General features: G+C 40.4%; 2 protein-coding genes across 8 annotated transcripts in view; both read right to left on the bottom strand.

The window, feature by feature from the left end:
- Window positions 1-451, bottom strand: part of LOC122559839 (nuclear transcription factor Y subunit beta-like) — a 24,716-nt gene extending 24,265 nt beyond the window's left edge. For 2 of the 4 annotated variants that reach the window (XM_043709943.1, XM_043709942.1), the window contains exon 1: window positions 298-449. The gene's annotated coding sequence lies outside the window, so the exon portion shown is untranslated. Of the gene's footprint in view, window positions 1-297 lie in introns of all 4 variants that reach the window. The other 2 variants (XM_043709944.1, XM_043709945.1) reach the window with 2 other exon arrangements.
- A 27,667-nt stretch (window positions 452-28,118) lies between these two features.
- Window positions 28,119-111,295, bottom strand: LOC122559831 (host cell factor 2-like). 4 transcript variants are annotated; one of them, XM_043709924.1, is made up of 25 exons: window positions 111,069-111,295; window positions 101,252-101,400; window positions 100,548-100,708; window positions 97,836-98,038; window positions 91,047-91,131; window positions 89,306-89,412; window positions 85,713-85,895; window positions 81,918-82,235; window positions 79,011-79,192; window positions 76,835-77,059; window positions 74,789-74,896; window positions 71,790-72,009; window positions 65,267-65,403; window positions 64,293-64,443; window positions 62,518-62,741; window positions 57,779-58,025; window positions 54,699-54,859; window positions 52,807-53,203; window positions 50,478-50,750; window positions 47,454-47,539; window positions 46,835-46,972; window positions 43,863-44,048; window positions 42,089-42,386; window positions 39,515-39,572; window positions 28,119-36,906 (listed from the first exon to the last, which is right to left on the bottom strand). In XM_043709924.1, the coding sequence occupies exons 1-25, from the start codon at window positions 111,226-111,228 to the stop codon at window positions 36,867-36,869; spliced, it is 4,497 nt and encodes a 1,498-aa protein (XP_043565859.1). In that variant the 5' UTR covers window positions 111,229-111,295; the 3' UTR covers window positions 28,119-36,866. The 4 variants fall into 4 exon arrangements, with proteins under 4 accessions (XP_043565859.1, XP_043565861.1, XP_043565858.1 ...); XM_043709926.1 differs by having other exon boundaries at window positions 62,518-62,726; window positions 79,005-79,192; window positions 111,069-111,294; XM_043709923.1 differs by having other exon boundaries at window positions 79,005-79,192; window positions 85,713-85,892; window positions 111,069-111,294.
- Window positions 111,296-119,892: the final 8,597 nt, after the last annotated feature.

Raw genomic sequence — 119,892 nt, 5'->3', positions numbered from 1 at the left:
AATGTGATGATTCACAAACAAAGGCCCCTCCGCCGGGAGCCCCCTCCCCAGCCCCTGCCCCATTGCCCGTGTCCCTGAGGAGGGGGGACACGGTGCTGGGGGAATGCAGCCCCGCGGCAGGGCGGGCGGATAGGCCGAGGCCTCGGGCTCGGAGTGCGGTTCCAGGCCGAGAGGCTGCAGGCGGGTCGGCCCTGGGAGCGGGGTTGGTTGGCGGGCGGGCGGTCGGTCGCGCGGGCTGCGGGCGGGCGGGAAGCTGCAGCGATCGGTAGCGAATCATTGGCCGAGCCGGGGACAAACCTTATTGAAGCGCTGCCGGAGCCCTGGTTGGTTAGTTGCAGAGGCGGCTGTGGTTGGACAAAATGGCTGCGAAGGAGCCAGTCCCAGCGCGGAGCTGCACTTCCAGGATCCACCGCTCCTCCCGCCGCCTCCGCCAGCCCGGCCATTCCGGCTCCTCCCCAACTCCCTGCGGGCCCGCCTCCCGTCCCCATCCCCCCACACCGAGCCCGCCCCCTCAGCCCGGAGCCCCGCCTCCAGGCCGCTCGCTCGCTCCCTCCCTCTCTCTCCCGCCCACCGGATCCTCACCGCGGAGCTCCGTCTCGAGGCTGCTCCCTCGCCTCCACAGCCCCTTCACTTTGCCCCAGCTCGGAGCTCTACCTCCAGATCCTCTGGCCTCGGACCTCAGCTCGAAGCTGCAGTTTATTTTCTCCTCATTTCCCCCAGCTCGGAGCTGTGGAGTCCAGGCTTCATTTTGAATCGTCCTCTGTGTCCCCAGCTCGGAGCTTCAGTCCTGGATCACCCTCTGTATCCTCAGCTCGGAGCTTCAGTCTGGGATCACCCTCTGTGTCCTCAGCTCGGAGCTTCAGTCTGGGATCACCCTCTGTATCCCCAGCTCGAAGCTTCAGTCCTGGATCACCCTCTGTGTCCTCAGCTCGGAGCTTCAGTCCGAGATCACCCTCTGTGTCCCCAGCTCGGAGCTTCAGTCCTGGATCACCCTCTGTGTCCCAAGCTCGGAGCTTCAGTCCTGGATCACCCTCTATGTCCTCAGCTCGGAGCTTCAGTCCTGGATCACCCTCTATGTCCTCAGCTCGGAGCTTCAGTCTTGGCTCACCCTCTATGTCAAAAATGAGGACTGCAGATGCTTGGCAGGTGGGACAGGTCATGAGGGCGGTGCTGAGCTGGAAGTTAGGAACTGGGGTAAGGTGGGGGGTGGGGAAATGAGGAAACTGGTGAAGTCTACATTGATGCCATGGGGTTGAAGTGTTCCAAGGCGGAAGATGAGGCGTTCTTCCTCCAGGCGTTGGGTGATAAGGGAGTGGCGGTGGAGAAGGCCCAGGACCTGCATGTTCTTGGCAGAGTGGGAGGGGGAGTTGAAATGTTGGGCCACGGGGTGGTGGTGTTGATTGGTAGGGAAAAAAGGAAAAATTGGAATAACTTAAGTCTATTTGAAAACTTAACAGAATAGTACATACAGTAACTATTACTGATTAACTGTTCCAAAATAGTAACATCCCATAAACCACCCTTGGAAAAAGGCAAATTCAGAAAACAGACTGTTTCACATAAAACTCCCGTAGCAGTCAGAGATTTCCCCCCCGAGCTTTTGGCTACAACTGAGAGGTAGAAAATAAATAGCTTCCACTTCTTCAAGACCCCAACAGCAACTGCTGAGAGCTAAACTTCAAAATCCGTGGTTCTGTGGGAACTTGACCCCACCCGTTCAGGCTGCTTATATTGTTCCAACGTTTTAAAAAAACCAAGGGCTCACAAATTGCTTCCTGGCTCTTAAAACCACAGCATCATCACTGTTGAAGGGACTGATGATGGTAAGTTGGAAGAGATAGAAATGCTGAGTGGAAGTGCTAGCTGGAAGTGTGCAGGGCTAGGAGACTATGAAGGTGGGAAACCGGGGAGGGGGGTTCTCCAGAGGGGGTAAGCTCTGCCAGTCCTGGATAAAACAGCCTGATGTTCGGTGGTGGGGTCATGATCAGGGAGACGGGAGGAAGATACAGAGAGTTGGCTCTCAGGCTTTGCCAGATAGAGCTCAGCATGTCAGACAGCAACTGCAGTAACTTCATTAGAGCTTTGATAATAAGCTGAGGGAACAGAGTGCATCAAGTTCAGAAGGAGTCAGGCTACAGAGGGTGAGGGGAGTAGAGAAATCAGGGTGGCCGATATCATGCCAGATTTCCAGCATCGGCAGGATTTTACTTTTACACTTTGACAAAAGAGTTCACAGAAATAATATATCTATGTTTATTAGAATAAGACTAATATACTTTAAAGGTCTGTTTGAACATTTTAAAGTTTTTTTTGTAAAATTATAAATGGCTGTCTTTAAGGGTCATTCCTCAACGCCGTATGTGTGCGAGTTTTGCCAATTTCAAATAAAAGCAATATACTACAAATGCTTTAAATCTGAAACAAACACAGACGATGCTGGAAAAACTCAGGGTACCTGATGAAGGAGCAGTGCTCTAAAAGTTGTACTTCCAAATAAACCTGTTGGACTATGACCTGGTGTTATGTGATTTTTTAACACTGGTCATGAACCAGAGCCAGCAGTCTATTGATCCGTGACAGCTAGAATGTGACAAAGGACCTCGACTAAGTTGTGAAGAGGGCACAAGGAGGCTACAAAAGAATATTGGAGGGTTAGGTGAGTGGCAAAAGTCTGGCAAATGAAAGTACAGTTTGTCAATTACACCAGCGAATCGTGGATTTGCACGTTGTATGAGTTCGGTTGGGACAGTTTTGTCAGTATGCAGATTTGCTGTCCACCTTCATAGTCTCCTAGCCCTGCACACTTCCAGCTAGCACTTCCACTCAGCATTTCTATCTCTTCATTGTATGAGTTCGGTTGGGACAGTTTTGTCAGTATGCAGATTTGCTGTTCTATCTGATAATTCTCCATAATTTTGTTTTGAATGAGATTGGCCTGTCCTTTGCACCTGAGGGACTTGGTCAATGATGGATCACTCAGAGTTGGAACCTCATGTTAGAATTGTGATGGCCACTGCCCTCCAGGTTAAACCTTGAACACACTCATTCATGTTATGGAGCAATGTTTCAAGCCAAAGTTTGAGGTGCTTCATGCTTGCTGTACTTCAGGAGGATTCATGCTCATTCATTTTCAGGAGCTTCACAGAGACGGAGCTGGTTTTGCGCATGAAAATCTCAGTGACACCGATTCATGCAATTGCAAGTTACTGTGTTCCTTTGGTCCAAACTCTGTTTTCAGAAGTGTGTGCAATCAATTGCTTTGCCGGTAATTCAAGTCTCCATATCCCCAGAGGGCTGCTGACTCATTAGAGAGAGATGACGTTTGGTAATTTTAGTCTGAGGGTCAATACACCTCTGGCGAGGGGTGAGGTTGAGAAGGCAGAACTTTCATGGTGGCTTCTGGGAGGTGGTGACCTAGTGGTATTATCACTGACCTGTTAATCCAGAAAGCCAGGGAATGTTCTGGGGAGTCAAAAGGTGTGGTGCTGGAAAAGCACAGTCAGTAAGGCAGCAGCCAAGGAGCAGGAGAATCAACATTTCAAGCAAAAGCTCTTCATCAGGAATGTGGGAGAGGCCCAAGGGGGCTGAGGGATAAATGGGAGGGGGGGTTGGGCTTGCGGGAAGGTAGCTGTGAATGCAATGCATAGATGAAGGTGAGGGTGATAGGTTGGAGCAGATAGGTGGGAAGGAAGATGGACAGGTAGAAAACATTAAGAGGGCGATGCTGAGTTGAAGGGTTGTATCTAGGATAGGGTGGGGGGAGAGGAGATGAGGAAACCAGTGAAATCGACATTGACCCTATGTGGTTGGAGGGTCCCAAGACAGAAGATGAGGCGTTCTTCCTCCAGGGTTGGGTGGTTAGAATCTGGCGATGGAGGAGGCCCAGGACTTGTATGTCCTCGGTGGAGTGGGAGGGGGAGTTGAAATGTTCAGCCACAAGGCGGTGGGGTTGTTGGGTGAGTGTGTCCCAGAGATATCCTCTGAAATATTCTGCAAGTTGGTGCTGTCTTCCCCAATGTAGAGGAGACCACATCGAGAGCAGCAGACATAGTAAATGACATGTGTGGAAGTGCAGGAAAATCTCTGTTGGATGTGGAAGGCTCCTTTGGGGCTTCGGATGGAGGTGAGGGCACAGGTTTTACACCTCTTGTGGTGGCAAGGAAAAGTGCTGGGAGCAAGGGGAGGTTGGCGGGGGGGCATGGATCCAACAAGGGAGTTGCGGAGGGAATGGTCTCTGCAGAGCGCAGAAAGGGGAGGGGAGGGAAATATATCACTGGTGGTGGGGTCTGTTTGTAGGTGGCAGAAATGGTGGAGGATGATGCATTGTATCCCGAGGTTGGTGGATTGGGAGGTGAGGATTGGGGGTTCTGTCCTTGTTGAGTTGGGAGGGCTGGGTTTCAAGGGTGAAGGTGCAGGAAGTGGAGGAGATGCGCTGGAGGGCATCATTGACCACGTGAGAGGGAAAATTGCGGCCCTTGAAAAAGGAGGCCATCTGCAATGTTCAGTAGTCCAGATAGCTGTAGGAGTCGGTGGGTTTGAAGTAGATGTCCCTGTTGAGTTGGTCACCGGAAATGGAGACAGAGCAGTCCAGGAAGGAGAGGGAGGTGTCTAAGATGGTCCACGTGAACTTGGGGACAGGGTGGAAGGTGTTTGTGAAGTTGATGAACTGTTCAACCTCCTCGTGGGAGCACAAGGTGGTGCAGATACAGTCATCGACGTAGCGAAGGAATGGTGCCAGTGTAGCTGCGGAATGTTCTGGTGAGCCAGGTTTGAATCCCACCACAGTAGATGGTGGTATTTGCTTTCAATAAAAATCTGGAATTAAGAATCTAATGATGACCATGAATCCATTGTCGATTGTCAGAAAAATCCTGGTTCACTAATGCTCTTGAGGGAAGGAAACTATCATCCTTACCTGGTCTGGTCTACCTGTGACTTCTGTCCCACAGCAATGTGGTTGACACTTAACTGCCCTCTGGGCAATTGGGGATGGACAATAAACGCTGACCTAGCAGCAATGCCCCCTTCCCTGAATGAGTAAAGGAAAGACAGTGTGGGAATTGAACCCATACTGTTGTGTTGCAAACCAGCCATCCAGCCAACTGAGCTAACCAACTCTTTTTTCCTTATAACTGCTGTAGGTGGAGGTTACCTTTTGTGAATTTGCATTTGATGGACATGTTCTATTCTTGGTGAGTTATTTGTCCTTGTATTTATGGAAACCTGACTCATGTTTTGGTTTTCGGAGTGGTAAGGGAAACATGGACACCTTTGCCAGTCTTTTGTTATTTGTCCTTGGATGTGGGCTGTGTTGGCTGTGCCAACACTAACTGTCCTTGAGAAGATGGTGGTGAGATGCTTTCTGAAACCGCTGCAGTCCATTTGGTGTAGATACATCAATAATGCTAGTAAGAGAGGGAACTCCAGGATTTGGACCCAGTGACATTGAAGGAATGGTGATATATTTCCAAGTCAGGATGGTGAGTGAGCTGGAAAGTGAAGTACAGGAAGTGTCCAAATGGCCTAGGGGTCTTGGTAATTTAAGGACATATGAGAATTGATTACCCCAACAGCATGGCCTAAGAGCTGGAGGAGGAGAGGAAAAATGTACAGCTGTATGGTGCATTTCACAACCCCTCAGAACATTCAAAAAGTGCTTTCCAACCAATGAATCACTTGTGAAGTGCAGCGACTATTGTAACAGGAGATGCAGCATACAAGTTGCACACAATAGTATCTCCCATAAAAGCAGTGAAATAAGGATCAGATCATTTGTTTTAACATCGATGAGTCATTATTGACCAGGATACCAGGGCGAATTGCCCTGCTGCTCTTTAAATAGTGATCTTGGGACCTTTTAATTCCAACTGAGAGGAGACCTCCGAAAGGAGGCATCTCCAACAGTTCAGGAGCACACTGGGGCGTCCAATTAGACCATGCCCATAAATCTCTGCAGCATCTTTGACTCAGATGAGAATGCTCTTATTAAGATGCCGTTCATTGGAGACGGAAGCAAATAGAATAGAAATTTATTGTCACATGAACGTTTACATGAAAAATACAGTGAAAGGTTTTATAAGTTTGCCCCACCATAATGCCTACATAAACGACAGAAGTCATACATGACTAAAATAAAAGTAAAATAAAAACAAAGCTCATCACAATTAAATGATTTTAGATGAAAATATTGAACCTGCCTAAGGCTCAAATAACAACTGATTGCAGAAGGAGATTTTGTGGTAGATTGGTAGTGTTGCTATCTCTGGACCAGTAAACCTTGGTTCAAGTCTCACTTATTCCCAGGTGTGTAATGGCCTCTCTGAAAAGACTGACTGGGGGAAAGATGATCAAAAATCTGGGTAATTTATGGATTTTAACTTGCAGTTGTATTTTGCTAAGGATATCTTAAGGGTTGAAAATTGGAACTTCCATTCAAATATTATAATTACACTCTCTCAATAATCTTAAATGTATTAACTACAATTGAAATGACCCCGGACTGAGGAAAGAGAGACAGCAATTGACATTATGTGCATCCAACTGAAGGTGGCATTTAAGGCCTGAGCAAGACAAGTGTTAATGCGAATGGAGGAGTGGGAGGAGTTTCCCCATTGGTTGGAATCATACCTGGTACATAGGAAGATGGGTGTGGTTGTTGGAGGTCAGTCATCTCAGCTCTGGAACATCTCTGCAGGAGTTCCTCAGGGTAGTGTCCTAGGCCCAAACACCTTCAACTGCTTCACCAAGGACTTTCCCTCCATCGTAAGGTCAGAAATGGGGATGTTCGCTGATGTTTGCGCAATGTTCTGCACCATTCACAACTCCTCAGTCACTGAAGCAGTCCGTGTTCAAATGCAACAAGATCTGGACAATATCCAGAATTGGCTGAAAAGTGACAAGTGATGTTCGAGACACAGAAATGCCAGGCAATGACCATATAGAGCAAGAGAGAATCTAACCATCGTTCCTTCACATTCAATGGTATTACCATTAGTGAATCCCCCATTATTAGCATCCTGAGGTTTTCGATTGACCAGAAATTCAACTGCATTGGTCATTTCAATATATGATGTGGAGGTGCCAGTGTTGGACTGGGGTGGTCACTCCGAAAGCTTGTACTTCAAAATGAACCTGTTGGACTATAACTTGGTGTTGTGTGATTTTTAACCATATCAATACATGATTATGAAATGAATAAATAAAATCTGGTCAGAGGTTGGATATATTGCAGCGGGTAACTCACACCCTGACTCCTCAAAGCCTGTCCGCCATCTACAAGCCACAAGTCAGGAGTGTGATGGAACAACCCCCACTTGCCTGGATTGATGCAGCATTCAAGAAGCTCGACGTCATCCAGGACAAAGCAGCCCGCTTGATTGTCATCACATCCACAAGTATCCACTCCCTCCACCACTGACACTCAGTAGCAGTGTGTACTATCTACAAGATGCACTGCAGAAATTCACCAAAGATCATCAGACAGCATCTTTCAGACACAGAGCAACCACCATCTAGAAGGACAAAGACAGCAGAAACATGGGGAACACCACCAGCCGCAGGTTTCTGTCAAAGTCACTCACCTTCCTGAACTGGAAATCTATCCTTTAGTTTCACTGTAATTCTGTAATCTTGTAATTCCTCCTTGATGACATTCCACCTACACCAAATGGACTGCAGTAGTTCTGGAAAGCATCACACCACCACCTTCTCAAGGGCAGCTAAGGGGAGGTGATAAATGTGGGCAGAGGCAACAATGCCCAAATCCCATAAATGAATTTTTTTTTAAATTGCTTTGGTAAATACTGAGACCAATCCAATAGCCAGGAATGATGTGAATAGGGCAGGTAATGAGTGTTTTACCAATATTGGTTGAAGGTATATTTTGATTGTTGTGCTGGGAAACCTCTTCCTTTGCCTTCTCATTGACCAGCTCCACAGGAGTTTTGGCATCCACCTTGGTTCATCTGAAGGGTGTCTCCAACAACTGTGCAACTCCATTTTGGTACTGCGAGAAACAAGGATTCAGATGTGATCTAGGGGTTGTGATTCTGACACAGAAATAAGGCAGGCACCTCTGAATCAATCAGGAAATCCAGAGCAAACCTCATCACCCTGACATTGGGAAAAGTGTGGAGTGATTGAGGCGACCAGCATTTACTGGGGAGCTGGATAAGAGTGAGGATGAAAGGGATAGAAGGAATCACAGACAGGACTAGTTGAAGAGAATGGGGAGGAGGCTCATGTACAACATGAACTGGTGTGTGAATGCATTGATCAGAGTGGTCTATTGTGTCGTAGATTCGGGATGAATTGCCACAAAAGAGAAAGGAGTTGTGTTTTTACAGTTACAGACGACTGACAAGGAGAATACAGTCCCTGAAAAGTACAGGAAGTTGCTGAGGGTTTTATAATCATGCCATTTTAGATGCTGTTCCAGCAGAAAAGCATTTCTGAAGACTCTGCTCTTTATCTGGACATTTAATGGCTGAGAGTTACTGTTTCCGAATAAAAGATTTATTTGGGCAATATGACTGTCGAAGTGACATTCATCTTCGTGAGATGGTCATCAAGGCTGATACATTTTCTTCATATTATGCTTTGAACTGTGAAAAGCAAATTCTTGAGGAAACTATAGGGCCACTAGGGATCGATCGCCACTTCTGTTTTACTTATTTTCAGAGAGTAACTGTCACCGACAGAGAGTAACTGCCATCAAGAAAGACGGCCATTCAAAAACACTCTCTATCAGAGGTACCTTTTCTCATGTGAAACATCTTCACAGTAAAATGACAGAAAACGACCCAAGGAGATCTTCTGTCAAAAGAATACAAACGCCGACGACAACAGCCGCTGTGTAGTTTTGAAATTAAGTTGTTGTAATTTTATTGGAACAGTAGTGTATATTGTTATAGAGTTGGAGGCAGATAACAAGCAGTTAAGAGAAAGGGGGGCTCAGAGTTGTAAGTAGTTGTTGTTTAATGTTCACTTTTAGAGTTAAAGAATAAAATGGTATTATTTTCTTTAAATAGTGGAATTTGAGAGTTCTCGGTCCTCATATTTTAACAGCTTACGAGGCTAGGTGAACTTTTCTGGGTGTTTGGATTAATTAACAGAAAGTTTCACATGAGCTTTTGAAGACCTTGTAGTGATATCCAACTTCATGAGATGTTCATCAGCACGGTTATGTTTTCTTCATATTATATTCTGAACAGTGTAAAGCTGATTCATGAGAAAACTATAGGGCCATTAGGGATCAATTGCCACTTCTGGTTTACTTATTTACATTTATAAACTACAATCTCCTTTCAAATGGTGGAGAACTTCATGTGAGCAGATGAAGATCTTGTATTGACATTGTTGTAATGACTTCAATGTGGCCTTGTTGCTTTATTCAGAAACTAGTTGGAAAGAAATTGGTTTCAACAATAATGAATTGCGATTATGTAGCACCTTTAACAGTTCAAGGAGTTTCACAGCGGTATAATCAAATAGTATACAACACTGAGTTTCATGTAGGTTTGCTCGCTGAGCTGGAAGGTTCATTTCCAGACGTTTTGTCACACTACTAGGTAAGATCTTCAGTGGGCCTCTGGGCAAAGCACTGTTGATAATTCCTGCTTCCTATTTATATATTTGGGTTTCTTTGGGTTGGTGATGACATTTCCTGTGGTGACATCATTTCCTGTTCTTTTTCTCTGGGGGTGGTAGACAGGGTCTAACTCGATGTGTTTTTGATAGAGTTCCAGTTGGAATGTCATGCTTCTAGGAATTTTTGTGCATGTCTCTGTTTGGCTTGCCCTAGGATGGATGCGTTGTCCCAATCGAAGTGATGTCATTCCTCATCTGTATGTAAGGATACTACTGAGAGAGGGTCATGTCGTTTTGTAGAATCCTTACATACAGATTAGGAAGGACACTACTTCGACTGGGACAACACATCCATCCTAGGACAAGCCAGAGAGGCGCACGAGAATTCCTAGAAGCATGGCATTCTAATTGGAATTCTATCAACAAACACATCGAGTTAGATCCCATCTACCACCCACTGAGAAAAAGAACAGGAAATGACATCACCAACCCAAAGAAACCCAAATATATAAAGAGACAGCAGGAATTATCAACAATGCTTCATCTGGAGGCCCACTGAAGATCTTACCTAGTAGGGTGATGAAACATCTGGAAATGAACCTTCCAGCTCAGCCAGCAAACCTACATCCAGAACTTCAACCTGAGCTACAAATTTTCTCAAAATCACTGAGTTTCATGATAAATTGCAGCAGACCCTTTTCAATTCTTTCATGAAATATCAATGTCACTGTCAACACCAGCATTTGCTGCCCATCTCTAATTGCTCTTGAAATGAGCGAATTGCTCTACCATTTCAGAGGGCAGTTAAGAGTCAACCACACTGCTGTGGTCTGGAGTCACATGTAGGTCAAACCAGGAAGGACAGCAGATTTCCTTCCATAAAGGACATTAGTGAACCAGATGGGTTTTTAAGACAACTGATGATGGATTTTTTTGGTGGCCTTGTTACTGAGATGAGCTTTCAGTTCCAGGTTTTAATGAATTTCATTTCAATTCCACCTCTTGCAATGCTGGGACTTTATCCCATAACCTCACAGCATTAGCTGCTGCATTACCAGTCCAGTAAAATTACCACGCTGCTGCTTTCTCCCTCTAAGATGAACAAAGGCTTGGTTAAACAGGTGGTTTCTAAGGAACATCACAAAGGTGGAAAGAGAAACAGAATGACAAGTTTAGAGAGATCTTTATTTTGACATGTTTGCTTTCAGAACCCTGAGCAGCACAGGACAATTTTCTCAAGATATATTTTAAAAAGATGTGTTAGATATTTAAAAGTTGTATTGCCCCTTTGATTTGTCAATTTTTTTAATGACCTCAATTGTAGCTTTGATGAGGTTGCTGACATCTTCAAAAATTACCATATGACAGAGGATGTGGTGCTGGATGTCTTGAAACACATAAAAGTGTTTCAAAATCAAAAATCCCCAGGACCTAATCAGATGTACCTGAGAAATCTGTGGGAAGCAAGGGAAGTGATTGCTGGGACCCTTACTGAGATATTTATATCATTGATAGTCGCAGGTGACGTGCTGGAAGACTGGAGGTTGGCTAATATGGTGCCACTATTTAACAAAGGTGGGAAGGAAATGCCAGGGAACTATAGACTGGTGAGCCTAACATCTGTGATGTTGTTGTTGGAGGGAATGCTGAGGGACACGATTTACATGTATTTGGAAAGGCAAGGACTGGTTAGTGATAGTCAGCATGGCTGTGTGTGTGGGAAATCATGTCTCATGAACTTCATTTTGCGTTTTTTGAAGAAGTAACAAAGTGGTTTGATGAGGGCAGAGCGAAGCACATGATCTTTATGGACTTCAGTAAGGCGTTCAACAAGGTTCCTCATGGGAGACTGGTTACCACAGTTAGATCTCACAGAATACAGGGAGAACTAGCCATTTGGATACAGAACTGGCTTAAAGGTATAAGCCAGGGTGGTAGTAGAAGGTTGCTTTTCAGACTGGAGGCCTGTGACCAATGGTGTGCCACAAGGTTCAGTCCACTGGGTCCATTACTTTTCAACATTTATATAAATGATTTGGATGTGAACATTGGAGATATAGTTAGTAAGTCTGCAGATTACACCAAAATTGGAGGTGTAGTGGACAACAAAGAAGAATACCTCAGATTACAATGGAATTTTGATCAGATGGGCCAATGGACTGAGGAGTGGTAGATGGAGTTTAATTTAGATAAATGCGAGGTGCTGCATTTTGGAAAAGTAAATCAGAGCAGGCTTAGACACTTAATGGTAAGGTCCTAGGGAGTGTTACTGAACCAAGAGACCTTGGAGTGCAGGTTCATTGCTCCTTGAAAGTAGAGTTGCAGGATTGTGAAGGCAGCGTTTGGTATTCTTTCCTTTATTGGTTAGAGTATTGAGTACAGGAGTTGGGAGGTCATGTTGCGGGCTTACAGGATACTGGTTTGGCCACTTTTGGAATATTGCATGCAATTCTGGTCTCCTTCCTATTGGAAGGATGTTGTGAAACTTGAAAGGGTTCAGAAAAGATTTACAAGGAAGTTGCCAGGGTTGGAGGATTTAAGCTATAGGAAGAGGTTGAACAGGCTGGGGCTGTTTTCCCTGGAGCATCGGAGGCTGAGGGGTGACCTTATAGATGTTTATAAAATCATGAGGAGCATGGATGGGATAAATAGACAAGGTCTTTTCCCTGAGGTGGGGGAGTCCAGAACTACAGGGCATAGGTTCAGGGTGAGCGGGGACGCAAGGGGCACCTTTTTCACGCAGAGTGTAGTGCCAGAGGAAGTGGTGGTGGCTGGTACAATGACAGCATTTAAAAGGCAGCTGGTTAGGTATATGAATAGAAAGGGTTTAGAGGGATATGGGCCAAGTGCTGACAAATGGGACTAGATTAGGTTAGGATATCTGGTCAGCATGGACAAATTGGACTGAAGAGTCTATTTCCATACTGCACACATCTAAGACTCTATGACTTCCCAATTCTCTGGATTCCCACCAATCCTTACCACCTTGTATGCTTCTTCTTTCGCTTTCATGCTGTCCCTGATTTCCCTCCTCAGCCAGTTACCTCAACTTCCCCTTCGTCTGTCCCTTTTTCCTGAGATGAATTTCTGCGGGTCATCCCGAATACTCTCCCCCCAACCGCAAAAGTCTTCCCATTGCTGTTCCACCATCTTCCCTGCTAGGCTTCCCTTCCAACCAAGCCAGCTACTGCCTCATGTTTTTGTCGTTACCTTTAATCAATTGTATTACTGCTGCATCTGATTCCATCTTCTCTCTCTCAAACGGCAGGGTGAATTCTACCATATTACGGTCACTGTCCTGTTGGGGTTCCTTCACCTGAAGCTGCATCACGTCTTCCTCATTACACATCACTAAATCCAGAATTATCTGTTCCTCAGTGGGCTCCACCATAGGCTGCTCCAAAGAAACTATCTCATAGACACTCCATGAATTCCTTTTGAGATTCACTACCAGCCTGATTTTCCCAGTCCACGTGAAGTCCCTGCGATTATTCTAATAGTGCCTTTCTTACACAGCTTTTCTCTCTCCTGATTTATTTTCTTCCCCACATCCTGACTACTGCTAGGAGCCTGAATGCAACACCCACCAGGGTCTTTTGCCCTTTGTAGTTCCTCAACTCCACCCACACAGATTCTACATCTGCGGACTCTTACCATTGCTTTAATTTCATTTCTTATGAATAAGGCAACCCCGCCCCCTCTGCCCATTTGTCTGTCCTTGAATATGTACTCTTGAATATTTAATCCCCAGCCCTGATCCTCTTACAACCACATCTCTGTGATAACCACAACCTCAACTAGTGAGGACTGCAGATGCTGGAGATCAGTGTCAAAAGGTGTGGTGCTAGAAAAGCGCAGCCAGTCAGGCAGCATCTGAGGAGGAGAGTCTATCTTTCGAGCATAAGTTCGTCATCAGGTGGAGCCTATGAGCCTGGGAACATGATGGAGACAGATTCAATGGAGGCATTCAAGACGTCGTCTTTCAGATAGAAATAGTGTGCAAGGGTTGGGGATAAAGCAGGAGATTGGCACTGGATAACTATTCTGATTTGAAGAGCCGACACAGGTATGATAGGGCGAATGGCCTCCTTCTGCACTGTAACAATTGTGATTCTGTAACATGAACTTCTGACTGTGCTTAAGCCATTAGTTTTAAGCTGTTTTGACCAGCAGTTTGTTTGCCAATCCTTTCCCAGATGAATTACAGCCTCTCCTCTCACATTTGGGTATGCAGGTATTAATGTGAGCCTCTGTAATCATGATCTCATTAATGCATGCTGTTAGTGGGAATGACTAGCTGCAGTTACAATATGTATGGATGTGCTGTAGAACCTTTCCCTACCCCAAGAAGGATGTGACTTGATTATCATCATCATATATCAGGATAATAGAACACAAAATGCAGAATACAGTGTTACAACTACACAGGACATGCAGAGAAAGATCAACAATACATTTCAGAAGTTTGGTAATAGTGTTCTTAAATCTGTTGGAAAGTTTTCTCGAACTTCTGTATCTTGCACTCGATGGAAGAGCGTGGACTTTGATGATGTTGACTACTTTCCCAAGGCAGTGGGAAGTGTAGATGGAGGCACTGGAAGGAAGGTTGGTGTCGGTCATGGACTGGGCTACGTTCACAGTTCTCTGTTGTTCTCTGCAGTAGCATCTTGTTTAATCTGTTTGATGCTCCTCACTCAGTAAGCTGTTATTGTCAAATAGCTACTGCTCTTCTCAGCTACTTTTGAGTCATTTTGAAAAGGGTTTTGCACATTCGGAAGACACTTATAGTCATGCAAATCATGCAGGCTACAGTTATAGAAGTAAAACAGGTGGCAGAAAAGTATGCCAACACTTCAATTTGTTTCCTGATTTGCATCATCTGCTTAGATTTGCACTAAAAGGGATACCTAATACTTTTGCCGCCCTATTTAAGAAAACAGAGAAGTTATCCGCCAGCCAACATCACAAAACAAATAATCGGGTCATGTTAACATTGCTGTTTATGGGAGTTTGCTGTGTCCAAATTGACAGCCCTGATAATTACAAGAGTGATTACACTTTAAAACTATTTATTGCTCCAGGGATCATGAAAAGCATCATATAAATGCATTCCATCTATTTAGCGCACTGACTTAATCACTCACCCCTATCTATCATTAATAGTCAATTTTTTTGCATTATTCTAGATTATAACAGGGTGAGTTGATTCGTCTGAGAAAGATGCACATGGATACACTATTATTCCTCTATTAAGCCAACACACACACACACAAACAGTTTCCTGCAGAATGATGTAGTTTTCTAAATCCACCTCAAACAATTTTGGTATAACTCTTTTCTGACTCAACAATTCTCAATTATTCAGTTGGGTGACTTCGCTAGTGGACTGTTTGTTACAGTCTCATGAAGGTAAAGCATAAAGATGTATTGAAAACACTTGCAAGGGATCAGCATTTTTTTTTGTATCAACCTGTTTGGACATTTTATGACCATCACATTGTGAGGTGGGACTTCAAACCAGAGTTTCTGGCCTAGATGTAGGGACATTACCACTGCAGTACAAGATCTTTTTGAGAACACTCCTGTGAAACGCCTTAAAAAGTTTCACTACGTTAAAAGGTACGACACCAATGCAAGTTGTGGAGATGGTACGAAACACACAATGATACACATTTAAAAATTAAAACTGAATTGAATTGTGCAGGCAATGAAGGGGGAAGAAAGGATTAAACACATCAACAGGTGGAGGCACAGATTGTCCTGGCAAGGAGCTCACAGAAGAAACTTTCTAAGTGCTGCATTTAATCAATAAGTTCTTTAATAATTTTTATTCAAGACTAGCCACTGGACAATTAGGGAACCAGAAGGAAATACAATAAATTAATTCTTTAAACAGAGTAGACACTTCAGAAGGCTGCCTAAATTACAGAATGCCTACAGTCTCTCTCCCACTTATCGGTCTACAACGTGTTGCTATTTTCAACTTCTTAGAGTCAGAGATGTACAACATGGAAGACAGACCCTTTGGTCCAACCCGCCCATGCCGACCAGATATCCCAACCCAACCCGATCTAGTCCCACCTGCCAGCATCCAGCCCATATCCCTCCAAACCCTTTCCATTCATATACCCACCCTGATGCCTTTTAAATGTTGCAATTGTACCAGCCTCCATTTCCTCTGGCAGCTCATTCCATACCCACACCACCCTCTGCGTGAAAAAGGTGCCCTTAGGTCTCTTTTATATCTTTTCCTTCTCATCATAAACCTACACCCTCTAGTTCTGGACTCCCCCACTCCAGGGAAAAAACTTTGTCCATTTATCCTATCCATGCCCTTCATGATTTTGTAAACATCTATAAGGCCACCCCTCAGCCTCTGACGCTCCAGGGAAAATAACCCCAGCCTATTCAACCTCTCCCTATAGCTCAAATCCTCCAACCCTGGCAACATTCTTGTAAATCTTACTTTAACACCTTACTGAAGTCTACAAAGGCCACCTTGCTGATCTTTGAGGGGCTCTATTCTCTCCCTAGTTACCCTTTTGTCCTAAATGTATTTGTAAAATCACTTTGGACTCTCTTTAATTCTATTTGCCAAAGCTATCTCATGTCCCCTTTTTGCCCTCCTGATTTCCCTGTTAAGAATACTCCTACTGCCTTTATACTGTTCTAAGGATTCAGATGATCTATACCTGACATATGCTTCCTCCTTTTCTTAACCAAACCCTCAATTTCTCTTGTTATCCAGCATTCCCTATACCTACCAGCCTTTCCTTTCACCCGGACAGGAATATATTTTCTCTGGACTCTCGTTATCTCATTTTTGAAGGATTTCCATTTTCCAGCCGTCCCTTTACCTGAGAATATCTGCACCCAATCAGCTTTTGAAAGTTCTTGCCTAATACCGTCAAACTTGGCCGTTCACCAAATTAGAACTTCCAACTTTTAGATCTGGTCTATCATTCTACATCACTATTTTAAAACTAATAGAATTATGGTTGCTGGCCCCATAGTGCTCCCCCATTGACTCCTCAGTCATCTGCCCTGCCTTATTTCCCAAGAGTAGGTCAAGTTTTGCACCTTCTTTAGTAGGTACATCCACATACTGAATTGTCTTGTACACACTAAACAAATTCCTCTCCATCTATACCCTTAACACAATGGCAGCCCCAGTTTATGTTAAAATCCTCTACCATAACCACCCTATTATTCTTCCAGATAACTGAAATCTCCTTACAAATTTTTTTTCTCAATTTCCCTCTATTAGGGGTCTACAATACAATTCCAATAAGGTGATCATCCCTTTTTTATTTCTCAGTTCCACCCAAATAATTTCCCTGGATGTATTTCTGGGAATATCCTCCCTCAGTACAGCTGTAATGCTACCCCTCATCAAAAATGCCAGTCCCCTTCCTTCTCTTACCTCCCTTTGTTGTTCCTATAGCATTTGTATCCTGGAACATTAAGCTGCCAGTCCTGTCTATCCCTGATCCACGTTTTGCATTATACAGTAACTTTAACAGAAAATGCGTTTGGAAAGTAATTCACAGACGTGTGGCGAAAGGCTATTCCCGAGTCAAAACAGTTGAGTGTTTGAAGAACCAAAAGCTTTGTTGTTAAACGATGCAGATTTTGAGTAGAGGTGTTCCAGGGACCCAGGCAAATAAAGCCACAACTAATAGTCCTGGAGAAGAAAAAAAAAGAGGGTTTGACAAGATTGTGCTTCTCATGATGTTCCAAAGGGATTTATGGCCAATGACAGCTGTGGCCTTTAAAGTGTGGTCACTCTTGGAGGAATAAGTAAATAACATGGACAAAATTAAATGTGCTGAAGAGTCAGTGCGCTTACAAGTAAACATAGTTTATACATGATTTATATAGGCAGTAAATATAGTTTGTGGTTAGATATTGAAATACACAAGTTACACTCATCTGCACCACTTGGCCTGACTTATTTGAGCAGGTGCTGTTACCGAGATCTCCCTTGGCTACACATATCAGAATCACGCCCAGCATGTCAATTCATTTTATCAGTCGATATGGCTCAGTACAGTTAGCTAAGCCTCTATTCCTGATGAAGGGCTTTTACCCAAAACGTCGATTTTCCTGCTCCTCGGATGCTGCCTGAACTGCTGTGCTTTTCCAGCACCACTCTAACCTAGAATCGGTACAGTTAGCAGCTGGATAGTTCATCCTTCTGTATATCCTCAGACTGGTATCAATTAGAAAAGTTAACTAGAACAAGTTGTTTTTAATCCCTACTTTATTTTTAAAAAATCCTTTACAAAATTAAAAATAAATTCTCCTGTCATTTCTCGTCACTACTTAGAAATTAACAGTTAGAACATGTAATAGTTATGACATGAAGGTGCAAGTGTTGGACTGGGGTGGAAAAAGTTAAAAATCACAACACCAGATTATAGTCCAACAGGTTTATTTGGAAGTACTAGCTTTCAGAGCACTGCTCTTTCGTCTATATAACTGTTGGACTCAAACCTGGTGTTGTGTGGTTTTTAAACTATGTAATCACCAGTTCCACTTTCTCAACATTATTTCTCGCATATTGTGCACTGCAATGTTTGAAAAGACGAGAGTATGGAGATTAGACTAATTGCATCAAGAAAAAAGACAGATTAATGTTTATACCAGGATGAAGGAAATATTTATATTCATCCCTCTGTTCACTGTACAGCATATCTTGTACATAGTTACAATTTAACCAGTGTATCAGTAGTGGAAGGAAAGAAGGTGTAAGGTGGTGAACGTAGTGTCTTTTTTGTTGGATGGTGCTTTGAGTGTTGTTATTTCAGCTGTACTCATCAAGGCCAGCAGGGAGTATTCTATCAAATTCCTGATTTATGATTCAAAATGTTTCCACTGACTGGAAGGCAGATTAGAGGAGTTACTCACCTCAGAATACCCAACTTTGACCTGCTCTGGAAACTAGTATTTATGTAGCTGGTGACCAATAAGTCCCGGGTTGTTCATGTAGATGAATATTCGGCGATGGTAATGTCAAGGGGAGAAAGCTCTTGATTATCAAGGGTAGGCACATTTACCATGTAAAATTCAGCCATGTTTCCTCCCAATTTTGGATTGAGTTTGCAATAAAGTATGGAGCAGAATAGTCCTGGTAAAATTCAAAAGAAGCTTCTGCAAGCAGGTTATTGGCAAGATTTGATAAAACTGTCCCTGATGCCTTCCATTGCATTTCAGAGGAGATGTCAAATGGTTGGATTGGATTTGTGCTCGTTTTTGTGGCTGTGAAATGGAACAATAATGTGTACAAGACCAAGGTCCATGAATAGCAATGTGACAACCACGATGTGATCAGTGTTTTTTGCTGGATTAGAAACAAATATAGATCGTGACAGATACATTGGTAATTTAGTCCAAAACATCTTGAGGCCGCATTTAAAAACCAATAAGGAAGTACAATTGTTTTGAATTTTAAAAGACACCAATCAGACAATACTGTATTTAAAAAAATGTTCAGAAGAGCTTTTCGTAACAAACTTACTTGGCTTCCTGAGAGCGCCAGTTTGTGTTGAAGGTCCATAGGTGACAAATATTCAAGAAACTGAAGATAGTGAAACATGGGATACTACAAACACCGGCATAATATAAATCCTTTATTTTTGTGTAATTAACTGACAGAAGAGAAAATGGTAAGTAGGATAAAAAGTTATTGGCAATTTTTTTTTAAACTGTTGAGAATGTACAAAGATAATACTTTTTCCTACAAAGCACAAACAAGCAGTAAAATATGACCAATCGAAGAAATAAATCTACATTACACTTTTCCTGGTGAAACACAAAGCTTTGATAGCTGTGTTTTACCTGACATGAGTGCTATCATGTTGCTCATTTAAAGATGGGCAGCTTCACAGCTTGATATATACAAGTTAGAACCCGAGCACCACGTTGTGGTATATAAGCATTTCTCAGCTGCACGAGAAAGTGCAGGCTCTTCAAATGTTTTGTAAAAAATGATACCAGCTGAAGGACACAAGTTCTTTAGTTACAAGTTTTGTAACTAAAGGGCCAAACTCTTGAGCAGTTGGCAAAACATTCACTAATGTTTCTGACAATTTCACCTTATTTTGAGCCATTCTTTATATTTTAAAAATCCTTTACAAAGTTAACTTTGATCGACAGCTATAAAGGACTTGGTACATGTCCTATTTTAATGTAGAAATATGACTTACAACAGTTTGGATGGTTAAAATGAATGCCTAATTTCTTCCATCACATCTTGCATAACTGCGTCTCAATAAGTGAAGTTAAAACTTCCAATTTGATGGCTATGCCACCAAAGCAGAGTAAATTTTCTTCTTAGCTGTGACTTAGGTCACAAAATGGCTGGGAAAGCCATGAAATGTAAATATTTGTCATGTTATATTTACACATACAACTATTTAAAAAGGCCAACCAGAACCTCACACATACTTGCCTTCACATTTACCACAAACACCAACGCAGCAATACACATTTTAAAAATACTAAATGGTGTTACTGAAACAGTGTGGAAGTCCTTTCCTGAAACGTTGGCAACCTGCAAAAAGTTCCTGCAAAGTTGCATACTGTTTACAAAACTGCCCAAGCCCGTGTGCCATCTCACACTGACCAATGCTTCACATTGCGAGAATCTGGATCTCAGAAATGCTCTAAGCAAGCGCTCCAGCATATACAGTAAATATATATATATTTTTAAGTCAGCAGTCCAACTTGGGATTTAACCAGATAAATTGCTGGTTTAAAAATCCAATCTTTGTTCAAACTTAGTCAAGTTGATGCTATTTTATATATTGAATTAGAATCTATAGCACAGACACAGGCCAATCAAGCCATATGATTCAAGATGGTTTTTTAAAAACATCTTCCATAAAAGGATCATCCTTTTATCTAACTCAATCATCACATGCTTTCATTTCGTCCTCCCTAATGTTTATTGAGTTCTGACTTAACCAAATCTAATTGTATTTAAAATATAAATGCATTTAAATCATTTTAGACAAAAATAAAACAAGCATTTTCCTTTTGATCCCAGTAATAGCTGAGTTATTTTTGCAGAACAGCATTGGGATATAAAATAATTTAATCAGCAACAGATAAATGAGTAATCACAAAACTGAACACTGGAAAACAAGTGAGCTTCTTTCTGCTGAAGTGTGCACTTTGTGACTCATTGCGAGCTGCTGAATGTGGCTGACATTACCTGATAGGTTGAACTCTCCTGAGCTCATTCAGAGAGCTGCTGCAGATGTGATAAGATGGGCTCTTTCTGTGCTGTAATTATTGTGATTCTGTTCAATTTAATGTTAATCCTTCAAAAAACACTATTTTACAGTTAGAGATTTATAAAACAATGTTAAACCATTAACTGTAACACTGAAAAATTTATAATGTGTGGTTCATGTGCCACAAATTGTTTTATTGATATTGTGCTCTATGCCCCTGCAGTACAGTATAAAGAAAGATCTTTAAGCTTAGAGGAATTTAAAGTCTTCTGCATCCCAAGGTCTCTTTCCCCTTTGTTTCAAAACTTGCCCTCCAAAGATTTCAACATCTCCAGCGAGGGACTTCCTGCACTCATGGAGTTAGCTTGCCAACAGCAATACAAGGATTCATCAATTACAAACTGTCATCCTTAAAATGCACACCTTAGTTGCTTTTGAAGCCCCAAGAATATTAGCTTAACTGTTCCTAAAGATAAATAGGTGCAAACTATGGAAGGTGTGTAGAAAGGTTTACTTTCCCCTTTCTCTTGGGAGTTTATTTCATATAATTCAGTGTGTAACGTAATTATAGTTTCATCTAACGTTACTGCAGCCTATTAAGATTTCACAAAACCCCAAGTGCTAAAATTGTGCACCAGTCAATATTTTGGTGCACAATTTTAGCACTTGGGTTTTTGTGATATCATCAACAGTGTCAGTTTTAAACCAGAGTTAAAATGGAAGCTACTTGCCTTTGCTAAAATTCAAAATCAAAGTCCATGGATACAGTGAGTGATAAATAACTTTACCAGAAAATCAATTGCACATAAGGAGGTAATTTAATCTCGTTGTGTTGGTCCAAAAATCAGCTACTAGCCTAATGCTTTTAGATAATAGCTCTGTAAATTATGGCACTCCATATGCATAAACCATTATTTTACTCAAAATGCAATGAGGGTTTCTTCCTTTACACAACTTTGGGTAGTGAATTCCAGACCCCAACCGCCCTTCAGGTGGAAAAGATTTTGCAATTTCACCTCTAATCCTAACAAATATTTCAAGATTGAGCTCCGTTATTGACCTGATTCAATAAAAGGGACCAACAAAGTAGAAAACTGCTTGGATGGCTGACACACTTTGGCCAAAAGTGTATTAGTCTAATCTAAACCAGTAATCATTCATCACTGCCGTCAATTTTGAATCTGGGTAGGAACATGCATTTGAAACAGCACAATCTACAATGAACACAAGATGTAAAGTATGTCAAGCTCACGGTATGTTTACAGATTAGAAGAGATTCCTATGGAGTAAATCACAGCTTAGATTCCCAAACTTTAAGTCTGGTAAATCCACTTGGTTACCACAAGTGAACTGGAATTTGCAACAAACAATCAGACCAGGAATGCAATTGTCTCATCTTAAATTCCTATTGCCTATTAGGCTCCACAAAAGCACCATTGTTCTGAGGATGCACTAACACGCGGGTATTCTGGTTTTGCTTCAAATTTTCCTATTTAATAAAGGAATCAGTATTTTACTGTGTCTTTCTGATTCCATGTGTTATCAATCAACTTAGTGGTTCATCTTGTAATGCATTAAGCTGACAGCTATTTCCTGCTTTCAGAAGCAATGTCAGAACGTGCTAGGTGTCCCACAGATTGTTTAGTGAGCACTCCATGCATTGGGAGTTAATCCACAGCATGTTTATGTTCATCAGAGACACAGTCTGCTTATGAAAATTACTATTTAGCCACACAAGATATTGGGGTAAAACCAAAACCGTAAGAGTAACATTAAACTTTGTAAATCTTCAAGTACATAGCTGGTGAGAAACATGAAGAAATATTGAAGCACCGTTGTTTCAATTATTCATATCTTAACACTGCACAAGTAAGCAATTCAGTCACATCAGTATTCTTTGGAAAGAGTGATCCAATTCAACTCACTTCCCTGTTCACACTCCACAAATGCTTAGGAAAATCATCACGTATATAGCATATGGTCATCTGCAATGTCGTCAATTAGGGGGCACAGTTTAAAATTAAGGGTTCTTCCACGTAAAGCAAATATGAGGAGATGTCTTTTCTCTCTCGGGATTGAGGTGCTTTGGAACCATCTTCCTGTTTGAAGACAAGGTCATTGAATATGTTTAGGGCAGAGGTAGATAGATTGCTAGCTAACAAGAGAGTCACAGGTCATCAGGAGCAGGGTGCAATGTGAAGGAGAGGACACAACTACATCAACTGTGAACTTTATTGAATGGCAGAGCAGGCTCGAGGGGCTGAAAGGCCTTTGCTGTTTATAATTCACACATACATTCATACTTTGATGCAGGGCTACTGATCCGGATGGAAAGTACCCTAATATAGATGACAAAGTAGCACATACTATGACAATAAGCAACTATTGTAAGAGAAACCAAGAAGAGCATTGAGAATGCTCAGAAAACATTTTAAGAGCTAATTTCTCAACTGGAGCCTTGTGGCTTAAAAGATATTTGCCTGCAAAGCTTCCACAATCAATACTCCTAGTTTTTACCGCCATGGTAAAATTACAGATAATCCTGTTAAGAGCATCATTTTGGTGGCATTTTCTCTAATACACGCACATTCATTCTAAGTTGATGCTCAGAACTGGACGCAATTCTTCAGTTGAGGCTGAACCGGTGTTTTATAAAGATTCACCATAACCTACTTGTTTTTCTCTCTGCTTCTGTTTATCTTTCCTGTATGTTTTATCAGCCATGTTTTCAATCTGCCCGATCACAATTTGTGCACAAACACCCTTTGCTCTTGCACCACTTTAAAACTATTTCATAATGCCTCTCTCATTCTTCCTCTCAACACCTCTGCCTTAAATTCCATCTGCCACTTGTCTCTCCATTCCACTAGCCTATGTCTCCGTGAACTCTATTGCTATCTTGACTTCCAAGTTATGTACCAACTCCAAATTTTGGAATTTGCCTTGCGCATCCAAATCTAGCTGACTGTTATAGATTAAGAAAAGCAGTGGCCTTATTATGGATTCTTGAGGAATCCCATTATATGCCTTCCTTCAATCTGTAAAAACAACCATTTACCAAAATGGTTTGTTGTAATGTGTGCAACTTGGAAATCATGTTTGCACTGTCTTTTTATTTTATAAACCTTAATTTTCCTGAGTAGGTTTTTATTTGCAACTTTAACAAATGCCTCATGGAAAGTACATTCCCACCACGAGCTTTCTGTTATATAAAAAAAACTCAATCAAGTCAGCCAAGAATGATTTATGTGTAACAAATCTATTTGGCTAAGTGACTGTTGATTATGCCCTAGATTATTGCTGCTAAAAGCTTTTCCCCTTGTTGAAGTAAAGCTGACGGGTCTGCCGTTGCTAGATTTAAGTCTGTCCCCTTTTTGAACAACTGCAATTCCGTGGTCCTCTGGTACTGCTCCTGTATCAAAGAGGAATCAGACTATTACGCCAGGACATCCACAATATCTTCCCCTTTTCCACCTCAATATCCCCAGATATATCTAACCTGGGACTGGTGACTTAGCAATTTTAAACAAACTGAGAGACTTGTTTCTGAGTGAGATATCCATACATTATATATATAAAAATTAAACTGTAGGAAAACATTTCAAGGTGGAACACCATCTTTGAGCCAACGGTGGTACTGCTAGCTCAGTTTGGAGTCACTTTGTTCACCCATTCTACACGAGAGAAATATTTATATTCCAAACAATGCTTTTCCCAGCTGCCCAAATCATACACTTTGCTCATACAATTTTAGAAAAACTTTATTTATCACAACAGGATCAATAACTTGAAAATGACAACTAATAATGCCTGCACACACTGGCTTGGTTTGCTTAACGTCACTCTTTACGTGAAAGCTAAAGTTGATCTTGAAGCTATGTACAATACCACACATGATGAAAATATATAAATGCTTATGTTCTAATAAATAAGTCACTTTAAACCTTTCTGAAATCATAAATTTTACAAATATCACTACAATATCTTACAATAATCCTATTTTAAAAAAGTGAGTATTACCAGCAGAACGACTTTGAAATTTAAAGCATGGATAGACAGCCCCTCTCTTTCTGCAATGTTGAACCGGTCGCCATTTATCATTGGAAATTTTTATGTCCATACATTTAGACCTTTGGCACATATAGAAATATAACTGCCTGTTCTGGCCACTTGAGAAGTTTTGGAAGTATTTCTCTCTATTGTCATTTTATACATAAATAAGGGATAAGCATTCATCACTGACCATGGGCAACACCAGCGGCAATTTATTAATACTGATCACGAAAATCTACTTTTTATTCATCTATTAGGTGTGGATAATACTGGAAAGACCATATTCATTGTCCACCCCCAATTGCACAGATTATCCTGATGCTATGCCCACCCAGTACTGTTAGGTAAGAACTCTATGATCCAACAATGAAGAATAGTATTCAAGTCCAAATGGTGCACTTTGGCTCTCATGGTAGACAGGGTGAAATCTACAAAGTAATTTGGGTCTTACTGGCAGTACTTATCACATGAGAGCTCCCCCAAAGTCAGACCAAGAACTCCAACCAAAAATGTGTAAGACTGAACTTGTCCAAAACATAGTCAGAAAATGGCCAAACTACAGCTGGCATCTGCTCATCTACGTTCGGGCAATACAGCATGCTACCCAATTACATTTTTCACGATCTAACACTGATGCATTCCTAACTTCAAGAACTTCAATCCTGCTTGCTGATAAGAACACCCTTGTTGGGCCAATACCCGACTGGAAATATTTTGAGACTATAACTGCCTGAAATTCCTATGTTCTTTTGTTATCTTTAACTTGAAACTAAAATCTTTGAATTTCATAGAGAGTCTTTAAGAAACCTTGCATTATCACACGGATCTCAACCAAATAACCAAGTGCTTTGCTTTACGAAAGGAGAGAAGTCCATTTCTGTACAGCCTCATGGTTTTTGTTCGAGAGTTATTCTAATAGTCTTTTCAACAACTGAATGTCTAAATAGAAGAATAAATCTGTAAACACTTCACATTATTTAATCAGAACAGGTGTAGTTTTGGAAAAGTGCCAAAAGACCCAAAAGCTATACTCTGTTTTGTAAACAGTCCATTGCATCTCCACCCACAGACATCTTCATTTTAATTCAAACATTCTAACCCACCCTTTATGCTGCCAGCTAAGTTGTGAATGTGTTCTTACACTGCCCAGTGTTTACCAAAGTATTCCTTTCACTCTCTGTAATTCTTTGATCATTTTCAAGTATTGCACACTTTCTTCCATCTTTCAAATATATTAACCTACATTAATCATCCGTGCTAATTTAATGCTAAATAATATTTACCTTTTGCATCTTATAGCGTATTCCTTTAAAGTATTTCAATTTGTATGTTTTTGCTCAGTGATTTGTATATAAATTATATGTGAAGCAGATTATGCAGAGTTCCAAACTTGGGGTCATAAATATATGGTTGTCACGTATAATTCCAATAAGGAATTCAGAAGAAACCTCTTGACAAGAACTGGCACAGTGGTGAGAAACTTTGATTAAGATGACAGGTGGGAGAGGTTGGGATTGTTCTCTTGTAGAGGGGGTAGCTAATAGGAAATTCAATGTAATTTTTTCAAAATCAAGAGGATTCTGAACAGAGTAAAAACGTAGAAACTGTTTCTGCCATTTAGAGGATCAGGAATGTGGGACGGCAGATTTAAAGCAATTTGCAAAGAAAGCAAATGTGATGTAAGAAAACCTTTTTATAAACAGTGAGTAGTTAGGGTCAGGAATGCACTGTCTGGAAATGTGGAAAAAGCACGTTCAATCAAGGCATGGAGATGAACATTAGATGACAATTGAATGACAACAATATAAAGGGCTACAGAGCAAAGGCAGGAAAATGGCACTAAGTTGAAATGTTCATTCAGCGTACAACTAATGGGCTGGCTTTCCTCCGCACCATAACAGTTGGGGTACTCAGCACAATGTAAACACTGAACGCATGGAGCAGCTGAGGTAAACGTGTATTTTACGGGAAATTAAGTTAGGTAAATTAAGTTAGATAATAAATCTGCAGGGTCATTTAAGACCTCAGGTAATGGACATTCCTGTCCTTTTGCGAGTCGTCCAAGGCAAGATTCCCATTTCAGGGTTTCAAACTATGGCCAACGATGGAACCAGCAAATTTTCAGTGGTGATAGCAGAACAAAAAGAATGTCAAAAGAGGGAAAGGGATCTAATAGTAAAAGGACTTATTTTTGCTTAACAGCAACGAGGAAGACAACATAAATCACCTCTTGTGGGTCTTTTCCCTAGAAGAGGCTTTGTGCGTGGGAAATCATGTCTCACAAACTTGATTGAGTTTTTTGAAGAAGTAACAAAGAAGATTGATGAAGGCAGAGCAGTAGATGTGATCTGTATGGACTTCAGTAAGGCGTTCGACAAGGTTCCCCATGGGAGACTGGTTAGCAAGGTTAGATCTCATGGAATACAGGGAGAACTATCCATTTGGATGCAGAACTGGCTCAAAGGTAGAAGACAGAGGGTGGTGGTGGAGGGTTGTTTTTCAGACTAGAGGTTTGTGACCAGTGGAGTGCCACAAGGATCGGTGCTGGGCCCTCTATCTTTTGTCATTTACATAAATGATTTGGATGCGAGCATAAGAGGTACAGTTAGTAAGTTTGCAGATGACACCAAAGTTGGAGGTGTAGTGGACAGCGAAGAGGGTTACCTATTTGGTATGCTTTCCTTTATTGGTCAGAGTATTGAGTACAGGAGTTGGGAGGTCATGATGCGGCCGAACAGGACATTGGTTAAGCCACTGTTGGAATATTGTGTGCAATTCTGGTCTCCTTCCTATTGGAAAGATATTCTGAAACTTGAAAGGGTTCAGAAAACATTTACAAGGATGCTGCCAGGGTTGGAGGATCTGAGCTATAGGGAGAGGCTGAACAAGCTGGGGCTGTTTTCCCTGGAGTGTCGGTGGCTGAGGGGTGACCTTATGGAGGTTTACAAAATTATGAGGGGCATGGATGGGATAAATAGACAAAGTCTTTTCCCTGGTGTCGGGGAGTCCAGAACTAGAGGGCATAGGTTTAGGGTGAGAGGGGAATTGATATAAAAGAGACCGAAGGGGCAACTTTTTCATGCAGAGGGTGATATGTGTATGGAATGAGCTGCCAGAGGATGTGGTGGAGGCTGGTACAATTGCAACATTTAAGAGGCATTTGGATGAGTATATTAATAGGAAGGGTTTGGAGGGATATGAGCCGGGTGCTGGCAGGTGGGACTAGATTGGGTTGGGATATCTGGTCGGCATGGATATCTGGTTGGACCAAAGGGTCTGCTTCCGTGCTGTACATCTCTATGACTCTAAGAATTACGCATGAAATTAAAAGTAGAATCTGATCTTTGATATGTCACCAATACTACACAATTAGCATATGACAGAAAGGAATAGGGTGTGCATACATGTTTCAGTAAAATTGAATGGGAGAGAGGTCACACATAACCGAAATACTGTTACAGTTGGACCAAATCACCTGTTTCTGCGCTGTAATTTCTACATAATTCTACTACGTTTAAGGACTAATCCAATTCACTTATCCCTACGCCAGACTAATCAAATTCTTGCTTGAATCAGATACATCTCTTTCCATGCTGGATACAACAATCAAGCAGAAGTCTGTTGCAATCTCCCCCCCAACCCCCAAAATTACATGGTAAAGAGGATACAAAGATTGTTTATTTCTTATACTTCCCTGATGACCAGTTTGCTTCATCCTTGTCCTCTGCAATCCAGTCCAGGAGGGGGTCTGATTGGAAACATTCTAACTTCAGCTAATTATTGAATGGACACAAACTAGACAGGGCTCCTGTGCACCATTTTGTGACTGACATTCAGAGTCTGCTGTTATTATTTCACAGAATTAGGTAGTACAGTAGAAACCTTTTCGACCATTGAGTCTACACAACCAAAAATGTACTACTGCCCAAACCAGGACCACACTGGCTGGCTAAGACCAGATCAGCAGAAGGTAACTCTAAACTGTATCTCTTGACATTCTGCTGGGAAGCTGGAAACTATCAGCAGGGTTAACCCTCTGCGTCTAAAATATCTTCAGCCAGAATTGAAAGCCCTGTTACATTGAGATATGTTATAGTGTCTGATCAGGACTACCTTAGCTGCAGGTACACTCATCTTGTAAAATTTGCATATTAATACATTACCCATGACAGGAAGATACACACATTTGGAAAGCCCCTTGGACATATCACCATGGATTCGACTGTCCTTTTGGGCGTTACAATCATCTTGATGTGCACAGGTGGGCAACCCAAAAGAATAGTGGATGGTGGAAATCTCAAACAAAACCAGGAAGTGCTGGAGAAACTCAGCAAGATTGGCAGCTTGACTCATTGATAGACTGAAAGCAGCTGGAAAAAGGTAGGACTTCTATGATTGGGGGCAGGGGCACAGACAGTGAGAGAAAGATGGATTGAGGGGAGTGGGGTAGGGGTGGACGTGGGGGGCAACAGAGTGAGTCAAACAGATAGAGATTGTGCCCTGAGAAATGAAGTGAAGTGATGGGATTGCTGATAGCAAGCCAGGGATTCATGGAATTGAAAACTGTTAACTTGGGAGAGAATTTGGACTTGGAAGACTTTTGGATAAGAAAGACTTTCTCTGCTGCCATAGTTATGCTGAACAACTTGGCTGTATTATCACCACAACAAACAGCCAATTTATGATTTTATTCATGGCAGCTCACTTAATAATTGTACCAGATTTGACCAGTTTTTGCATGACAGAGAGTTATGATAGACTGTATATTTGCAGTACAACATTCAGGTACCTGACACAAAAGGAAGACCATAATAAGAAAAGGCTCTTCCGAAATCAGAAATACCCACCATCATCCTTAAAGATATGCGAACTTCCTCCACATCTGTTTCCTTACCCAGAATTAATTATTTTTAAAATAAATCTAGCAATTTAAGCCGCCTGCATTCTGGATGAAATGAGCGCCGCTAAAGGTTCAGACATTATAGAATGAGTCAATCAATCAAGCACATTATTAACACTAGCAGAATTAAAACTTAGTTGGAAAAAAACAGTCACAGTTAGCAAAGCAGAAGTCCATGAAAATTTCTTTAGGAATTTGCTCTTTGGGTGAAGAAACAATATCAGTAAACAACATCATTTTATTTGGTTTATCAGGGCTCTGACTAGCACCTCGGCTACCTGGGGCAGGAGAAATACTTTGCAGCTTTCTTTTATTAGAAGTGATTTTAGTCATCTCTGTAATGAGGATAGCTTTGTGAAATAAGTTGTATCAAGTCATCTTGCTATTCTACAAGTACCATGCCATATCTTCAGAACTCAAAGAACAATGAAATATTAACATATGCAAATATCCTGAGTATCAGTCACTAGTGAGAGTTCATTAGGTTTGATGAGACTCTCAAAGTATCAGCTGGGCTCAAGAAATAGCAAGGTTCTGGCAGGCTAGAGCAGAAAAGCACTGATCAAAGCAAACTTTGAAAAATCAGAGAGGAGTCTGAAAAGGTCAAATTACATTCGGAAATAAAGTGCACAAGGAACTATATTTGTGCACTGAAACGTGGATATACTTATAGCACATTCAATACTGATGGGAGAAGAGCAAGATGAGAGCATTCAATACAATGTACAATAGTGTTATTAATTGAAGTTGTTGGAGGTTATCAGTGTCATAAATCTATAGAGGCAGTGACTTTTCAGTTTTCCTCCACAAGGATAGCAGATTACCAGTAATAATTGAAGATTGTTATTAAAATTCTCTTTTATTCAGAAGAACTGTACACAATAAAATTACCTTTCAAAAACATAGAAAATACTAGTGTTGTAACTTCACTAGTGTTAGTAATGTGAACAGAATGATTGACTCATTCTATCATGCCTAAAGCTTTGGCGGTAATTAATTCCCATTTTTCTCCTACATAATTTAATCCCTTTAGTCCTAAGTGCCATATCCAGTTCTTTCTTGAAATCATACAATGTTTCGGCCTCGACTACTCTCCACGGCAGAGAATTCCATAGACTCACCAGGTGAAGCAATTTCTCCTTAGCTCAGACCTAAATGTTTTGCCCCATATCATTAAACTGTGGTTCTAGATTCTCCCATCACCAGAAGCAACCTTCCTGCATCTACCATGTCAACAGCAGTTAAAATTTTATAGGATTCTGAGATTCCCCACATTCTTCTGAACTCTCGTGAATGTAATCCTACCCAATTCGCCCTGTCTTCATACATCAGTCTTGCCTTTCCAGGAATCAGTCTGGTAAATTTTCACTGTGCTCCATCTATAGCAAGAGCATTGTTCCTCAGGTAAGGAGAGCAAACCTACAAAAAAATTCCAAGTGTGGTCTCACCCAAGGCCTTGTTTAATTGCAAGACATCACTGCCCCTGTATTCGCATCCATTCACTATGAAGGCCCATGTACAGTTTGCTTTCCTTAGCAACTGCTGCAGCTGTAGGTTACTTTGGTGGAAAGGCCACGCAGGTCTTGTTCCACAATCCCCTCTTTCAATTTAGAGCTATTCAGATGATAATCCACCTTCCTTTGTTTCATCCCAAAATGGATAATCCCACATTTGCCATGCACTTGTCCATTCTCTAAACTTGCCCAGATCACACTGAAGGATCTCTACATCCTCACAGCCCTCTCCAATCCAGCTTTATGTCATATGCAAACTTAGAGATATTACATTTAGTTCCCTCATCTAAATTATTAATATATATTTATATGTAAGTGTGAATAGTGGAGGCCCTAGTATTGATCCCTGTGGTACCCCAATGGTCACTGCCTGACATTCAAAAAAAGCCATTCTTCATATTCTGTGTCCTGTCCACTATCCATTTCACAAACGACAGCCCCTCCACAATTGCATGTGCTTTAGTTTCACAAGCTAGTCTCTTATGTAGAAAATCAGAGAAAAGCTTCTGCAAATCCAAATAAAGCACATTCACTAGCTCACCCTCATCAACTGAGAGTTGGCATCCTTGAAAAATTACAATAGATTTGTCAAGCAAGACTTCCATATTATAAATCTATGCTGACTCTGTACGATACTGTCACTGCTTTTCAAACGTTCAGCTGTTAAATGGTTTATGATGGATTAAAATATTTCAACTTTAAAGCATTTTCCCCATGACTGGCATCAAGCTGATTGGTCAGTGATTCCTGGTTTTCTTTTTTTAAAATAGAGGGATTACATTAGCTACCCTCCAATCTGTAGGAACCGTCCCACAGTCTCTCCTAATCACTTGCAATATTTTATGGCTAAAATTAATTCTACATTAAATTCTACTGGAGATCAAACTTAGTTTTAAAACTACCTTTTCTGTTAAAAGATTTCCAAATATGAACACACTTCCATAAAAAAGTGCAGCTTTCAGCAAAGCTCTAGCAATGAAATTGTAGACACGAAGAATAAAATTAGTTTTATCTAAATGAATAAATAAACCAAAACCAACTTTATCCAGAGTTTTGAGTCACATCTAGAGTGGTACTCTGGTTTGGTATTCTCAGTAAATTCACCAATTAGCGAGATTTTTGAATCAATTTCCCACTAAATCCTTGTAGGGAGTGATTGGGAGGGTGGGGGGTGTGATATCGGCACACAGACCTGCTTTTCTAAGAGAAAGGACAGTGTGTGGAACTATTATTCTATGACAAACATTTATTAAAGCATCGATTTTTACCAGGATTGGATGATTAGCGAGTCAGCACTCGGATTTTGTTAAAAAACAGTTTATCAGCAACTTCTATACACCTCTTTTGCAAGTACTGTATTTAATTGTGCTTGGGATTTCTTTATTAAGTCTGCTCCAGTGACTATAACTACATTTTATTGCTTTTTATTAGAATAGGATATAAAATAATTGTTTGCAATTCCTGGTGCTCAATTTTCACATGTTTTTCCCAAGAGCAGATCTACCAAATCTACTTCGGTTTTAAGAGATCAAATCAAATTTTCACAACTTCTCGTCATCGTTCCATCCTTGATAGTTGTTCTTGACCACAGGTACCCGAGTGAACAGCACTATGATAATAGTCGCACCACTCAAAATGCAACAGTCCAACAAGGATGTTCACCATATCATCCCAAGAGTAACTGGTGATGGACAACAAATGCTGACCTTGCCCACAGTAACACAACTCATGGCTAATTTTAAAACAAGTCAGAATGCCTTAAGATACTACCAGATGGTCTCAAAAGATGTATAGGGTGTTGCCGCTTCATCACCTTAGTAATGGTGTACTTCAGTCAATGACACATTTAAATACTTTCTGAATCTGCCAGAAAACTGTCTTGCACCATTTACAAATTCAAACTTCTGTGATGATGCAAATCTATAGTCAATAATAAATACGAAGGAGGAAAGTCATGTTCCAACTGAACTGCAGCAAAATAAACACTGATGCCTTAGCAGAGATCTCAAATCTGGTGTATATTAAAAAATCATTAGGTATTGGACATGATGGCTGTGAAAATCAGCAGCTGTGCTGGCAGACTCTTGCTGAAAGGGGCATGATTTATTTATTACTTTAGAGAGATGATGGGGAAGGAAGTAAAGGGGAGCACCACATCCTTAGCGACACATGGTCCTGTCACCTCTACTGCAGGGCATTCCTCAGATATGCCACCCTAAAGACAGATTCTTCTCGATCTCCTAACCTCAATAATCTTATTAAGACAGAGACAGCACATGTATTTTGGCCCTTACACCAAGATTTGGCCTCCTGTGGACTTTTAGAACCTTGGTTGTCTCCATTCCTGAATGGATAGGGAATTATATTTACACTAAAAAGCTGTCACCATCCAATCAGGGGAGAAAATACCAGCTTAAATAAAGCCATGAGAGTAATATTGACACCACATCTCTAACTGACATCTCTAGTTTATATGGGGCTTTATCTGGATTAGCAGTTCTACTGTAAGAAATTATGTTATGAAATTATACAAGGAGGGTCGAGCAGGTAAAAACGAAATTCCCGGGTAAGGAGGACAGAAAACCAAGATATTTGGGCTAAATTAAGAGAATTGGCAATCCATAAGATGGGGACAAGGGTATTGGAGAGGAACATATCATGATTTATGTCACCCTCTAAAACTCTGGGCTATTAGTGGGCAGCCTGTTGCTTTGTGGCTTCTTTTGTACAATATGCTACTCACTTGCACAAAGAAACTAAATTCCTTCTTTCTCTATTCAAATTAGAAACTTCACAAACTTTATAACCTTATCAGAGATGAACTCCATGTCATTTTTAGCATGCACTATTTTCAATCTAATTTCACAACCTTTATACAATGCATCTTTGCATTAACTTTTGTTCTGAAAGTTACTTTCCTATAAACCGGACTGAATACTTCAGATTTGTGTCAGTGTTTCTGCAGGTATTATTGAAGGACGTGAAGTAATTCAGAAAACGTGTTGGTATTTGGGACATCTGATTTTGCTACCGGAGGCACTTTTGTGTCTCTTATTCTTTCAGCCCTTGAGGGAGGGGCTGGTTGTAGAATTCACAAAGAATAAATGTTGTTTTGTAAACTGTCAATAAAAAACAGGCTCAGGATGGAAGTGAAACCACAGATATTGTGGAAACAAAAAGAGACATCATTAATAGAAACATGGTTTCATCATCCAAGTCAATTTTCAGGAGAAACAGATGGCCAAAACTACACACTTTTCCTAATACTGTTAAACATGTCCCTGTTGTTTTACTCTGATTTTCATTAAATGGTAGAAAAGAATGTTTCCTGAATGCATGTTAAAGCAAAGGAGTATAGTCTGTATTAAAGATTTGGGGTCTTAAAATAATGAAGAAAATTAAAATACAAGGTCTTGCATAAAACAATAAAAATGACAAACACAAAACTACAAGTCGAATATTCTCATCCAAATAAAAAATATACTTTGAGCAAAACAAGAAAATGGCTGCTGATGCCTACCTAGCCACTGTGGTTGCATAGAAATGAAACAGAAAAATGCCAGAGATCTAGTATTTTTGGAACACAATTATTAAGGGGTGGTTCATCAATCAGATCTTCAATATTTCAAGAATACAAAAAGAATGTAGTTTTCAATGTAAATGATATTAAATGCATTTTAATATACTTTTAAAATCTAACTCATTTGTCGCTGTGAATAGTTGGGCTTGTATATACGGTCGAGAGATTAACATCCAGATTCAGCAACTCTTTCCTTTATTTTTCATTACAGTTGAAACCTAACATGAACAGTTCTGAGCAAATCCTATTTCAGGTCACACTTTTAATTGCTGAAAATTAGATACTTGTCTTGAAAGGACACTGCTGAGAAGCTTAACTAGCCCAGTTTATAAAAAAACCATCTACATTTTTTAAATTTAAAAAAATGACATTTGCTTTTAATTAAGTTAGAGGTATAAAGTGAATATCCAGTCACAAGGCATGAAGAATTATGTCAAATTATCCATCCATTGGTGGAAAGTGTATCCTTTTAATTAAACTAAACTGCACAGAATTGTTTAAAGAGGCATTTACTGCAAAAAAGCTTAACACATCTCACCAATTAAAGATTACTGCAGTGTGTTATACATATCTGTCAAAAGAGACAACAGTGATGTTACTAAAAATCTTTCCTCTGGACTGATACTTCCCAATGCACCTCATTAAAGCTGAAACTGTTAGTGTGAGATTAACAGAAGTGTTCTGTGCAGAATTGTGTGCAGTTTTCTAAAATCCACCTCGGGATTTCTCTGCATCCTTTGCGTTATAACTTGGTGAACAGGTTAACAAAAATAGAAAAGCAAATAAATGCAAAATTCAAGAAATTATTATAAATGATTGAGTTCAATGATTAATACAAATCCACTGGTTAGCCATAGCAAATGTAGTCTTCTGAGCTATACAATTTTATGATTAAATTTGCCAGTATTAAAGCACTAATTTTCAACCCCAATCAGTTTGACTAAATGACTGAGTTATGAATCCTTAAAGTTGCATGACCCCACAATTAGCTATGTTCACCAAAGCAAGAAGCTCTTGTAAAAGGAACTTTAATTTAAATACAATTGAATTAAAATGCATTTCAAGCAACTGTTTTGCTTGTGCCATTGTACAGTCATCAGTGTCTGCAGGAAGACTGTGATCATTACCTCTATCACACACAATTCCTAGATTTTCCCTGCAGCTTCTGTGAGGGAATGCTTGTGTGCACAGCAAGTCTTGATTATGATGAATTGATTTAGTGATGTATCATGGGGACTTTTGTAAACAGTGAGGTCATACAACTCCTATATACCCAATACGTCTTCATTCATTTTTATATTTGTATAAAAATTTAAAATAAAAAAGCAGTTTTAAATTTCTCATCACAAATCATGCACAAAAATGCCATTTGGTTGTGCGTGCGTGTGCACACACACACACACACACACACACACACACACACACACACACACAAAGAGAAAGGTTGTTTAATAACTTTTGTTTCTAATGGTGATTCAGAATCTGTGTAAGTGCTACTCTGAGAAGGAAGCTGCTTCTCCGTAGTGCCTTTTTTGGTCCCAAACGTCATCCACATATAAACATGCTTTAAAGACCTACCTAATCCACCTGCAACAAGGTGAAACACCAACATTTCTTCGAAAACTCTTTTAAACCACTGCTTGCACGGCAAACATCCAGTCACTACTGTAGTGATTTCAGAATAAGCCACTTTAGAAACAAGCCACCTACATGAACTCTACACAGTAATGTTAATATAAATTTAAAATCTACATTATGTTTCTAAAAAGCTATCATTTAAAACTTGCCTGAAGCCTATTGTCACAGTTCTAAACAAGAAATGTACTTTGTACAATTAATACAAATTAAATTCCTTCTCTAAGAAGCTCACAAGTTATAGGCATTAAGAGTATAACAGAAACATATTACAAAACATTTACAAAATAAATACAAATACTATCCAACGGTACTTTACTTCTTTCATTAAGCAAATAGAAAACTTCTTCTATTCATCATTCAGACTTTGACTTCTTGGCACCGCCGCTTTTAGTGCTGCAATGACACAAGGCATTGTGTTAAAAGCTTTATTTTACTGTGGCCATATGCTCTAATATTCTAATAAGCATACCCTCTTCCAGTGGCTTCCTTCTGAGCAGTGTCATTTGCCACCATGCATCTTTGACGCAGCAGATAATCAGAAAGGCTAATGGAATGTTGGCCCTTATTTAAAGGGGGTTAGAGTACAAGAGTACAGAAGTCTTACTGCAATCGTTCAAAGTACTGGTGAGACCACATCTGGCGCAGATGACAGCAGTTTTAGTCCCCTTATTTAAGGGGAGGTACCATTTTGCTAGACATAGGTCAGAGAAGGTTCACTATGGAGGGATTGTCTTATGAGCAAAGGTTAAACAGACTGGGATTCCATTTACTGGAGTTTAAAAGAATGAGAAGTAATTTCATTGAAGCATATAGAATTCGTAAGGGGCTTGAGTGAGTAAATACTGAGAAGATATTTACTTTCACGGGACAGTCTAGCACCAGAGGACATAATTTCAGAATAAAGGGACACCAGTTTAAGGCTCAAATGAAGATGAATTTCTTCTCTCAGAGGTTTGTGTGCCTTTCAAACTCCTTGCCACAGACAGTTATAGGGGCAGAGTCCTTGTATATACTTAAGGCTGAGAGAGATAGATCGTTGGTAATAGGGGAATCAAGGATTACAGGGAAACAGCAGGAAAGTGGATGTGAGAAATGATCCTATTGAATAGTAGAGCAGACTCAGGGAGCCGAATAGCTTAATCCCATTACATATGGTTTTATGGAACACGAATGGAATGAAGAGTTTAAGAGATTGATTACAGAGGAGTCACAGTCAAATGAGGGATTGTGGAGAGAATGATGCACGGAAACTCTCTCAGCATGGAAATCTACCTTGAAATCTAGAACAGAATTATTCTAGTTCCATTCATCTAAAATGACAGTGATAGCCAATATTCCCTCTAAGCTGCATGCAGCAGCTCCAACTGTCTGTGCACAGAGTGGTTCTGAAAATCACAGCTACACGTAGGTCTTAGAGGAGCAGGAATGCTGGTGAGGGCCCACTTAAACAACTCCACAATGGGTCTCAGGCATTCCGTTTCCTTGAAGAACTTGGCCGGCAAGACTGTAACACATGCTGTGAACTTGTGCTAAATTTGAAAGACTCTGGAACAACTAGCAAATCAGGCCCATGTCAGTTGTTAATAATTTTCTTTATTCATTCACAGGATGAGGCCGACACTGGCTAGACCAGCACTTATTGCCCATCCTTAAGTGCCAAGAGGGCAGTTAAGAGTCAACCACACTGCTGTGGATCTGAAGTCACATGTAGACCAGACCAGGTAAGGATTGCAGTTTTCTTCCCTAAAGTGAACCAGACGGGTTTCTATGACAATCAACAATGGATTCATTGTAATTATTCAAGCCTTAATTCCATATTTATATTTAATTCAAATTCCACTACCTGCTGCAGCGGGATTTGAACAGGAGTACTCAGAACGTTCTCTGGGTCTCTGGATTAGCAGTCCAGCGATAATACCACTAGGCTGTTGCCTCCCCAAATTGAAGCCAATCAAGGTGTTTCTTAAAGTTCATTCATGGGATGTGGACATCTCTGACTAGGTCAGCATTTATTGCCCAGAGGACAGTTAACAGCCAACCACATCCGCTTTGTGGGTCTGAAGTCACATGCAAGCCAGATGGGGTAAGGGCAGCAGATTTCCTTCCCTCAAGGAGATTAGTGAACCAGATGGGTTTATACAATTGACAGAAGTTACATGGTTGCTATTCTATTAGCACTTCTCTATTTGACTCAAGCGACCTTGCTGTAAGGTAGATTTTTGCAAGGGTGACACAGATTCCTAAGTTTGTAACATTTAGTGAGGCTTCAGCTCAGTAGAAATGTTGGCACTTTGCACACAGGTGAACACATTTTGATCCAGGTTTTCAGGAGAGTGAAGAAATGTATGGTGACCAGTATGTTAGGGCATGCACTTGTATGTTTCTGAATTAGGCACTATGTGGAACCACAATTCTAACATACAAGAGTTCAGTTTTATGCGTGTGTGTGTAAAATTCATTCTTGCACATCTTAACTGTTTTGATCATCATACCTGGAACCTACAAACCTTTCTTCAAGGTAAAAAAGGTGCTGCTTAATATGAGAGTAAAGTTCAAAAGATTGGTGTAAAATAATAATGCCTAATGAAAGGAGAACAGGCATGATCATCAGAACAACTGGATGTAAGTTATTTAAACAACGGTGATCCCAACACTGGAACGAAACACATGACCTTCCAGTTAAACACTGGCTGATAAACCCTCATAGCAAAAATGGTCCACACCAATACTGTTAATGCAAGGTGGATTGATAACAACTTGGAAAGCAATTAGAAACCTTGTTCAATTCTCTTTGCTGTTAATCTCAATTGAAAAGAAAAATCCCAAACACTGCAAATGGATTGTCCATTCATTGCAAGGTCACTTCTTGCTACTGGTGCAGAGCAATTTCCCTCATTATGACTTTCAGTAGAGTCGTGTGAAAGTCTTGTTTATTTATATTCTTATTGCAGTATAAATAGATAAGACCAAGGAAAGTACCTCCTCGCAGAAACTCACTTACCTATCTGGTGATGTTGTCGGCCGTTTTACAGTGCCTTTGCTTCCTTGAACACCTGTGTCTAAACAACATAAAGACCCCAAATCGTGAAAGTTCCTTTGTACACGTGCATCTCCAGCAATGCACACAGGAATGTTACATTCACCACTATATTAATTAATTCTATAGGCATTTCCTTTGCCAATGATCCTCTTGAGAAAAATTCAAATCAACTATTATAAACAATTATTTTTATATTTTGTAATATTTCCCAAAATATCAGCAAGAGTTTTACTGTATGCTACTTATAAGCTAAGTTACAAAAAAGAAAAAATTTAACATCTTACGATGAGATGTATTTCTTAAATTGAGAAGTATTTCTAATTCACTCAACTAGTTCAATCAATACAGTTAAAACATCATTCAAACTATACAGCTCAGCAGTGGTGGTTCTAAATAAACTTTGAAAAATCCACACTAATATGCGGTGCTGTGGTATCACATACTCACCTGTGATCCTATATGTGACAGATCACTGGTTCTAAATTGCAAGACTACAAACCACAATTGAAGAGTTTTGTATGTTTTCATATCAAATACAACATAATTGGTGGAAGTTTATTTTATTAATTATGGACAGAGGACTTTACATTCCATTCATATCAAGACCACAATCAAGTGATCATTTAACATTGGAGTTAAGAGAGCTCCCAATTACTACGGGTCTGGAGTCATATGTAGACCAGACTGCAAGAATGTCAGATATGTTCCTTAGATGAATCAGATGGTTCTTGGGACAATCTGGCAGCTTCACTTAATGAACTGAATTTAACATACCAACCTGCCATGGCGAATTTGAACCCATGACTCCATATCATTCATCCACCCTTTGGATTATCTACTCCTGTGAACCATTTTCTGTAGAGTAAGGGTGTACTGGTGTACAATGATGGAAGATTTCTACTTCATTTTTATTACAATGGACTCAACCCAGAGTTTTGGCAGAATATGAATTGTGCAATTTCATCCTGCTTTTCTGTGTATAGACCTGTATACTTGCACAGGTTGAACTGTACAGTCCTTGAGCGACAAGCTGAGTGGTAGGGTGTGGTCGGGTATATAGTGAGGCAAGGCCAGGGATAGCAGGGGTGTCATTCTAACCCCATGGAATTGTATCAGTGTTGGGAAAAGCAGTTTAAAGACAGTTAGTCGAGCAATGAGACATGGACGTGGCTGATTTGCTGAGCGCCGGGTCTGCTTCAACTGAAACCTCCCACCACGTGAAGACATTTATGCTCAAATCAAATCACACTTGTATTTAAAATATGTGTGAAGATTCAAGTCTTGCAGGAAAGATCCACTTGTAAATGATTAAATAACATTTAGAAACATTTAGGGCGTTTAAGGTTTTTGTTTTACAAAAACAAAAAGATTCCACATGTCTGAACACCAATAATCAAGCAGTCATATAGTGCCTTTCACCGTGTCATTCAGGCCATAACTAGTTTTATATTAATTTAAATATTTCACCAAGGTTGATTTTGTACAATGGCTTATAACCATAAACTCAAAGATATTTTACCTAAAAGTGTAATAGTGTACTTGAAAATATTTTGATTACAAAAATCAATTACATAATAATTGGACATTTTACACTTTTACAATGCATTTTGCAGCAGACAACCTGCACCCAGTACTGTCCAAAATCAGATTGTACTATGGCTGTACATTTATGTTTCATATATTTCAGAAGTAATACAATTTGTAAATCAAGCCAATTGGCCTTGCTGTATGATATTACAACAGGAGTTATCTTTTCTTAATCTCATTTCTTTCTTCATTCCTTACAGCCTTTATATAAAAAAAGTTGTTTCATGGGAGCTGGACATCAGCAGCAAGCCAGCAATTGTTGCCCATTCCTAATTATCCTTAAACTGTGGTTTGTTGAGTCAAAGGCACTTCAGAGGGCTATGCCAAGTTGACTACATTGTGTGCATTTTCAGTCACATGTGCATGAGACAAGGGATGGACAGCAAACCCGAAAGGGCAATAACGAATACAAAGTATGTTTCCATGTCAAATCAAATGATAGTCCTGTGATCACCATTACCGAAAATAGATATCAATTCCAGATTTGTTAATTAACTGACTTTAAATGTCACCTGTTGCTGAGGCTGGTTTTGAACTCCCTGCCTTTGTATTATTAGCCTGAGTCTCTGGATTACTAATCCAGTGACAACACCACTCGCCTCACTGCCTTCCCTCTTCCTTTTAATATTCAAATCATGTTCCATTTTACTTTTTGCCTCAACAAAGTACTCACAGTAAAGCTTAATAATGCAGGAATATTCCTTCTAACTTTGCCTTGCTCTCTGTTGTTAACCCTGATCTTCTGCTCTATTAGTACCAATTTGCCAGCCAGCAAATTAAAATATAAAAAGAGCACATTCGTGCTAAAATATCCATATCAATAATCAGAGTTATATTCACAGTGATAAACAAACAATCGATAGTATTTTCCTAAAAGCTTTGAATTTTGTATCTTACAACCCAGTGAAACACACTGCAGGGGTGCCCAAATTAGTGTAAACTCATTACCTTGAAGCCATCTAACTTGTGTAGCCGGTCCATATCCCTTCTCATTCCGCGCTGCAATCCTAAAAATTATGGCAGGCTTCGTTGTACAATCAATATGTGCATTTGCAAGGTGTGACGAGGACACTACACAAGATGGCTTCGCACCACAGTACACCCGCATAAAGGCCAACTGCGCTGGGCTTCCAGACTTTGTTTCTGTCACCTGAATGCTACGCACTGCTAAATAAACAGAGTACTCCAGAATTTTGCCAGCAGTTGTTGCAGGCGGTTCCCAGGTAAGATGAGCACCATCTACACTCTAAAAAGGGGAATATTGAGAAATCAAAATCAGTGCATTCATCAACATTTTTCTTTGACATTTCTTGACACAGCATCCAAAGTTAACTTACAAAGCGTTTAAAAAGGTTCAACGTGATAGACTGGTTAGTAAGGTTAGATCATACTGGATCCAGGGGGGAGCTAGCCAACTGGATACAAAATTGGCTTGAAGGTGGTACACTGAGTGTGGTGGTAAAGGGTGGTTTTTTGGACTAAAGGTCGATAACCAGCGGTGTGCCAAAAGGATCCACTATTTTTTGTTATTTATACAAATGATTTAGATGTAAACATAGGAGGAATGGTAAAAGTTAGTTTGCAGATGACATCAAAATAAGTGGAATAGTGGACAATGAAGATTATCGCACAGTACATCGGAATCTTGATTAGATGAGCCAACAGAGAGATCGATGGAGTTTAATTTTGATAAATGTAGGTGTCGCATTTTGGAAGCCAAACCAGGATAGGATTTATATCGTTTATGGTGGACCCCGAATTGCCAAACAAAGCCACCTAAAGGTGCAGATGCATAGTTCCTTGAAAGCAGAGGCGTACGAAAACAGGGTGATGAAGGCGGCATTTGGCATGCGTGCCTTCATCGGTCAGAAGAGTAGAGGAGGTGAGATGTCATCTTATGGCTGTTCAGAACATTGATGAGATCACTTTTAGAATAATGCGTATGATTCTTGTCACCCTTCTCTAGGGAGGATGCTTTAAAACTTGAGAAGCTGTAGAAAAGATTTACAAGAATGTTTCTAGGGGGGTTTGAGTTATAGGGAGAGGCTCAATAGGTTGGGGCTTTTTTCTCTAGAGTATTAGAGACTGGGGAGTAAACTTAAACAGATTTATAAAATATTGGGGGGAGGCATGGTTTGGGTGAACAGCCAAAGTCTTTTTCCTATGGTGGGGAAGTCTAAGGACTGGAGGGTATAGGTTTAAGGTGAGAACTTTAAAAAGGACCCGAGGAGTAATGTTTTCACACAAAGTGACGCATGTATGGAATGAACTGCCAAAGGAAGTGGAGGAGGCAAGTACAATTACAACATTTAAAACGCTTGTGGATGGCTGTATAAATAGGAAGGGTTCAGAGGGACATGGGCCAAATGCTGGCAAATGGGACTGGAGCAGATAGGGAAGTTTAGTTGAGCATGGGTGTGTTAGACCGAAGTGTCTGTTTTCGTGATGTATGACTCTACAACTTTTACAATAATTGCTTACTCAATACCTAAACACATTTCCATAATTTTTATTATGGTGTTGCCATTTTATCCCTTAGGCTTAATTTGAAAATATATATTTGAAGTGCATCACAAAATGCCTTGCTTCCCCCAGAAGTTATTGATTTTAAGTGAAAATGGTTCAACAAGTAAAAGGTTACAAAGCTCAATAGATTACAATAGTTCCAAAGTGTAGAGAAAAACATTTCTGGTAGACTCCAGTCTTTGATTCCACTTTGTACCTTGGTAATTTTTATAGCAGATGGAGCTCCAGGGAATCCAGGGAGACAGGTTTTGAATGCACATATCTCACTGAATGAGCCCCTTCCACATGCATTGATTCCAGCAACTCTGAACTTATATGCAGTTCCTGGCAGGAGTTCTTGCTTTTTGAGCATGCTGTAGTCTGGAATATTAGCACTTGCATCCTGAAACAAAAAGAAATATTTAAGCTCAATTCGGTTTTGTGAAGTTGCCATTTTTCAAAGGTTCATGCCATTTGTGAGTAATCATTTTATCACTCAATCGGTTTTTGAAAAGTCATTTAATTATCCTAAAAACTCCGGTTGAAATATCTATTTTTGAGGTAAAGGAGTCAACCATGACCTATTAGCAGTGCTGTCACCTGCAAATTGGCATTCTTGTATTCAAGCTCTCTCTAAAGGCACTCTGCATTACCGAGGGAATACTACATTTTTAGGAGATAGTTTTCTTTTAGTTCAAATGTTAACCTGCCCTCAACACCACCTCAGGTGAATGTGAAAGATTTCACAGCAATACGCAAGCAGAAGGGGGAGATATTTTAGCATCTTGACCAGCATTTATCCCCCAATGCCGAAAGCCAATGTCTTAGTCTTCTATTGCATTGACATTTGTGGGACTTTACAGTGTATGAATTGGCTACAAAATGTTCTCATGCTACAATGGTGACTATTCTAAATTAGATTTATAAATAGTAACGTTAATGGTCATTACATGGCTCTGATGAGAATTACAGATAAGATCCAAAAGAAAAGGGTACCAATAAAGGAAGGAGGGAAGGGAGGAATAAACAGACAGTTGCATCAAAACACATTTTACATTTTTAAAATTTTGACACTTGGCATTCCGTTGTGCTTACATATGAAATTATTAGAATGAATTATCTATCCTAAAACCAAAAATTCTTAATTCTTTCATGCATACTGAAATAACTCCACAGGGGCCAGTATCCATCACCAAGTTACTCTTATTTACACGTGGAGAATCCTTGAAACTGATTCGGCTTTCTCAGAGCCAGCTCTCAGTGAACAGGATGTCTGACCCTTCTGTTCTTATCTGTCAGCCAGGGCTCCCTGATTATACCAGATTAACAGCCCCAATCAGGTAACTCATTCAATGAGGTCCATCTGGCTAACTTCATTACAATCATGATACCACTCCCCCTGCGTCAGAGGACATGGGCCGGGTTTTTATTAATATATCTCCTCCTTGGGTGTTTTACGTTGGGTCAGACTCCTCCAACGCTGCTGGGATATGGGTGGCATGTAACACATAGTAGCTCGCCTTTGTGCCTGGGGCATCTTGGAAGAAATTTGTTCTCTTTCGGCGGCAAAGGTGTTGAGGCAACAACATCTATCTCAGATTCTGAGGCATCTCCAATGCTTGATGCAGAGGGAGAACCCACTGGTTCCGGAATAATCGGCAAGGGCACGTTTTGCTTGCGTAATGTTTGAGAGTCTGCAGCTTTCATACAGCCCATGAGCTTGTTCAGGACTATCACCCCTACCTGAATTTTATACATCACTAGATCTGATCATGCCTCTGACCATGCAAGGCCATTCCTGTGGTTCCTACACCAAACTTCCTCCCCTGAAACAAACTGTTGCTTGCACTTAGTGGAGTCTTGTATCCCTGATGTCGTTTCACCCTCCCCAGTGATGAAGCCAGTTGTAGTGCTTGTTTGAAGTCCAGTTGGACTTCAGCTGGTAGGCGCTTTTGAATGGTCACATCATTAATTCCACATACCAAACTGACTCCCAGCATCTCATTACGGGTTAAACCAAAGTCACATGCCTCTGCCAGTTGTTTTAACTTAGTCAAAATTCCCAATACAGATTCTCCCAGTTCTCAAGTTCCAAAGTAACACCGATAGCATTGCAAAATTAAAGGAGGCTTGGGGTTGTAATATTCCTGAACTAAATCCATCAACTCGAGAGGTTTTAGTGCCTTGTGCCTCAGGGAAAGTTAGGTTCCTCATAACCGAAAAAGCTGCGGGTCCACAAGTTATCAGGACAATTATTTATTGCTTTTCATCTGCCCCAATGTCATTTGCCTGGAAAAAACAAGGAGCTCTTTCCACATACTGGACCCAGTCTGAGACGGCAGGATCAAATGATTCAAGCTTCCCAAATAACAGCATGATGCCAGAAGTACTTACCCCAACTTAAAGAACTGTTGTGAGCAAATTTCTTCACGAGCATGCTTTTCTCTTAACGCCACTGAAACATCTCCATGGAGACCAGTATCCCATCAGCAAGTCACCCTAGATTTACACATAGTGGGTCCTTGACACCAATCCAGCTTGCTCAGAGCCAGCTCTCAAAATGGAAAGGATGTCTGACTCTCCTATTTATTTTTTCTTTTTTTTTTCTTCTTTTTTTTCTGTTATTTTTTACTCTCTTGTTTATATCTGTCAGCCAGTGCACCCTGACTGGACCAGATGAACAGCCCCAATCAGGGAACTCATTTCATGACATTCACCTGGCTGACCTCATTACAATCACTACATATATAATGTTGGTACTAAAACAAACCATTATTCAAATTTATGATGTTATGTGAATAAACAGCACCCGACAAAAATATCGCGGCTTTGAAAGGCAATCCATATTTAATGACAACAGATCTGACAAACTGATTTCATAAAAAAAGGTCAGTCATCTATTCTTGGTGGAACTAATCCATCATAAATTGTAAAGTTAGTGGCAGGAATTGGTGTCAGCTGTTACCATTACCAGAACAGCTGATTGGCAGAAGGGAATGAGACAGGGAGTATGTAGAACAGGTAATGGCAAAATATCTCCAATTAAAAGCCCTAAATGGTACAAAACTTGCTCAAAGAGAACTAAAGCCAGCCAAGTAGTAAAAGCAAATTTTCCCCTCTGTTAATTATGATCAGAAAGTAACATGAAGCAGGGCTGACTCTCAAATTCACCATTTAAATCTCACTCACCTCTCCGTGGCTGCCCTCTGGTGGCAAGTGATAGTGAGTTACCACAGAGTTGGTTCCTTTGATGATTCCAACATCATACCATGGATTGCCTTCTTTCTTTGGCGTTACCTTTAATTGTGCGCAAGAATTTTCTTGTTTCTAGAAAAATGAAAGAAATCTTGTTCGGGTTTTACATCTGTTTTAGAGCAAGAAAGCATCACCGAAAAACCAACCACTACTCAGAAATTTGACAACCATCCACAGCCATTTTTTTATTTACATTAATGAACACAGAATATCTATCTAATGATTAGCAACATGCCCTTGCAAAGGTCTTTAAAAACTCGATTCAATTTTGACTTGGCTTCATGCGTAGATTAGATCACAGTTTGCCATAATGTGATACTGGGTCTATATTTTGGACCTAAGGTGGCACTTTGAGAGGTGACATTATAAACTTTTCACTGTATCCCTGTACTTCAGTGCACATGACAATAAAACTGAATTCTAATTCTATTGTATTATTACTTCACATTTAAATATCCAGAGGGAATATGAAACTTCTGCAGTGGCAGTTAAAGATCCATTGTATTGATAACCTACTAACCCATTATTTACTAATTATAATAACTTTATTTACCCCATTTGCTAGCGGATTACTAGTAGAGACTTCATTTGGTGACACAGCTGCTGTGGAAGAGGATGATGGAAGTGAAGTGGCAGGACCTAGAAACAGAAGACCTAAGAAGTTACTTTCTATATGGCAAATGTTAATTCATTCAATCTTACCATGTGTTTAATTATCAACATTACTGACAGCATACAAAAATATTTTAAAAGTGATGTGTCTATTAATGTTAACATTATATTTTGACCCTTGTGTCCTCATGCATATGATCCAAGTTTTGATACAAAATTTTGTGTAATTAATATATATACACCATAAGAAAGAAGAAATCAATGTAAAAAACATTGAACTTAATTAGATGTATAAGGACATGTTATTGCTTTCAAATTATAGTCAGACATGGATACCTGTATGGCATATCAGTCGCTTTTATAGGCTTTGATACAAAAAAACATCTACTACTACAACAACCACCATATTAGTACGAAATGGCAAGAAATTTCAATAAAATATTCTCTGCAAACAACTAGTATAAATCAGGCTACATTAAAGATCAAAATAATCTCAAGTAAAATACTTAGCCTGGATATCCCTCATTCTGCTAAATACCATTAAATAGTGGACAAAAACATATTTGAAGACTTGCAGTCTTTTAATTTACAAGCTTTAACAAGTTATTGGAATCACAATTTTACATCAAATGTACCTTATTGTAATGCAAACACTGACACACCAAGATACAAAGTTAATGTTTAAATAATACCAAAACATTAGATACTGGAAGTCTGAAAAAAAGATAAAATGCTGGAGAAACACAGCAGGTCTGACAGCATCTGTGGAGAAATAGGTAACATTTTGAGTGCAAGAGGTGAGTGCTCTTTGAAAACACTGTGTTTCAGGTTTTTCCAACACTTTCTGATTCTACTACAAAAAAAAATTACATGATTATCTCTCTAACCCAAAGTACTAAAGCACTTTTCAAGAGGAAGACCTAGGTCTGGAAGCCAATACAGTGAAGCCAAGATGTGGAGAACACCTTTAAGTTGGCAATCTCACACTGCTTTGGTTTCACATCACTAAAGAGACAATTGTTTATATATAGCTTGAAGTCACTACTCTGAAACATGGGGCAAGATGAGGAACAGTCCTTTATCAACCACCACAGCTGGCAGCTGCTCATATGAAGAGTCAGCTAGACTCAAAACGTTAGCTTGCTCTCTCTCTATGGATGCTGCCTGTCCCACTGCTATTTCCAGCATTTTTTGTTTTCAGTACAGATTCCAGCATCTACAGTAATTTGCTCCAATCACAGCTGGTATGGTGATTTGAACCCCTAGTGATGGCTTCATCCTGTGTCTTATTAACCAACTGAGCTGACTCCAATCAGGTATAATGTTAACTTCAGCCACATGTTAAAAATATCTAGCCAACCGATTTAATACCTGGCAACGGAACTAACTTTTGAATTATTTAAAGGTAAAATACTATGGATGCTAGGAGTTTGAAACTGACAGAATTCTGTCCAGTTCCTGCTTCCATAGAGTCTTAGGAACATCAAGGAAACAGACCCTTCAGTCCAACTCATCCATCTGACCTATTATCTTAAATTAATCCAGTCCCATTTGCCAGCACTTGACGCATATCCCTCTAAACCCTTCCTATTCATGCACCCATCCAGTCATCTTTTAACCCTGGTAGACCAGCCTCCACCACACCCTCTGACAGCTCATTCCATACACACACCACCTTGTGAGAAAAAGTTGCCTCTTAGGTCCCTTTCTATCCTTCCCCTCTCACCCTAAACCTATGCCCTCTAGTTTTGGACTCCCCTACTTGGGAAAAAGACCATGGCTATTCACCCTATGCCCCTCATGATTTTATAAACTTCTATAAGGTCATCCCTCAGCCTCCAGCAGTCTAGGGAAAATAGCCCCAGTCTATTCAGTCTCTCCCTATAGATCAAATCTTCCAACATCGACAGCATCCTTAGCCATCTTTTCTGCATCAGCTCAAGTTTAACATCTTTCCTAAATCACTGAGACCGGAATTGAACGTAGTCCAATAGCGACCTAAACAATGTCCTGCACAGCTGCAGCATGACATCCCAATTCCTAATCCTAATGCATGGACGTATAAAAGCAAGCATACCAAATGCCTTCTTCACTACTCTGTCTATCTGTGCCTCCGATTTCAAGGAATTATGAAGCTGCACCCAAAGATCTCTTGGGTTCCGCAACACTTCAGATCTCTACTATTAAGTGTAGAAGTCTTGCCCTGATTGCCTTACCAAAATGCAACACCACACATTTATTTTGTTCCAATGAAGCACAATGCAGGCTTGAAGAATACCACCTCAGTTTCCACTTGAGCACTTGACAATCTCAAGGTCTCAAGAGTGAATTCCACAACTTCAGAAGCTAACCATGATGTCTATTCTCCATTTTTCTTACATTCATTCTCTCCTCCCTTACCCCTCACCACAGTCTTGTCTTGTTTGCTCTCAGTAGAGGACCCATTCTCGCTGTTTCACAACTTAATATTACACTTATCTTATACCATTTTTGTTTTCCCTTTCACCACCACGACCAACCCCTTTGTATTTTACACTGGGCCTCTACACTATGCACCCTCCATCACTCCTCACTGTGAAAAGTTTATAAGAGAAGATTTTCCAACATCTTTCAATTCTGAAGAAGTCAGATTGGACTAAATGCATTAACTCTGTTTCTCTCTCAACAGATGCTGCCAGATGTGCTGAGTATCTCTAGCATTCTTGATATTTGTTTTGAATCATTTTCATGATACAAAAGTGATCCTGCACATTGATTCTTCCTTACAGTGAAAATTAACAGTTCGCACATGTTCACAGAACCATGCCGCCACTGAATCAAATGTGATTCACAGCATCCAGTGGAGTTCTTTTTTAATAGTTGCACTGCACGCTATGAGTTAGCATAGGCAAATGTTTACAATTATAAATAGTATGGAAGAAACATGACTAGAAAGAGCATAAAGTTTCCAGCCAGTTGAACATACTTGAAGTGGTAGGTTGGTGGGCATCCTCTGTGACCTGGCCTTGCTGACTACTCTGTATGTTTGTATCATTAGGACTCAGCATTGCTGTTTGAGGAGGAGCACTCACTGTGCTCAGTGGCACTGGAGGTTGCAGTGGATCCTTTTGTTGTGCTGGCTGCTCTGGAGTCGGAGTGATAAGGTTCTGGCAATGTTGCAAATGCTGAGAGGAATCTACATTAGGCACACCTGGTTCTGAAGCAAGATCTTCCGAGGGAGGCTTTACTGCACTGCATTCTAAAATATTAAAACAATTAGTTCTGAAAAGCCATTCTGAAAAAAAGGCACAAGTAACTTCTACAGAATACAATTAAATCCTTTTATAAATCCAGAGGCAATCCAGTGTGTAAACACCACATTATAAGAAAACACCTAAACTTGATACTCAGCAAGGGGCTGAATGCAAACTTATCCAGGCAGATGGATTACTTTAGAAATCAAACACATAGGTTTAATGGTTTCATCAATAATTTATAACCATGTCATTTACATTCAATGTGTGCATTCCTTATTGGTGAAAAACAAATTATAGCCATTAATATTGCCGCCACAGCGACAGATTTCAGTTCTGATTGCATAAAAGTGAAATTTTTAATCCTGTTGCACTAATTTGTAGCATTAACCCAAGAACAATATTCTTTGCCTCTATGCTGTTGTGGTTTTAAAGAACCACTTCAAATCTTGGGTACGGTTATTATATAATTTATTTTATAAGTATATGCTGGGAGACACATTTAGTTAAAGTCTACCCAGGTGTCTCTGAAACAAAGCCAGAACAAAGTTTGTCGTCTCATTCTCACATTTCATGACTATATATGCGCAGTTAACTTGTCATTGACTATCTTACAATTTACATCTCATATCTTTATCAATACACCTCCCACCGTGTACGTGGCAGATACTTATGTGACTTAGCCAATGTTGTCTCTCTCATACACAGCATGCAAGGATGGCCTGAGGCGTGATACATTGGCGAGAGAGCAGCGGCTACAGCAACAGATGAATGGACACCGCACAACAATCAACAGACAGGAGTGTTCCTTCCCAGTCAGAGAACACTTCAGTGGCCCGGGACATTCGACCTCGGACCTTCAGGTGACCGTCCTCCAAGGCAGACTTCGGGATGGACAACAACACAAAGTGGCCGAACAGAGGCTGATAGCCAAGGTCGGTACCCATGGGGATGGCCTCGACTGGGATCTTGGGTTCATGTCACACTACAGGTGACCCCACTGCGCGAAACACAAACACACACAACACACTCACGCAGATCCTCCCTCATACACAAGCTCTCTCTCATACACTCCCACAATCACACACGCACCCTCTCACAGACACTCATAACTACACTCCCCACCCACATGCACACATACAAGTTTGTGGGTTGAATTTGTACATACAGAATTGCAGTTTATTTTGCTGAATAACTACATGAACCTATGTAAGATTCTGTAAATCAGTTTTTTAGTTTAGAATCAGTCTGAACATTGTAGCACAGTCTCATGCAGGGCACCTCACACTGTAAATGCATTATCTGGGCCAATATAACACCAATTGTTAAAGTTCACTTGAGAACGTAACTTTAAAAAAGTTCTGCAATTTACATATGAAAGAACTGAACCCAACATGTTCATTCCAAAAGATGAGAGACTTAATAAACAATCTAGATCTTTTTCAATATACAATTTCAGTTACATCACACTGAAAACTTTTGCTATAAATTCTGTGTCTGACAATCTTATACTCCACAACCACCTGAAGGAGCAGCACTCTGAAAGCTAGTGCTTCCAAATAAATCTGTCAGACCACAGCTTGGTGTTGTGAGATTTTTAACTCTGTTTTGTGGATGCCCCTTTCATGTTCCATTAGCTCCGGGATGTTTTTAATCACTACAATCCGAACAATGTCCCTCAGTTGTTCTCTCAGTTAAGTTGTGAAGATCATTCCATTTTGAAAACTTACAATTTTTAAGCTCAGTTTCATTTGAAAATTGGCAACATCCCAACATGCCCACAATATGGGCTACATTTTCCATTATACTTAAAAAAGGTGTTTAGGCTTTTCATATGTGGTTACAAATCAACCTTAACCTACTGTATCACTTCAACTTATGAACATACTATATCAAATGGAGTTCTAACTCTTTCAGACAAGATAATAACTTGCACTGCTATCAGAAGATGTTATTTTCAGGGAAAAGGGATTATGACTACTTCTTCCCTTTTGGAAGAACAGCAGCTTATTCCTGAACCATATTTAAAAATTATTGGTTCAATAAAAACATGGTGCTTACCTGTGGCTTTTGGCAATGAGGATATTGGAACATCTCCACCAGTTGTTTTGTGTTGGATACTATCTGCTGGTTTTGCTTCAATAACAAAGGGTTCAGTGGCAGTGACATGGTGCTGGTGCTGCTGCTCTGAGTTTTGACTCAACTGCTCCTGTGCTTTACCACTTTCCATTTTCTCTTGAGGGTCCTGGAAGGCCTCTGACTGATCAGGTTGCTGATTTTCAGCCAACTGTGGCATTACTGCTTGAGCAAAGTTCTTTAATGTCTGTTCGGAAGACGACTGAAGCTCAGAGCTTCCTGGGTTTTGAAGAGTCTCAGTGGCAGGTGCCAACTGCGATGTGCTCAGATCTGACAAAGACGCACTGCTGCTTGAAGTCACATCTGATGCCGTTGAAGCAGCCTGGTTATTGTAGAGTGAAAAATGAATACTCCAGCAATAGATACAGATTATCACTCTTAAATGAAACCTTCCACCAATTTTTGTCTTTTGATTTAACCATTACAGAACACTCCTAGTCACTAATAATTTGCTTTATCCAACGTCTCCCCACCCCCCAAATAAGAATGAGCTGCTGCCTGTGGCAGTGAGCACAGACTTAACGTAATTGGACAAACAAAAAACTCAGTTAACATGAAGAACAAGTGAGATGCCATGATTTAGGATGCACTACCTACAAGTAGTTTCAATAGTAAATAAAATACAATTAGCCAAATATTGCAAGAGAATAGATTTGCAGGTCTTATGGGCGAAAGCAGAGGGATGGGATTAATTGAAGTGTTTTACTGAAAACCTGGACAGATGACATCCTTCTGTGCTTGTTCATTCTTCTCTAATTTTCATAATGTTCAGTAGATAACACCACTCATTTAGAATTAGGTGCAAAAAAACTGAACAATCAGCCATACCCACAACTGGAAATATTTTAAGTATTGTCAGTGACAGCGGAAAATTTAGGAGGCAATGACTAAGATTCTTGCAAGAGGCATATGGATCATATCATAATTAGCCTGAGGTGCGGAGGAACACGTTTTGAATAGGCTATTAAAAATGCACACAGTATTATTAACCTAAATGTGATAACTACTTGCTCACTCCTATCATTCACAGCAACTTCCAGTTACTGCACCAAGTGAAAAAAAAATGTTAAAGCAAAACCATCAAAACATCACCACTATTTAATTTTACCAAGAGGTCGATTACAGAAACATGTTTCACTGGCCCGGTTGTAAAGCAGCCCACTTCTCCCCACCATGCAAACCAGACATCCCTTTTCAGTCTGTCCGTCTGATATTACTGTGGCTCAGAACCAGCGGGCTACAATGGGCCACTTTATTTCTGATTTATTTCTTACTATCTGCTTCTGATTTCAATGATGCTCTAAATGGACCAGCCCCACGTTAAAGACAATGAGTTAAAATCTATCCGTGGGAAACCTGGTTAACGTTTTAAGGCAGTAAAGTGGAGTTAAAGATGATCAGATCATCGTGATCTCAAAATGCCCAAACAGTTGCACCAAATAATCTCCCTCTTCTTCTGTATTATGCTGTAATGGAATTGCCATTGAGTATCATGGAAAAACAATGAGATTCTCCTGTCTTAAGTGTCAGGCAATGACCATCTTGATGTGGGGTAAATATTCCTTGTCACATGTCAGTGCAAGCCTGGATGTTACCCAGGTCTTGCTGCACATGTGTTAAGTTTGCAAAGATCCCCTCTCAAAACAGAGCACTGCTGGGTTGAACTCTTAAATCTACAAATTGGCCTCGAATACCAAGCCAGATTTCTGTGCAGTGCAGCCTCTCTAAACTTCCTCTTGTACGTTGAGTATAAGTAGCTTAAAAGTTATACTAAATGGTGCACCACACAATAAAGAATCATTTTCTTATTTTCTTACCTGCAACGAAGGGCCTGGAGTTGGTGTAGACTGTGTCACAGTGGTCACTGCCCCAGTGCATGCTGCTGAAACGGTTGTTGCTGTATTGGTTGTTCCTGCAGTTGCCGTTTCTCCATGCACACTTTCTGGCATCCCATTGTTACTTGCATCTGGTGGCTGAACTGTGGCATACATATCCCAATAGGTTAGCAAAAATGTACTCTATGGCCTAACAAGAATAATGGGTTAGAATTTATCAAACTTTACTTTCATATTTTCTTGGATCATGGATGAAATTTTATAGTGATTAATCACCCCTTTGAAAAGACTAAATAACTTTGGAAAGCTCATGTTAAATTTTATATGTTTTGTACTCACACTAACACTGCTGAAATCAAACTTCTTTATTCATTTTGAGAAACACGATACAGAATAAAGCTCATCCTGTGCTGTAATTTCTTACAAGAATGCTCCCAAGCCCCATATCAATATCATTTTCATTCTTCCTCACTTCAACTGTGCTTGAATGCAACACAGAAGATTTTCACGCACATATTTTTATAAAAATGCAGACATGATCTTTCTAGGAGTTAAATTACACAATTGATAAAAGCAAACAGAGTTAGTGATTACACTTAAGTTTGCCACAATAAGCATCCCTCACCTTAGAATGATAATACTTGGCATTGGCAGACTTAACAACAGTCTCTGCAACTGGAATCGTAATGTATTATCTCATAATATCCTACATACCCTCGGAGCTTTTAGGCTCAGAATTCTATCTCCAGACTCCAATGTCAACACCCTCCTGGCCAACACCCCACTCTTCACTTTCCACTTGTACTCATTCAAAACCATGAAGCCGAACTTCATTTCCAGAAGGCATTTGATAAGATGCCACACCAAAGGCTACTTTGGAAAATAAAAACTTACGATGTATGGATGGCCTGGACAGAAGATTGGCGAGTCAACCAGAAACAGCCAGAAAGCATAAATGAGTCTTTTCCAGGTAGCAAGTTAATAGGTGCCACAAGGATTGATGCTGTGACCACAACTATTTATTACTTATATAAATGGCTTGAATGCAGGGCCTGAAGACATTGCTGCACTAAATTGTGAAGAGGACCTAAGAGACTACAAAAAGATATAGTTAGGTTAAGATAGAGCAAAGATGTGGCAAATGGAGTGGAATGTGTGAAAATGTGAAACTGCCTATTGTGGCAGGAAGGAAAAAAGAAAGCAGAACTGTGGAAAATCTTCCCTCTGGCAATGCAGATGGACCAGAGTGCCTTCCTTCATGAACTGCAAAACTTTAACATGTAGGTACAGCATATACTAAGGAAAGTCAATAGAGCGTTAACTGCGGCAAAGTGTATACAAAAGTCAGGAGGTTATGCTTCAGCTATATGGAGCACTAGTGACATCACATCTGGAGTACTGTGTGCAGCACTGGTCACTTATTTAAGGAAAGATGTAATTGCACTGGAGGCAGTTCAGAAACTGAATGGGTAGATTGTCTAATAAGGTTTTTACAGGCTAGGTCTTTATCTGCTGGAGTTCAGACGAGTAAGAGTTGGCTTGATTAAAACATACAAGATCTTGATGGGTGTTGACACTTTGGTTGTGGAGGGGCTATTTCCTGTTATGGAAAAATCAAGAACAGGGGTCACTGGTTTACTGGTTCAAAATAAGGGGTCACCATTTACATGGTGAATTTTTTTTCTGAGGATCATGAAGTGAATTTCTTTGAGGGTCACGAGTCTTTGGAACTTACTTACTGGAAGCAGGTGTGGGACAGTGATCGGTGGTAAGTGAGAATATGGGTTTGGAGGTTATAATCAAATCAGCAACAATCTTACTAAATTGTCGACTGGTTTGAGGGGCCAAATGACCTACTCCCAATCTTCCCTCTGGCAATCAGCATATCAATGCCATTTGTAGTGCTGACACCAGATTCCGAAAGCAGACACCGCGAGGATCATTTGTATGCATGTCCATATTCTACCTTGCACTAAGTTCTGCTAGCCCACTGCCCTTTTAACATTTTTCCTCTGACTATGGCCTCCTGCATCTCCCCTTTGGTAATTATATTTCGAGACACTTAAGCATCACTCTTTGGAATTCACTACCTAAAACCACTCCATCTCTCCAGCTACCTCTCCTCCTTCAACACTCCAATTCCATCTCTTTGATTATGGTTTTGGTCATTCCTTTGCCTAGCATTCAGATTTTTTTTTGATTATACCTCTGTGAAAACACCTCAAGATGATCTTTGATTCATAGCTCATCTTATACAAAAACATAAATTGTAACTGCTGCTTAAATATTTCTTATGACAGAACACTTAGCATGTGGGATAACGTGCATTAAAGCGCAGAAATGGATTCACAATGTAATACCTTCTACTAAGAGTAGTGAATTATGGAATTCTCAAACCCAGAGAGGCTAGATCACTCAAAGTATTTACTGAGGAGGTAGATAGATTTTTGAAATATCCAAGAGTTGAGGGCTGTAAGAATCTGACATGAAAGAGGAATTGAAGACCTGACAGATCAGCCAAGATCTTCAGGAATGCAGGCTTTTGAGGGCTGAATGGCCTACTCCTGCTCCTTCTTTGTGTTTTTATGTTCTCACTGTAGCACATTAAGGCCCAAAGTCAAATCCAAGTCGGTGTTTCTGCAACAGCAATAATCAAATAGTAATTGCTGTTTGGTAAGAGGAGCTGGAAATAGGAAAAAGCTTGCAATTTTCAAGCCAAAAATCAGACTGATCTTCATTAAGTGAACATTTTCCTTAATAAAATATGTCTTGTATCTGTAATGTATAAAAGTGTGACAACTACCCTGGCAGAATTTATTTCCATCTGCAATATCTGCATGCACTCATTTCACCAGAGTGACTGTAACCAAAGAAATGTTTTAAACTATAATTACTTGTGGTTACTAGTACATCTGAATTAGCCTGAAACTGAAGAGTGAGAAAATGTTAACCTATTGCTTCTTGTAATAGTAGAAACTTTATTTCAATATTAAAAAAGAAATATCACTCATTTAAATAGGTGAGCTACTTTTAGATGCTTTTTTATTGTTTAGTTTACTCACTTTGATTAAGAGACATATTTGCAGTACTGGAGGTAGCTGTGTTTGTAGTATTTGTTTCTGTAGTTTCATGAGCTGGCTCGTCTGCTGCTTGTTGTATTTGTTGATCTGAAGTTTGTACACTATTATCTGAAACAGTTACTGCAGTTGTGGCTTGTTCTGCAGCCACTGGCACCTGAGTTTCACTAGCGTGTGCAACCAAGCCAGTTACACGAGAGGGCACTGCTTCTCCTGATATCACAAAAACAGGCTGTCAAAACACAAAACGTACATGGCAAGAATCCATTAATAGAATTGTACTGTAAACATGCAGGAATAACTCTTCAATGTAAAGAATCATAAATAATCTATAACCCGCATTGACATCCAATGTAAATTTTCACTTGTGCTAAAATCTTGCACCACTTCTGCACTTCAAATTCACTATTCTGGTGATTGTGTATTTTGAAAAATGATGAGGTTTGGTGTTGAAGGCAACTCTGGCAATCAGTATTCATTAGTCACACCCAGAACAGTAACATAAGATATACCTGCACTTAACAAAATAGGTTGAATTATAAAGAGAAATTAGGCGAAAAGTCAGGAGAAACGATTGAAGGCATAGCTAGGTCGGTATACTTTCAAAAACGTTTTTTAATAATGGCAATGAAGAAGCTGAAGCAAGGAGACGGAGGAGGAAAATTCCAAAGCACAGTGAATGTAACGGCAAAAGCTCCCAAAAGTTGGAAGTAGGGGGTGGATGAAGTAGCACAGTCCAAGCAGCCACAAACATTTTGATTGAAGATTACAGAAGCTAATGAGTAAATTAAAGAGGAGGGATAGGGAGCCAATGGTAATTGCTGCACGAAGTGGCATTTATATGGCACCTCCAAAGGAGAATAAAACATCCCAAGATGGAATAAGTGCAGCAGCAACAAAATGATTTTGGATCAGAAAAAGTAGAATCCATATAGATGAAGTAAGAAATACAATGTAGTTGAAGATATGAGTGGAAGAATTCTAACAGACCAACTAACAGTAACTATACTATGGAAAAGAGAACAAATCAATAGATAGCACATTAATTATAGGTGACTTTAATCATCATGTAGATTGGGCAAATCAAATTGGTAGAGGTACCCATGAGGTAGAACTCACTGCACATTTGAGATAGTTTCCTAAAACAATATGTTGTAGAACCAAGCAGAGATCAGGCTACTTTGGATCTGGTAATGTATAATGAGGTAGGCTTAAAAAACGACCTCAGAATAAAGGATCCTCTAGGTGTTGTGATCCCAACTGATTGTCTAGTAATACCATCAGACCCCAGATTTATCCCAATCATTAGGACATTCTGGGCAATAAGCTTGAATCAAGTTCTTCAGTGCTTGATGCCAATGTTGAAAGACATTTGGAAACTTTTGCATCCAATCAAATCTGATGCCTTCTTCCCACAGGTGGAATGGATAAGCTCAGGTTTGGGACAAACACACGATAGAATCCATTCATGCCAACATAGCATAAAATTTCACATCTTTTCCTAGGCATAGGCAAAATCCCAAATTGCCTGTACGTTTGCTTCTCCAGATGCTACTCTACCTTATTCCACAGTATGGCCTAAAATAAGTGACCTATGTCTTGGCAAATTCACTCAGCAAAATTTATTAACAAATTGGCTCTTTGCAGCTGAGTCAAACAGTTCAGTCAAATGGTTTAAATAGTCTTCCCTAGTTTTGCTAAAACTGCTGAAACATCACTGGCATATTTTTCAGTCCAAATTACATGTTTTTGCAATAATAAACATTCATACAGTGTTACAAATGTCAGTATTTCATTAATTCTCTTTGTAAAAGGAACTTTCCAATGTCCTTTGGCAAATCAATTTCATTACCAAGTTGACTTTATAATAATCAATGCAAAATCTGGTTTCAGCACCATCATGCTCAGTAAGCACCAACTACTTTAACTCAGTTCAATACTAACAATGTCCACCATAAACGCAATCTCTTCCCTTACCTGAGCTGATCTAAGTATTAAGTATGTATGGGTATTGCTTTATTGGTAATACACATTTACACATTCTCTACATGAACATCACAAACTGCTAAAATCATTTTTCCTGGCCTATTCCCACAAACTTGTCTATAACTTGGTAATAGCGTTCACGTGTCACTTTGATAGACTTCTAAAAGATAAGAAACCATGCCACCTAAGCTTTCAAGCACCTTCACGTTTCCCAGTCTGATTGTTGGAGGATTAACATTTGAATCTACTATTTCAGATTCATTCTCCATTTAGAATAGATGGATTCCCTACAGTGTGGAAACAGGCCCTTCAGCCCAACAAGTCCACACCGACCCTTCGAAGAGCAACCCACCCAGACCCATTCCCCTACATTTATCCCTGAGTAATGCATCTAACATACGGGCAATTTAGCATGGCCAATTCACTTGACCTGCACATCTTTGGACTGTGGGAGGAAACCGGAGCACCCGGAGGAAACCCATTCAGACACGGGGAGAATGTGCAAACTCCACACAGACAGTTGCCCGAGGCGGGAATTGAACCCGGTTCCCTGGTGCTGTGAAGCAGCAGTGCTAACCACTGAGCCACCACGATTTGATTTCATTTCCTACTTCCTTTACTATCACAAGAGCAGCTTTCCCTGACTATCATAGATCTTTTCAACATGTTAAAATGACACACTGATTGGTTCTTTCTCCTCTTCAGAAAACTCTCGACATGATTTTCATTTTTGAGTTCCCATTTTATCCAGTGAATTGTGCTTTTAATGGTTCTGCAAAGACTGGCAACAACTCCAGCAAAATCTTGAACTTTGATGTTTTTATTTGTCTAGCTTTAATTGTCTATTCCTGATGAAGGGCTTTTGTCCGAAACATCGATTTTCCTGCTCCTCGGATGCTGTTTGATTTGCTGTGCTTTTCCAGCACCACTCTAATCTAGCTTTAATTGTTTGTGGGGCGCCTTGAAATATACTTTAGCTAAGTCACATGCATTTCTCTTTGAAATTCGAGACATAGGTTTGCTGGCTTCAGTTCACCAATTTCTATTTAATTGTTTAAGTGGTCCTCTTACCTCATTCATATATTAGCTGCAAAGAACAAAATGCTGTGGGCTGATTAGGAGCATCCCTAATTGCAAATAATATCAAAGGAATTCCTTTCTCCAAATCAGAATGCCAAGGACATTCTTGGCAATAAGTTGTAAATATGGTCTTCAAAAGTTGATGCCATCTTTCCAATGCATCATAAAATTGTGGGTGATAAGACGACGACACAAATTGTTTAAATTTAAAACAAGGCAAACAGAAACCCATTAATGCAGCTAAAGTATCTCTTACAAACCATCTTGAAAAGAAATCACCAAGGCTACAGAAATATTTATAAGCTAATTGTTAATTATTCAGACACTTTAAGTCCATATGGGTATGAACACAGGCTTAAAATAAATTATATTAAAAATATATACAAATCACTATTTATATCCATCAAGAAACAATGATCAAAAATGGTAGAATTTAGCATTCAGTTTGATAAGAGAAACTTGGGTCAGAAACAGCTGAACTGAACTTAAATAAGAATATTTACAAAAGACTGAGGGCAGAGTCAGCTGGTGTGGTTTAGCAGAAAAGACAATCAAGGAACAATGATAGACTTTTAAGAAAATATTCCTTGGCTCACAACAAAGATTTACTAAAGAGAGAAAGAACAATTCCAGCAAGGGGATAAACCAACTGTGATTAGTCAAGGAAGTTAACGATAGCACCAAATCAAAAGAGAAAGCACTATGTGGGCAAACTAGCAAGCAATATCAAAATGGACAGAGGCCAAAGTTAGGCCACTTAGAGAATGAGGCTGTATTGTGGAAATAATAATGGGGAGCCAAGAAATGGCAGCCAAATTGAATAAATATGTTACATCAGTGGAGTATTCAATAATAATCAAGGGGCAAAATGAGGAGAAGAGATAAATACAATAACTATCAGATAAAAGTAAATGGAAAGCAATGGGGCTAAAGGGCAATAAGTTCCCTGGATCTGATGAGCTCCTTCATAGCAAATTAAAGAAAGTAGTACAGGAATAGTGAATGCACTGGTTGTAGTTTTCCAAGCATCCTTAGATTCTAGCAAAGTCTCAGCAGATAGTGGATCTATGAAATGCTTTACTGCAGTGGGATACATAGAGTTTGGATTGTTCGTATATCCAACACTGAAACAGATTGATTTTTAATCAATAATGGAATTGAGGAATAAGAAAGTAGGGATGTGGACCAACAGATCAGCCATGATTTCTTTGACTGGCCTAAAGACTGGATGGCCTACTTCTACTCTGACATGTTGCGTCCAAGGTGCTTCACAGGAACATGGATAAAAAATGCTGAGCTAAGATGACGACAGCCAGGGCAATCAAAAACTTGAGTTTTAGACAAGATCTTAATGGTGGACCAGGGTGGAGAATAGGGTGGAAAGGAAATGCCAAAGAGTGGAAATGCCAAAGCAAAGCACCAAATGCTGATGTACAGCTATCAAAGGAGTAATAAAAGATGATAAAAGCTTTGCTCCAAAGACCAGAGTGACAAGAATGGAAATTATAGCAGGGATATGCATGTGTTATATATGAGCTGGAGAAGATTACAGAGATGCAAAGCAGGGTGGTGACAACCCAATGCAAATACAAGAATAGGATTGAGAGTACACTACATGTCATTTAATTAGTAGAAGACAAACACAGAGAAACACTCACCTCGGTGCTAACTACAGAAGAAGTTGAGACAATTCCTGGTGTAACTTGCAATGTTGTTGGTGCTACAGCCAAAGGATCAATAGTTGTGCTAATTGCTTGTGTTGCCAGCGTTGTTATTCTAGCCAGAGCCGTGACAGGGGTAGTGAAGTTTGATGATGCAAGACCAGTTACTCCAGCATGAATTGTAGTTGCTGCAGCCGTCACAGTACCTAATGTAGTAACACCTACATAGTAATAGTTGACAACAATAAGCTTTCAAGAACCAATAAAAGCTGATTAAGAAACCTTGAAGTTATACAGAACTTATTTTGATCGAAATGACATGATTCAGGACTTCAGTTGCAATCGCCCATATACCAAATCCAAAATGACGTAAATAGAAACTAAACAATTTCCTCCTTCACATTGTGCAGGTGGAGTATAGGTTCACCAACATTAAATATTCATACAATGCAGAAAAACAACAATAATTTGCACTAAAATAGATTACCATTGCTGGCAGAACACTGCCCTTTACCAGACGTCAATTGTTGCAAAGCCATGCAGTTTCTTTTTCTGTGTGTGAATGTGCCCTTGTACGCGTGCGCGTTGGTGGGTTTGGGAGAGATATACAAAAATTAGGTCAGCTGAGTACAGTTCACTTAATGACACAGCAAGTAGTTTTCCCTGTCCTGTCACCGAGAGGTCTGCATCTGGTTTGCATCGGAGTCCGACTCCATTGAGCTCTGGACAATCAGGTGATCAAAAGCATATGGAAGAGCCCAGTGAAGGATTTTACAAATTTTCCACCTACCCATTCCAACTCCAGCCATTGTTTAAGCTCAGTGAAGTTCAGTGCCGCTGAGAGTATGAAACTGGAAGTATTCCAGAAAACCAAAAGGCATGTTGGAAGGTTAGGTAATACATAAGCTACCTTATTGTTTCAAGACATCTCTTTGAAAGCAAATTTCAAACACTTTTGAATAACTCTAAAAGGGGATTTAAAGTATCAGGTTGAGTTCCACTTATTGAATCTTTCACATGCTTTCAAAGCATCTACAAACACATTTTGCAAAAGAGGTATTATTCAACAACAATTCAAGATTCAATGTTGGGTCGCAACTATACTTGATAAACTGTTTACTGATCAAGACAAAAATCTATTAAGTTGGAAAAAGCTTAGAATTTTAATGAAACTGGCGAAACACAACTAAGTAATACTATTGTAAAAGTCTGTTACACCACAATTTGAGTTCCAGCTCTCATGTGCACTTCAAACTTTATATAGCTCGAGGTACCTTTGTCATATCACACATGATCATTAGCACAAATTAAAGTTTAGACTGAAACTGTCAGCATTTATGACGCATGAAACTTGGATGGCTGGAGAGAAAACATGTAGAATTCATAATTCTAATGGTAACTGCTGACTGGGATAAGTAGAGGGCTGATTGGCATGTGTAGTTTCCAGACAAATGTGTAAAAGGCATGTTCATTTACAGTAGTACATCCTAGTCTTCACACATCAGTGCAACCCGATTGTTGTAACAAGTTGATTAAAACAGGAATTGCAACCAAAATCAGAATAATGATCTAATAAGGTATGTATTCCATCTTTTCCTTAAAACTCAGATCAATATTATATCGGTCGGTTTAGGAGGCTGTGACAGAATTAAGTTTTCAATCAGATCCCATTATTATTTTTAGGCATAAGTGTTTTCTAAAATAAGTATAGTTGACAATAAACTATAATTAATCTCAACCGTACAAGAGTAACTACAAATTATAAGTAATACCTGTCGTTCCTTTTACTAGCAAAGTTGAGACTGTTGGCTTGCTTGAAGATACAGTGACTGGAGTAACTAATCTGACTCCACTAACTGTGACAGGAGTACCACCAACTGTTCGCAGGATGGTACCAGGTGTTCCAGGAGTCTTCAGAACCACCTAGAAAAGTGACAAAATTGCAATTCTGGTCACCCTTCAACAGGAAGAATGTTAAGTTTGAGGCAGAAAAGATTTACAAGGATGTTGCCAGGACTGGAAGGCTTGAATTATAGGGAAAGGTTGAATTGGCTGGAATTTTTTTCCCTGGAATGTTGGAGGCTGAGGGGTGATCTTATAGAGATTTATAAAACCATGAGGAGCATGTAATAGCATCTAGTATCCATAGTCACACAGTAACTCTAACTTTGTGTACTTCTCTCTCTCTAGGTCACTGATCACAGCCCAATTTTCTCTATCTTTTAAAATACTTTGAACTATTAACTCACAGGTCTGTGCTAAGATGGTGAAACCTCAATAAAAATATATGCATAAACAAACCCAAATTTATAAATGGAACAAAAAACTATGTCCTCTCCACTTCCTAGCACACACGATACAGAAATATAAATCAAACCTAAAGCTAAATGCCACCACTGTAGAACCCAAGTTTTCAAATAATAAGAGCATGGCATCAGTCTTCATTGCACAGATAAACTATATGGTTGAATTCAGTGTCTATCATGAATCTACCCGGTGCCTATCCATTCAGTTCACTTTTTATATGTTCATTTGTTAGAACAAATTTCAATCATTCCCAGGAAGTATATGCAAAATAGAAGCATGCAATGGAATTAACCCAAGGATGCTTTCAGATTGCGGGACCTGAAAGAGATAGGGCTACAAAATGGTAATGGAGGAGGAAGAGGAAGGAGGGGACGGATTATTCATTATTTTACTAAAATTATGTTAACATTGCTTCAGGGTTGAAACAAGCAATAGCTACCTGTGTGACCCCAGGCTGCCCTGTAGTAAATTTTGGCACAGCTGTAATGATCTTTGCCGGAGCTCCAGTTCCTGATGTGACTACTTTTGTTGTAATGATTGTTATTGGAGATTTTATACCAGGGGATGCAGATACACCTGGGGAAAAATATATAGATTATTGTTTAGTATTTGTAAATAGCGTTTAAACATTCACTTTTTTACATGCAACGTTTAAAACTTGAATTCACAGTATTCTTCCCTTTACTGTGAAGGCTGGTCAAATAAAAGAGAAAAAGGTAGCTAGTAAGATTTTGGTCCCAACCATACACAACATCATTCAGTGTCTGGCTCTAATCTAACAAGAATAAAAGATCCAAGTTATAGCTGAAAGAAAAACATGTCAACAACAAATTAACATGAATACTGCCTGAGATATCAGGTGTAACTATGCTATTGTCAAATCTTGCTCTGCAATTTTAAGACCATTTAGTTTGGTTTGGAGGAACTTTGCACACAATTTAGGCTGGTTTTAGACAAAAACATTACCATTTAGAAAATCAAGAGTAGCAGATAGATGGGAACACTACCATCTACAAGTAGCATTTCCTCTAACCTTCTGTCTGCTGCACAGAATGCAAATGGCAGTGCAGAGAACATCAGAACAATGCATGCACACAACATGCAGCTTAAAAGGAACATTGCCTGCAAGTTCTCCTCCAAGCAATATGTTCTCTAACATTATTTTTTTGCCGATCAGGCTGAGGTCTGTGCATGACAGCAGTTTATGTGTACCAGCATGTGGTCAGCCTTCACGGCCTGAGAGGTAATTGCGCCTCCTTTCCCACCATCCTGACTTGGAAATATAACCTCCGCTCCTTCAGTACTGTTGTATCAAAATTCTTGAACTCCTCCCCTTAACAGCATTGTGGGTGTATCCACACCAAATAAGTTGCAGCAGTTCAAGGAGGCAGCTCACCACCATCTCCTCAAAAGAAACTAGGAAGGGAAACAAATGCTGGCCCAGGCAGCAACAAGCACATCTTATGAATGAAAAAATAACAAGAAGCTTTTTTTAAAAAACTATTTTTGGCTCTTCAAAAACATCGATTGAAAACATCTGCTGTTCATTTACATAGTACTCCACAAGCATGTGACCAGTTCAAGTGAGTTCCTTATATTTAAACAAATAGATCTACAACCAAAAATGTAAAATGAGAATGTTAAGACAGTCACCTGATATTGGCACAAGTTAAATCTCTGGAGTTTGATATTCATTTCCTTTGAGATTATCTTTGACTTATACCTAACCAAAGTATACTCAGCTTTGCACCCAAAATGCTCTGTTGTCCCATATAGCAGCTGGAATGATATGCTCTGCAGAATAATTTTGGTGGACGGGAGCAACAGAAGCAAAAAGCTGGTAAAGTAAATTATCTTGCCAGGTAACAGCAGCTCACTCATTAGGAGGAAAACTGAAATAGCAGTATGCCATTTAGCCACTCAGACCTGTTGTGTTATCATGGTTGATCCACACAACTCCATTCACCTGGCGGGGCTCCATTTATAACCCTCTTTAAATATTCAAACTGGATTAGGGCAATGAATGGCTTGGCAAGATATAATACCTCAAACACATTAATTTTTGAAACAGGCCTTTGAGTGTCTGAACATTTCTGTATGTGTCTTATAGAAAAAACATTACCATCAAGCACAAATGTATTGGGTCCAGTAATACCCTCATGATTGGGCAGGAAAGGGATTTATCAAGAAAATTCATGTAAGCCCATTTCAGAAAACCTAACCTTTTCTGCCCTTAATAAAAACACTGCTCAATCCAATATTAGGGTGATTAAAGTCTCCAATGACCATTGCTCTACAGTTTGTGCACCTGTCAGGAAATTATTTACATATTTTCAACTATTTTGCAGCTGTTATGATCCCAGTTGATGGTGCAACTGGACAACTCAGATTCCAGAATAAAACTTCGCCTGAGATTTTTTTGAAAAAACTTTGTTAATACGATGGTCAATCAATGAAACATCACATGAGGCTGCACTTTCTTTAACAACAGAAGTTTATTACATAAAGGACAAAAAACAAAAAAAAACACACTTAAATATTGGAAAAAGTTCTGAAATATCTTAAAATTCACAGCAAAATAAAGGGTTCAACCTATTTCCCAACTCATTTATAACAATTCAAATTTTGCTGCCTTTGCCGATCATTAAATCCGAGCTCCCTCAATCAGTTTTTCTGTGTCTACTCTCTGCAGACCACATGACTTTGAATACAGGGAGCAATACAGCACAGGCCCTTCGGCACACAATGCTGTGCCAAGTATTTATCTTAATCTAAGACCAACCTCACCGACACACCCCTCAAATTACTGCCATCCACGCGCTTGTCCAGCTGTCACATAAATGTCCCTAATGTCTCTGACTCTACTACCCACCACTGATAGTGCATTCCACACACCTATTACTCTGCGCAAAGATCCTTCCTCTGACATCTCCCCAATACCTTCCTCCAATCACCTTAAAATTATGACCCCTTGTGATAACCATTTCTGCCCTGGGGGAAATCTCTGGCTATCTACTCTATCTATACCTGTCTTTATCTTGTATACCTCTATCAAGCCACCTCTCTTTCTTCCTTCTCTCCAGTGTGAAAAGCCCTGGCTCACTCAACCTCTCTTCATAAGACAAGCCCTCCAATTCAGGCAGCATCCTGGTAGCATCTTTGAATCCGCCCTCAGCCTTCTCTCTTGTCCTTTCCAAGTACTTTGCAATCTTATCCCTAATAATGATTACCTATGACCAAGGTCAGGCTAACCAGCCTATAGGAGAACGGGAGGACTACCTGTAGTTTCCTGACTGCTGCCTCCCTCCTTTCTTAATTAGGGGTCTTACATTAGCCACCCCCAATTCCTCTGGGACCCTCCCTGACTCCAGTGATTTCTGAAAGATCACCACTATTGCCTCCATAATCTCATCAGTCATCTCCTTCAAAACTCTGGGATGTCGTCCACCTGGAGCAGGTGATTCATCCATTTTCAGACATTTCAGCTTTCTTAGCACCTCCTCCTTAGCGATGATCATTACACTCACCTCTATCGCCAACTGTCTCGAGGTTCTGGTATGTTGCTGGTGTCTTTCAACATGAAAACTTATGCAAATAGCTATTAAGTACTCTCATTACTACTCCTCGAGAGTTCTGAAGGAGATGGCTGAAGAGATTATGGAGGCATTAATGGTGATCTTTCAGAAATCACTGAAGTCAGGGAGAGTGTCAGAGGAGTGGAAGGTACTAATGTAACAGCCCTAGTTGAGAGAGGAAGGTAGAAGACAGGAAACTACAGGCTGATTAGTGTGACCTTGGTCATTGGTAAGATTTTGGAGTTCATTATTAGGCATGACATTGCAAAGTATTTGCAAGTGCATGATAAAATAGGGCTGAGTCAGCACAGATTTGTCAAGGGGAGGTCATGCCTGACAAACTGTTAGGATTCTTTAAGTAGATAACAAGCAAATTAGACAAAGTAGAGCCAGTAGATGTGATGTATTTGGATTACCAGGAGGACTTTGATCAGGTGCCACACAGGAGGCTGTTAAATAAGGTAAGAGCCCATGGTGTTCAGGGCAAGGTACTGGCATGGATTGCGAATTGGCTGACTGGCAAAAGGCAAAACGTAGGGGTAAAAGGGTCTTTTTCAGGATGGCGTTACGAGACAGGGCAAACCCCTCCCGTGCCAGTTTTAACCAGCAACACAGAAATGATTTACTCTGTGCGGTAATCTGTGAACGTTTGAAAGGCCAAGAACTATTCCCAAGAGTCACTATTTAAAGTAAAAAAAAACTTTATTTTTTGAAGCCCAACAGAGAATAATTAATTAATTAACTAATTACAACTAGCAAGTTTTGAGAAGATTTGTAGCTCAGGTTGAGGTTCTGGATGTAGGTTTGCTCGCTGAGCTGGAAGGTTCATTTTCAGACGTTTTGTCACCATACTAGGTAACATCTTCAGTGAACCTCTGGACGAAGCACTGATCTCTCACTAGTACCCTTACATACAGATAAGGAAGGACACCACTTCGACTGGGACAACACATCCATCCTAGGACAAGCTAAACACAGACACGCACGAGAATTCCTAGAAGCATGGCATTCCAACTGGAACTCTATTGATAAACACATTGAATTGGACCCCATTTACCACCCCCTGAGAAAAAGAACCGGAAATGACATCACTAACCCAAGGAAACCCAAACATATAAACAGAAAGCAGGAAACAACAGCAGTACTTCGTCCGGAGGCTCACTGAAGATGTTACCTATTATGGTAACGAAACGTCTGAAAATGAACCTTCCAGCTCAGCCAGCAAACCTACATCCATTATTTATAACTGCTTTCTCTAACCTATCTTTTACCTTCCCCATCTACAATAAAAAAGTCCAATAAAACGCCAGATTCAGATTTATCAAAAAAATTCAAATTTCAAAACCAGACAACTGCCGATTCTTCTCTTTGTATCGTCCTCTGTCTTCTTTTCTTCTTCTTAGGAATTATGTTTCACAGATTGTTCATAGATGAAGGTACTTTTGAGATAGCTATTTCTCTGGCAGTCTATACATGCCAGTGGCTTGGCAGTTCTTCTCCAACTGTTCAATTTTCCCCGGTCTTATACCCCAAAAGCATCAGATTGTTCCATTGGTCTTGATATTATCAAAATATCAGATTCAAACTTGATTGGACATTAGTACCTTGGGGTATAATTTAAACTGATTGGCCGAATTTAAATTTGTCTTTTTTTGTCTTGTAGCAACTCAGGTACTGCCAGCTGTTGGACCAAAGGTTACATTGTAAATTTTCCCGTACTCTTTGTGCCTCCAAGTCCTGCAACTCTCTTAAAAGGTACAGTACACCCACATCTTCGTAACAATGGCAACTGGTGACCTTCCACAGGGGGTCAGTATTTGGATCTATTCTTGTCATACATTACTAGAGACAGAGATAGATAGGTCTTTGATTAGTAAGAGGATCAAGGGATACGGGAGGAAGGCAGGAGAATGGGGATGAGAAACGTATTGAATGGCAAAACAGACTTGTTGGACTGAGTGGCATAATTCTGCTCCTATATCTTGCGGTCTTCTGGCCTTTCCAATACCACTCCAGAGGCTTTCAGTCACTTTTTAAAAGTTCATCCTGGGACAGTAGTGGTGAGCTGCCTTCTTCATTTGGCGTTGGTACATTCACAATAGACAGTCAGTGAGCGAGTTTCACTTTACAAGCAACCTTTGTTTCAAAGCATCGTTTCACAAGGACTCTAACATGTAGTATGCCATTACTTGGAAATGTGAACTCTAAAAATAATATAAATTACATACCTATCATCACACAAATATACCAAGTAGCATAAAAGCTTTGTTATTGTTCAACTCCAACCCAATGGGTGCAAATTATATTTAAAATATCCAAAAACATGTGCTGGTATGGGATGGATACAACAAAATAATGTCCCTTTTGATGGGTGAACAGTAAAAACTGAAGTATGCAGTTCCTTTACTCGCTGAGCTGGAAGTTTCTGTTTCAGACGTTTCGTCACCATACTAGGTAACATCGTCAGTGAGCCTCCGGATGAAGCACCAGTGGTATGGCCTGCTTTTTGTGTGTGTTTAGGTTTTCTTGGGTTGATGATGTCATTTTCTGTGGTGACATCATTTTCTGTGATGTCATTTCCTCTTCTTTTTCTCAAGGGATGGTAAATGGGATCTGAGTCAATGTGCTTGTTGATAGAGGAACTCTATCAACAAACACTTTGACTTGAATCCGAGTTACCACCTCCAGAGAAAAAGAACAGGAAATGACATCACCAACCCAAGGAATCCTAAACACACAAATAAGTCATCACCAGTGCTTCAGCCGGAGGCTCACTGATGGTGTTAACTAGTATGGTGACGAAACATCTGAAACCAAACCTTCCAGCTCAGTGAGCAAACCAACATTCAGAACCTCAACCTGGGCTAGAAATCTTCTCAAAACTCACTAGTTCCTTTACCTAGTTCATCTAACTCCTTTCACAAAATACACAAGGTTTATAAAAGACAAATACTGCCAAACTCAGCAAGGATTCACTTTCATGTGATGTAGTTTTGCAAGTTTCATGTTTGAGATGGTGAGATCAATGGTATAACACAATGACCTGAACAGCCTCCTTCAGTGCTGTGACTCCAAGACTTCAAACCAAAATGGTTCCTCCATAGAATCCTTACAATTAACTTCTGGCAATACTTAAAATTGTGAAAAATAATTTTCATTTTTACGCTGACTTTTAATATCGTGTTTTAATTAGGAAATCTTGACAAGTAGATAGGAAGTAGCTAGTTTAAGAATCACTGCTAATTGAACCTTTTATGTATCTGAAAATGAATGCATGCAGAACTGGTTTTAAAAAATGTCTTTAAATAAAATAAAATTTCAACTGATGAAAAATAGACAAATGTTAATGAGATTTAAATTGGAAATCTAGAAATTTCCACTGTGTACCTGTAACATTGGGTTGAGCCATCAGTGCTGAAACAGGGATGGTTTTTATGATGGTGGTTGCTCCAGGTTTACTGCTGGCTGGTGAGACACTGCTAAGACCCAGGATCGTTTGCTTCGTACCTATTCCACCAGCTTGTGACGTTGTGATTATTGTTGCTGGCTTACCGTCTGCTGCTGTTACAAGCCTCACTATAGTCCCTGGAGGAAAAGGACCCTTTGCCTTTGGATTTAAACCAAAATTGAAATATGCATCAAAATGGAAACAATAAAAGCCATGAAAGATGCAGGCTTGAAAAAATTATTTCATTATTTTCTAACACTTAGACATGCACATTTAATGAAATATAACATTAACAATATGGTTCTTACAATAAGAACACAAATTAATTTAGAAACAGATATGATCCACAATGAATTTGTAGTATTAATTTGTGCCTGTGCTAATAAGGAAACATGCAATATTCCCATGCATATCTATTAAGTAAACAAACATTGGTAGGCAGGCAACAGGACAGAGCACTCAGAAGCAGTGTGACACAGAATAAAATTATTATATCACTGAACCTACACATGTACGTAAATTTTATCAATACACCTCCCTTGTACCAAATTTATTCTTACTGGATTTATTGTTCTACAAGCTATTCCAGTTTGACATGATGTTTTAAACATGTTTTCCCATATATTTTACATCAGTATTTGTGCTGTATTCCCTGATTCTACGTGCACATATGAAGGAATCTAACTATTTGTGAAAGGGGGCAGAACAATAATCTAATTACTATTGATCCTAACTAAAAATGATCACCAGATAAGTGAGCCTCAACAAAATGCTTTAAAACAGATTCACAAGTTAATTTCAATTGTTACAGAATTGTTTATGTTGGAAAATGCCACAGTGCTAAAACAATTAAGCCTGGGTGCAAGATTGGGATTCATTGCTTAGCTAAAGCATGATTCCTTCCCACTTTGTATTTCATGTAATCATTGCAATTGAATATAAGTATTCTCTGGATTTGATACTTTCACAGTAATTAGTAAGTACTGAAGATTTATTTAACAATTATGCTATGATAAGTTAAAAAGATGGGATTAAGATTTGTAAGGAAAGCAGTTAAAAACTTATGTAACCTAAAAATGTGCTGTACTCAAAAACTGCCATTATGAGGCTGGTGCTACAGCATGAAAAACACTGCAATCAGAATTAAACTGCAGTCTTTGAACCTCACCGCACGTAATACTTTGCCCAGTGCTGTAAGTAAGTAATGCTTTTAGTTCCCTAGTGATTGGAGACAGCATCAGCCAGAGAGACAGCTCTATCAATATGCTTCAAATAGAGGAACCTCAATTGTCTGAATACCAATTATCCGAACATCTGATTATCTGAAGGAGATCTCGAGGTCCCGATAGAAATATTACATTAAAGATGTGTTTCTGCATGTCTTTTGTTTACAGTGATTAAACAGGCACCGTCTCCAAATGACTGCCCATCCTCTCTCTCTCCCCATACTTTCCCTGGGCTTCTACACAGCGGTGTACCCTAAACTCTCCCTTCGCCAGATAATCTCTCTAACATTGACCTGTAAAGGGCAAAAGTGGAACCTGTCAAAACGTTGCAGTAAAAAGTTGTGTGTGTGTGTGTGTGTATATATACGCACACGCGCGCACGTGTTAGTTGGAAACTTACCCCGCAGAAGCAGTCTTGTTGGTGTACACTTCGGGGCAACCGGAGAGGAGGCAGGGGGTATTGGACGGGGGTGGGCGGTTTTTGGACAGGGTTTGGGGTGGGTGGGGTGAGCTGTTGAACAGGCTTTAGGGCGGGTGCGAGGGTGGCAGTGTTGGACGGGTTTGGGAGGCAGGTGGTGTTGGACGGGGTTTTGGGGGCGGGCGTCGGGAGGGCGGGGGCTCATGCGCAGTGTGCTGCAGCAGTCGCCTGAATGGGGAGCAGACTTTGAAAACTCCAAGTCCCAGAGGAAAGGCATTTAATCGATTAACCGAATAATCAATTATCCGAACAAAATAGCGCCCGCCCATCTCGTTCAGATAATTGAGGTTCCCCTGCATTTAAAACAAGTTTACGATATGCCCAACTGTACCTCAACACAAATTCATCAGAATAACCTTGCTGTCGTATACATTGATAGAAAGTAGCACAAGATCCTTTCGAGTAACCCACTTAAGCGTACGCAACTAGTAATGCACAAGTTCAGCCTAATTATGGTTCAAGTGTCCCAATCACACTTTAGAATGCTTGGCCTGAACTATATTTGAACTTGATTACACACATAGCACAGGTATTGCTGCTTCAACCTCAAATGCTTTTTGCAGTGCTCTTCTATCAAACAGTGCTTAATCTTGGGGTAATAAAGGAAAATAGAATTAAATTAAACTGCCCCAATGTGCAAAATATTTACTAAAGTATGGTGTGGCACAGAATGATCTGTGTACAGAGCGTACCACCTGATCTTGCAAATGTAAGGAACAGTCCAGTCCATGAGGAATAATATCATAGAAAAGGCAAAGAACAACTGAAAGCTACTAAAAGAACATAGATCTATGAAAAATAAATTGCTAATGGTGCTACTTTTATAGTGAAGATGGTAAGCAGCTTGGAAAGACTCCAGAGATTCGCTTCAGAGGCACCAACATACACCAATACTGTGATGTTTGAAATAACAAAATGAAACGGGAACCACTGATAAACTAATAAATAATGTCAATTGTGATCAGAAATATGTGACAATAGGATGTTACGTGTGTAGGCAGAATTACACAGGGTATGCAACATTTTTAAGTTACAGATACATAAATTTTGTATAAAATATAAAAAACAGATTATATTGGAAGTCACTGTTGGCGGTTTCACAGATAAACAAGCTCTTGGCATTCTTCCTTCTGCTACTTTCAGAGCTATTAGAACTGCTAAATGTACAGTTAATTTATTTACTATTAAGCCAGAGTCATTTCTAGGTCACAATGACAAAATGTAACACACATACCTGGATGAACTGTGCCAAAGACCCAGCAGTGGCCTGGCCTGTGATTGGAGCACCGGTTTGTACAGGAGCTGTCTGAACAAGAGTCATCATTTTCCCTAGATTGGAGATCTAAACAGAACAAATTCCAGCTCAACGCACATAGTCACAAAGTCCATAAAATCTTTAAGACAGACAATAAACCAAAATGCTCAATAGAATTAGATTCTAAAAATTAAAAGGAATTAAGGAAAGGACAATGAGCTTTTTAAAATGAGAGAGCAAAGAAAGAAAGAATATGAAAGAAATTCCCAAGAAGTAGGACCAAGAAAGCCATAATATACATATCATGCTAAATAATCTACAACTGATAAGAAAATTCTCAAATTTGTGTTTTGATACAGACATGATTTTTGTGGAAACAACGTAAGTTCACTAGACCAAGACCAAATTACGAAAAGAAAGTTAGACGTGCAAGTTTAAAACAAAAATCACTATGTTCACACATTAGTTTATATACCAGTTAAAATATTCATTTTTATGCAATGCAGCAAAGCAAGGAGGCAATTGTTCGAAATGTTGACTATGCTTGAGCCAAGTAGTTAGCAACCTTAAACATACAAAACAAATTATTGTTGTTAGAGAAAGGTTCTTACCTCAGTGAAAATAACATATTTTAATACTAGGCAAAATCAGGATGGATGAAAGCATAACTGCCCAATTACAAATATTCTCTCCAAGTTTCATCATACAATGCATCAGTTAACAAGATGACGGAGGCCTAGTCTTAAGGCTTTTGCTTTTGTCATTCTAACAAACTCAAGTCAAATTGAATAACCTACACAGTTTAAAAACAAAACTCTAAGAACTGTGGATGCTGGAAATCAAAGTGGAAAAACTCAGCAGATCAGACAGCATTTGCGCCAAGAGTTCACATTTCAGGCCCAGCAACTTCAGAACTGTGTGTTCAGAACAGGGTTATATCTGCTTTCTCTCCACAGATGCTGCCAGGCAGGCTGAGATTTTTCCCAGCAATTTCTGATGTTAAACCTCAAAGCCATTCCTTCCATGAATTTTCACTCTTCTTCACTTAGTGTTGCTCTGAGGGCATAGCTGATATCAAGTCATTGTGGGAAATATCAGGGGGCACACCACTTTGTTGCAAGGCATTTTAGGAGCCCAGTTAATTAGCAAAACTGTGGGCAGCACGGTGGCATAGTGGTTAGCACTGCTGCCTCACAGTGCCAGAGACCCGGGTTCATTTCCCACCTCAGGCGACTGACTGTGTGGAGTTTGCATGTTATCCCCATGTCTGCGTGGGTTTCCTCCGGGTGCTCCGGTTCCCTCCCACAGTCCAAATATGTGCAGATCAGGTGAATTGGCCATGCTAAATTGCCCGTAGTGTTAGGTAAGGGGTAAATGTAGGGGTATGGGGGGGGGGGTTGCGCTTCGGCGGGTCGGTGTGGACTTGTTGGGCCGAAAGGCCTGTTTCCACACTGTAATGTAATGTAATCTAATCTAATCTGAACAAGAAATGCTGGTGCAAAAGCACAGCCAAAACTGAAGGCTCATTTGCCTCTGGCTTATGAAGAATCAGAAATATTATGCTGGATGCAGGCACATACCAGCCTCCATTTGTCTGGGCTGTGGGCAAGTTCTGGATTCCCAAAGAAAAGGGGAGTTAGTTTTCTCAAAAGTACACAGACAAATCCTTTTCTCCAATTCTGTTTTGGGTATCTGGCACTAACTCCCATTCCACCGGCTCTGTTACCAACGTACCACTGCACTATGCAGGGAGCTTCCTTTTCGCAATGAAAAGCAGGTCACGCATTTTCAGGTTTTCAAGGCTATTTTTTCAAAATTGCCATTCAGGTGTGAAACGGTCATTATGGAGTAGCTACTCATATATAGAAACCATGTGATCCACATTTCCATTGCTCTCATTGCTGTCAATTTACTACCCAAGTGCTAAATTGAGAATTCACCCTTCAATGTCAGATGCACTTCATTAAACTATTAGCATAAATCTGATACTGCACAGCCATCAAATAATTCTTAAGTACTAATTACCAAGGAGCCTCCACCGCCAACTTGAATTGGGCTTTTGACAAGTGTGAACGTTTTCGTGACACCACCCACGACAGTAGTAACAACTTGAGTCTGCTGAGCCACGGTCAATGCACCCGATTTATGTACAGTGATAATAGGTCGGGTCGAAGATGGGCCTAGAGAGCCAGTTGATGTTGCCACTTGTGCAGCTGCTGTCTTCAGCATTGTTGTGGCCGGGGTGTTCACCTGCATAATATAAAGGCACTTTCACACAAGTATTGTAAAATAATGATGCATTTTTAGATTTCCTTTCTCACAAAACTGCTTATGGTGATCACTTACAAAGTGATTATAACTAGTCCTGCAAGATTCTTTCACCCACATTAAAAGAAAAACTGACTATGCTTGTCTTAACTTCACGAATCAATTCCTTCACTCTGTCTGACTGACAATAGTGAAAAATATACTTGAAAAGACATTTTGGAACTTACAACCAGGATTTCAAATAAATGGAGAGTAATAGTCATACAACATGAAGAAGCATAAAACAGCCCTTCGGCTCACCATGTCGATGCCAGCCAACAAACACCAAACTACACTAATCCCATTTACCTATAGTTAGTCATAATCGTCTAATCTATGACATTTGAAGTGCTCAATCAGATATTTCTTATATGTCACCAGGGTACCTGCTTCCACCACCCCCTTAGGCAGCACATTCTATCTATCTACCACCCTCTGGGTGAAAAACCTACTCCTCAGATCTCCTCTAAACCATGTACTTATCATCTCAAACTTAAGCCCTCTGGTCTTAGATACATCTGCCATTGGAAAAATATTCTCATGATAAACGCTGTCTACGCCTCCCATAGTTTTGTATATCTCAATCAGGTCCCTCCTCAGCCGCCTCCTCTCCAAGGAAATCAAACCCAGCTGATCACTCCCTCTCCATAATTGAGACCTTTTATCACAGGCAACATCCTGGTGAATCTCCCCTGCACCCTCTCCACTGCAATCATCTCCTTCTAATTGTGTGGTGACGAGAACTGCACACAGTATTCCAGCTGTGGCCTAACCGATGTTGTATAAAGTTGCAACAAGACTTCCTTGCTCTTATATTCCACGCCTTGGCAAATGAAACCAAGCATGCTGTATGCCTTCTTCAACACCCAAACCATGCTGACACTTTCAATGATCTATGGACTTGCTCACCAAAGACCCTTGGTTACTCAGTACTCCCTAGGGGCCTACCATTCATTGCATAAATCTTTCTTTTATTTGACCTTCCAAAATGCATCACCTCACACCTAGCAGAATTAAATCCCATCTGTCATTCTTCTTCCCAATTTACCAGCTGATCAATATATTAGACTATAAACCAGCATCCACACTATCAACTACACCACCAATTCTCACGTCATCAGCAAACTTATTAATTTTACATTCACATCCTGGTTGTTAACACACATCATAAACAAGATCCCACTACTGATCCATGTGGTACACCGCTGGTCATGAGCTTTCAATCACAAAACCATCTCTTCACCATCACTCTGCTTGCTGCAAGCTAATTTTGAATCCAGTTTGTCAACTTACCTTGGATCCCATGGGCTTTTACCTTTTTGCCCAGGCTTGTCAAATGTGTTACTGAAGTCCATCAACTGCACTACCCTCATCAATATATCTAGTCATCATTTAAAAAAAATAATCAATTATTCAGATAGGATCTCTGGTTAATGTATCTGTGCAGGAGTCTGACAGGATCTCCCTTTAAAAAATCCATGCTGAATGCCAAGACAATTTTAATACTTTTAAACACAGAGAGGTAGGTGCTTAGAACGCACGGTCAGGGGAGGTGGTAGAAGCAGGTAAAATAGCAACATTTAAAAGACATTAGAAAGATACATGAACATAGATGGATAAGGGCCATGTGCAGGCAAGTGGGATTAGTTTAGAATGGTATAATGGTCAATGCAGATATGGTGGACCCAAAGAGTTCTTCCCCTGCTGTGTTATTCTGTTATGGAGGCTACTTGGTCATTCATGTCAGTACTAACTATCTGGTAAAGTCATTCAAATTAGTTGTATTCTCCTGTAATTTTCTTTTCCCATACCCATTATATACAACACATGCATTTCCTTCCTGCAAGTCTAATTGATAAATAAGAGGTGTAGGAAAACAAATACTCACACTTACAACAGAGGGAACAGCATTAGTGGTGCTTTGAGCTGGAACGACAAGACGAACTCCAGCAGGTAAGGAAGAAACAGCAGCTTTTACTGTCTGCACAGCTTGTTGGGAAACTGTGACCAGCTGGGCTGCTGCTGAAGGCATTGCAGATACCTGAGCAGCAGAGACCTGCGTTGTAGTTACAGCACCTTTACAGGATTAAGAAAAAACTATATAAAGTACTGCACAAAACAAAACAAATCATCAACTGAAGCCCTAAAATAGTTCTCCAAATGAAATAACATTTCTCAGTTGAAAATGCTGCAATTGTGAAATTAGACAAGGTAATTGCCTTGCTTTCAAAGATCTTGCTTTGATTTGGAATAATTTTCACTGTCCAAGTGAGCACTCAAACTTACGTCATATAAAATATAACTAAACACAGGTCCAAATTAAAGAAAAATCCCCATAAATTAACTGTAGAATAGTTAATAAACTAAAGAGTAGTGAAAATTGAACATCTCTAATTTAAAAAATAATAGTTTGCTGCATTGAAGAACAGACTGTAATAAATTTTAAAAATTGGAAGAAAAACGTAAAAACCTAACATCTTCACAACAGTTATATTAACTTTATGCTGCATCTTAGTTACAAAAGAAAATACACATACAGTTAGCTCCCACAGCCCTGAAGTATCCACAGAGATTCTCAACTGAAGGTGTGTACGCGTCAACGAAACCAATGGTAAAGTTTCAAAGGCTCCAACAATACTAACCCAAAATGCAGTGCATCACTTTTATCACCCTCAAACAGAAACAGAAAAGAGAAAAAGATACCAGATCTAAGATCCTCAGCCCTGTCATGATTGGGAGTTAAACAACTCACCGGAGGGGGCTTCTGCACAAATAGCCACATCCTCCGCACAAAAGATCAGGCAAAATTATTTGCAGCAATCTTCAGCCAGAAGTACATCTCTGCCTCCTCAATGGTCCCCAGCATCACAGATGCCAGTCTTCAGCCAATTCAATTTACTGCACATGATAGAAAGAAACAGTTGGAGGCACTAGATACTGCAAAGGATACTGGCCCTGACAACATTCCAGCAATTGTACTGAATACTTACACCCAGAACTTGTATCACCCCCAGCCAAGCTGTTCCAATAAAGCTACAAACACTGCCATATACCTGACAATGTGGAAGATTTCTTAGGTACATCCTGTACACAAACCAGGTCAAATCCAATTCAATCCAATCAAATACCACCTCATCAGTCTATTCTTGATCATCAGTAAAGTGATGGAAGGTGTCATCAAGCAGCACCTGCTCAGCAATAATCTGCTTATTGATACATAGCTTGGGTGAGTAATCCACCTCCAGACTTCCAAAGCTTATCCACTATTACAAGGTATAAGACAGGAATGTGATGGAATACTCCCACTTGCCTGGCTGGGTGCAATTCTAACACCACTCAGGAAGAGCCCACTTGATTGGCACCACACCCACAAATACCCACATCCTCCACTACTGACACTCAGCAGTAGCAGTGTGTACGATCTACAACATGCACTGCAGAACTGCAAAGATTCTTAGTCAGCACCTTCCAAACCCATGATCACAGGAAAGTGGCAGCAGATACATGGGAATACAATCACCTGCAAGCTCCCTCCAAGCCAATCACCATCCTGACTTGAAAACCTACCGTTATGCCTTCACTGTCGCTGGGTCAGGTTCCTGGAATTCAGGCCTTGATGGCATTATAGATCTATCTACAACAGGTGGACTGCAGTAGTTGAGAAGACATCTGACCATCACTTTCTCAAAAACAACTAGCAGTGGGCAATAAATGCTGGCCAGCCAGCCATGTCCCCATTCTAGCTTACTCACCAACCCAGCACCCTACCTAACACCTTCAACATTCACTCTCTTCACCTCAGTGACAGCAGCGCGTAACATATATAAAATACAATGCAGCAATCACCAAGGCACCTTCGACAGCAACTGCCAAACTTGTGACCATTACTATCTCGAAGGAGAAGGGCAGCAGATGAAGAAGAATATCACCACCTGCAAGTTCTACTCCAAACCACACACCATCTTGACTTGGAACTACATCACTGTACCTTCACTACCCTGGAATTAATAACCTGGAACTTGCTCCTAACAGCACCATGCACATACCTACACTTAAGGGTGCTGCATTTTGAGAAGTCATTACCAACTTTTGAGGATAATTTGGAATGAGCAATAAATTCTGGCATAATCAATGGCACCCACAGCCCATGAATAAATATAAATAAAATAAAATTAAAAGACAGTCAGTATGAGGTGTGGTGAAGACATCAGATAGAACCAAACAAGAAAATAAGTTAAATCAAGCAGTGAATGAACGCTTCACAGTAGCTAGATATTGTTAAAGGATTGATCAAGCAGAAGTGGGTACTGCAGATGCTGGAGATCAGTGTCAAGGTTAGAGTGGTGCTGGAAAAGCACAGCAAGTCAGGCAGCTTCAAAAGCCCTTCATCAGGATTCAGCTTTTGCCCGAAACGTTGATTTTTTTTTTCCCCTGCTGCTCGGATGTTGCCTGACCTGCTGTGTTTTTCCAGCACCATTCTAATCTTGACTTAAAGGATTGATCACCTGCCTTGAAATATTCAGCCAAGAAATTTACAAAAACCTGCTTATAACTTGAAATAGGATCATTAGTCAAAAATCAATAGTCTCATACATTTTTAAAAGAGAGCTTTTAAAATCCAAAGCCGTAAAAGCTACCTTGCTCCAGGTAAAGTGCATTAAAAGATTACATTCCTGTAGCATTTCAATATTTGTAAAAATGAGCCTTATGTATAAATTCTTATACAAATGGCACATGATAAACATGAAAACAAAGGTTTCACATGATGAGAGCTAGAATTGTTAAAAATATTGTGGCTTACTTGTCATTCCAGGGATCAGCACACTCGTGGGAGAAGCAACTTTAGAAACAGGGAGTGGTGAATGCAATGGTGCAGCAGGAATAGCAGGCGTAGGAGAAACAGGGCTACATGAAGTCTTCTGTGGTAGTGTAGTATTGCTCAAAGCTGGAGTTGCCATGGTAGGTGTGGTGGTAGTGGTGGTGGCGGCTGATGGTGGCATATCATACTTTTGCAGCTGAAGAAGATAGGCATCTGCTGTAGGAACTGCACCCCAACATACTTCGAGTGAATTTGTGCTAGCTCTGACCAACTGCACACGGGAAGGTGCAGGGGGCTTTTCTAAAGAGAAAAGAAACTTATTCAGATTCTGTTTTAGGAAAACTACTTTAATACAGGTCATTCTATTACAACACCAGTTTTGTCAACGCAAATTGGCTGAAATACGATTGATTAATTGGGGACACTATTTCCTCAGTGCAAACTTTTAAAACGTGTGCTGGCTGTAACACAATTACAGCACCAACACTTTAAGCACTGCTTCTAAAGCACGATTTTTCTGTACTATGCGGTTGCATAAGACACAACCATCGCATTATTGGAGAACTGACTGTAGATCACTTACATCCCTTGCCCAAACCTATAATATTAAACCTTCCACAAGAATCTGCCCTGAAGAAATTATGCAAGTAAACTGATCTCCTCAGTTATCCAAATATCAACCTTATCCTAAAGAAACCTAGAGTAGACACGTATAGATGCACCACAAAACCCTTCGTGCATCTGATTACATTTTACTCTCTCTCAATTGTTTTCACTTCTACCATAGGCTTACAAAACAAGCTGTATTACATTTCAACTAAACATTTATGGTCGCCTTATCTAAAGAAGCATACACTTTCCAAGAGTGAGTGCAACTAAGGCTCACCAGAATGTTTCCTGGTATGCAGGGTTAGCCTCTGTGAAAAGATCGAGGAGACTGGCAGATTAGAAGAATATGATCTTATTGAAGCACACAAAATTATGAAACAGATACTAATGCACAGAAAATAAGAAATAGGAGTGGGTCATTTGGTCCCTCAAAAGCCTGCTCTGCGTTCAAAAAGATCATTGTCGATCTCCTCTTGCATTGGCAGCTCAGCATAGCCACTAACTCACTGATATTTCAAAAATCTATCTACCTTCTCTTTAAATACTGTGTGATTTAGCCTCAATTCCCTGAAGTAGAGCATTCCAAACATTCACTCCCTCTAGGAGGTGAAAAACCTTCACAGCTCCATTCTAAATTAATGTATTCTGTAACTATGTCCTCAAATTCAAGATTCACCACGAGTGAAAACATCTCGATATCTACACTGTCAAGTTGCTTCAGAATCTTAAATAGAAGTAAAATACTATAAAGGCTGGAAGTCTGAAGAAACTTTGCAGGTCTGGCAGCATCTGTAGAGACAAAAACTGAGTTAACATTAAATCTAGTGTCTCGTCTTCAGAACAGGACGTTCTCAAGTCTTCTTGACAAAGTACAAGACCTTTCTTCTTGAAACCTCACCTGCTACATTTTCGTCTGCTCACTCAATCTATTGATATCCCCTTGCAGGTTCCTAATGTCCTCATCACGACTTGCCCTCCCACCAATTTCTGCATAGAGTCATAGAGATGTACAGCATGGAAGCGGACCCTTCAGTCCAACTTGTCCATGCCGAATAGATATCCTGACTTAATCTAGTCCCACCCGGCCCATATCCCTCCAAATCCTTCCTATTCACATACCCATCCAGATGCCTCTTAAATGTTGCAATTGTACTAGCCTCCACCATATCCTCTGGCAGCCCATTCCACACACGTTTCACCTCTGCGTCTCTTTTATATCTTTCCCCTCTCACCCTAAACCTATGCCCTCTAGTTCTGGACTCCCCCACCCTAGGCATAAGACCTTGTCTATTTATCCTGTCCATGCCCCTCATGATTTTATATACCTCTATACGGTCACCCCTCAGACTCCGACGCTCCAGGGAAAGCAGCCCTAGCCTATTCAGCCTCTCCCAATGGCTCAAATCCTCCAAACCTGGCAACATCCTTGTAAATTTTTTTTGAACCCTTTCAAGTTTCACAACATCTTTCCAATAGGAAGGAGACTAGAATTGCATGCAATATTCCAAAAGTGGCCTAACCAATGTCCTGTACAGTCACAACATGACCTCCCAACTTCTGTACTCTATACTTTGACCAAAAATGGAAAGCATACCAAACACCTCCTTCACTATCCTATCTACCTTCGATTCCACTTTCAAGGAGCTATGAACCTGCACTCCAAGATGTCTTTGTTCAGCAACACTCCCTAGCACCTTACCATTAAGCGTATAAGTCCTGCTAAGATTTGCTTTCCCAAAATGCAGCACGGTGCAATAATCTAAATTAAACTCCATCTGCCACTCCTCAGCCCACTGGCCCATCTGATCAAGATCCTATTGTAATCTGAGGTAACCTTCTTCACTGTCCACACCACCTCCAATTTTGGTGTCATTTGCAAACTTATGAGTATACCTCTTATGCTCGCATCCAAATCATTTATGTAAATGACAAAAAGGAGTGGACCCATCTATTCAACAAATTTTGATTCACTACACTGTGCCCTTTCCTCCAAGTCATTAATATAGATAGCAAATAATTGAGGCCCTAGGACTGATCCTGGTGGCACACCATTATCTAAACTTTTCAAGCCAGAAAATAACTCATTAATTCTGATACACTCTTCTGTGTTAACCAATATAGACACAGCAATCCAGCTGTACACTGTGGTCCCCATAAAGTACAGCACCAGATATGTTTTTTTCATATAATCGCAGATCTTTACTTATACTACTTATTCAGGTGGTCTCCTCCATGTATTTAATGTGCATGAAGAATTTTCTGACATTAATCCAAAATGATGCATAAGGGAAGGGCTTACAAAATGAATCATGGGACCCTACGGAATACTGAGGAAAAAAACGGATTTTGGTGTACAAATCCATACCTCCCTGAAAGATGGCAATACAGGTAGACAGGGTGAAGGAGGAATATGGGATGCTTGCCTTCATTAGCTTGGGCATAAAATATAGGACCAGGAAAGTCTCGTTACAACTTTATAAAACACTGGCGAGGCCACAAATGGATTACTGTGCGCAATTCTGGTCGCCACACTATCGGAAGAACGTGATTGCACTGAAGAAGGCACCGAGGAGATTCATCAGGATGTTGCCTGGGATGAAAAGTCTCAGTTATGATGAGAGACTGGATAGGTTGGGCTTGCTTTCCCTAGAGCAGAGGCGGCTGAGGGGGGATCTGATTGAGATACAAAAATTATGAGAGACATAGACAGGGTAAATCACGAGAAACTCTTCCCCATGGCAATAGTGTCTACATGGCAGACGTACACAACAGGGAATAAATGTAAGGTGAGGAAAAAGCGGTTTAGGCGAGATCTGAGAAAGAATATTTTCCACCCAGAGGGGGGTAGAAATATGGAATGTGCTACCTGAGAAGATGGTGGAAGCAGAGATTCACACCACATTTAAGGTGCATCTGGATGAGTACTTCAATTGCCAGGGTACAGGTTGTTATGGACCAAGTGCAGGTTGGTATTTCTTGATTAGCATGGACATGGTGGGCCAAAGGACCTGTTTTTATACTGTATAAGTATGACTCTAAAATTTCTCCTTTGCTGTTTATAAACACATCCCCTTTCCATACTTAAATTTACTTCTACAACAATTTTCAATGCAGTTTAACAAAAAAAATCAGAGCAAGTTTTATCTTTAAGGACTATGCAACACCCACCAGTTTCCAAATACCAAAGATCTTTGCAGCAGACTTGATTATTCCAAGCCTTCCGGTAGCCATCTCTTCCACTCCAAATATAAAGACGAGTATGAATCGCAACAGCACAGTGGCCAGCCCTGGCCCTTGGTACATTGTCCTCCAACGTGTCTGAGACTACAGGTGTCCAGATGTAGCCATCTGCTATAAATATAGCATTAATTTAATTCATTTTACCAAAGCATATCTTTAAATTACACCACTTGCAGAAAGACAAAGCAAATTATTATCGAAATGATTACATATACTGCAAAATTATCAACACAGCTACAAATTAAATATCTCAAGAGACTCTTTCCAATAAATACAATTTCAACAGTTTCATATTATAAGGCATTTGATGCGAGTAAGAAAGAAAGTACACTTCATGGTACCAGAATTTAACCAGGTTATATCTGAATATACAGTCACATAAATACTATTTATTTATGGATGCATTTTATGAACTAGTGGTTTAAGAAAATTTAACCATCTAGTAAAGGCAATTAGATATTGTACTTTTGCTATCAGTGAGTCATACTGACAATCTGCTCCGAAAGCTAGCTCTGTTTGAAGTAGCTACATAATTAAAGGATCTATGGTGACATGCATTAAAGCTATGAAGTCTGAAACTGGTAAACAACAAAAGGTTTAAACCTTCATTTTTAAAAAAATATGAAAAGATAACCAGGGATTTAGATATTTTTGTAAATCACTTTTGCCCCTAAAATATGACAACAAAATGCTGTGCTTGGTAGCAAAAATAAGCTACTGGACTACATTTCACAGTGTTTTATAAACAGAAATATGCATGGGAAAAAAACTAATTAGATTTATCATACCATGATGAACTTAATATTTGCTTTGTGTGTGAGAAATATGGGTTGGAAACAATAGTGTTTAACTTAAACAAAGGGAATTATAATGAAATGAAGATTAAAAATTTAGTTAAAGTGGGCAGATAAATAAGCAAGAAAGATAGTAAACAAGCAGTGGCAAATATTTACGGAGGCAATTTGTGACACTCAGCAGAAATATATCCCAGTCTGGAAGAATACTCAGAGAGAGGGATGAACCACCTACGGCTTAGCAAGGCAGTTAACGGTGAAGGAGAAAGCACGGAAGGAGGCAAAAGTCAGTGATAGCCCCAAAGACTAGGATAAATTCAAATTCCAGCGAAGGAGGACTCAAAATAATAAAGAGAGAAAATAAACTACAAGGGCAAACTTGCAAGTAATATAAAAACTGACAATAAGGACTTTTTAACATATGTACAGAAGAGAAAAGAGATCCAAACGAGCATAGGCACCTTAGAAAATAAATCTGGGAAAATAGTTAAGGGGAACATATTTTGCATCAGTCTATGAATATCCCATAACATTGAAGAATATGAGGGGAGAATTAAATACCAAAGCTATCACTAGAATAGTGGTATTAGACAAACACATGGGTCTAAAGGCAGCTAAGTCCCCTGGCCCTGATGGCTTGCATCTGAGGATCTTAAAAGAAGTATCTACATAGATACTGGATGCATTGATTGTAATTTACCAAAAATCCTTAGGCTTGTGGGAAGGACCAGAGGATCAGAAAACTGCCAATGTGACACCCCCATTCAAAAAGGAAAGCAGGCAAAAGTAGCTAACTATAGGCTGATTAGCCTTATGTTTATCATTGGAAACATTTGGAAAATCGTAATCTAATAAAGCAGAGTCAGCATGGCTTCACAAAAGGGAAATTATATCTGACTAATTTATTGAAGATTTCTGAGGAAGTTTCAACCAGAGTGAATACACGAGAACTATTAATGTGTTGTATTTGGACTTTGAGAATGTATTCAACAAGGTACCTTAAAAGGTCAAGTCATAAGATAAGAGCCTATGATGTTGGAGGTAATATATTGGTATGGATATGGAATTGGTTATTGGGTAAGAAGCAGCAAGTGAGGATAAGGGATTCCTTTTCAGGTTGCTGATGTGTAACAAGTGGGGTTCCACAGGGATCAATGCTGGGACAGCAACTGTTTACAATATATATTAATGACTTGGAGGAAGACAGCAAATATACTGCAGCCAAATTTGCAGACAACACAAGAATAGATAGAGAGAGGCAGAACACACAGTAATCAGACAGATTTTGATATGCTATATAAGTGGGCAAAAAGTTGGCAAATGGAGCATGTGAGAAAATGTTAAGTTGTACATTTTGCAAGGGAGAACAAAAGAACACTATGGAGAAAACTGTAGGAAGCTGCAACACAAAGGGTCTTGGGGGTACTTGTACATGAAACACAGAAAGCTAGCACACAGCTGCAGCAGGTAATCAGGAAAGCTTAATGGAATGTTGGCCATTATTTCAAGAGCGTTACGAGACAATAGTGGGGAAGTCTAACTGAAACTATAAAAGAATTGATAGGGCTCTTGTGGCACTGTAGTAAAGAGCCTAATTCTGAGCCAAGACTGGGTAAATGTGGAGAGGATGTTTCTCCTCATGGGAGACTATAGGGTCAGAGGGCATAGTCTCACTTTTAGGGGTGCCAATTTCTTCTCTGAGGATTGAGTGCCCTTGGAACTTCTTGCCACAGAGAGCTATGGGAACAGAGTCTCCATGTATATTTGAGAAGGCGATAAACAGATTCTTGATCAGTAGGGGAAAATCCAGTATTATGGGGAAAAGTTAGGAAAGTGGATGTAAGAAATGTCAGATCAGCCACAATCCTATTTAATGGCACAGCAGGCTTGAGGATTTACTTCTGTTCCTACTTCTTATAGTCTTAACATAATAATGATCAGGCAGAACTAGCAAAATATTGTCAGCATTCAACATATTTCTGCCACAGATGTGAAATTGAGATATCTGCTGCATCTTAAATATCCATTTTGGATGAATTGAGTAAAAACCAATGAAAACAAATCAACACAACCAATATAAATGTGGACATTCAAGGAAATAGACTTTGCTCTTATTTAGAAGATAGCAAAAAGCTCAAGTATAACATGAAGAATTGCCTCCTCAAACAGATACATATTATTTGTTGAATTTAGATCAAGTAAACAACCAAATTATTTCAATTGTTAAACCTAAAATTTCTTCTGTAATGAACTGCACAATAATTCTGCTCAAAAAGTGAAATGGAAACACTCTGCTGGGAAATTTTGAATCACTGTATTCGAGACTACTTTCTAGAATAGATAACTCTCTCAACTAAAAAATATATTGAATAAACTGTTGTTGATCATTAATATTCTTTTTTCAAACTAAGCCTTGGTTTAACATTTCATTCAAAAGACAGTGTCACTAACAGGGGAGGACACCATCGACACTGAACTGCACTGTTAGCCTTGATTGTGTGTCTAAGTCTCCAGAATGAGATTTGAATCTGCAATTTTCTGGCTCAGTTGAGTTACTGACTGAACCACAACACTCACCTAATGGACAAAATTCAAAATTACACAGGAAATGGAAAACACATTATTTTGGCTACAATTTATAAACAATGGCTGGAGATAACAGGTGGGGAAAATATGGTTTGATTTCATATGCATTAGTTGCTTAAGAAGGAAACTCAAGGGACTGACCTAAATGTAAGTAAGCAAGTGTATTTGTGCACTTCCATTCCTTTTCATGAGTGGCAACTTTCACATCATCCATCACAAGTGGTACCCAGCCACCAAAGACAAACATTCTAAAGGAAAATAAATACAGACAAAAACATAAACAGGTTGTGCTCAAAACCATTTACAACAAAACTGTGCAATTGTATTTGAAACAGATATATCAGACTTAACAAGCAAAACACAATCGGCAATGGTTCATGCTGGTTAAATGCAACAGAATGTCAATTATCCAAACTGATGGGAAATTTGGAGTGTTCAGATACACTTACTCTGAAACATATTTTTGAAAAGCTCATTTAGAAATAAGTGTTGGGAGGAAACCCAAACAATTTGGACAATTGACCGTCTAATTTATAAAAGAATTTAAATGAATATGTAATTATCAAAGCAACAAGTACAGGTAAGAGTTTACGCAAACTAAAAAGACCATTGATAACAGGATTCTAGCACCTAATTTGAAAATGTGTTACATAACAGATGAGATGCTAAACAATGATAATTACAATTTAATGAACAAAAATGTATCAACATAATATAACCAGGTATAAAATATCAGAAATTCAAATGCCATTTATATTACAAGTTTGGTTTCAGTGATAATTTAGTTAAAACTTTTAAAAATTGTAGGATCAGCGTGTCAAAGGTTCACTACAAAGGTAATACATTTCTCATAAAAGTATAATTAAACAATGAGGAGAAAATGAGGTCTGCAGATGCTGGAGATCAGAGCTGGAAATGTGTTGCTGGAAAAGCGCAGCAGGTCAGGCAGCATCCAGGGAACAGGAGAATCGACGTTTCGGGCATTAGAATGTTTCCTGAAGAAGGGCTTATGCCCGAAACGTCGATTCTCCTGTTCCCTGGATGCTGCCTGACATGCTGCGCTTTTCCAGCAACACATTTCCAGCTATAATTAAACAATGTTGGTGTTGAATGCTCTAAACCACTCAAGTGGTTTATAAAACTATGGTGCAAGTGATGCAAACGCAAAATACTGCCTGAGACTGAAATACACTCACTGCCAGCCACTTAGTCTGTGTTATGTTTTTAATTGCTGCAACCTTAAACTTGCTTCACAAGGATAGCAAACTAGCAGAACTATTATAGGAACCTTCCACATAGGGGTAAGGACACCTGCGTGGATGACTACATTTGAAAACAATTCTGCAGATATTCAAACGCACGTGGTTATAATCAGAAGTGGTAGGTAGATGCGATACGCATTTCAACAGCTATGAATCAGCACTGATGTGACCAGCATGCAGAGATGACTTGATTCACCACCTTGATGAAGAATCTTACATCTAGAAGCAAATCATTTCTGTTGGCTAGGAATGGGAAAGGAGTCTTCTTCAGTTTTTAACTACAGTACATGCAATCTTAGATTTGGAAAGGTGTTTTAAAAGTCACAATGATTTGAATGTAGCACCCAGATGCTCATCATTCACGATATTCACCTCCCAGAATCAAGTACCCAGTAAAAGATGGATCAATGCATATTTTCAAAAATCTCTCTCACACCTGTGTGAATTATTTGAAACAGAGCATTTATCATTCTGATTGAGTTGGTATGATTCTTTTAAACTCATGTGCATGAGAAATGATATGCAATCACTACCCTGTGGCCATGAACAATGATCCTCTATCACCATCATTTTTCTTGTTCACTAATCTTTTCAGATAACCTATAGATAACAGCACTTACTTATTTCCAATAACAGTAGCAGAATGCAAACTCCGAGGGAGTGGTGTTGAACCTTTGGTTGCTGGTTTAGTCCACACCAAGCTTTCTGTAAACAATGGAAGAAATACTTGACAATATACAGTAAACATCTGCACAACGCTGTTGGTCAGATAAGAGTCCAAAAGTAATATGTTTCCCTTTAGATAGTCCCACAGTCTGCAGTTCATTTGATGTTTTTTTCTATAGTTAATAAGTGATAAATTAAGCTGAAGACAAGCAATTTAATCATCTGTGCACAGCTTTACACATCAATCAACACTTTTGCAAACATATGAAGGACAGCTCCAAGATCAACTTGCATTTATACTGCATCTTTAACAAGCAATACATACTACAAGTCTCTCTAAAGGTACCCCGGCAGAAAATATGAATGCTAAAACAATGATAGAAATATTAGGAAGGGTAACCAAAATCTTAATTGAGAATGTGGGTGTTAGGGAGTGTGAAGTGGATAGGGAGTGTAGAGATCGAATTCTAGAACATAGAATTCTAGAAGGCTTAACAAAAAGCAGGCAAGATTAAAGTGGTGGATGGGATGGCTGTGGGATTGAAAGGAGTTTCCAGAAAGAGAAGGCCCAGGTCATGAAGGCATTTATATGTCAGGATTTGAAAATCAGATTTTGGACAACAGTACGGGGGAAAGTGGACTGATTACGGGATGAATTGAAGTTTACTGAGGGGTCAGCACTAGGCCTGATCAAGTAGTAAGAAATAATCAATTCTAGTCATAATAAGAATTGAAGATTGGTAATGCAGTGGAGGTGCAAACAGACAGTTGTTTTTTCCAAAAATGATACATAGTCAGAAACTCAGTTCAGAGTCACAATGCACAAATGTAGCAAAAGTACTAAGTCTAAGCCAGGGAATGGAAGCATGAAGGATAATTAATTTATAATGGAAGGTTTCGATCTTAGTAGTGTTACCTGGGAAAACAAAATGGAGCACAGCCAAGGTTGGATGCCAGATACAGAGTTGAGTCAATGGAAAAATCAATGCATGTGCTTGAGAGAGAGAGTTGATGTTACAGCATGCATGGAAATGCTCATACGTTAGGAGACAGCGTGTGCTTTGGATACAATGGTGAAGGGGTGGGAAGAGAAGACAGTGCTGGAGATTCTTTACCTTGAACAGGCACCAATAGAACCTAACAGGCCAGTCCCATTGTGATGGACAAGAGAAAACTGTTAAGAGACACTGGTGTTAGAACATACCAAAGACTCAGTGAGGTTAGGGAAGATGCTGACTTACAATGCACCAGTCATTCATTGGGGATGGCATTTGCTAGTTTGTTTGGGAGTGCTGACCGTGCCATACTTTGGGTGAAAACCTACTCAGAGAGACAAAAAGAACTGCGCAAAAGATAGGTGTGGATTGGGAAACAATTATACAGTCAAGCATTTTGGCGAGAAAAAGATGACGGGCTAGAGTACGAGTTTGCATGGTCAAAAATATGGCAAGATTTTTTTTAAACAAAAGGGGTGAGGACACAGCTTTGAAAGTGGAGGAGCAAAAAGCATAGTGTCAAATTTAGTTACAATGTCAGCTACTACATAAACCAGCGAGAGAGAATGGCTGCTCAGTGGTTTACCAGCAATGAATTTAAGGGATTAAAACATAACAGAAATTATCAGATGCACAACAGGACACAGGAGAGGAACTAGAAAGAGATCCAGGTTCTAGGGCTAGGGTACAAGGAACCAGTAGAAGGGTGAATTTAGATTGGTAGAGAAAGGACGGGAAATTGAAATGATATTCTCAACCCAATAACAAAGTTATCCATAAGGCTATATGTATTGCTAAAAGGAAAGGCAGATGGGCAGAGGAGGAGGACTGAAGGTTACTAGAGGATAAAAGGGAGTCAAAATGAAGATTGAAATCATTGAGGATAAAAATGTTGCTCAGTACAGAGGCCAACGGAGGGAACAAACCATGGATAGAAACAAAACTTCTGGAGCAACTCAACAGGTCTGACAGCACTTTTGGAGGCAGAAACAGAGTTAATGTTTTTGATTCTAATGTGACTGTGTTTTGGAACAGGGTTAAAAGGAGGGTTGGGTGCATTGCTCCTGTGGAGCGCTCACACACCAAAATTTCCACTCACAACTACAACGGAAGCCCCAATCCCACTTGGCAAAACTCCAGTGTAGACACTGAACCCTGGTCTGTGTTAAGTGCTTGCCAATTTCCTGCTTTCTGCTGATTTCCAATGGTTTACCAGATAATGATATCCACAATTCCATAAAACAATATTTTAAAAACATTTAAGGAAATCAATGCAAAGATTTTTCTTTTGGTCTTGTGCATACAGTGTCAGCATCCAATTAAAATCAGCTATTGTGCAAATACAGGGTAACATTGCCACAAAAACATGCATTATTCCAAAGAAGAGAATATGAAGAGGAAATTTGAGAAATCTCATCCATCCATTTTTAAGGGCATGATATATTTGCCTAACGCTGAATCACAGCAGGTTTTGTATTTTAAATTTGTATTTACTGTAAAGTTAATTAAGACTAATTTCATAAAATAATCACTTCAGCAGCAGGGCAAAGTCAGAGAGCACTTTTGAGATGACTACTTAGAATTGTAATTAAACCAAGAACATATCAAATTTATACTTGTAAGTTAAGTTTTTCCCTATACCAAACAGGCTGGGCAGTTTTAAGCTCTGCAACAGAAAAGCCTCTGACCTTAAAATTCACTGATTATGGTCTATTCTACTTAAATAATTACCTCCACAGCTTTGGTTTGCCATAGACATGTGATATGGTTTAACTGCTCAAATCAAATTTAAAATAACAAAGGCTCTCACATTTTGTGAAAACATGGTGCTAGAAGAGAGTCACTGGGATTTTGATTGTTTTTGGATCGAGGCATGTCTTTTGCAGGTCAGCCAGTAGATATGCAAACCAACAAAGAATAATTATCCCGTGTGAAGTTCCAGCTGGGAAAATTTAGTGCAATCTGGAACAGCAGTTTGACTATTAGAGCTTGCCATTCATCTACAGGTGAGTGGGAGTAATACATTTAGAACTCTTAAAAGACCTGTCTTGTCTATGTGAGTAGCTTTCAGGGAAGCTGGATCAAAACCTGTCACAGGACATCAACAGCTGGGTAAGTCATGATGCCTTTGAACTTTCTAGAAACTGGACCTATATACTTAAAGATTTGAGGGTAATTGGCAATTCTTCTGGTCTGGATGGGAGAATTATGAAATTGATATACAGTTGGGCAAGAAATCTGAACAGATAAGATTAGTAACCTTGCTATAATTGATGGGTGGAGGAGTGTTGCAGACTGTATTGCATTGCAGATCTCACTGAATCTTATGAATTGGAAAATAAAAAGTGGGCCTGTAAAGATGATTGCTGAGGAGATTGTGAAGAGTCATCCCACATCCTACAACAAGTTTGTCTTGTCACATTTTGAGTCATTAATTGTTTTGGGATGGTTAGGAAAGCATCAATTGACATGAAGCATCAGACACTGGTTCTGCGTTTTACATATTTGTGTCAAGTTCCTTAAGGTGATGACGTGAAATTGAAACTGTCAAAGGAAAAGATTAAAAATGACCAGCCTATCTAGTGTAGAGAAGAGCTTAATTTACAAAATATAAATTTTGTTGAAGTGATTATTTCATGCCAAAGCCTAGATGCCTTTGAGACGGTGGTGATGAGCTGCCTTTTTGAACTGCTTCAGTGCATGGAATGTAAGGAGACACACAATGATATTAGGGAGCAAATTCCAGGATTGTGACTTGGTGACACTGAAGGAATGGCGATGTAATGCCAACTCAGGATGGTGAGTGGCTTGGAAGGGAACTTGCAGATGGCAGCATTCCTATGCACCTGTTGCCCTTGTCCTTCTAGGTGGCAGTGGTCATGGGTTTGGAAAGTGGTATCTAAAGACTTTTAGTGAATTTCTGCACTGCTTCTTGTAGAGGTATACATTGCTGTTACTGAGCATTGGAGGAGGGGGGAGCGGATAAATCAGATCAATGATTCATTCTTTAGTGGCTAGGCTGGAGGGGCTGAATGGTTTACTTCTGTTCCTAATTTGTGTTCCAAATGAAAGACTCTGTGCACAGATCACAAGTACCTGCCTACTGTCTTTGCTTTGAGTATTTAAGCCAGTACGACATCAGGAGGGAAACACATAATAGAGGTTGACCACAAACCACTCCAAAGCATCTTTCTCAAACCATTTCCATCTGTTGCAAAAGTAGTTACAAATGATGTCACTTCATTTGCAGAGCTACCACTTGGAAATGAAGCACAAGGAAGGAAAGCAGATATACATTGACATTTCAGATATGTATGCTGTCAAAGAATACATATACATTGAAGGACGTTTATGATGGAAATACAAACACAGAGCATGAAACCTTCCAGAATCAACAAGCAGCAACAGGTCTGGAAGTCTTAAACTCAAAAAAGGCAGATATCAGTGTGACAAACAGGTGTCTCGCTTAAATCAAGTCACGTCAACATAAGCCACCAAGGAATCAACTCTCGTCTGAGGAAGACAACAGAAGTGACCCACTGTTCAAGCATAAATAATGAAATTTATGATTATGTGCTTGTGTAAGGACAGCCAAATTTGAAGGATCTGGAAAGAACAAACGATCTTCGTACCACCACATGTCATGATTGTTTTCTAAATGATATATCCATATGTGGTTACTTGCAAACATTGGGTGCTTGCTTGAATAAATATCCTTGCATTTTTTGGTTTGCCCTAAATACACAATATGGTGAGACATCAGATGTTGAAAATTAGTAAAGACTATCAGCATTTTGTGCACATCTAAAACAATGCTAATGCGATATCCAGCTGAGGGGTGAAAATGAGCTGCCAGAGGATGTGGTGGAGGCTAGTACAATTGCAACATTTAAGAGGCATTTGGATGGGTGTATGAATAGGAAGGGCTTGGAGGGATATGGGCCGGGAGCTGGCAGGTGGGACGAGGTTGGGTTGGGATATCTGGTTGGCATGGATGGGTTGGGCTGAAGGGTCTGTTTCCATGCTGTACATCTCTATGACTCTATAATATATCCAATCATCTGCATATTGTAGTGTATCATGAAACCCACCTCCAGCGTGCTGTGAAAACTGTAACATTTACAGAACTAGAGGTTGTGAAGTTGCAACATTCAATTCTGTCCTACAAAAGAATTGGGCTCATTGCAAGGTATTTATTAGGTCACTTTGGGGTCACAGAAGAACTGTTTGGAAGAATATAGACAGGGACTGCAGGTTATTGACTTGTGAGACAGAGAACAGACTCAATGTTAGGAGTACTAACTTAGAGCTGTGTTGCAGGGTAATCAAAAGCAGTTAAATGGTTGTGTTATTAGAAAATGTCAGAAAGAAGCAAGCATTTAAGACTCAGATGAAGTCCTGGGGAGTGAAAGAAAGCAAAGGTTACAGGTTCATTTCTGGGGGAAATCATTAAGGGCTCAGAAGACAAATGCAAGTGTTACAGATTACATTACAGTGTGGAAACAGGCCCTTCGGCCCATCAAGTCCACACCAACCCGCCGAAGCGAACCCACCCATATCCCTACATTTACCCCTTACCGAACACTACGGGCAATTTAGTATGGCCAATTCACCTGACCCTGCACATCTTTGGACTGTGGGAGGAAACCCACGCAGACATGGGGAGAACGTGCAAACTCCACACAGTCAGTCGCCTGAGGCGGGAATTGAACCCGGGTCTCTGGCGCTGTGAGTGCTAACCACTGTGCCACCGTGCCGCCCACTATTAATACTTCAGTTGACCTGAGAGAATGGAATTGAAAAGCTCACAAGCGGCACTGGTTTCATACAATTAAGGTCTGGGAAAACCCTAAGAGCAGATTTTTGCTCATTGAAGCTAGTTAATGGCAAAAAGCTGGAGTTGCCTCAGTAAATAAGCACTGGAACGCAGTTTTAGAACCAACGAGAGTGTGAACCCAGAATAGGAGGATGATTGACAAGAACAGGAACAGTCCATGACAAAGTTGCTCTTGAGAAGGAATTATGGCCAGATGAGGAAGAGTGAAGAATTATAATCACTTGTGAAGTTTAACAAGATTTGATGAACATCTGTGCTGTTAAATGTATTTCATCTTGGGGTGGGGGAATCTGCCTTTGAAATGCACTGTAGGGACAATATATTACTTGTCTTTATAACATGCTAATTCTGGCTGTTGGAAATAATTGTATATTTAACAGAAATTGTATTACTTTTCTAAAAACTGTAAAGTACTGTTATTTTGTTCAAAACTGTGGAATCTTGTGGCCTTATTTTTTTTGCCCCGAGATCTAATCTTTCCGTCACTTTAAAAATGAAAGATTATCAGTCCTTAACCAGATCATGAAGATGGTGATCTGGTCTGGGGTCCCAAACATAACTTAGCTGTTGAAAATCATAAGCAACTAGATTTTCTTCCTTTTAATGAACCTGATGCTCTGGTCTTAAATCACTCTTGCTGCCTAACCATACCAGCTGTGAGAAGAACATTCAAGAAGAGTTTTGAAGTGAAAGGATTAAAAAGGACAAGCAGTGTCTCTCTTCATCTGCCCTCCCATGTATTTTTTCCAATATCACCTGTCAGGATAGATAACTATTTGAAAATGAACCACATACTTTCTGAACAACAAACATTTTTTCAGTAGTACATTTTACATGTAAAATGTCCCAGGACCATACACAATTGGAGCCCGTAAACAGTTAGGTGGACTTTAAGCTTTTTGTGTACTTACCCACATCCAATATCCAAAGATCTCCAAGTCTACATCCACTCATTCCTCCATAAATTATCATCTTTGGTTTCTTCGAATCTTTATAAACAACAGCAGTGTGAGATTCTCTTGGAGGTGGCGGGGTGCCATGTGTAACAGGAATGTCCCATCCTACCACTCCTGATCCAGATCGAAGCTCCACAGTGTACAAGTCATTCAAGTACCTTCATATACAGCAAACAAAAAAAATGTTCACATTTAACAATGTGAGATGGAGACTGAGAAAACCAACCGAAGTTTAAAAATGGATTGGCTGTCCACCTCATCAGTGGTGACTCTTCAACCATCAACTAGCAACAATAAAGCAAGCTACATTTTAACCCCCAATCAACTTTAAAGGAGTTTGATACGGAAGTTGATGAAAGTTTAATCGATCTTAATCACATTTGATGGAATATTCAGCACTCTCAAATTGACACAAAAGTACCTTAGCCATACACTCTTGAAACGTTAAAGGCACAATCAGTCAAATTTTCTTCTCACAAAACATGGAGATGTTCCTTGCAGACTTAGTCATATTTTCCGAAGTGCATTCTTCAATTAAAGATGGGATAGAGCACAGGGAATAATTTCACCAGATGCAGAGCCATAATTTAGCTGCCATATCAAAGTCATACTTTTATCTTACAATATTACACGTTCATGTGTCTTCAATTATAACAAAAATCACTTATGTAGACTCGTTTCACAGAATTTATGACTTTTACTAATGGTGTGTACACAGATGTGAGGTTTTAAATGTAAATGTAATATTAGTCAGTGTTGGTATGTTAATGGAAGTCAAGTGAAGCACAGTTGATTTTTGTTTTTATGAATGCAAGAGTTAATAAACCAGTGTCAGAAAAGGACTGGACAACTGGTCAGCTGCAAACCAATGAAGAGGGGGTTAAGTGCATTGACAAACAAGGTAGAAAGGTTAGTTGTGGTGCAAAGGTTACAGCCAAGCTACAGATTAAAGGGAAGGTTATGATTCCAGCTAATGGAACTACTGGAGAAGTTCGACCCCAGAATGAAGTCTGCCTTGATGGATTACAAAAAAAAACTAAATCAGTCACTGAAACATAATTGCAGAAGGCTGAAAAGTTTCTTTAACAACGTAAGTTTATTTCATAAAAGACATAAAAACAACCAAAAGCTATTTAGATATTGAAGACAATTTAGAAAAATCTTAAAACCCACAGTAAAACAAAGGCTTCAATCCATTTCCTAAAACAATCATTTCACAGCAAAACAAGTCCAGAGAAATTATGCTTTTATATCAAATCTTCAACTTTTACATAACTAATTCTTCCCAGTTTCCTCCCTTGAAATTGGAGTCCTCTTACATGAATATAGCTTAGGTCGACAAACTAATGGGTTAGGTTAATTTAGCCCTCAAACTACTATGAAAAACTCATTTCTAGGAGACAAACCATAGTTGCTTCTGATTCCAGTCAGAGCTGCTCCAAACTGCCCTAAAACTTACAATCTCACGGTTTTCTAAACTAAAATCAATCCTCGATTATTGTGTACTCAAAACAACCTAACAAACTTCAATGTTAAACCACTGCCGTATAAATAATTTTTTAAAATTTATCTAACAAGGGTCTGCGGCCACTTGCTCTCTGAAGGAGCCCGGAAAGACTCTTCCACCTTATTTTTGTTTAAAGATAACTCTTCACAAATGTAACCAATACCTATGCACCATTACTTTTTTAAATTCAGGCTCCAAAAATGACATTAATATATCTAAATAATATCCCCTTCATCAGACTTTTTCCCAAATAAGAATGAAAATAGTGAATGCAGAATGAAACAGACTCATTTAATTCACCATCAGAATGTTAGTTTTAAAAGTATTTGTGTTACATTTACAGCCAATATACAAGTTTCATGGCAATCATATTTTACATAAGCCCATTTGCACACTGCATTCAGTTTCCTTCATACATGCTTTTGAAGTATCTGGTAGAACATTGCCTATTTTTTAAGACATAGAATTGATTTTAAATTGTATGTTTGGAGCATACATGAAGCAATACATTTAGCCGCCTTGGCCCTAAACTCTGCAATTACCTTTCTCACCCTTCCCATCAGGATCTGTCTTAAAGAGCCTTCTCAGCAACCAACTTTCTCACCTTTCATTCAGTCACCTATTTTAACTTCTCCCTTAAATATCCATTTCCTCTTCTATGAAACATCACAGGATATACTTTGCTAAAAGGGGAAGCAGTGCAGAAAGAGATAGATTGAGGCAATTGCAGTCATGATCTTCATTTCCAATGCTCTAATTTTCTAATTCTACTTACATATTATTATGGATATAATCCAAAATCCTACTTCTTGCTTTGCTTTACAGCATCAGTTAGTTCCAAGTGCCTCATGAAAAACACCTTTCCAATCCTACTGCATTTGCTTGACTTACAACATTGCCTGGCAGTGAGAATCAATTTCACCCACTTTATAAATGAATAGAAAATTAAAAGTTGCTCAATAGAAGGAATTAACAATTGTGGAATTCTCAAAATGTCAGTCATCACCTATTTACTGGTAGCTGAAAATGCTCTTAAATACACACGGAACATAGCAAAAGTCAATATTGCAATAGCCAATGATCAGCAACAGCATTCGGCATCAGGTATCATAGTATTACAACATAAAGTACTATTTGTAGCAGAAGTCAGCAGGGGGTACCTTGGAATATTATTCTTTGGGTCTTCACTGTCATTAGCCAGGCCACCAAATAAATAACACTTATTCCCAACAAGACACAAGGTGTGGCCAAGGCGGGGACAGGGTTGTGGACCATTTTTAGGAGGTTTTGGTTTTAATTTCTTCCACTCCCATCTGCTCGCCTACAAAAAAAATAACTGATTTTAACAATCAAGTAAACAACAACGCGTATTTATATAGTGTTCTTTACCGCAACGTAAGGCACCTTACAGAACTAAAATGAAACAAAATCACAGATGGACATACCTGGTCAGATAACCAAAACCTGTTCAAAGAGTTTGAGGAGCATGTTAAAGAGAGTATGATAAGCAGAGAAGTGGAGAGAATTAGGGAAAGAATACCTGAATGCTTTTCCATCAATGGTGGAGCAATTAAAATCGAGATTATACAAGGCCAGAATTAGTGTGGTACAGAAATCTAGGGGTCTTGCAAAGAGATAGGGAGGGGTGAGGTGGTGGAAGAATTCTAAAATATAGATGAGAACCTTAAAATATCAAATTTCCAATATGTTTTACAATTTGAAATTTTAAACAGAAAATTACATTTGCAAACATAATACGCCATTTATCAAAGAGACCTCTGAACGGAAGAAATTAAGGTTCTGAGGAGTTGAGATGAAATTTTAACATCACAAAATAAATGTAGTAGTTGGAACAATTGCTCACCTGCAATTCATATAGGTCATTGCTATACTTTCCATATTCTACCATTCCTCCAAATACCAGGATCCTGGTGCCGTCGCAGATGAAGCCATAAGCTGCACAACCTGGTGGGATGTCCCCCCTAACTGCAGGGATAAACCACTGGTTGGTGGCTGTAATCAAATATTCACAGAAAACAGAAAAAGGAAAGGATTCAATTAACAAAATCATATTAAGGAACAAATCCATACAAACTTCACATTATGAACCTCAAATTCAAATTAATATAATTGCATTGCTTAATATTATTCTAAGAACATAGACATTTTCATCATATTAATTGTAATTAGTGCTTGAAACAGGCAATGGGATATTTTCAATCAGAAACTTGTCTCTTTCTTCAGAAAAGAAAGAATTGTACAAATTTTATGAAATATGAAATATGAAATTCAGAGCAATGGGAATCAAGGCAGAAGTTCTCCACTGGTTGGAACCATATTTAGGACAAAAGAATATGGTGTGGTTAATGAGGCCAATCACTTCACTTCCAGACTATTGCTGCAGAACACTCATACTGAAGCAGTACATATCAATATGTAGCGAGACCTGTAATACATATCAGTTTGGACCAAGAAGTGGCAAGTGACATTCAAGCAAGTGACCATCTCCAACAAAAGGGAATACCTTCTGCAAGATACTCAAGGGCATTACCTTTGCTGAATCACCCACAACCAGCATCTTGACAGTTATCATAGACCAAAAACTGAACTTGACCAGACGTCAAAATGCAGTAGTTACATGTGCAGGTTAGAGGCAACTAACTCACTTTCCATCTCCCCAAACCCTGTTCAATATCCCCAAGAGTTCCAGACTTCTAGATGAATGCAACTCCAACAACGTAAGAAGTTTACCATTAACCAGAACAAAAAGCCTACTTGATCATCACCCATTCACCAAAGTAAATATTTACTCACTATCACTAATGGACAATATGTTCTCTTTCAAAAGCATATTCTAAAGCTGTAACATCTACTACCTAGAAAGATAGCAAACTCAGGGTGAGACCACAACCTGCAGATTCCCCACCAAGCCAAATACTATCCTGACATGGAGCTATAATCGCCATTCCTTCACTGTTCCTGGACCAAAATCCTGCAGGCTGCTTCCTAACAGCACTATGGGTATAATCACACCATCTGGATTCCAGCAGTTCAAGGCGGCAATCAACACCACTACCACCACCACAACTACTTGGGGATAACAACAAGCACTGGTCTTACCAGCAAATCTCACAACACAAAGGAATTTTTAAAATCTAATATGCTTTTAGACTTGTTTGCACTTTATACATAATATACACTACTCTTTTTGTGTTTTAACAAATAATGCTATTTGGTAAACAAAATCTCATTTCCAAATAATACTTGGAACATGCAAAGTTTAAAACAAAAACAGCCTGGTTCTGATGTAACTTGGTGGACTCTCCATAACAAAAATGTTCATTTTTTGAGAGATTTAATCTCATTGGAAATTTTAAAAGTCTTCTTCAGCTTGCTGGTTGGTGAGATTTGTTGATTCATGATAAAAATATTTTTCAAAAGATGATTGCTCAGGATGATCAACTCCAATCGGTTTGAGATTCTCTCCTCTATTCAACCCTGGTCAGTATCTTTCTTTTATTCATCCAGGCTAACGGGAGTGTTGGTGGCTGGGCCAGCATTAGTTGCCAATTCCTAATCAACCTTTGGTGGTGGGGGTGAGCTGCCTTCTTGAACTGCTTAAATCTATGTGCTATACGTAGCCCCACAACAGCATTAGAGAGGGAACTCCTGGTGGGGTTTCCTTCCACGAGTTCTGCCTGACTATCTGTTTTTCTAATTATTTTTAGTATGTAGTTTCGCAGTGGTTCAACAGCAAGTGACACAGCTTTTTAGCTGAATGCTAAATGCTGTGATATGATCAGGCTATTCACACTACAGCCCTCAAAATGTCATCAAGTTGTAAACCAACTGATACGCTACAATAAGGATGATTTTCATACAAAGATGGCAATTTCCACTACTTCTACTCCCCATCAAATCAAAATTTAGGTTTTGCTGTGACTTTATGTGAACACTGCAAAATGCATTTGGAACTTAAAACTGAAATCACATATTAAAGAACTGTTCTTATTCTAAGAGTTCTACATAATGCAGAATCGGGTCTTAAATTCTAGAGCCCTCAGCTTATAAGAAGATTAGTTCACTATACAATAGTGTTAATAGTTATGCTATGTTGGCTCCAAAACATCGCCATCAGCTGTACTAGTACTAAATAAGAGTATCGATCAGCTAAAATCCTGATCAACGAAACTTGGCATAATTTTAAAATTTGCTCTTCAAAGTGCATTTAGTGAATATGGCCAACAGATATTTTTAATCAACCTGCTTAGACACATTAACCCACTTCTGGAGAGGTGGGATCTTGGAATACAGATCTTCTGGCCTTGGAGTCTGGACACTACCACTGTGTGGCACAGTGTTCGCACTGCTGCCTCACAGCGCCAGAGACTCTGGTTCAATTCCCACCTCGGGCAACTGACTATGTGGAGTTTGCACATTCTCCGTGTCTGCGTGGGTTTCCTCCGGGTGCTCCAATTTTCTCCCACAGTCCAAAAATGTGTAGGTCAGGTGAATGGGCCATGCTAAATTGCCCGTCGTGTTAGGTGAAGGGGTCAATGTGGGGGAATGGGTCTGGGTGGGTGGCTCTTCGGACGGTCGGTGCAGACTTGTTGGGCCGAAGGGCCTGTTTCTACACTGTAAGTAATCTAATCTAATCATATTGATTCCAATGCCTTGTAATGGCTCCCAACTGATGACAAGTTAACCCTACCAGTGCTTCTCCAGACAATGCTCCTCCCATTTGCATGTAAATACACAGCAACTGAATCAAATAAGCAAATATGCCTTCAAACACTTATTTTTGGAAGTGTTAATTTCTCATATCTCTCAATCATTCACTAAAATAGCATTTGGCCAGCCAGAATGTTAGGAAGATTAAAACCACAAACATTTCCATTGCTTTTTTAAAGCTGATTTTAGCAGAATTAGATCATTTGGCGCATTGAGTCTGCTCTGCTATTGATCATGGGTGATAGGTTTCTCAACCCATTTTCCTGCAACCGTTGATTGCCTTTCTAAAGAATAATGTATTTATCTCTATTTTAAAGATATTTAATGACTTGGCCTCCACAATCTTCTGCAGCGATGAGCTCCATAAATTCAACATAAGAAATTCCTCATCTCAGTTTTAAAGGGTCACCCCTTCACTCTGAGTCTGTGCCCTGAGGCCCTCGTCACTCTTACTGGTGGAAACATTTTCTCCACGTCCAAGGTGTCCAGGTCTCTCAGACTTCTAAGTTTCAATGACAGATCCTTTCATCCTTCTAAACTGCAGCAAATTCAGACCCATAGTCCATAACTACTCTTCATATGACAAGCCCCTCATTTCCAGAATCATTCTTGTGCATCTCCTCTGAACCTCCTCCAAGGCCAGCGCACCCTTCCTTAGACAGCAGGCTAAACTGGTCACAATATTCAAAATTCAGTCTGACCAGAACCTTATACAGCCTCAGCAGTATATCCATGCTCTTGTATTCGAGGCTTCTCAAATTTTTTATGGATACAGGCCATTCAGCCTAACCAGTACACACCAAGCCTCCACAGAGCATCTCACCCAGGCTCATTCCCACTACCCTATCTCTGCCTTGCCCATGGCTAACACACCTAACCTATACAACCCTGAACACTATGGGTAATTTAACATGGCCAACCCATCTTTTCAGCACAGAGTCATAGAGATGTACAGCACAGAAACAGACCCTTGGGTCTAACTTGTCCATGCCGACCAGATATCCTAACTTGGCCCATGTCCCTCTACACCCTTCCTATTCATATACCCATCCAGATGCCTTTTAAATGTTGCAATTGTACCAGCCTCAACCACTTCCTCTGGCAGCTCATTCCATAAATGCACTACCCTCTATGTGAAAAAGTTGCCCCTTAGGTCTCTTTTATATATGGTTCCCCTCTCATCCTAAACCTATGCCCTCTAGATTAGATTAGATTAGATTACTTACAGTGTGGTTACAGGCCCTTCGGCCCAACAAGTCCACACCGACCCACCGAAGCACAACCCACCCATACCCCTACATTTACCCCTTTAACCTAACACTACGGGCAATTTAGCATGGCCATTTCACCTGACCCGCACATCTTTGTGACTGTGGGAGGAAACCGGAGCAAAACCACGCAGACACGGGGAGAATGTGCAAACTCCACACAGTCAGTCGCCTGAGTTGGGAATTGAACCCGGGTCTCTGGCGCTGTGAGGCAGCAGTGCTAACCACTGCGCCACCGTGCCGCCACGGGAGTCTAGTTCTGGACTCCCCCATCCCAGGGAAAAGACCTTGTCTATTTATCCTATCTATGCCCTTCATGATTTTCTAAACCTCTAAGCCTCTAATGCTCCAAGGAAAGCAGCCCCAGCCTATTCAACCTCTCCCACTGGCTCAAATCCTCCAACCCTGGCAACATCCTTGCAGATCTTTTCTGAATCTTTCAAGTTTCACAACATCCTTCCAAAAGGAAGGAGACCAGAATTGCACACGATATTCCAAAAGTGGCCTAACTCATGTCCTGTACAGCCACAATATGACCTTCCAACTCCTGTACTCAATGCACTGACCAATAAAGGAAAGCACATTAAACGCCTTCTTCACTATCATATCTACCTGCGACTCCACTTTCAAGGAGCTATGAACCTGCACTCCAAGGTCTCTTTGTTCAGCAACACTCCCTAGGACCTTACCATTAAGTGTATAAGTCATGCTAAGATTTGCTTTCCAAAATGCAGCATCTCGCATTTATCTAAATTAAAATCCATCTGCCACTCCTCAGCCCATTGGCCCATCAAATCAAGATCCTGTTGTAATCTGCTCTTCAGACGAGAGGCCTGTGGCCAGTGGTGTGTCACAAGGATCAGTGCTGGGTCCACTACTTTTCATTATTTATAGAAATGATTTCAATGCAAACATTGGAGATATAGTTAGTAAATTTGCAGATGACATTGAAATCGGAGGTGCACATTTTTGGACTGTGGGAGGAAATCGGAGCACCCGGCGGAGACCCACACAGACACAAGGAGAATGTGCAAACTCCACACGGAATCGCTTGAGGCTGAAATCAAACCTGAGTCCCCGGCATTGTGAGGCAGCAGTCCTTATCCCTGAGCCACCCTGCCACCCCAAAATGAATGCTAACATTGCGTCTGCCTTCCCACCTGCCAACTGAACCTGCACGTTAACTTTGAGAGAATCCTAAACGCCAAAGTGCCTTGGAGCCTCAGATTTCCAAAGCCTATCCTCCTTTACAAAATGGCATGCGGCTCTATTTTCCCTACCAAAACCTCACACTTCCCACATTGTGTACCATCTGCTACTCTCCTAGAACTGTCCAGTTTTTAGTACAGCCTCCCTTTTTCCTCTACCTTTCACCTTTGTGTCATCTGCAAATTTAGCAACAATGCCCTCAGTTCCTTAATCCAGATCGTTAACGTATAATGTAAATAGTTGCAGTCCTAACACTGATCCTGCAGAGCTCCATGAGTCACCAGCTGCCATCCTGAAAAAGACCCCTTTATCCCCAAACTCTGCCTCCTGCCAATCTTCATCCATGTTAGCACTTTGTTCTTAATATCACAGGCTCTTATTTATCAGCCTCCTGTGTGGCACTTTGTTCAAGGCCTCCTGGAAATCCAAATAGATCATGTCCACTGGCCTCCTTTTGTCTAACTTGCTCATTACCTCCTCAAAGAGTTCCATCAGATGTGTCAGGCATAACCTCCATTTAATGAAACCATGCTGATTCAGCCCCATTTTATCCTGCACTTCCAAGCACAAAGCAAAATACCAGTCAGAAATGGGTTCTGAATCTTGATTCTGTTGAGGTCTGGTTTCATAAAAAATTAAGGATGCTTGAGTCATATTTATCTTTTTTATTTCAGTAGCACAGGCATGTGCATCCTAACATATTCAGTGTTACTCAATGCATTTAAATTAGAACAGTACAGTTCCTGGTCAGTGTCGAGCCCACAACACACCTAATTAACTACCAGCAATTCATCTATATGCAAAGGCAGTGGAGAGGTTTTGGCTCATTTGTAATGCTTTCCAGTTTGCAATCACTAGGCTCACATAAGCAGGATGCCAGGGATTTTCATAGAATCAAGTCAATGCCTCTGGAAGGTGATGATAAGCTTGGTGGGAGTTCAGAGGCTTGCCAACATAATTCTTAAGGTTTAAACTACAAGGATATTGGATTGGCGACCCCCACCATGTAATCCAAACCCTACAGTCAACAAAACACAGCACTATTCAGTAGAGATTTTGCTATCTTAGGAGATTCTCCACGATGATAAATTATTGCTTGGCAAAAACAAGAGCAGCATTTAGTGGGCTCACTCACAGATTTCAGAAAGAGTGTTGAGTTGTCTCAAAGATCAAAGCCACTGCCACAACTGACCCTCATGTGCACAATCTGCAATCAGTTACACAAATGAAGATTTTGTCTAAAACAATGACAATGTTGGAAAATCTCAGCAGGTCTGGCAGCATCTATGGACAGAGAAGCAGTTAATATTTTAAGCCCAGTATGACTCTTTTTCAGAGACATTGTTTAATGTCACACAAGATGACATCAAATTAGTATTTTCACCCTTATTTGCTGAATGTGCATCTGTCAAAGCAATGAGAATCCTTCAAATCCAAGGAGAGAATACAAAAAGGAGAATTACACTCTCTGAAATTTAGAAAGCTCAGAGAAGATTTGATCAATAATTTAAAGGTATTAAATTGAACAGATAGAGCAGATTGCATGAAACTACTTCCATTGACTTAGAGTCCTGAACCTGGGAGCAGTCTAAATATCAGTGACAAGGCCTTTAGGAATTAATGCAAAAGGTGACAGCAAGCTGGGACTGTCTTCTGAAAATGGCAATTAACATTAGGTTTTTAAAAAAATATTTAAATGTAACATCCACAGATTCTTTATCACCTAAAGGTATGAAGCAAAAAACAGGTATGTCAAGTTGTGCAACAAATCAGCTCACTGAATGGACAAGCTCAAATGGTTAAATGCCCTACCCCATCCCCCCCAACCAGATCAAGATGTGAAGGTGTCCATGTTGGACTGGGGTGGATAAAGTTAAAAATCACAGCTAGTGACTTGACAAAGGAGCAGCAATCCGAAAACTTGTACTTCCAAATAAACTTATTGGACTATAAACTTTTTTCTTAACTATAACAAACTGAGAAAATAGTGCAAATTCTAATGTATGTATACATTTTTTTAAAATCTCCAAATGAAATGTTTCAAAAGCAATCAAGTATTCATAAGACACAAAAATTCAGTACGGAGTACTTCATTTAAGTTTAATATTAACTGTATTTGTAAACAATCAACATACTATTAAATGTTATAATTTATCGCGACATGCTTAGGCTGATACTAAATTTGTATGAGGTGGCAATCCAGGACGTAAAAGGGAGTATGTTCAAATTAAATGTTAAAAAATTACGTCAGTACTTTGAAAAAAAGATCCTGCAACTCAAACGACGACAATTCGCGCCACAGATCAGTCAGTATTAACTTTTAATCTCAATACTGATCTACTATTGCAGGATCTTCAGTTTTTGTAACCCTAATGCTGCCGTATTGCCATTTTTCAATGCGTGTTCTGCTTTGAAACTGGCAGTTAAGTGACAAAGCTGAAAAATGTGTTGCTGGAAAAGCGCAGCAGGTCAGGCAGCATCCAAGGAGCAGGAGAATCGACGTATCGGGCATAAGCCCTTCTTCAGGAATGAGGAAGGTGTGCCAAGCAGGCTAAGGTAAAAGGTAAGGAGGTGTAGAGGGAGGAAGAGAGCTTCAAGGAAGGCATCCTTGCAAGAGGGTTCGCAGTAGGTTATAATCAACTAGGAGAAAGTGAGGACTGCAGATGCTGGAGATCAGAGCTGAAAAATGTGTTGCTGGAAAAGTGCAGCAGGTCAGGCAGCATCCAAGGAGCAGATGCAGAGAGAGGAAGAGAGCTTCTTCGAGGAACGCATCCTTGCAAGAGTATTCGCAGTAGGTTAAGTGACAAAGTAGAGGGCTTCAGCAAGAACCCATCTTGGTGCGATAATAAGAAATTTCAACCTCAGTAACGTCGGGATTGGAGCGGGTCATGAACAGCAATTCTCATTCATGGAGAGATTCACAGCAGGGGGAGCCCTGCACAAAATGTCAGCTCCTGGGCTAGCTTCCAGCAGCAAATCTGAAGACACGTCAAAAAATGTAAACAAGGAACGAGTGAAAAGGATGAACAATATGGTGCATCCTCCATTACACTAATACTAAGGTATTCAGTCTTTAAAATGTCTCACTTCTTGCCCAAACATAATCAAATTGCTACAACAGAAGCTTGCATAATTTTTAAATAATTGCATTGCGATTGAAAACAAATGTTGGAGATCACAGCGGGTCAGAAAGCATCCACGGAGTGATAGTAAGCTAACGTTTCGAGCCTCTTCAACTAGACTCGAAACGTTAACTTGCTTTCTCGCCGTGGATACTTTCTGACCCGCTGTGATCCCCAGCATTTGTTGCTGTCAGAATGGATTCCAGTATCTGCAGTAATTTGTTCCTACTTGCATTCCCATACTGCCCTGAACAAGATAACATCTCAAAGCCGTTTCACATGAACGACAATCACACAAAATTTGACATGGAGTCACGTACAGGTAAACACATTCTCGGGTGACCAAAAAGGCTGGAGGTTTTAAAGGAGCAACTTAAAGGACCAGGACCAACGTTAAAAATCACACAACACCAGGTTATAGTCCAACAGGTTTAATTGGAAGCACACTAGCTTTCGGAGCGACGCTCCTTCATCAGGGATTTTCAATGTTCGCCTTTCATGTCTCAAAGCTTGTAAGAGGGCATTGAATTGCGGGGCGGTGGGTGGGAGAAGTGGCAACCTCCCGTTGTGTTTCTAATCTAGCGGTGGGTGCATTCAGCTCTCCGGGGCGCTGGAATGGTGAGGGTGAGAGATCCAGGGCTCAGCCCAGCCCCGGTGTAAACAAAGACAGGCGCTCGGTCTCGAGTGGAGTCGGAGCTCCGCCTCTAAATGAACCGAACCCCGGAACAAAGTCCCTCCCACTGTCAACAACAAAAAAAATCCCCCCCCCCAGTATATATATATAAAAGACACAGCCGGGCTGCTGTGGGTAACAGCATGTTATTAAAATGACAACAATAAAGGAAAGAGATTTGGGCGGCCATAGTGGCGCTGGCTCCTCCGCCTTGTCCTGTACCGCCTCCCTCCCTACACCCCCACCCTGGGGTGCCTGTGACAGTTAACGGGGGGGGGGGGGGTCACCTCACCCAAGAATAGGGTCGACACCCTCTCACCCCTCAATCTCTTGTATCCTCACCCCTCCCCTCACCGAGACCGCTTCCCCCCCCAACCCCGCTCCTCCCCGGATCTATCCACCATCACTTCCCAGGCGGTAAACCAGCCGCCCTCCGCGCTGTCACCGGCCGGGGACCGCAATAAAGGGCGAGGCACGGCCCGAGCTCTAAGCCTCTGCGCTCCCACCCTCCCGGGGACCCTTCGGCCGCCGGGGGACAGCCGGGGTTCTGTTTCAAACAGGGGGCCGCTCGGCGCCAGCCGCCGCCATCTTGGACACTGGCACCAATGGCGCCTTCCCTCCCGCTCCGAGGAGGGTCTTTTTTTTTGTCTCACCACACAACACCGTCCTCTCACCCACCGGTGTTGTAGACGTGCAGCTCGTCCACGATCCCCTCGTTGCCACCGCCGAATATGATCATCAACTCTTTGATCGCCACCACCCGGTGACCGTGTCGGGGCCGCGGGACCGGTCCGGTGGCTCCGGTTACCCGTCTCCATTTGGGAGAGGGAGCCGCCATCTTACTGCACCCTGCCCAGAGTGCACCGCGGCCCAGACCTTCCCCTGACCAGGGGCCACCGCGGCTAGACCTCCTCCGCCCCAGAGTGCACCTCGACCACCCCCAACCGCGCCCCCTCTGGCCAATATATGAATTACACCCTCCATCCCACATCGAAAGGAGAGACATTCCATTATACTCAACCACAGGGTATTTTATCTTCATGTAGGCTTTTGAGGAGCTGAATGTTGCTTTCTAAAATAACTATTAGTCTTCTGTTAAAAATCACACAACACCATGTTATAGTCGAACAGGTTTATTTGGAAGCACTAGCTTACAAAGCGCTGCTCCTTCATCAGGTGATTGTGGAACAGGACCAGAAGACCATGCTCATTTTAATGTTCATTTTAAGATCATATGGTCCTGCTCCACAACTACCTGAAGAAGGAGCAGCGCTCCAAAAGCTATTGCTTCCAAATAAACCTGTTGGACTATAACCTGGTGTTGTGTGGTTTTTAACTGTGTCCAACGAGTCCAACACCGGCTCCTCCACATCATATTAGTCCTTTGGCCTGTGTTTTTTTTATTACCAAACTACACGTCTTCAGTTTGAAACAGACTGATGGAAGGGAAGGCAATCAAGGGCTATCTTCATTCTAAAATAAAACAACGAACTGCAGATGCTGAAGATCTGAAACAAAAAAAGGCGAAACTGAAGAAGAACCCAAAACATTAACTCTGGTTTCTGTCCATAGATGCTTCCAGACCTACTGAGTTTCTCCAGCAATCTCTCTTTGTTACTGCCTTCAGGCTTACCTTCAAAGTAACACTTTGTTTTACTTTATACTAAATACTGCTGTAAATGCTAATCTGATATGAAGCTCTGACATAATTACATTACGTAAAGACTGAGCTATCTTTCTTCGAGTATTCATGTTCTTGTGCTCTATGTCTCTTTCAGGTAGTCACTATATCCTATAGTGTTTCCTTCAAGAGTGTTCTAACTCTACCCAAACTATAGTATTTATACCCAGGTGATGTGCAACTTGTGACATCATAGCAAAATTGTTTTCACGTTGTCTTTCCCGACATGACAACTAGGATTGTCTGACCATTTATTTAACCTTCTAAATTCCACATTCCAAGAAGTCAAAGGAAAACATCGATGCAGACCACCCTGTATATTATCAAGACAGTAGTTTTGGTTGCTATTTAGTAAATGGACATTGGACATTAGCCTTAACTCTGCTGATAGCATTATTGCACTAAATCAGAAGGATCCATGTCCTAATTCTGCTTTACGATTTCAGCACAAAATCAAAACTGACACTTTAATGCTGTGAAAAGGGAGTGTCACACTTTTAGAATTAGAATTCCTACAGTGTGGACACAGGCCCTTCAGCCCAACAAGTCCACACCAGCCCTCTGAAGAGTAACCCAGCCAGATCCATTCTCCTACCCTATATTTAACCCTGACTAATGCACCCAACCTACACATCCCTGAACACTATGGGCAATTTAGCATGGCCAATTCATCTAACATGCACATCTTTGGATTGTGGGAGGAAACTGGAGCACCTCTGTACATCTCTACATACAGTTAAGGAAGGACACCACTTTGACTGGGAAAACACATCCATCCTAGGATAAGCCAAACAAAGACCACATGAGAATTCATAGAAGCATGGTATTCCAACTGGAACTCTATCAACAAACATATCGAGTTAGATCCCATCTACCATCCCCTGAGAAAAGGAACAGGAAGTGACTTCACCACAGGAAATAACATCACCACCGGAAATGACATCACCAACCCAAAGAAACCCAAACATATAAATAGAAAGCAGGAATTTTCAGCATTGCTTCACCTGAGGCCCACTGAAGATGTTACCTAGTAGGGTAATGAAACATCTGGAAATAAACCTTTCAGCTCAGCGAGCAAACCTACATCCAAAAGATTTATTTAAAGCTTTTGAAGCACTGCTCCTTCATCAGGTGGTTGTGAAGTATACTCCCAACGGCTCCTCCACATCATGTGAAACTTGAATGGGTTCAGAAAAGATTTTCAATGATGTTGCCAGGTTTGAGGGGGGAGGGTGGTTTGAGCTAGAGGGAGAGACTAAATAGGCTGGGGCTATTTTCCCTGGAGCATCTGAGGCTGAGGGGTGACCTTATAAAAGATTATAAAATCATGAGGGGCATGGAGAGGGTAAATAGACAAAGTTTTTTTTCCCCTGGGGTGGGGAGTCCAGAACCAGAGGCCATAGGTTTAGGGTAAAAGGGGAAAAATTTTGAAGGGACAACTTTTTCACACAGAGGGTGGTGCATGTATGGAATGATCTGCAAGACGAAGTGGTGGAGGCTGGTACAATTATAATATTTAAAAGGCATTTGGATAGGTATATGTATAGGAAGGCTTTAGAGGAATATTGGCCAAATGGGACTAGATTAATTTAGGATATCTGGTCGGCATGGATAAGTTGGACCGAAGTGTCTAATTCTGTGCTGTACATCTCTATGACTCTACTTACACCTTAGGAGCAATATACAAAATGGTATAGATTAGACTCCCTACAGTGTGGAAACAGGCCCTTCGGCCCAACCAGTCCACACTGACCCTCCGAAGAGCAACCCACCCAGACCCATTTTCTTCTGACTAATGCACCTAGCACTATGGGCAATTTAACATGGCCAATTCACCTGACCTGCACATCTTTGTGACTGTGGGAGGAAACAGGAGCAAACCCACACAGACACAGGGAGAATGTGTCTAACTCCACACGGACAGTTGCCCAAGACTGGAATTGAACCTGGGACCCTGGTGCTGTGACGCAGCAGTGCTAACCACTGAGCCACCGTGCCACCCTATAATGTTCCTATTCCTGTAAAGTAATGCATGATCTAGCTTACAGGAACTGTGCTATGGGGATTTGCTAGCAATATAGTAAATGTAATGCATCAATTTATCTATTTCTATCTACTGCACTGCATACATTTCCTGTTTGCAACATGTCAAATTTCACATTGTATGCCACTGAGTCATACATTATGTCCTGTCAGTTCATTTTCAGGCATCCAATTGCGTATCTGTCTCCTAATCTTTGTACTTTAGGCATTCAATGTCTATCTGTGACCTATATGCTGTGCATTTGCAATTTTGTGTTCTATCTAAGGGCTCTGTTTTATACTTCCACCTGATATGGAACTAATTTTGTATTTACAGTACAAACAGAAATCTTAACTGATAAGTTATGAAAGTCAACCAACATAAATACCAAATCAAGCAAACCTCTCTGAGGCTTTACAAGGTCATAAGTAATTTCTGATGTGGCAAAGATCAAATACATCTGTGTATTTTCTCAGCAATTCAAATGTACATGTATTAAATCATTTAGAAGTTCCAATTTGCACACAAACGTGACTCAACTTACAAACGAAGTTATCCTTGTGTTTATAAATGCCATCTTTGATATTTTTACTTGCCAGTTCTGTTTGTGCCATAACTAATACCTTTGCAGATCTATCACTCTGGAAGCTAAAAGGAAGTTACCATTTACCAATAATGCCAAGCATAGAACGTAGAATGTGGAACAGTACAGCACAGTACAGGCCCTTTGGCCCTCAATGTTGTGCTGATTTTTATCCTACTCTATGATCAAACTAACCTATATACCCTACATTTTACTATCATTCATGTGCCTATTCAAGAGTTGCTTAAATGTCCCTGATGTATCTGACTTTACTACCACTGCTGGCAGTGCATTCCATGCACCCACCACTCTCTGTGTAAAGAATCTACCTCTGACATCTCCCCTAAACCTTCCTCCAATCATCTTAAAATTATGACCCCTTGTGATAGCCATTTCTGCCCTGGGAAAAAGTCTCTGGCTATCCACTCTATCTATGCCTCTCATTATCTTATATACCTCTATCAAATCACCTCTCATCCTTCTTTGCTCCAAGGAGAAAAGCCCTAGCTCCCTTATCCTTTCTTCATAAGATATACCCTCTAGTCCAGGCAGCATCCTCCTCTGCATGCTTTCTCAAGATTCCACATCCTTCCAATAACAAGGCAATGAAAACTGAACACAATATTCCAAGAGTGGTCTAATTAGGGTTTTAAAGTGCTGCAGCATGATCTCGCAGCTCTTAAATTCAATCTCCCTGCTAATGAAAGCCAATACACCATAAGCATGCCCCCAATCAATTCCTGTAGCCCTGCATTTCCCATGGCTAGTCCACCTGGCCTGAACATTCCTGGACACTGTGGGTGGTTTGGCATGGCCAGGCCACATGGCCTGTACAGGTTTGGATTGTAGGAGGAGACTGGAACACAGGCGGGGGGGTTGACCTGCGCAGGCACGGGGAGATTGTGCAAACTCCACAGAGACAGCCTCCTGAGGGTGGAGTAAACGCTGGGTCCCTGGGGCTGCAGGGCAGCAGTGCTAACCACTGTGCCACCCTGTTGTCATGACTGGGCATTTTCTAAACATTGCAATGCATCCATGCCAACACATTACATAACTTGAATTGTTGTTACACTTGATGAGTTTTATTACCATTTTGTAACTTTTAACATGAGAGTTTACTACTTTTATTGATACACGTATGATCCTAGCATGGAGTGACAGGCAGGATGATAAAAGGATGTTTCCCTTTTTTGGAGAGATTAGAACTAAGAGTAAAGTTTGAAAAAACAACACATTTGGCCTGCTATTTAAGTTAGAGATGAGAATGAATGTTTTCCTATTCCTCAGGTAGCAAAATTGAAATAGGAAGGATATCACTGAGCTGGAGAGGGTTCAAAAAAGATTTACCAGGATGTTGCTGGGTATGGAAGGTTTGGGTTATAAAGAAAGGCTGGGACTTTTTTCACAGGGCAGCAGCATAGGAAGTTGAGTGGCGACCTTATGGAAGTTTATAAAATAATGAGGGGTAAGGATAGAATTAATGGTAGTTGTCTTTTCCCTAGGATGGGGGATTTCAAGAATGACTATTGGGCACATTTTTAAGGTGAAAGGAGAGAAATTTAAAAAGACTCAAAAAAAATGTTTTACACAGAGGTTGGTTCACATGTGGAATGAACATTCTGAGGAAGTGGTGGATATGGGTACAATTATAATGTTTAAAAGAGTTTTTGGACATGTATAGGAAAGGTTGGAGGAATATGAACCAGGAATAGGCAGGTGGGACTAGTTTAGTTTGGGATTATGTTTGGCATGGACTAGCTGGACCGAAGAGTCTGTTTCCAAGCTGTATGACTCTATTACTCTATTATACCAAACGCCTTCTTAACAACCCTATCAACTTGGGTGGCAACTTTGAGAGATTTTAGACATGGACCCCAAGATCTCTCTGTTCCTTCACACTGCCAAAAATCCTGCCTTTAACCCCGTAATCTGCATTCAAATTTGACCTTCCAAAATGAATCAGTTCACACTTTTCCAGGTTGAACTCCATCTGCCACTTCTCAGCCCAGCTCTGCATCCTGTCAATGTCCCATTGAATTGAATTGAATTTATTGTCATGTGTACCGAACACAGTGAAAAGCTTTGTCTTATGAGCAATACAGGCAGATCACGGAGTTAAATAGCATAGATAAGTAAATAATAGGTAAACAGCGACAAAAACAAAAAACACAGGTACAGGCGAATGTTAAGAACTTGTGAGTCCATTCAGTATTTTAACAATGGTAAGGTAGAAACTGTAACGAAACCGGCTGGTCTGTGTGTGTGTTCAACTTCCGTACTTTCTCCCCGATGGTAGATTGCAACCTACAACTGTTCTCCAAACTATCCACAACTCCACCACCCTTCGTGTCATCAGCAAACTTACTAACCCAGAACAGATCCCACTGGGCACCGAGCTCTAGGCTGAATACTTTCCATCAACTACCACCCTCTGTCTTTTATGGGCCTGTAAATTCTGTATCCAGACAGCCAAATTTCCCTTTGCCTTCTTACTTTCTGAATGAGCCTAGCATGGAGAACCTTATCAAACGCCTTGCTAAAATCCATGTACACCACAGCCACTGCTCCACCTTCATCAATGTGCTTTGTCACATCCTCCAAGAATTCAAGAAGGCTTGTGAGGCATGATCTGTTGCTCACAAAGCCATGCTGAATACCTTTAATCAAGCTATGCTTTTCTAATGATCATAAATCCTGTATCTCAGAATCCACTCCAATAACTTGCCCGCCACCAACGTAAGACTGACTGGTCTGTAATTCCCAAGGTTATCCCTATTTCTTTTCTTGAACAAGGGAATAACATTTGCCACCCTCCAATTATCTGGTACTACTCCAGTTGACAGTAAGGAAGCAAAGATCATCACCAAAAGTGCAGCAATCTCTTCTCTCACTTCCTGTAGTAACCTTGGTTCGAGCCTAATACTGAAGCAAAGCATTTATTAAGGACCTCCCCACCTCCTCCGACTCCAGACACAAGTTCCCTCCACTATCCCTGATCGGCCCTACCCTCACTCTGGCCATCCTTGTGTTCCTCACATACATATAGAATGCCATGGGGTTTTCCTTAATCCTACCCACTAAAGCTTTTTCATGCCTGCTTCTAGCTCTTCTAAGTCCATTCTTCACTTCTTTCCTGACTATCTTGTAACCCTCTAGAGCCCTGTCTGATCCTTGCTTCGTCAACCTTAAGTAAGCTTCCTTCTTCCCCTTGACTAGATGTTCCACATCTCTTGTCATCCAAGGTTCCTTCACTCTACCTTCCCTTCCTTGCCTCAGTGGGACAAACCTATCCAGCACTATCAGCAAGTGCTCCCTAAACAACATTTCTATTGTGCAATTCCCTGACAATATCTGTTCCCAATTTATGCTCCACAATTCCTGCCTAATAGCATCATAATTCCCATGCCCCCAATTAAATCACTTTCGCATACTGTCTGCTCCTATTCCCTCTCCATGACTATAGTCAATGTCAGAGAGTTGTGATCACTATCACTGAAGTGTGCTCCCACCGGGAGATCCGACACCTAGCCTGGTTTGTTGCCAACCACCAAATCCAATATAGCCTCCCCTCTAGCTGGCCTATCTATATATTGAGGAGAAAGTGAGGACTGCAGATGTTGGAGATCAGAGCTGAAAATGTGTTGCTGGAAAAGCGCAGCAGGTCAGGCAGCATCCAAGGAGCAGGAGAATCGGCGTTTCGTGGAGGGGTGGCGGAAATGACGACGGATGATACGATGTATATGGAGGTTGGTGGAGTGGTAGGTGAGGACCAGTGGGGTTCTGTCCGGTGGGCATTTGGAGGGGCGGGGCTCAAGGGCGGAGGAGCGGGAAGTGGAGGAGATGCGGTGGAGAGCATCGTCAACCACGTCTGAGGGGAAATTGCGGTCTTTGAAGAAGGAGGCCATCTGGGTTGTTCGGTATTGAAATTGGTCCTCTTGGGAGCAGATGTAGCGAAGACGAAGGAATTGGGAATATGGGATGGCGTTTTTACAGGGGGCAGGGTGAGAGGAGGTGTAATCTCGGTAGCTGTGGGAGTCAGTTGGTTTATAGTAAATGTCCGTGTTGAGTCGGTTGCCTGAGATAGAAATGGAGAGGTCTAGGAAGGGGAGGGAGGAGTCTGAGACGGTCCAGGTAAATTTGAGGTCGGGGTGAAAGGTGCTAGTAAAGTGGATAAACTGTTCAACCTCCTCGTGGGAGCACGAGGTAGCGCCGATACTGTCATTGATGTAGTGGAGGAAAAGGTGGGTGGTGGTGCCAGTGCAGCTGTGAAAGATGGACTGTTCCACATATCCGACGAAGAGACAAGCATAGATGGGGCCCATGCGGGTGCCCATGGCTACTCCTTTGGTTTGGAGGAAATGGGAGGATTGGAAAAAGAAGTTGTTCGTTCAGTCAGTCGAAGGAAGGTGTCAGTGGACATCCAGTCCCTGTACACCTCCATCCCCCATCACGAAGGACTCAAAGCGCTCCGCTTCTTCCTTTCCCACCGTATCAACCAATACCCTTCCACTGACACCGTCCTTCAACTGACTGAACTGGTACTCATCCTAAACAACTTCTCTTCCCACTTCCTCCAAACCAAAGGAGTAGCCATGGGCACACGTGCTTCCTCATACTTCCACGAGGAGGTTGAATAGTTCATTCACTTTACCAACACCTTCCACCCCGACCTCAAATTCACCTGGACCGTCTCAGACTCCTCCCTCCCCTTCCTAGACCTCTCAATTTCTATCTCGGGCGATCGAATCAACATGGACATTTACTATAAACCGACCGACTCCCACAGCTACCTAGACTACACCTCCTCCCACCCGGCCCCCCTGTAAAAACGCCATCCCATATTCCCAATTCCTTCGTCTCCGCCGCATCTGCTCCCAGGAGGACCAGTTCCAATACCTACAACCCAGATGGCCTCCTTCTTCAAAGACTGCAATTTCCGCCCAGACGTAATCGACGATGCTCTCCACCGCATCTCCTCCGCCCTTGAGCCCCGCCCCTCCAATCACCACCAGGACAGAACCCCACTGATCCTCACCTACCACCCCACCAACCTCCATATACACTGTATCGTCCGTTGTCATTTCCGCCAACTCCAAATGGACCCCACCACCAGGGATATATTTCCCTCCCCTCCCCTATCAGCGTTCCGAAAAGACCACTCCCTCCGTGACTCCCTCGTCAGGTCCACACCCCCCACCAACCCAACCTCCACTCC

The sequence above is a fragment of the Chiloscyllium plagiosum genome, chromosome 19 (assembly GCF_004010195.1).
Source record: "Chiloscyllium plagiosum isolate BGI_BamShark_2017 chromosome 19, ASM401019v2, whole genome shotgun sequence".
Classification (NCBI taxonomy): Eukaryota; Metazoa; Chordata; class Chondrichthyes; order Orectolobiformes; family Hemiscylliidae; genus Chiloscyllium; species Chiloscyllium plagiosum.
The sequence above is the reverse complement of the archived record's forward strand: the minus strand, read 5'-3'. Positions and strand labels throughout refer to the sequence as shown.

Excerpts from the sequence above, each read along its gene's own strand:
- LOC122559831 (XM_043709922.1), bottom strand. The coding sequence starts at position 111,228 with ATGGCGGCTCCCTCTCCCAAATGGAGACGGGTAACCGGAGCCACCGGA. Across the intron at positions 77,060-79,004 it reads CTGTTCCCTCTGTTGTAAGT|GTGAACACCCCGGCCACAAC; the intron begins GTGAGTATTTGT and ends TATATTATGCAG. Across the intron at positions 39,573-42,088 it reads ACAAGTTAGATGGCTTCAAG|ACACAGGTGTTCAAGGAAGC; the intron begins GTAATGAGTTTA and ends TATGTTGTTTAG.